The 121,896-nt window shown below is 40.8% G+C and overlaps 9 protein-coding genes across 22 annotated transcripts in view; 1 reads left to right on the forward strand and 8 right to left on the reverse strand.

The window, feature by feature from the left end:
• Positions 1-2,642, reverse strand: part of snx13 (sorting nexin 13) — a 30,117-nt gene extending 27,475 nt beyond the window's left edge. For 5 of the 10 annotated variants that reach the window (XM_037795358.1, XM_037795355.1, XM_037795354.1 and 2 more), the window contains exon 1: positions 2,087-2,366. In XM_037795358.1, coding sequence (XP_037651286.1) covers positions 2,087-2,131 — 45 coding nt within the window. In that variant the 5' untranslated portion in view covers positions 2,132-2,366. Of the gene's footprint in view, positions 1-1,707; positions 2,007-2,086; positions 2,370-2,434 lie in introns of those variants that run through there. The other 5 variants (XM_037795360.1, XM_037795357.1, XM_037795361.1 and 2 more) reach the window with 5 other exon arrangements.
• A 15,601-nt stretch (positions 2,643-18,243) lies between these two features.
• twist1a (twist family bHLH transcription factor 1a) lies at positions 18,244-21,159 on the reverse strand. Its single transcript, XM_037793963.1, has 3 exons — positions 20,411-21,159; positions 19,676-20,139; positions 18,244-18,746 (listed from the first exon to the last, which is right to left on the reverse strand). Exons 1-2 carry the CDS (start codon positions 20,561-20,563, stop codon positions 19,717-19,719), a joined length of 576 nt encoding a protein of 191 aa, XP_037649891.1. The 5' UTR covers positions 20,564-21,159; the 3' UTR covers positions 18,244-18,746; positions 19,676-19,716.
• A 2,740-nt stretch (positions 21,160-23,899) lies between these two features.
• Positions 23,900-24,328, reverse strand: LOC119503546 (fer3-like protein). Its single transcript, XM_037795388.1, has one exon. The coding sequence runs from the start codon at positions 24,326-24,328 to the stop codon at positions 23,900-23,902; it is 429 nt and encodes a 142-aa protein (XP_037651316.1).
• A 14,445-nt stretch (positions 24,329-38,773) lies between these two features.
• Positions 38,774-44,059, reverse strand: polr1f (RNA polymerase I subunit F). Its single transcript, XM_037795570.1, has 4 exons — positions 43,711-44,059; positions 40,583-40,724; positions 40,246-40,454; positions 38,774-40,092 (listed from the first exon to the last, which is right to left on the reverse strand). Exons 1-4 carry the CDS (start codon positions 44,019-44,021, stop codon positions 39,585-39,587), a joined length of 1,170 nt encoding a protein of 389 aa, XP_037651498.1. The 5' UTR covers positions 44,022-44,059; the 3' UTR covers positions 38,774-39,584.
• A 3,193-nt stretch (positions 44,060-47,252) lies between these two features.
• On the reverse strand, positions 47,253-92,506 carry LOC119502656 (transmembrane protein 196). 3 transcript variants are annotated; one of them, XM_037793717.1, is made up of 5 exons: positions 92,058-92,506; positions 51,817-51,873; positions 48,702-48,837; positions 48,128-48,246; positions 47,253-47,999 (listed from the first exon to the last, which is right to left on the reverse strand). In XM_037793717.1, the coding sequence occupies exons 2-5, from the start codon at positions 51,856-51,858 to the stop codon at positions 47,928-47,930; spliced, it is 369 nt and encodes a 122-aa protein (XP_037649645.1). In that variant the 5' UTR covers positions 51,859-51,873; positions 92,058-92,506; the 3' UTR covers positions 47,253-47,927. The 3 variants fall into 3 exon arrangements, with proteins under 3 accessions (XP_037649645.1, XP_037649642.1, XP_037649644.1); XM_037793714.1 differs by lacking the exon at positions 92,058-92,506 and adding an exon at positions 57,537-58,079; XM_037793716.1 differs by lacking the exons at positions 51,817-51,873; positions 92,058-92,506 and adding an exon at positions 57,537-58,079.
• On the reverse strand, positions 58,639-60,234 carry LOC119502655 (4-galactosyl-N-acetylglucosaminide 3-alpha-L-fucosyltransferase 9-like). Its single transcript, XM_037793713.1, has one exon. It carries the CDS (start codon positions 60,232-60,234, stop codon positions 59,140-59,142), a length of 1,095 nt encoding a protein of 364 aa, XP_037649641.1. The 3' UTR covers positions 58,639-59,139.
• On the reverse strand, positions 62,359-63,444 carry LOC119503547 (4-galactosyl-N-acetylglucosaminide 3-alpha-L-fucosyltransferase 9-like). The gene has a single exon (XM_037795389.1). The coding sequence runs from the start codon at positions 63,442-63,444 to the stop codon at positions 62,359-62,361; it is 1,086 nt and encodes a 361-aa protein (XP_037651317.1).
• A 3,056-nt stretch (positions 92,507-95,562) lies between the features above and the next one.
• On the forward strand, positions 95,563-114,202 carry itgb8 (integrin, beta 8). The gene is made up of 16 exons (XM_037795456.1): positions 95,563-96,082; positions 98,024-98,109; positions 100,298-100,469; positions 100,623-100,729; positions 101,703-101,842; positions 102,225-102,390; positions 103,178-103,336; positions 104,726-104,821; positions 104,950-105,042; positions 106,058-106,198; positions 108,090-108,501; positions 108,605-108,827; positions 108,929-109,032; positions 110,069-110,185; positions 110,942-111,105; positions 112,451-114,202. Exons 1-16 carry the CDS (start codon positions 95,989-95,991, stop codon positions 112,577-112,579), a joined length of 2,403 nt encoding a protein of 800 aa, XP_037651384.1. The 5' UTR covers positions 95,563-95,988; the 3' UTR covers positions 112,580-114,202.
• A 1,824-nt stretch (positions 114,203-116,026) lies between these two features.
• Positions 116,027-120,605, reverse strand: sp8a (sp8 transcription factor a). Of its 3 annotated transcripts, none has more exons than XM_037793883.1 (2): positions 120,227-120,605; positions 116,027-118,009 (listed from the first exon to the last, which is right to left on the reverse strand). In XM_037793883.1, exons 1-2 carry the CDS (start codon positions 120,245-120,247, stop codon positions 116,810-116,812), a joined length of 1,221 nt encoding a protein of 406 aa, XP_037649811.1. In that variant the 5' UTR covers positions 120,248-120,605; the 3' UTR covers positions 116,027-116,809. The 3 variants fall into 3 exon arrangements, with proteins under 3 accessions (XP_037649811.1, XP_037649812.1, XP_037649813.1); XM_037793884.1 differs by lacking the exon at positions 120,227-120,605 and adding an exon at positions 118,966-119,157; XM_037793885.1 differs by lacking the exon at positions 120,227-120,605 and adding an exon at positions 118,941-118,997.
• Positions 120,606-121,896: the final 1,291 nt, after the last annotated feature.

Genomic DNA, 121,896 nt, shown 5'->3' on the forward strand with positions numbered 1-121,896 from the left:
CAAACTGACTCAGTGTACAAAGGTGTATTCATCAAACTATGTGTGTAAGGAGTTGATCACAATCAGACAGAAAAAAAGTCCATGCCGATGTCTACAGCCAAACTTGATCTTACTATTGAATGTGCGACAAAACTACAAAACACAACAGCAGCATTTGCATTATAACTTAGTGAACTTAGTTAAATGCAATCATAGCGGAAAGCAAACTATAATAAATAATAATATGTTATTAAAAGTCTCAGACAATACCTAGGATGGGTGTAAGAAAATATTGATACACATGAGTATCGCGATATTATGTTATGTGATACTGTATCAATTTTTAATTAACCTCTTAAAAATCAGACGGCCCACCGTCGGGCCCGGCCACTATTTGATTGTTTGGAGGTTGTAGCAGGGCCAGTTTTAATGGTAGAGTTAAGGTAGTGGCATCATGTGAAACTAGAAAAACCTAAAGAATCCATTGGTAACAACCATGTCATACTGGCTTGTCGAGAAGGAGGCTAAATAACGCTCCAAAGTTACACTAAATTTTGGCGAGGAAAAACTGGCATGGCGATTTTCACAGGTTTCCCTTGACCTCTGACCTCAAGATGTGTGAATGAAAATGGGTTCATTGGGTACCCCCCGAGTTTGCCCTCTACAGACATGCCCTCTTTATGATAATCACATACAGTTTGAGGCAAAAACAATGCTGTTTTTTGCATGCACTATAAATGTGTTGTTTTGCCTATTCTAAAATGGTTTGTTTCTGGTGTGTTCTTTATACTATGACAGTTTTCCTAAAATTAAATGAAAAAAAAACAAAACGCAATATATCGCCTTGCTTACAGTATCGCAATATATTGCAATATATTGAATCGTTACCCCAGTATCATGATATGTATCGTACAGACAGATTCTTGCTAATACACCGCTTTATTGCATATTTTCTTCATATCGTGCAGCCCTGGCAGGGAGCAATATTTTTGCAAAGAGCTATAGTTTGAACACCTGACTGCACATTTACACATAAATCAGTACCCTCAGTCAGACATGCAGAATAGTGCAGTCAGTGTGCAGCTAAAGCCTTATTACCAAAGGCTAAACCTGTACTTAAACTTCTGGAGAGGTGCCTAGCTGTGACTAGGTCACCTGCCGCTCAGGTGAAGTCTGTTTGCTTGTCAGCAGATGTCAAGGCCAGTAGTATATCCATCTAAAAATCAGGAAACCACAGCGTGCATTGAGAAATTGCATCACATGAGAGCTGTAGTCACACTCAAATAAACCGGCTTGTCAGGCTGAGTGATCACTAAGCCCAGGTGTAATCACTATAACCACTGACCAGCAACAATGGACTGAAGACAACTCTATTAATATTTTAGGGGGAAGCCTGTGTTAAGCCCAGTTGTTTGAGTCTTGACAAGAGCAGGGAGCTAGTCTGACTGACAGTCTGGCTACTCACTGGAAACAGCTGGGTGCATATGTCTCAGACTTTCCCTTTAAGTAAAAGTAAGACGAGAAACACAGCATTCTTACCATTCCTGTAGTTACCTGCCACCAATTAAACGTGCTTGTCACCTACATAAATGTCAGCTAATCATCACAGAAAACAGTTTAAATTAATCCACAACTGTGCGTTAATAAACCTTGCTGCTAACTTTCTTTCGCCTTTAACATTATAGGCTACATTTCATCCAAACAGCTTAGCATTACCTCTCAGCTCACCTGTATTTGTGATGTAGGAATTCGTTGCTGAGGGATGTTACTCATAATCTAAACGCATAACTTATTGCCTGTGTCGAGCTAATTCCTGCATGTTTGAGTCAAGAGCAGGGAGCTATTCTGACTGACAGTCTGGCTACTCACTGGAAACAGCTGGGTGTACATGTCTCAGACTTTCCCTTTAAGTAAAAGCAAGACGAGAAAAGAAATGCCACAGCATTCTTACCATTCCTGTAATGAGCTGCCACCCCATTAACCTGTTTTTTACCTGCATAAATGTTAGCTAATCATCACAGAAAACAGTTCACGTTAGTCCACAACTGTGCGTTAATAAACCTTTCTTTTTGCCTTTAACATTATAGGCTACATTTGATCAGCTCACCTGTATTTGTGATGTAGGGATTCGTAGTTGAGGGACGTCACTCATAATCTAAACGCATAACTTACTACCCACATTGCCTGTGTCGAGCTAATTCCTGCATTGACAGCGAGGACATCAGCTCATCGTATTAACTTAGAGTTAACTGTGTAATCCCGGCCACTTATAGCAGCAGACACCCTTACAGTACTGAAAGCCCAGTGTGTGTGTGTGTGTGTGTTGTCCTCTCTCTGTGTGTTTACCTGCGAGGCTAATGCTAAAGGTGCTAGCATGCTACAAGCTAACTAGCCGTTGTCAATCAGTAGAAACTATGGTAACGGACACATAGGTGTTTCACAGGGTCTAACTTACCTCTGCGAACATCGTCTAAAAGAGGCTGTGCGGTGCGGTGGCTCTGGCTAACCCCACCACATTGTAACAGTCGAAGAGGAGGGTTGTTTTCTCGGTTAAAAGCGGTCGTATCTCCAGTCTCCGGACTCTCCTCGGAGCGTCGCCATGTTTGCTAGGGTTTACAGGTTTTACGTCTCGCGTGTTCTGTTTCTGGACGTCGCGATGTGATTGGCTGAGAGGCGATGACGCAGAAACACACCCGTTGACTGATTGACAGGCAGCAAATAGCAGAGATAATCACGACTGAACAAATACACAGGATTTAACCATTTATCATTTATATATATATATATATATATATATAATCTTACTCTGGTTTACCACAGTTAAAAAAAATGCACAAATAGTCTACTTTATTCTCATGAAGGTTAAAGAAATTCACTTTGATATTCTTTATTTATATATATATATATATTTATTTATTTTGTTTCACACAAAAAAAACATTAAATACAAATCATATGAAAGAAATACCAGTATGTGTAAGGGTGTGGAAGAAACATATAATGTCTTATATATATATATATATATATATATATATATATATATATATTAAACATTATATTATATTATATATAAACTGGAAAAACAAAGTTTGGAAACTTGTGTTTGATGGATTTCTTCTCTGTTGTTACAATGCTAATTGGCATTGTATCTTACATCGTTGGAAAGCCTGTTTATTTACCTTCGCAATGATGTCCAACTTGTAAGGATCATGCATTTGTGGGATGAGCAGCACAGCTGATTATGTGGGTAGCGCCCAAGAAAAATTGCAGTCATTGCAGGCTTCCTGGTAGCCTTATGACAATACCCTGTTTACCATTAGCAGAGCATTTTGGCAAATTTTTCTTGGGCGTTACCAACATAATCAGCTGTGCTGCTCATCCTACAAATGCATGATCCTTACAAGTTGGACATCATTGCGAAGGTAAATAAACAGGCTTTCCAACGATGTAAAATACAATGACCATTAGCATTGTAACAACAGAGAAATAATCCACCAAACACAAGTTTCCGAACTTTGTTTTTCCAGTATATATAATATATAAATTATATATTAAAAATTATTAAATTAGCCTATATATAAATCATATACAAAATTTCCTTTTAGGAATGATTTACGCCACATTACTTTTGATCAGATTGATTGTAGCTTAATTTGTATTTATTCTCAATAGACTCATATTTCAAATGCAATCTATGATATCTATTAAACACCAAAACAATATGTTTTAAATGTCTTTGTGATTATTTTAGTAGACCTAGCTAAACCCAGCACTTTCAATATGTATGAAACGCTGCCCAATGTATTTCTTATCTCTTTTTTTTTAATTTATTCTTAGCCTGAGCCAGAGAAGCAAGAGGAGTTGTTGTAATATACATCATATCTTATTGCCTGTATTGATGTATTGTTGTTTGATCTGTGCTCAATAAATAAATAAAAAAGGCAGTGACAATCATGACTACAATATTTCACCATTTTCTGATAGCTCTTACTCAGGTTTTTCACAGTGAAAAGTCCACATACATGCAAACATAGGTTTGATCACTAAATCCAACTTGTAGACCAATTTAACATAATGATCTAAAAAAAACCGATATATACATCTAGAATAATGTTTCCAAAAAAGCTCAAAATGGAAAATTAGAAGACTGCACAAGAAAGACCAGAGTGCAGTGTGATCACATGGTTGACCAATGGCTACCTGCTAACCTGGTGATGATGCATAATTTATTGCCCTAGTGGCACCTTCATTAACCTGAGTTCTACCTTACACTGCCTGGCAAAGAGAGAGAAAGCAGCGAGGTGGGGGACTGAAACAAAGGAGCAAAGAGTCCCAGAGTGACCGAAAAAGATTGTAAGTTACAAGAGATCTCTGTGTTGTTCTAGGTCATGATGATACCTGTCTCCAGGTGGACAGAGCTCCAGCCGGGTCACACAGCAGGCAGGGATGAAGCAAAATAAAGTCTCTATGTCCAGGAGAGCGGAGCGCACTCACCAGGCTGCCCATTCTTCTAACACCCAGGTGCACACAAAAGATATCTCCCCTGCCCTCTCATGTTTCTTGTGTCTCTATATCCCTCTGTCTTTTTCTCTGTCAGTCTCTCTGTCACACACACAGGCAAGTTACGACAGCAGACTTTATACCCATGCTTTATGAGTTACACACCTGTTATGGCAAATCATGTGACAAGCTTATTGGTGTTTTTGCATCCAGTTCGGTGATGTTAAGTGATTTCCTGCATGCTGGAATCAAGATGACATGAGTGGCTTGTTGATTAACCTGTTTTGCAGGTGTGCTTATCACTGCACCACTATGTGCCTATAGCTTTTATAAAACAATAATAGCAAATACAAAAAGGATATTCCATTTCATGCCATCATGTCTTCAAAATCTCTCAAAAAGGTCTCCAAAGACAGGTGTTGCTGTGTTTTTAAAGACTGTACAGACATCACCAAGTGTCACAGCTCCTAACCTGCAGTGTTGTGTCTTTACCGCTAGAGGTCACTATCAATTCATCATAAACTCCTGTAAAGGTGAGTGGATGGTCTAAAAAGAAGTATTAGGAGAATGTCTCAAATGTTGTGCATGCCAATCATAGTTTCACAAACATCCAACAATCCCTTCAAGGAAGAGCATTAAGAGATGCTTGACACTCTCGCTTTACAGGTCAGGACGGGTTTACTGCGTGCCTTACAGTAAAATGAAGCGATACTGTAATCATTCCCTTCCGCATGGGTTTTCAATGCAGTGGTGGAATGTAACCAAATACATTTACTCAAGTACTGTTACAATTTTGAGGTGCTTGTTCTTTACTTGACTATTTCTATTTTTCTGCTACTTTCTACTCCACAACATCTCAGAGGGAAACATCGTTTTTTTTTTTTACTCCACTACATTTATCTGTCAGCTTTGGTTACTTTTTACATAAAAACATACATGCTTTTGTGATATGATGCAGTAATGTACTACTAATATACCCAGTAGTATATAAAGTATCTAAATTGAAGAACTGTGAAATTAAAATGCATTTATTAGTGATAAAAACATAAAAGAATATAACACTTTAAAAGGAGCACTTCTGCATAATGAGTAGCTACTTTTACTTTTGATATTTTAAGTACATTTCCCTAATAATACTTCGGTACTTTTACTTAAGTAAAAGATACTTCGACTACCACTGTTTCAGTGTAAGTGACACTGGACAACGTCCTTGTTCTGTGCAAAAATATATTCAAAAGTTTATATGAAGCTTACATGGAGCATCACCTGTCCAAATTAGTGAAATCAAGTAGAGTAACTCAGACTGCTAGAGCCTCAAATGAACTTCACATAAACTTTTTAGTGTATTTTTGAACAAAACGAGGACTGTGGATTTTGTCCACCATCATTTATATTATAATGACATTAGGAAAGTGTCTTTTAATAGCTAGGATGAAATTACTAGAGCAAGCAAAAACAGTTTTTCACTATTCATATCAGCACCTGACTATTGGTTTAAGACAGTCGTGGGAAAATTGTGAACCTGTCCCGTCCTATGTGGTATGCAGAGCCCTAAGTATCTGCTTAGTTGCCGTCAGCCTTTGTACTGATTTTTTAATTGGTGGTATGTCTTGGTGGAGACTCTGAAGTGTCATACCTATAATACCATATTTCTTCTCTTTTTGTGGTACTTTGACATAATATTAACCTGTTTGTATTTGTTTGGCTGACCAAACGTCAAGTGAGTCGCTTAACAACTCAAGATGTATTTGTCATTCAAAGGAGTCATTGACTTATTTCCAGACGTAACACACTCTTTTTGCTGTGCTTAGTGAGCCAACGAGTGACCTGAGGCTTGGTGGTGGTTTGGCCTGGAGGAGGAGGACCCGTGTGTCATAGTTCAGAGGTCAGGAGGCGGAATGTGGCAGCCAATGGTGATTTAATGACGAAGGAAATGTGTGTTATAGGTACATATCTTTGTTGTCGGATCTTTTTTGTGGTGATCAAATTTGACTGGTTTTAAAGATATGCATTGGAAATTATTAACAACAACAAAAATTACATAATTAAAAACAAAACATTAGTCAAAATGTAATAATAATAATAATAATAATAATAATAATAATAATAATAATAATAATAATAATAATAATAATCCCCCCCAAAAAATAAAATAAAAAGTAAATAAATAAATAAATAAATAAATAAATAAATAAATAAATAAATAAATAAATAAATAAATAAATAAATAAATGTCACCTTTTACAATACAAGAAAAACAGCCTTACTTTCAGCCTGGCGCATTGCATTTGGAGATTTTGTGAGGATTTGTAAACCCATAAAGTTTGAAATCCTTTAACTGTAGTTAAAGTGATACCGAAAATGTTGCCAACTAGATAGATATATAGATAAATAATCATCTCAGAGGGCCTACACTACTTTTATATTGGACATTGTTCTGACAAATTTCAACGAAAGGTGTATATAGCCAGATTCTGGGGAAAAAATTACACTGTTTTCTGTCAAGGAGGAAACCATAACCTTTTTACAGCCACCCTGGGTGAGAGCTTGATACTCAAAAGATATTTTATCACTTAGTATAACTCATAAAAATAGACCAGCGTTTGAAGGTTTTCACCTGACAGCAGTAGCAGAGACAAGATGTATTCATTTGTCAGTTGTAAATCATGTGGCACAATATGTGTCCTCAGCATGTTTGTGTGTGTTGCTGCTGAGCCCGGCGGTGGCAGGGTGACAGGAGGAAGATTAGGGGGTGACACTGGCTAAATGTTTGCAGATGAAGGCTCCCTATATCTAATCACCATGGTAACAAGGGTCACCAGGGTAGGCCAAGTCGCCCAAGGCACTGTGGGTATTAATGGGGCAAGATGTTTACTCCAGAATCAACCGCTTGTGGGTATGTGAGTGCGTATACGAGGTTGAGTGTATGTGTGTGCCCTTAATTGTCCCTCGACCACTCGCCTGAGGGGAAAGTGTGTTTGGCCGCTGCTCCTCCAAACTCCACTTAACACAACCTTCTCCCCTCCTGACCTCTACATAATCCACACAGTCACAGTGCTGGCAGGAGGAGGAGAGTGGACACTTCCTGGTGTCACTGTAGCGCTGTGTCACGTCCCTGTGGTCCCACACTAACCACTGACATACGTGCACAACATTAACTGGATAGTTTACCGTCCTTGTGGGGAACATGAATAACATTTGGGATGACATTGCACAAAAGACAGAAACACGACTCTTCAGTACAGATAGTAGACTCCACAGTCACATCACAGTACTGCATAAAGGTTCCAAAGAAGGTTGTACATTAAACACAATGCATTATAAAAGTGAGAGGAAGAAGTAATAAGAGGAAGAATGGGTAGGGCTTTAATTTAATTTGTTAGCTATAGGAAGGAGGTCTGACATTTAAAGTTTAAAGGAACAGTGTGTAACATTTCGGGGGATCTATTGGCAGAAATGGAATATAATATTCATAACTATGTTTTCATTAGTGTCTAATCACCTGAAACTAAGAATCGTGGTGTTCTCATTAGCTTAGAATGAGCCCTTTTTATCTACCGTACATAGGGAGCGGGTCCTCTTCACGGAGTCCACCATGTTTCTACAGTAGCCCAGAACAGACAAACCAAACAAACACTTGCTCTAGAGAGAGCTTTCACATTTTTTACGTTATCTGAGGCCACCGTAGTTCTATGACACGCTTGTGAAACTGCAGTAACATGAGCCGCAGAGTGCTGAACTGTACCAACAGCCGCCGTCTGACTTCCGTTGCTCCTAAAGTATTGTTATTAAGGTAAGGATGACCTTTGAGTGAGGCGAACGGCGTTTTTTACTCGGCGGCTCACGTTACCGCAGTCATGGAGAGGGAGGAGTGAGCAGAGGGGTACTCAGTTGGTTGCAATCTGCAACCACACCACTAGATGTCACCAAATCCGACACACTACCTTTAAGTTTTACATCCACCGTCAAAGTGCATATTGATTTGGGTTGGAAGGGTTAAAACAGTGAAAGTATAAAGAGCGTGGTGTGATTTATATCAATAGAGAAAAACGTAAAAAAGCTTTTGCTCGCCTCAATTTCATCACATGGGTTCCACATCCGTTTATGGTCAAGAAAAAGCAAGCAAATGTCTTTAATAACTCTATTAATTAATCCATAGATCAAATATTATTATGCACAATTCTAAAAATACAAGAATCTATTTTTCATCCTGTTTTGACTTGTGGACTCGCTGACACAAAGCAAAGTTGCTGGTGAGGTCACTGAAAGGAGGTTTTTACAGCGTTAATCGCCCACATTATGTGTTAACTGGGTGGTTTTATTGTTTGTTCACTTTATTCTCATAAAACCAGCACAAAATTGTTCTTTATATTCTCTCCCTCCGCCTTTTCACAGTTGGGTTTATACAGTAAGATAATACAGCCGTGGAAAGATAAGGAAGATATATGTTTCACTTTTCAAAAGAGTTCAAATAAACCTGCTTTTCATCCATTTAGGAAATTCCACAAAAGCGCTGTGGGGATACTGTGGGTAGGAATACCGCAAGTCTTCGGGGAACACCGCAGGAGAATATTTCCCGGAATTTTGGGGCCTGTGCAACCACAGCGGCTCATTTTGAGTCTGAACGCAGCTCATTTTGAGATAACGCAGGTAGCAGAGCTTTTTGTCTCCTTGACTGTTCCTCTCTGGAGGACCCGAAATGAAAACAATAAATGGAGAGAAGAAGACAAGGAGGAGAGAGGGGGAGGAGGAAATATATAGGAGAGGAGAAAAAGGTGCATTTTTCAAATGGTGAATAATTAATCTGCCCTGACATGATGCTGCGCAGGACCACTTCCTGTGGCTCGGGTTTCAGTGTGTGTGAGTGTAAATGTGCTATGGGGGGAGGGTCCACTTCCTGCACCAACTCCTGACTTTTTGGGAGCCTTAAATTTGTGGAAGGAAGATTTAGTGAAAGCAGAAATTCATAAGATATAAAAGTAAACCAATTAATATTGAATATGTGTTTAGGAGTGTAAAAAAGTGTAAAAATGCATAGAGCAGTTTTCGATTTTGGAAGTGAAAATCCTTGTCTGTAATTCATACTGTGCAATATTTTCAGGTGGAATTTCATTTCATTCTCACTGTGCAATATCATTTTTTCCACTTGTGCATTTTTTTAATAGTCTGTTTATTGTCAATACTGTATATACTGCTCCTATTTTTATACTTCCTTCTATTCAAATGGTTCATATTTTGTTACACTTTGTTTAGCTCTTTTTTTTTACCGTGTTAGCTGATGCATCTTGTTTTTTGCACTATCCCCTTTGCTGCTGTACACTGCAAATTCCCCCAATGCGGGACTAATAAAGGAATATCTTATCTTATCCATTACACAAATGCAGATAATACATTTACACTGTGGATGACCTTATAAAGCAGGATTTTAATTGATGAAGGTTAATGAAGGTTTTAAAAGCAACATGTGGGCATTTTTCATCACTCTGGGCAATACAACCTGTATTATTTCCAGTAAGAAAATGTGATGAAGTGCCCTCTAGGGTGCTCTTCCAGTAGAGAAAACATGATAAAACGCCCTCTAGGGTGCTCTTCAAGTAGAGTGAACGTGATGAAGTGCCCCCAGGGTGCCCTTCCAGTGGAGAAAACATGATAAGGTGCCCTATAAGGTGCCCTTCCAGTGGAGAAAATGTGATGAAGTGCCCTATAGGATGCCCTTCCAGTGGAGAAAACATGAAATGCCCTCTAGGGTGCCCTTAAAATTGAGAAGATGTGATATGATGAGATGGGATGCCATACAGGCTGCCCTACATGCTAGAAAACGTTCTGCGCGCTGGTGCCCTTTTCATTTTTTTGCCCCTGCCCCTCAGACAGCCTGAGTCCACCACTGTTTGTGTGTGGATTTGTGCATACAGGTGCTGTTCACGTGTGTGGCCTCGGGAAGTGGTATACGGCCAGTTCTAAGCTAAACAACCTTGTTCAGACGTTATATTTCCCCTCCCTTTAAAGTCACGTCAGGCCCACCGTTTAATAGCAGAGTTGATATCCCTGCGGTGCCCTCGCTAATAACCCGTTTATCTTAAAGCTGTGGAGATTTACCGCAGTCTGGTTGTGTTATTGTGTGAGGCACTTCCTCTCCGACGCCCAAACTATCTGTCTGTTCAGCACTTTGTTTAAGCTCAGTTTTGCAAAATGACCTTGCCTTTATTGATTGATTTTCTGTGTGTGTGTGTGTGACCAGCTTGGGGTTTGGCAGTGTCTGTTCTGAGGTTTCTGTGGCTGCAGGTAGCGGACCTGTTCACTTAAACACTATACCTCTAATGTACTCCAGATGATCCAACTATTTATAACTCTCCCACATGCATGTGCTCACACACACACACAGTCACAGACACACTCCTCTGCCCTGTTGTAATCCTGGCGCCTGGCTTTTTACTATGCTATCAGTTCTTGAAACTAGTTTGCTGGACACACACAAACACTGTCTTTCTGTCTCTCACCATCTCTGTGTTAATGTGTCCTTCCTTGCATTTATATGGGCTTTTGGTCTCAACAAGACCTTTTGCCTCTTTTTTTAAGATAGGTGGTGTTACTTTACACTTTTTCCGTTGGTGTGTGTGTGTGTGTGTGTTTGAGAGAGACTTTGCATGTTGGCTCTAACCCTCCCCAAGCAGCCAGGGGAAGAGAATTATGGGGCATTTAGGCCTGTTTTACAGGACCTGAAAAAACGGTTCATGTGACACCAAACGCCAGGCTTATAAAATCACACAACCGACACCTTCTGAGAGAGGGAAAAGGGAGTCACAGACAGAAAAACAACAGTTAAAAAAAGCAAATATAATGCTTTAATATTCAACTTTTGCCAAGTAATGAAAAAAAAATCCCCAAACACACACACTGACTCAGAGGACAATTGGCTTGAAAAATGCAGACCAGCGATAATCACTGCATCAGCAAGACTTTGTTTTCTTACAGTCCCGGCATCTTTCTTTTCGTCTCGGCTTGGTTTTCCTCCAAGTATACACTCACACTCTCTGGCGCTGCACACACACACTTTTTGGCGAAAGGCATAGTGAGGCATGATGAGTGTTTTTGTGTTTGTGTGTGGAGGTAAACAAAAAGGGGGAAAAGGAGGAAGGAGTTTGAAGAGGAGAAGGAAATGAGAGAGGGGAGATATTAAACAGAGGGAAGGAGATTATACGACAGATAAGAGGAGAGAGATATAATGAAGAGGGATGGGAACGGAGACAGAAACAGACCACCTCAAAGTAATGAGAGAAATACAGAGGACGGAGAAATAAAGAAGGTGTCGAAAGAAAGAGGGAGACCACCCCACAGTAGTGAACACCAGCGGGAAGGCTGCAGATTTCAACGTCTCTCTACGAGCACAGCTCCCCTTAGACCAACACTGAGGCTGGAGTCGCTCTTACTGCCAAGTCATCCCTCACTTTACCCTTCTGTGTGTGTGTGTGCACACATATTCGCTCATGACCGGGGCCCTCAGAACGCCAGTAAACCACGGCTGTGCTCTGGTTATTGCTTTCAACGGAGAAAAGCTCGCAAAACTTTATATAATACAGGATGATGCAACACTGCATCTCTGGGCAGAGTCAGGACAAGTCTCTCTACTATTAACTAGGGCTGTCAATTGATTAAAATATTTAATTGCAATTAATCAAATGATTGTCCGTGATTAATCGCATTTTGTATCTGTTCAAAATGTATTTAATACTCTTATCAACATAGTGATTATGTGTGATTATCATAAAGTGGGCATGTCTGTAAAGGGGAGACTCGCGGGTACCCATAGAACCCATTTTCATTCACATATCTTGAGGTCAGAGGTCAAGGGACCCCTTTGAAATGGCCATGCCAGTTTTTAACCCAAAATTTAGCGCAAGTTTGGAGCGTTATTTAGCTTCCTTCACAACAAGCTAGTATCTCATGGTTGGCAACAATGGATTCCTTAGGTTTTTCTAGTTTCATATGATATCAGTATCTTCACTCTAGCTTCAAAACTGAAATTAGTGGCGTTAAAACGAATTTGCGTTCACGCGTTATTATCACGTTAACTTTGACAGCCCTGTTATTAACACAACAAGGAAACATACATTTCCCATTGACAGCCACGCTCCCATCACTGTGAATGGACCTATGTTCAGTCAAACAATGGCCTCTCTCTGTAGAAATAGCACACAGTGTGTTGTGTGTGTGACCTCAGGCTTTTCCATACTGATAGATGTAAGGATGATAAGAGACCACTGTGGTTTCATAAGGTAAATATGGAGAAAACCTATTCCATCTCCGTCAACAGACCCCCATTTTTAAGCCAGAATTAGAAAACTCAAATCCAATAAAGGAACTTTGTATAAGGCGAGGTAAATTAAGTTAGGAGAAAGAGCCCATGTGTTTGAATGAGCCGTGCCGGTCTTTGATAAAGCGCGTATGTTTATACTCGTAAAACGGGGTCACTGTGATATTGTCTGGTATGTGGAGAGTTATAAGAGGCTCGCGCTTAACTCAATCTGCAAGATAAACAGCCTCAGGCAGGAGCACCGAGAGGATTCGTATAAATTCGTTCCCTCCTTCCTGCCCTCCTTTTCTTGCTTCCTCTTTTTCTCACTTGTACGTTCATTTTGACATTTTTCTTCTCACTATCCATACCCCATCGTCTCTCTGTACTCTTCTGTCCATCCATCAGAGAGGTATTAGTGAATAGTGAGTGGCTGCTTTGTGGAGGTGAATGTGGCGGCTCGTGGTCCAGCTGGGGGTCGCTGTAGACTGGGGGACGGGGTCAGTTTGAGAGGTCAGAGGTCAGGAGGAGTGATGGGTGCAGTTGGCACCGTCCTCAGGGAATGTGTGAGTGTGAGCGCTCACTTCCTTTCTGTCACTCCTCTGTCACTCTTTTCCTTCCTGCTGGCTTTAACATTCAGCCCCATGTCAAATGCTCCCATTATTACTTCACTACTAATGTTTAATATTTGAAAGAAGTACGATGCTCTGAGCCCAAAGGAGCTGTTTGCCATTAAAGGGGTACTCCCTGGTGTCACGGGAAAGCATATAATTAGCAGGACATTTCAAGGATCTTCTGCATATCATGAGGACACATTTTTGTCTATCATCTGTACGCCACTTTTCGCGTGTCATTTGTAAACCATGCAACAACACTACAGTAATGTTTGCAGTTAGGTTTAGGCAATATAACCACTTAGTTAGGTTAAGAAAAAACATCATGGTTGGGCTTAAAATCAGTACAAAACTAAATAAAATACATGCGGTAACATAAGTACAGAAAACATGTGACAAACGTCCCTAACGTAACAAAACACTGGCCTCCTGGTTAAAAGTTGTGCATTTACATTGGACTCAGTACAGACTACATGGCGTACAAATGACACGCCAAAAGCAAGGAAGGCGTTCGTATTGCACGTTTAGCATTCATACGCCTTTTCATGCAAACGGACTGTCCAGTGATATCCACTTCTTTGAAACCCCACACCACTTGTTTTTACCGACACATGAAGAACCAGCTTGACCTAAAGACGCTGAACGTATTTCGTCATAAATACAGTGGAAACTGCTGATCACGGTTAAAATGATCATCCACTTATATTGATCAAAAAGCTTGGGACTGAATCATTCCTATACAAACGCTGTTTAAATAATTTGCTTATAGTAATCAAGTCGTCTGCTTACAGTGTTCATTTTTAGTCTTCTGGGAAGACAATGTAAAACTATGGTGATTCTTTACTTCTATGATAGGCCTACTGTTTTTTATGAATACGTTTGTTTTCAAACTATGCTACCAGTTCGGCATTGATAGCCTACAGTTTATTTCAGGCTTGTTAAATTAGAAATACACTGAGACCACCGCCAAGCTACTGTTTTAGGCTATTGCCTAATCATAATTTGAACTAATGATCAATTTGACCCAGACAGATGAAATAACAATGAAAGCATTTGACAGTATTGTGAGTGTTTTGACCGAGAATTTTTAGACTAATCAACTAAACCAAATTGATTTGTGTACGTTTCTGCATTGCTATAATCGAAGATTTCATATTCGAAATGGTGCACTTTAGAGACTAAAAAGCAGGAAATGCTGGAAAAAGGAGAATTAAACTCATGTGATCTATTCAATCAATCTATAAAAATGCTCACAATCTCTGCTATATGCCAAAAACACATTATGCTCTCTCTTCACCAGGTTCAATGTCATAGTTTATTCCACCACTGACGAGCGGAAATGGGGGTTGCAGTGATATGCAAATATGAGAATATCCTGCAGGTACGATTGCCTTGATTTGAGATGCAGGAGTCAAAAGCAGCAGAACACAAATAGAAAGAGACTCTAACACACAAACATACATAAACACTTACAGCTACACACACTCACTGCTTCAGGTTGAGATGAAACACAGATAATTAGCTCTAATGGAAACCAGACTTGCAAATCTCTGTCTCCCCGTGTGTGTGTGTGTGTGTATTAGCTTCCTCCCCCCTTGTCTTTTTGTAGTGTTGAGGGTTAATGTAAACCAGCTCTTGTTACCCCGTAATGTGGCGCTTCAGAGAGAGAAGTAAGCAAAAGGAGAGGTAAGACAGGAAGGCCTCTGCTAGTTTAAACCAAGCAAACAAACAACAACCACTGTCTATGAAGAGGAGGCGTGAGAAATCCATTTTTACAAAGATTTACAGCTCCTGGTATTATTAAAACACACACAGGCCCGCACCTTTGACATTTAGATCAGTGTAAGCTCAAAGCAAGGAGATATACGCTGTGATTAATGAGCGGGAGAGAGTGTGTGTGTCAGTCATCAAAGAGTTTATCATAGCACACTTATATCCAGAGAGCCAGATGCCTTCACGCAGATAACAAGCGGTCATCCCATTACCTTCAAACATCAAGAGGGGAGGGGGCAGGAGTAGCAGGAGCCTTCTTCCCCCTCTTCTCTCTCTTTCTGTGGAATGTATTTCCCTGTTTGGTAGGCGTGAGAAATCTCCCTCTGTGTGTCTATAACCTATATGTGTGTGTGTGTGTGTGTGTGTGTGTGTGTTTCGAAGCCTCAGAGGTGACATTCCTCCGTGTCAGAGCAACAGCCTCAAGTTTAAGACAACACGGCCACGGTGATCTAAGGGTGGGAATCGATTCCCCCCGATGGCAGGCGAGGACCTCGGGTCAGAGCTGATGGCTTTACCTTCCGCACGCAACCCGTGAAGCAAAAACACAGTAACGCTCCCATAATCATCCCTCAACAACCCTATGGAGAGATATGGAACGCACTATAGAAGTGTATCTTTCATCCATGATAGCTCCAAGTGCTCCTGTAAGAGCCTATTCCTTTAGGGACTACATAGTATTTCACTGTCTTCAAGCATTTATTACGGGATATTTACGAACATTTAAGGGAGGGAAACTTTTGGCAAGCAAAGGCAACGGGGTCCCATTCAGTCCTCTAACCCTGGTCTAATCTAGTCCTACACTCCCTGAATCAACACGTTCTCATCCCAACTCATCACATACTGATGCTTTGTCCACTTGGCGTCACTTTTCGGTCGCAGTAAGCACATGCTTAATGTTGTGAATTAAACAAAAATACTTGCTTAGGTTTCGGCAACAATACCACTATAGTTAGGTTTAAGAAAAGCCAACATGGTTGGGCTTAAATTACCATGTTTGTACAGTGAAAATGACACTGAACGTTGTGAACACGTGACACGAACGAACAGCTGATTGTATAGTGAAATGTAACAAACGGGGCACGAACAGCGGTTGTGTTTGTTGGACCGCCACAGCACTTTCCCTGAGCGTTTACTGTTGCCGCGGATGGGTTTACATTATAGTTAATGGAAAGCCTGGTGTGTCTCATACCGACGCTAAAGGGTGCCTTGTGCGTCGGTATCTAACGCCAACAGCCGTGACAAAGCGTTGGTATTTGCCGCCCTGGGAATGAGAACAGGCTGGAATACATCTAAGGACTAGGGATGCAAAACCAAACCGTAATAACCGAACCGTTCAATGATGTACACACCGAACCGGGGCTTGTTGAACCATTGTACCACTATTATATACAGGCCTACTAATTAATTGATGAGGTGCCAGAGACATAGAAGAGGCAACTATCTGAACATAGTCATACTTGACCATTAAGTAGCCTGCCTTATTTCATGTATAAAATCTCTGTTGTGGCTTCATATAATATAGAAATATCATTCATTACTATCAATCCATCTATTTATATATTTTGGAGTTCAAGCACATTGGAAATGGTTATGTTTTTCTTCTCCCTAATGTGCATAAGAAACCTAACCGTTTGGCGAGGAAAAACTAAGATGGCCATTTTCAAAGGGGTCCCTTGACCTCTAACCTCAAGATATGTGAATGAAAATGGGTTCTATGGGTACCCACGAGTCTCCCCTTTACAGACATGCCCACTTTATGATAATCACATGCAGTTTGGGGCAAGTTATAGTCAAGTCAGCACACTGACACATTGACAGCTTGTTGTTGCCTGTTGGGCTTGAGTTTGCCATGTTTTGATTTGAGCATATTTTTTTATGCTAAATGCAGTACCTGTGAGGGTTTCTGGACAATATTTGTCATTGTTTTGTGTTGTTAATTGATTTCCAATAATAAATATATACATACATTTGCATAAAGCAGCATATTTGCCCACTCCCATGCTGATAAGAGTATTAAATACTTGACAAATCTCCCTTTAAGGTACATTTTGAACAGATAAAAAATGTGTGATTAATTTGCGATTAATGGCACATTGACACATCGATTGACAGTCCTAATTTATAAATATTTAAAGAGATATTTTTGGCAGGAAGTGTGCAAACGCTCATTTGGTGAGCTCGTAAAAGTGATAATGTTGTTGAGATTTTGCTCAAGAAGACTTATTTTCTGCAGGTTGATATGTGGGGTTCATGATCCTCTCATTAATTAAGAGAAATTCAGGATTGATGTCTACACAAAACGGTATGTCCCTTATGAAGAAATCCTTATATTTGCTCTTCTTCTTCTAGGGGTATATAATTTGTGTGGTGTTTCAGTAGTAAAAGTGAGTTTTTGTGGCACAACCTGAATGCATCTCCACCAACAGGAAAAATCAACAGATAATTCGGAATATTTTGGAAGAATTTATTTAGAGTTAAGCATCATATGTAGCCTACCTTCTAAGATTATTTTGTTTTTCGTATGGCACTGCTATTAAAAGTCTTTGCCTTGATCATTTACGGTGTTCATATAGAATAATTACATCTTTTTCCATATATGTAATCACACAGCCTATTCAGTTTTGCTTTATGACCCGCATCCACCCCTTTTATCTGTTAGAGCTCTCTGGGTAGCTGCTGTAGCACCTGCAGGAGACTCCCATACTGACCTGTGGCTCGGAGGACATCTGGGAATATCATGCATGCCTCCCACAGCTCCACACTCACCCTGTTCAAACAGACCACCGGCTAATTATGGCTTCCCCAGATCCCTGAGCTCAAGAAATCACTACAGAATAAGCCACGGGTATGAGATGTTTTCTTTTGCCCCCTCCACTGTGGTTTAGTAGTTAACTGGAGATTCAGCAACAACCAATGAAAATAAACTCTCAACAAAGGCTCAAAGTACTAAGACTATAGGACATGAGTTTGTTTCCAAAAATGTCAGGTATTTAAAACAACTTGTGTGTGTCAAAGAACCACCCCTTGTTATAGAGCTTATTCTATGATGAATATCCAAGACAATTGAGACGTAAGAATGATACTTTCATTTCTTTATTCAAGATATTACCAAATATTTACAACACTCAAAATGTGCAGACTCCTGATCCATTCAGCATTCCATGATATCCCAAAAATAAATAACTTTTATTTGAGTGGGGAAAAGGAATGTCGAGCCTGTGTAGAAAAAATAAATACAAAGTATTTCATTCGCTGTGAAACTCTGTCACAGGGAGTGTGGAATGAATTGTCATTTTTCTCTCGTGTTTCAAAACAGAGCGGTTCCTCGGAGCTCATTTTGTTTTCACAACATTCATAGTCGCAGTGGTGTTTTTTTCTTCATATCCGTCCTGTCTGTCCTATAAGTGCTCCCTTGCAAACATTACAGTCCTTGTGACGGGAAATGTGAAAAGCCCGCTCTCTCCTCTGAGGCCTGAAGCACAGCGCCTGGCCCCTTCTTATATACAGTCTATGGGCCCCTCAGCTGTGTTGAGCAGGTTTCAGTCCATCTGAGAGGTACGCCTGATCCACTGGTTCTTCACTCTGGATAATCTGTGAAAGGAATATTATTGTGATTAGGAAAAAAATCACAAACATAGAAATGTATCATTTGGACTCAAGTTTTAATGCATTTTTAGGCTGTATTTGCAGTAATGTAACCTGGTTTTGACCTATGGGATGTAAACATATTTATGATTTCAGGAAAAAAATGCATATTCCCCCTTTGTAAGTAGTAGTTTAAGTTGGATGATGAAATCTTGTGGCTGTCTTACAAATAAATTACAAATATTTGTGAACAGTCTACAGGGACTAACACCCCTTTCATTACAAAATGAAACAGGCTTAATGAATTTTAGAAGTGTTTTTTTGTCATTTTTTGAGAAACCAACTACGGTAATCTCTGAGTAGCCAGTAGTAGTATCTTCTTTTTCCTTTTTTAAATTTTATTTAAATTATTTATTAATTATTATCATTCTTATTTTTATTTTTTTCTTCTTCTATTTTATGTCTGTGTGTATATATGTGTACGTGTATGTGTGTGTGTGTGTGTGTATGTAGGTATATATATATATATTTATTTTTTCTCTTCTTACTATTATTTCATGACTTATTTGTGGATACTCTACCTGTGTTGTATTCTCTTCAATTTGAATTGTATGCATCCATGATTGAGAATCAGTTAGGTCCTTTGTGGCCAGCTGTGGCTGTTTGTGTGTATGTTGTTGTTGTCAGGTATGATTGATTGATGTGTTGTTCAGAAAAACAAAAATGAACCTTCCTTGTATAGTGACTGTTCTATTGAATATTGACAATTAATAAAAAGACCTTTGAAAGAAGTGTTTTGGGGGGATGCCATACAAATATTGTAGCAAAAATATCCCTCCATATCTATATTGCTTTTGTTTTTCCATTAGTGTGGTTGTGCGTAAAAATGCGCATTTTGGCACATGCATGTATGGATGCAAAGTGAAAGTCTTTACCTGTGCTGTCTCATCCTGCAGCAGCAGCAGCCTGCCCTGCTTTAGTGGGTCGCAGTAGACAAGGACCACGAGCCCCCCATCCTCCACACCGAGAACGCGTAGCTCAGCCGCTCGTGCGCCACGTAGCTGCAGCTGGTGCCTCGCGCGTCCAGCTCGTCGCTCTGCAGGACTTGGCACAGGAAGTCGATGTAGCGCGCTGCCAGCTTCAGCGTCTGGATCTTGCTGAGTTTGTCCGACGGCAGCGTGGGGATGATCTTACGCAACGACGTGAACGCCTCGTTGAGGGACTGAGTGCGCTGCCGCTCGCGGACGTTGGCCATTACGCGCTGCGTGTGCAGGTCATCGAAGGAGGGCTCGGGGCTGCTGCTGCTGCTGCACGCGCTGTCTCCTCCTCCTCCTCCTCCATCATCATCACAGCTTTTTCTGCATTTCTTCTTCCTGCTCGGACTCTCCAGGTCTCCCTGCTGATCAAAGATGCACCAACAGTTGCCACTTTTAAAATCTAGACTCAAGACCAAAAACTGTTGTCAGACGCGTTTCTTAATTGATCAAATGCTGCACTTTACTGTCTTTTGATTGTTTTTATTATCCTTTTCAGTTTTTTCTTTGAACTTATACTTTTACATTCTTTTATTCGTTTTTATCTTATGCACTATTTTTATCTTGCTTTTATATATGTAAAGCACTTTGAATTGCCTTTGTGTATGAACTGTGCTATTATATAAATAAACTTGCCTTGCCTTGCCTTGCCTCCTCTTCTTCATCGTCGTCGTCCGCGCGCCTCCGCGTCGCCCGCCGCTTCCTCGCGCCTCTCCGTGGCAGCTGACGGTCCGTCTCCTCCTCGCTGTTTCCCGCGCTGTCCATTGGAGAGCAATCCTCTTCCCGCATCTCCCCTTCCCAAAAACTTCTTCTCTTCTCTGTATAGGAGCGTTATAACCCCTGATACCTAATCCAATGAGCTGGCTACAACATCAACAAACACGACAGGTAATAAGAAGAAGTGGCCTGCAGAGAGGAGTGCATGCGTAAATGGAGATGGAGAGAGGTGTCTACAGGACTGGGACGTCCGGGGCTCTTATAGAGGGGAGCGGTGCAGGAGGATTTTGGGGAGCGCTGTGATTGGGTGAGGAGGGGTGTAACATAACACTGCAAGGGGAAGGAGAGTTATAGCTATAATATAATATCAGAAATGGTGTTTAAGACTCCTTAAGGCTCCTTTACGCAAGATTGCGTAATGGGCGCGCAGTGTTATTGAATCATAGGTGTAGATTTGTGCAAAAGAAAGGAACAGTTCCTCTTTTAGGGATGACTTCTCTCTACCTTCCCCATAGCCAATTTAATTCTGCCTCAAATGCATAATGATGTTTTATTTTCTCTCACTCTTGGATTTATTAAAGCAACTCTCTGTTAAAGGTCTATAAAATAATTTTGACTATTAAAATGAAACTATTAGATCAGTCATTTTTTAAACTTTACCATGCGTCAATATGCGTGGGATTTTACTTTTTTCAAATGTGTAGATATCACTGAGCCTCATCACTTAACACTACATGTAAACCTTAAAATACATATATTTACAGAGTAAGTTATGCGTATTTGCAAATCGCCCTGCATTTTTGTGAATGTGACTTTTACACAACACAAATATACAAAAATACTTGTTTGTGGATAGTGAAATATTTGCAGATCATGGTACACATTTGTGGAATGTCAAACTGACCCTCCACATCAGATCTGCTTCCTCTACAGTCTTTTCAAAGCACAGCTCAAGACCCACCTCTTTTGTTTGGCTTTTGAATGTACTTGAATTGTGATTACTAATTGGCTTTTTATAATGCTCATTGTAACAGTCCTTTACTCATGGATTTTTATCTTGGTCTCTAGTCTGTGGATATGTGTGAGATTTTGCTGTCTGCTCTGTTGACCTGTTTTTATTCTGTTTTTATTCTGCCTATGTCTGTAAAGCACTTTGGTCAGCTCATGTTGTTTTAAATGTGCTATAGAAATAAATTTGACTTGACTTGACTTGATGTCTTCTGTGGGTTACAACTAATAAAGTCCAATAAAAACTTCCATAGCTGTCTGGTGTGCAGGCCTCAAGTCTCTCTGTACAGGTCTAGACACACTGCCTGAGATGGGAGCGGTGGTGGAGGTGAAGCATATCAGACCTACTGAAAGCACAGGAGGTTGTCACAGCAGGAGGCCTCTGCTCGTATATAAGCAGACCTCTGAGGTGTTTATTTATCCCGTCAGCGTTGAGGTATGCGCTTAAATGGGTCTGACTCCCTGCAGGGATCTGGAGCACCGCGGCTCAGGTTTAAAAGACAGGCCGTCCCAGGGAGCTCTAAGGGCGGATCCGTGCGCACAGCGGGGTCGCTGAAAAGGCAAGGCGGTGGAGCTCAATGCAAACACTGGTGGTGATGAAGATGGACTGGAGAGAGAGAGAGAGAGAGAGAGAGAGAGAGAGAGACAGAGAGAGAGAGAGACAGAGAGAGAGAGAGAGAGAGACAGGGAGAGACAGAGAGAGAGAGAGAGAGAGAGAGAGAGAGAGAGACAGAGAGAGACAGAGAGAGAGAGAGAGAGAGAGAGACAGAGACAGAGAGAGAGAGACAGGGAGAGACAGAGAGAGAGAGAGAGAGAGAGAGAGAGAGAGAGAGAGAGAGAGAGAGAGACAGAGAGAGACAGAGAGAGAGAGAGAGAGAGAGAGACAGAGAGACAGAGAGAGAGAGAGAGAGAGAGAGAGACACATGACCACCCAGCTATGTGGCTCACCTCGATATAATATGAAAATCCAGCAGAGATAGCTCTACATGTGGCTGAAACTAGATCTGGTAACTTTTGGAGTCTGGTCTGTGGTGTGAATTCTCCACAGGGAGGCCTCACCTCTGATGAGGGATGATGAGGCCCAGAGCAGACCAGGTCTGAGGTCTGGTCCCTTTTTATTAGGAGGATCTGGATCTCCCTAAACTGACTCAATTTACACCTCAGTGTTAAAGATAACACCCAGTGAGCCTCAGATTTGTGATTCAAATCTTTACATTTGCACGTGAGACGGTTGATAAGGCTTTAAAGGGGCAATACATGTTTCTGTTTTGTTCTCACTTTCTTTTGAGGGAAATCTAAAAAGCTAAAAAAAAAAACAACTAAAGCTGTCCTTGTTCTCAGCCACACCTGTTCAATGTCTGCAGGTGAGACTGGGCTGCTCTCCAAGGTGCTGAAATAACACACCTGAAGCTTCAGTCTGGCATAAAAAAAACTCCCTAAAATATAGGTTATATATATATTTCCTCTACTGAAAGTTATATTAAATGTTACTGTTTCAAACATTTACACTTTTAAATATTGCACGCAGCCTTTTAAAACTACAAAATAAATGCATTTAGGTCATAAAACTGCAAAAAAAAGTGTATTATTAATCGAGCATGATTTTAGGTTTGTTTAGGTTATATCCAATAGTTTATTTTGGCAAAATAATATCATATCACTGTAGTAGTTTTCTGAGAGATAGGGGTAAATGCAGAGCAAATAACACATAACTTATTATAGCATATATATTTATTTTAAAGCAGCAATAAGTCACATATATATTAAGTGAGATATTTAGAGGAGGATGTGCTCTCGGCTTGTTTAGGTCATATCCAATTGTTTATTTGGCAAAATAATATGATGTCACTGTAGTATTTTTGTGAGGAGTTTCTGTAAAAAAATAAAGAAGTCTGTATATTAAAATATTTGTTTGTTGTAGAATTTCAGAAACCAAATATCACAGTTTGGATAAAGATGAACCAGTTTAAAGGATTAAACTCAATCCAGTCTCCAAAGGAAATACAGTTCCTAAAATTGTATGATCTGACTCAAGTCATAAAGCTGTCAATGTATTATTAATCGAGCATGATAATGTAGTCCTATTGGTCTAATAAATGAGTTCAAATTAAATGCAGAGCAAAGAACACATAACTTATTATAGCATATATATTTATTTTAAAGCAGCAATAAGTCACATATATATTAAGTGAGATTTTGGAGGAGGAGGTGCTCTCGGCTTGTTTAGGTTATATCCAGATAAAATAATATGAAAAAAAGTCTGTATATTCAAAATATTTGTTTGTTGTAGGATTTCAGAAACCAAATATCACAGTTTTGGATAAAGATGAACCAGATTAGGAAACAAACTCAATCCAGTCTCCAAGGAAATACAGTTCCTAAAATTTGGATTCAGGTGCCTCAGGTGTTCTCCAGCAGGTCCGTCATGAAGGAGATGTAGACGATGGCCAGACGCAGCGTGTCGATGCGGGACAGTCTCTTCTCGTAGGCGAACGTGGGAACTTTCCTCCTCAGCTCATCAAACGCCTCGTTCAAGCTGAACATCCTCTTCCTCTCCCGCACATTTGCCGCCTGCCGCTGCACCACGGTGATGATCCTCCTCCGCTTGGACCTCCTGCTGTGATGGTGATGGTGATGGCCGTGCATCACCAGATGATGCTCCGAGGTGTCGCTCCAGCAGGAAGAGGCGCTCGGACTGGATGCATCACTATTGTTATTATTATTATCCACCTGCTGCTGTTTTGGTCCCAAACTGCACTCCATCAGGTTCATGTCGTTGACAAAATCTATCAAGGTGGAGTCTACTAAGCGGTCTTGCATCTCCAACATCCAACCCCAAACTTGCAGTCTCACAGAGAAAATGTCACTTTTATATGCCTGCTGTGCAAACACTGACGCCAATCACAGTTTCCAGGATTTGAAATCATTCACCAAAGCAGGAGATGCATCTCAACAAGTAAAAAAATCCAAAATCCGGTCAGAGCACAACAGGGTGAGATCCTATTTGGCTCAAGTCCAAGGGCCTTTTTCCTGCTGTTTTAATAAGTCTCCTCACAGTGCCACATCTTTCATGTCCCCTCTGCTGCTAAATCGAGTCCATTTCGTCCGGTGAGTGGGTTGAATCCGAGGAGAGAGGCTTAAAAAAGGCCAAGAGGAAGCTGGAGGGTCCCTGCCAATTGATGCTCTGTCCTCCTGGAGGCCCTTAATGAGCTTCTGAAGAACAGAGGCTCTCCACTGAGGGTCATACAGTCCTGTTTGCACTCTCCCCTCCGCTTCAGAGGCTAAATAATGACACTTTTATCACTTAAACAGGCCGGTGGAGAAGACCAAATAGAACATTCCCTAACAGTCACTATACACCACACGCTTTTCTGTTGCAAATTAAAGCAAATAACTGTCCGTTTCCATGGCAGGACAGAGTCCACACTGCAGAGAGACACTGCTGGTGTGTATCTGTGGGCTTTCTGCCTCTACAGAGAGTGCAGCTCTGCATTACTGAGACCAAACTTGTTGGTGATGATAGTGGTGATGAAAAAGATGCTGAAAAAAAGAGTTGAGTCTGATCATCATCATCATCTGACCTGAATACAATTTGCTTTCTATGTTAAAGATTTACTGAGACTATAATTTCATGAACTCAGTCACTATAGGGCTGGGCGACGCCGGGAAAATCAAATATCACTATATTTTTGACCAAATATCTTGATATTGAAGCGATATTGTAGGGTTGACCATTGGTGCTTTCACATAATAATATAATAATCATCATCAGTAATGTGGATATAATGACTGAAGTGTAAAAGGCAAATAATAGAACAGCTAGAAAAGTCTAGTAAGTTCAGAAAATAACATAACTTTACTGTAATGTAGCCTTTAAAACCAGAAAAGGCAACACTTATGCCATATTATGATATTACAATATTCATCTCATGTCACGATATCAATATAATATCGATATATTGCCCAGCCCTATCAGTCACCCATTCCTATTGCTCATGCTTTTCTGAAAACCAATAATGACAAAAGTTCTTGATTAATTTATTGGTGTTTTGGTCTATAAAATGTCATAAAATGGTGAAAAATGTCGATCAGTCAGTGTTTCCCAAAGCCCGAGATGACGTCCTCAAGTGTCTTGTTTTATCCACAACTCAAAGATATTCAGTTTACTGTCATAGAGGAGTAAAGAAACCAGAAAATATTCACATTTAAGAAGCTGGAGTAAGAGAATTTTTGACTTTTTTTTCTTAAAGAAATACTTAAAACGATTAGTTGATTATCAAAATAGTTTGTGATTAATCTAATAGTTGACAACTAATCGATTAATCGTTGCAGCTCTACACAATTTCCCCGCAACTTCACATGCTTCATGTGTGTACAGTAACAGGCAATTTAGGGTGAAAGTAATACGCTGTGTCCATCTCCGTGGTTATGAGCAGGGAGACATTCAGACCTGCAGGGAGACTTTTATAGTGTTTCAGAGAGTTTATTTGAAATGTTTCACGTTGCTGTTGAGGTTATGTGGGGCGACACTGACTCCACATTTCACTTGCCAACTACATTTCCTTCTTGTTTTCCCCCCAAAAACGTTTTTCAAATTTAATTTTATTATACTAAAATCAGGCAGGTTGCATTTCATACATAAACACAGGTTCTGTCCAGAAGAAAAACAGTCTCCAGACTTTTAGTCTCTTGGGGTTAAATAACTTACTCGAGGGCAACTCCGGTGGTTTAAGGAGGGGAGACTGTGCTGTTCTAAAAGTTTCTGCGTAGTGCCGGTGGTTTTAAAGCCCACTCATGATGACAAATTGTTTCAGAGGAATGGAAAACCTAACTTTCAGCTTCACAGAACTAACTACTGTAACTGATCATATTAATACTGTAAAAATTGACTGATCCACGAGGATAAGTTCTCCTTTGGTTTGTCGCTTCTGGGAGGTCAGGGGTTATGGTCGATCCCAGAACAATACCTCTGGGCCTGTTAGGTTTGAACGGTCATATTGAGAACTAGTTGTTGCTTTGGTTGCCTATTATGATGTTAGATTGCTTTATTAGCGTAAAATAGCAAGTTTGGTTTAATCCGCCATACATAACGTTTATAAGCAGTGTTTGAAAAATGAATAAATAGTTAATGACCCATTATAACATGGTTGCAGACACATATAAGGTCACTTTTAAGTGTTTATTAATAAACAACTATATCCATTATTGGTGTATGAACAGTAATAATCTTATGTAATGTTATGTCTTCATGGGTTTTGAATATATTTATGAGCAGTTTCAAACCTGTCTGTGAATGATTTGTATGTGTATGAACAATTAATAAATGCTTCAGACTGCTTTCATACGCTGATCGTAGCTATACCTAAGAAAAGTAATTTGTATATACTGTATATCCCACGTAATAAATGTGTTTGTAATCCTCGTAGTAGTAAACCAGGACAGGCGATAGTTGTATAAACTCCTAATATAAAGAGCAATAAAATCTGCGTAGGCCATAGGGAGGACGTCGGGGTCAATGGGTGGATCTAAAAACACCGGACTTTCAGCCAGGAGACCGATGTTTGTGTCCCATGTGAAACCAGAAGTCAACGTTGACTTCTTTGTCACGTAACTTCTGTACTTAAGTAACACCATTTCTGTAGTTATTTTAACCCAAACCACGATCTTTTCCTAAACCTAACTAAGTAGTTTTGTTGCCTAAACACCACAGAGGCTTGCTCAGGCGCACTGATTGCTTTGTTGCTGGACATTTGTAGGAAAACGCACAAAAAAGGATTTCACACACACAAAAGGGCATTTGGGGTTGGCGCCATTGTTGTTGGAGGGCGGAGGGGCATGATATGCATTGTAGCCGGCGGCGGTGGTGGCGGTGGTGGTAGAGCGTGACGTCGCTGTGTATAAGAATAACAAAATAACTTTTCAGAAGATTTCATACGAACTATTGTATAAGGATTCGTTGAATGCTTTATAAAACACTGTATGTGTTATTATACAGTATGTGTTTAAAGCTATGTTACACTTTGTTGCCAAGCATTCATTGACTCTTTATACCTTTGTTACGGATGCTTCGTTGCTATCATCAAACATATTAACAAACACTTAGAGATGCCTTAATATTTGCTTACAACAACATTATGGTGTTATAAACCATTAATCAATTCTTTAAACTCTGTTTATGAATGCTAAATAGAGGCAGGTTAAATTCCCTGGTTGAAGTATTAATCAACTTTCAGTAGCATGTTAGTGCTCCTGGTAGTGTGAACGTGCTATGATACCAACAGTAACTTTGTGCCTCCTGCATTCCTGTGTGATTATTCCATATACACAAGAGTGTGAGCGCACAAGTGTCCGTTTTGTATACACACTCCAACCTAAGTGTATCTTCTACATCTCCCTCCGCTGCCTCCTCTTCCTCCTCTCGCTCTCTGTTTTCCCGACAGGCAGATAAACATGATGGGACATTCCGCCGGTTGTCGTGGAAACGCTGAGAAAGCACAGCTGGGCGGGAGAATATGAGGTAATCTCACCCTGGGGCTGCTGGGTAAATATTGGTCTTAAATAAGGAGTAAAACCCCAAAAGAGGCACACAAACACACACACACAGAGACACACACACACACACACACACACACACCTACAGGGGTTTATCGTCAGAGTGGAAACACACAGGACAGACCTTCACACAGAGTCTCATAATGGCCCATTTCCTGCTCTGTTCTGTTATTATTGGTTACACGGAGTGAAATTAATGATAGTTTGTGGTGTGACTGAATGTTTGTGGAAGTAAACAGTGGTGGTTTGGCAGAAACAAACCTCAGTGTGAAACCAAAATGTTGTCAAGAAGTCGGGATGTTCAATTCAGTAAAGTTTATCTTCATCTTACAGAACAAGACTTAATGTCTCAATTCACATTCTTCTGTACTTACACTTAAGAGTTTGAGTGAAAACAAGAATAAGAATAATAAGAAGAAGAAGGTCAAATGTTGCGATTGACATTTCCGATAAGTGCACAACAGCCGTGTTCGATTTCAGACAACACTACCCTGTTTAAATTCACACACTACGCAAGTAATGCAGTAAAATGACACGCCTAAAGCAAGAACGGCGTTCTTATTTCATGCTTTTGCCTTAAGCATTATTGTGTCATTCATACGCCGAGACTGGGCAGCCCTTTTTATATCCAAAAGCAACCTAGCACTTCTGTCCATAAATTGCATTGTTTTACAGCACACAGCAGAAAGACCATGTCAACACTAACCCCCTATTGGATGTTGGGTCCATTCATCATCATAATGCCACAGTTAAATCTAAGTATTGGTAGGCGGCTTGGGAAGAACGGGGGGTTGGGAAACATGATTTCACTAATCTCACATGATGATTGAATGTGGAAAGAAAAAAAAAGTGTGGATTTTTAACATGCAAGTATCGTGTTTTCACGCTGAAGCAGTTGTCATTTAGTAGTTTTGTTTAAATATAGAGATCACTGGAGAAAAGTATGTGTCCAGAGTGCTGCTCCAGAGCAGCCAGAGCTGTTCTCACCATGTAAATCTGTCTTCCTACTCCTCCTCTGGCTCTGTCCTCGCTGTGCTGCAAGAGCACAGCCAAATCTCTCCCACCACCACTGTAAATCTGAAACTAGACACTCCTCTCTCGTTCTTTCTTTCTTTCTCTTTCTCTCTCGTTGACACTGTGTCCTCCTCAGTTTCCCCGAGTTCTCTCCACATATCCCTCGTTCATCTCTTCTACAACCTTCACTCCTCCTCTGTTTTGCACATTATGGAGTGGAGAAAGACAGCTGACAAAGGCTAAGCAGAAGCAGATTAATATAGTTGTATAGTGACTGCATATACAGACTCAGATTTACATTGTAAACTTTGTATAACATTGGTAATACTGTCCTTTATCAGGGTCTTGCCAATAAAGCAAGGGAGGGAGTCAGTGGGAAGCAGTGGGAGTGAGGGAGATGAGTTTAACTCCTGACCTATCTGCCTCTTCTTCATTGTGTCACTGGGACTCTCTTGGCCTCTATTTCCTTCTCTCTCCACACCCAGAAGCTGACTCATTGGCTCACTTGTCCCACCTTCCTCTACATCCTGCCCTCTGATTGGCTTGGCACTTTAAGCCAACATCCAGTCATGGGGTGTTTACACGGCCGGGTGGCCAGCAAAATGTATGGGTTCATGCATGTGTGTGTGTGCTGAAGTTGGATAAACCCCAATACCACATCATATATCTCCTTGCTCCCCCCCCTCTTTCTCCAAACCTCCCACTCGCCAAACCGCTGCGTGCCCTCAGCTCCTCCTTTCAAAAATTACCCTCCTCCTCTTAATCCAACCTCTCAAACCTCTTAGCTCTCCCTCTCCACCGCCGCACTAAAAACATCACTGCGTGGCTCCCCCACCCACTGTCACCCATGTCAGCACCTTGCCTCAGCTCACACCCACCCACCCCCCTTCTGCAGTCTGAGTAATGTCTGTGTTTATTTTCTGAAAGAAGGTCACCCACTCTTTGCTGTGTATTTTAAAGGTGCCATGTTTCATTTGTTTTAACGCTCATATTCTGAACTCTGGTGTACGCTGAGAAGACTGAACGGCCGAGGAGACTGATGCCACTATTTGATGATGATGAGGATGATGATGTTAATGATGATGATGATGACGATGATGTAGCGAGGAGCAGTGTGCCTAGAGCACTTTGGCACTACAGGTTTGTCCTCATGCCATAAATAGTGTTTTTGTCGGGGTTTGTCCTGGTGTAAATCATCTGTTATCTGCTGTTGCAAAAAGCAGTTACCAAAGTAAGCTCATCGAAGCTAATCAATAAGGTTATGAATAATGTGAATGCTAGCACTAGCTGAGTCGACGTTAACTGTGCTAAGTTTGGAAATAACTGAAAGGGTTAGGATTTGGGTTGGATGTTTTGATGTTGGGATTGTATGTATACTCACGTGTTCTGCGAGGTAAAATTACTGCTTTTGTGAATGGTGGCTTTGAAGAGAGCTATAGTTCCCCGACGGAAAGGGCTGTCTGACAGTGAGGTAGAACGGCTGTGGACAGGAGCAGCAGAAAAACATACTTTCACCTTAAAAAAATATATGATTTTAAGTGTATATATATTTGGAATATTTTCAACGCTTTTTCTTGCTATCAGACAACCCTTTCCGATGGGGGACTGAAGCGGTTATATTGCGGTCTTCAATGCTACCAGACCAGACTCCATTCACAAAAACTTTAATTTACCTCGCAGAACACAGGAGTTGTTGGTCGATCGGTTCGTTTGTTTGTGTTATTGTGTGACTTTCAGATCCGAACTAAAGTTGCATCCACACAGCAGTACATTGCTTAGCTTCCGTGTCGGTACTCTTATCTGCTTCTCCAAACTGGGAGCATGCTGACCGCCATCTAAGTTACTGTAATACACTGACTATGAGGATGTATATATACTGTACATGTAGCAGCGTTATCATGCAGAAACTTACGCCAGGTAATGAAGGCAAACGTTTTCAGAAGGGCTTGGGAAAATAGCCTTTTGACACTAAAACATATGTACTTCGACCAAAATTTGAAACATCACTGTGAAGCTACAGAATGATATACAAACCTAAAAAAACAGAAATAATGGACCCGCCCTTTAAGTCAGTGTTTTTTTCCTCTTTACACTGAGAGTGTTTATGTAAAATATGTTTACACATGACTGTTCCAGACAGATTCGACTTTTTTCTACTCACAGTGCCAGACCTACTAAGGACAGAGGTGAGTTGGAAAATATGGACGGCGCTGAGGAAAAATGTCACCAATTCTCACACAAACAATAAAACAAACCTTTTGAATCTGAATATTTATCTTCCCAGATGGATTTCTGATCATAGGCAGTTCCTGGAAGCCGCCCTGCTGCTTCAGCAAACCCCTCAAGTACTCCAGTCCAATTAAATGACAAAGTAAGAACTTGGGAAGAAGTAATGACGACTGAGCTGACAACGGTGCTTCGGTCACCAGCAAGTGGAGCTCCACGCTGTAAAAGTGACCATGATTCAGTATAATCAATTCAGTTTAAAGATCCTGTGTGTTCATACTCAACGCCTGTAGTGTGTGGATACCCAGCAAATGGAAATGTTTTTCTCTATCTGTATATGAGTGCAGGAGCCTCCAGGCAGATCACAGCACATTAGCTGGATTACAACTTGATGATTTACAGAGCTTCCCAAAGTCTTGGGAAAGTCTTGGGAAATTCATGCTGGCATATCATATTTAAAATACGTGCTTACTTCTCTCATACAGCTTCAAAACGAAAGTGAATAAAGAGTTGGTGTTGTTTTGGAAAATTGCAAGACTTTGAAAAACCCCACAACAGCTCATGTTCACACTGACATGCTAATTACCAGAGCATATGCAGATGATTATAGTTGTTATTATAGATTAAAGATGTTTTATAGTTGCTTAGCTAACCCTAACCTGCGGCACAGGTTGATTATTTCCAGTGCTGAACCTAGCTATAATTTCAAACATATTCCCTCGATTCTTATTATCGCCATGACAAAGTGTATCTCTCTAACTCTGTTTCAACAATGAAGAACTTGAGTTGCCTTCAATGACTTTGTTTACATGCACACTAATATTACACTATTATTCCGAATATGACATTATTCTGACTTTGATACGGGTCTTGTAAACAGCATATTCCATTTGGATATTCAGAATTAGGCCTTATTCTCAATGCATTTCCGATAACGATGGGAGATATGCCGATATTATTCAGGTTTTAGGAGCGTTCTTTGGACATGTATACAGCGCATTCAGAATAGGAGTCCCAATTGGGATTTTTACCGCAGTTTGTGAGACACGGCCTCTTGCCTGTTTGTGGCCAGCTCTGTGCGTTGTGCACCAGCCCCCAGGAAGAGCGCCGGGCTTTGACGCAAATTTTAGTGGCCAAATGGTGGCATTATAACTTCTGTGTCCGTCGCCATTGGGCCCAATAATACTTTTTCCCATAGATTTCAATTGATTTCCCAGAATGGACACCTGAATAGCCCTTATTTAAATCATTAGGTCCTAAAAGTTGTATAATAGCCGAATCCAGAGTTATTTCTCCTCCTCCGTTCATGTGACTGAGACCCAGACCGAGGCTGGAGCGAGAGCTGGGATAAGGAGTTAATCGGCAGTCGAGCCATTTTGGCTTCATGCGCTACTGAGCAACTCTCATAGCAATGAATGGGAGCCATGTACGGTTGTACACTGGTTTTACATAAACCAGCTTGCCGACAGTTTGCAGAGATGCGTGCCCAAAATAAAAGCCCACATATCTGGTCGGAAGGAGGAACACACCAACTTTTAAACATTATGAAAGACTTGGATATCAACAGGTTTTTGGATATGTGCAAATATCGCAACAGCGACCTTTTCAAGAAGGTAGTTGAAGGAAAGAAAGATGGAGGTTGTGTTCGCACAGTCAAACAAGTCCACCACTGGTTAGAGTCTATGCACGGCTGCATGTAAATAATATTAGGGGAATGTTAATTTTCATTAGCCATGTAAACAGTTTAGGAATATTGTCTTTTCCAGAATAAGGGCAAAAACCAGAACATTTTGTGCATGTAAATGTGCTGCAGTCTTTAGCGTGCATCTCTAAACTCACTGAGGAAAACTGGAAGAACTTTGTGTCTTTCTTTTAATATTAAACATATTTGTCAGATGTAGTCTTTGGTAATTAAAGCTATCCTGCTTGCCAGAGTCAGCGGACGGTTCACTGATCAGGGCAGTTTCTTTCATCTTCATGTCAATGACTTTATAAGTGCTTTTCCAGCAATCAGCTCTAACGTACACATCATCAGCAGCACTGTGGCCACCCAAGTTTCTCTCCCTTTCTTTCTTCTCTCTCTCTCTCTCTCTTGCCCTCTTTCCTATATGTACCTTCAGCTCTGCTCTGCAGTTTGACAAGGTTGTCATAAAAATATAATAATAAAATATTAAGTTGTGTCCTGGGTATTGTCCTGTAAAGCTACATGACTAAACATGAGATCATTTTTTCCAGACGCATTCAGGTTTTTTTTCTCTCCCGTTTGGCTTATTTATTTTTCTGTGGTTTTGGGAGGTTGAGGCTGAAAGTCTGATGATATGCTGTGTGTGTTCCTCTTCTTACCCCTCCCCACATTACTCCCCTCCTCTCGATTTATATGCAAAAGGTATAGGGAGTGATAAAAATACATTTTTTTACATTAGCTTGTTGTTCCAGAGTAAATCACTGTGTTGACTTTCACATGTATGTGTATGCTTTTATGATTTGGCCTCATTCTTTCAATATTAGCTTTGTCTCTGCGGCTGAAGTTACTATCATAATAGCTGCATACAGTTAAGATTAAAAGTTTTTTTTTTTTTTTTTACCTTTTGTCCTTTCACTGCCATATTTCCTCAGTGTTTTTGGGTGTAGGAGTTTCAGTTTGGTCTGAACACTGTCTAGACGCCTATGAGCCTCCCATTACCTCCTGATTAAACTGAGCCCTATTAATCTCACTGGGCTGGCCGGCCAGGGCGGTACGCACACCCACACACACACACACACACACACACACAAATACACAGACACAGAAAATACAACGAAAACTCAAATAAACTAAAATATATGTGAGGACAATTAAGAATTGCAATGTTGTTTCTGTGTGCAAAAAAGGCTTACAGGTGCAAATGCGAGATTGGGAGCATTTTCATTGCCTCCGCACGGCTCTCAACATGGCGACGGCTGAGCCCGCAGCTCGCAGCTAACTGTGCTAACAGTGAAAACCAGGACGACAGTGCTGACAGAGCTAACAGTGTTAACCTGAGCAGGAACTGGAGGGTGGGTCATATGCTTCCGCAACGTCGCCGTCAGTAGGGACGGCTTTATCAGCTGTAACCGCTTTATGAGAGCCGTGCAGAGCGGCGGCCGTGAGCTAGCCAGTGGGGCACGCTCACATGCATAAACATGCACTAAAAGCAAAGACCGTATATTGCCAAGAGGTGAAAGTCAAATGTTCGTTCCATTGCAACATCAGCGCCCAAAAGCAAAGCTATGCTTCTGCCATTTTGGACTGAAAGCAACTACTGGACGTCAGTAAAAAAGTCCGCCTAAAATGTGCCATACAAAAGTAGCACAAAATTATTTCTATTCTATTGTCATATTTTATCAAAATGGTCTGTGTTGAACAATAAAATATTATAAATATAATAAACGTTTTCAGTCCAAAATGGCGGCAGCTGTTGTCAATAAAACCCCGGAGTTTCGTCTCTTTGCTTCTATACTCTTTGCTAAAAGGCATGCAAGGCCGGCCCGGCTTTGTCAACAAAGCACGGAGAAGCTCTGATTACAACACACATAGAAAGGGAGAGCGACTTCATTCTCTACTCAGGTAGACATTATTCCTCTATATCTTTACATAGTAAAGAGTTGTTTGCTGCTATATTAATGCTCTGGATATCATAGAGCACCTTTAATGATTGCTAGATTATGTAGATGTGAACAATGTCAATGTGTAAATATCATATATCAACATGAGATGTATTATGTGCATCACATTTAGTTCCAGTGAAAAGCATCGATATTAATAAACTATCATTACATTTGAGCAAAACAACATTTAACTGATCCGGAGAGCAAGCTTTTGACAAATACAGCTGATTTTGTTACCCTGCTTCCAGTCTTCATGCTGACCTAAGCTTATCGTCTGCTGGCTGTAGCTTCATATTTAAAGCATCAGTGTGCTTCATCAGACCTGCTTGTCAAATGATCGAAAAGCTTCGGGAGCCCCCTCCCTACACACCTTTCTTACGTCGGAATTCAAGATGACTGTGTCCAACCATTTCTCTATTGTCACCGACTCTTCACTCCACCTTCCAGTGTGTGTGGCCTTTGCCATGGAAGCAAAAAGGCAAGACCTACCACCAAAACTACTCCTCCACCTACGAATACCACATCAATAGACCCTGTGGATCCAGCATTTGGATTTACAGCCATCTGAAGACCCACAAATAATCCATTTCACCTACAGGAGGACGATCATACTGAACCCCGAGTGATTGCTGATGATGATGATGATCACACACTTTTGATTTCTGACATGGTGGGACAACGAACCTTTTCTCTTCTAGCAATATTGAAAGCTCATCAGTACCTGAAACTTTTATTTATGTCGACTACTGTCCTTTAAAAAATGTATTTTGTTACTACCTCTGTCCACCTGCACAATCGTGACACAGAGAAGAAGAGGTCAGATGACCAGTGACTCTCTGAGGTATCTAAAAGATAATAAGTGTTTGAAATTGGACAAACACACACACACACACACACACACACACAGACCCAAACACAATTCCCTTGAGCGAAATAGTGTCACAGGGTCGCCAGGGTTACTGAGGGAAGGACGGTGGGTGTCGGGTGCCAAGGAAACAAACTAACTATGGGAATCCAACTCACCAACCGTTTACTTTTGGGGTTAATAGTGTGTGTGCATGTGTGTGGACTCTGATCCCTTGGGAAAGAGTTTAATGCTCGAGCCAGTCTGACTCTGTGTGAGCTACCTGAGGGAGCATAAAAAACAGAGATGCAAAGCAGAAGTGCCAAAAATCTCTTAGAAATGCCTTTGAAAATGCCATAAAGGGATTTCGTGGATGTCAGTAGGCCTGTGAGAGATGGGCCTTGATACGACTCGAGCCCTGGCTGGGCCGCGTTGGAGGATATATGGCCACAGTTGCGCGGCTCTGACTGGTGGAACACTTAAGGTTTTATGACCCGCTGCCATCTGGGGCTCTGGGACGGAGCAGAGTGCCGACCACATAACTAATTAGGCCTGGCCAACGGGGGTGTGCAAGGATGGGGATTTGTGGATTGTGGGTTGTGGATGTGGTGTGTCTGCATGAGGGAATGAGTGAGTGTGTGGCATGGGTCGCTGTGTGTGTGTGTGTGTGTGTGTGTCCTGAACCTGGAGCGTTTGTTCTCTATAAAGACTTCAGGGGCTCTTTCATGTCGGAGCCGTCAGGCCTGGAAACTTTGACACAGGAGATAGACACACAGCCAATCCACACACACATTAACACACACACACACATCAGAGACCACTCCCTGAGAGGCAGACAGAGGTGGATGAACAGATAGTCTGGCCCGCTGAATAAAAACAACACTCCTCCTATTGTCTCATCTCTCTCGCCCTCCCTCCTCTTCTTCTCTCCGTCGGAGGATCATGAAGATGAACGACCGTGCCTAGATATGAGGGTCCAGTGGCAGGACGAGGGGGGGGGGGGTGTCAGAAGTGGAATGTGTGTGAACTGCACACCGCCTCCGATAAATCAGGGAGACAAGTAGGAGGAAGAGAGAAAGCAGGATCGGGGAAGAGGGGGAGTCGGCGTGAGGGAGTGATAGGAGGAACGACAAGATAAATGAGTGGTGATGGAGGGAGGGGGCACAGGTGCAAGAAGAGAGGTGGTGCACACGGGCGAAAGAGTGATAATAAAGGCGGAGGCGGGTCATGGGAGGACAAATGACAGCGAACCGTTTAAAGTCCACTTGAACTGTTCAGATCACTGTTTTTAAATCTCTAAGTGTTTTGTATATTTGTACAGTTGAAACAGCACAATTTGAAGTGATTCAGAGCATCCTGGGAGCAATTTGTGATGACTGTTTGTGATTACAAGCACATTGGATTGTCAAAAAAGAGTTTTAAATGGAGAAAAAATCTGCTAACATGAGCTTTTTTTCCTGTTTATTCTGTGTGTTCTACTGGAAGCAGGTTTAGCCAATTTCAATGAGTTCATTAAGAGCTCAAATCTTATTTCAGTACTACTTTATAAAGTCCTTATAGTTTGTAACTATGTGTTTGTTAATAAGTAATTAACTGTTACTTGTAAGGCATTATTAAAGGAATACTTCACCCCCAAAATGACCATTTGTATATCAATTACTCACAACGTGTTACCTTGAATTCTTAAAGAGAAACGTGTTTTTCTCGCATGCATCCATGATGAAAGAAGAATCAGAATATTAAGGAAAGTCTTGAAGTAAATGGAGGCCGCGTTAACAACAGACAAAACTATATCAAAACATCCATTTATAAACTCACACAACTCGTGCTGTATAATCCCAAATTTCATGTATCCAGTCGTATGCTCACTACTTCCCAAGCACATGCATCTTCGCTAAAACAAGTGACAAAAATAAAAAATCCTTTAATAATGATGCAGATATACATGTAGGTAATTAAAAAAAATAGTTCAACATTTAGGGAACTACTGTATATGCTTTCGTGCTTGAGAGTTAAAGGAGAAGTTTGATACCACTCATGTTTTAACCTTAAAAATATAAACAATTTCTTGGCGGTGATGAGTTGCTCGGCCGACAGAGACTCCAGGAAGTTAGTCTGGAAGACAGACAACCCCCCATACAACAGCAAACTGTTTTATTTACACTAACACGAGGTATAACGTGTTAGGGCTTAGAGTTTCTCCACAAAGAATGACACAAAAGCACCACTTTAAATCTTGTGTTTACCAGATACTGTGTGTGCTCATAAGTGTCTTGGAAATAAGTCATTCAAAAAATCACAAAAAAATGAATAATCAATGAAAGAAATCTTAATTGACTAAGACCAAAATGATTGATTAGTCGACTAAGAGGGAGCATTCCTATACCATGTCAACTAGCTGGCTTTAGAGGTATAAGAAAATAAATGTACTCCGCAAAACTATTCATTTAATAAATACTTAGGGGTTGCTCACTTTCTAATAAGCCTTCAAGTCTGCAGTTATAAATGTGAAATCATTATTAAAGGCTTTTAATTTATAAAGCACAGATGTGCATGCTCAGGTGTGACAGATGAAGATGAGCCATGTTAATTGCAGCTCCTTATCTGTCCTCTTAAGGCAGCTCCCGATAAGCTCTCCAACTCTTAGCACCTCTCGGCTAATGAGACTCCCCGCTGAAAGGTAGGGTGTCTCTGTGTGTGTGTGTGTGTGTGTGTGTGTGTGTGTGTGGAGGTGGGGGTAAAGAAAACATTAAGATCTTTAGGCTGTCTCTCAGCACTTTATCACTCGACACCCACTGGCCAGCATAAAAGAGTTTGTTGTGTGAGGGAATTTGCCATGAAACACAAGAAATCCTTGTATTAACAATCATTACAGGGATGTGTTTTTCTCACAATCAAAGCGATGTTGATTTCTAAACCCCCCTATGTCTTCAAAAAAAGTAGTTATTTTAAATATGTGATCAAAAATCAAGGGTATGTCAAATGATTCTGAATGAAAACTGGAAGCAAGGTAAACATTTCAAAATATAGAGCTCTTTAATTGGGATGAGACCTGAATATTTAATGTCCACATCTTCATGTGAAAACAGTCAATGCAACACTGGAAGGAAGACAGTGAAACGGCACAAATAAATCATGACTGCACAGTTTTGTCACCGTGCACGATGCATTTCTAGGATGCCGAGTGAATATTTGCAGCTATTATCAAAGAGGCACATGAGGTATGAGAAAAGTTCCTTAAACTGAGCTCAGCAGTCTCAGTTGTCTAGCTTTCCTCTTTCAGTATCCAAGCAGAAGAAAATATTCTCTACTTGACACTCCTGTGTTTTTGTGTCTCAGTGTTGACGTATGAAGCAGTTTTGCTCCCCCCTCAGGCTGTGTGAGGGATTTGCAATCCAATGAGGACTGATCTGTGGAGCCTGTTTATATCCTCTTGTGTGCTTTTCCACAAGCTACAACATGTAAGGGATAATGTACAGCCAGAGTCCGACATCAGAACTGCACCCATAGCAACGGTCTGTTATACATAGCAACGGTCTGCTATAAAGAAATAAAAGACCGTAGAACGCCGTGATTGACCAATCAGATTTGAGTATTCAACAAAGCTGTGTAATAAGTGACTGTAGAAAGGCTCCTTCTGCAGGTCTGATCCTCTGTTTAAAGGATTTTAGAGGAGCTGAGAAGAATCCACCAGACATGTCACTTACTAAAACATGGTGTTTAATTGTTAAGGCACGTCTCCTCCAGGACCACTGATGTTATTAATGTTGTATCACCTCTACACATAATTAACCTGATTTCCAAACAGAATATGATACATTTTCAGGCAAACTGCTCAATGTCACTTTTCCTCTTCTTCTTGGACTTTGGCGTTTCACTAATACCAGCTGTGACATCTGTACCAGTCTCGTGTCTCCTCTTTTTGCTTGGCTTGTCACTATGGTAACCGCTGGAGTCGCTGCCGTGGACCTCCGTGGCAGAGAGCTGAACCTGCTCCTCCTCTTCTTTCACATGTTCTTCCTTTTTCTTCTTCTTCTTCTTTTTCTTCTTTTTCTCACCGGCTTCGTCGCCGTTTGCTTCGTTCATTGTTCCGTTCAGCTCTGGCGTTGCGTCGCCGTCCAACTGGCAGGAGGGTGCACTCGTCAGCTCCTCTTCTCCCTCCTCTTCTTTGACTTTGTCTTTCTTCTTTTTCTTCTTCTTCTTGGGGGTTGCTTCAGGAGCCTCCTCCCCCTCCTCGGTGGGTTCTGGTTTCGGGTCCGTCTCTGGTGGTTCTGGTTTCTCGTCTGCAGGGACGCCGGTGCTCTCGCCCAAAGCCAGCAGCTCTTGAACCCTGAAACACACACAGATAAAACACAGTAATCAATCAGGGGTTAAACCACGCCTTTAAAATACATTTTACAACCAGCTCATACAACAAAAAACTCACACAGTCAATGTTCTTAAAGTTTGATTTCATGAACATAAATCTCCACCACACACATACCTGGTCCTGTCCAGCCGTCCTCTGATCAGCAGCACCCCCGCAGTGTCAGCGTCGAGTGCAGTCACCTCAAACTCCAGCTCTGCTCCGATCCGCGGCCCTGCGTCCCGCCACGTTTCCACAGAAACCAGGTTGGGTTTGGGGATGCTGGCGTTGAAGCAGCCGTGCACCAGGCAGCCAGCGTGGCTTACTCCTAGTTTATTCACTTCACCCTGGAAACAGAAACACAGGAGGAATAAAATTACATGCATACACGTGGGTTAGAAATAAACTGACTGGACTGTACTGCATATCATTTTTTTGTTTTTCACATACAGAGTGCAGTAAATGTAAATCTTACCAGCAGTTTCTGTCCTTTTTGGGGCTGGAAGAGAATAAAGTTGGCCTGTATGTCCATGTGGATGTAGCCGCTGTCGTCATAGATGCCTCCATGCTGGCCCACTATCCTGATGTTTTCATAGGCCAGGGGAACTCCCTTTAGACTGCACGAGTCAAATAGGTCAAGTTGAATTACTTTGATACCGAACATTTTATATATTAGGACATTTATGGTCAGATGAAACATGCAAATTGTTGTCACACCAGCTCCGTTTGAAAGACAGCACAGAAAAATCCTATTTGCACATAATTACAACAGCAGGTCTGTCTTCAAGATGTCATCTTGCACTTAAACGAATAGTTGATTAATCAATTAGTCGATTGACAGAAACAATTCACAGAAGCTATTCGAAGATGTCATTCACTCTTTTGGATAAGTTCAACTATTTTCCACGGAGCCCCCCTAGACGAAAATTTTTTTTATCTCGTTCCCTCGAGTAACTTCATACAGCACTTCTTCCAATCATTTCTGACTGTCCACACATTGCCTGGATGATGTACTTTGGTAAAGTTGGAAAGATATTGACAGATTCAAACTTCCTGGATCAATAACTCATAACCAAAACATTGTTAAAACACAAACAACGGCTCTTTCTAACCATAATAAGGTAGACAACGAGCTACAACCTCATTTTAATCAACACATAACGTTGGTCTCTATGTGCAGCCGGTTGAGAGAGGAGAGGTCAGGGACCGTCTACAAAATGCAACAAGAAAAGAGAAAAATATTCAATAACTTCAGTATTATACAGTGTAGTACCACCAAAATCACATCACACATCAATGGTCTCTTCCTGATTATACTTATTAAACTAATTAAGACATTTTGATGGCACTACACTTCATAAAAGTGAAACTATTAATTATTATTAATACTTTAAAGGGACTGTTTGTAACTTTTTAAGCGTATAAATGTACCGGGTCGGGGCACATGCGCGCTCACATGTGGCCGGAGTCTCCGCTCCTCTGCTTGCCTTCACTCATACAGCGCGCGTTCTCGCTCCACCTCTAGACGAGCATGCGCGCTAACTACACACTGCAGGAGAGTTAGTAGCTCTGAGAATATCTAGTGAATGTATAGTGGACGACAGACCAACAGAGGTTTTCCGTGTCTTGTGTAGTGACGGGGTTCCGCAGCGAGAAACGTTATCACCAGCACCCGGTCGGAGACGGTAACGTTTCTCATCCTGCAGCGGGGCTGAAGTAGGAAGAGAAACGTTACCGTCTCCGACCGGGTGCCGGTGTCTCCCCTGTTCTCTCCGGCTGCGGTCGGAGGCGATAGGTGAAATATAGAGTGATATTGTGGTTTTAGCTGACGTGTGTCACCTCACTGTTTTGAGCGATGCTCGTTCATGTCTATGTAGAGCGAGCACAAGCGTGAGCCCGACGCTGACTTTCGTTGACTTAACGGCCACAGGTGTCGCTGTTAACAAGCATTTCTGAAAGATACAAACAGTCCCTTTACAGTTTTTCTCGATTGTTTACACACATTTTCTGAAAGCATGCCTCATACTCTCAGAACTCTACACACAAATCAAAAAACACACACACAATGGGCAAACCCCCTCAATTCTCCTGCAAAATGAAACTTTACATTCAAAACAATGTTATTTCTTCTCAAAATGGTATTTTGTTTTCAAATGACACACACAAACCATCATATGAATAGACATTTATAAGAACCAGTAGAACACTGATGTGCTCAATGTAAAACACTATGATGAATGGAAAACACTTCTTCTCCATTCATCATAATGACTTAGGCCTTTTTTTTGTTCAGTGTTACACTTACTACAGACAGTACATACATAAGTGTGTTGTAAAATATTTTAGAATATTGTTTTTATACTCAGAACACACAAATACACGGTAACAAATATATTTTATTTTCCCCACAAAAACAATGTACACAGTGTACATCCCAACCAACACAAAGTTGCACATACAGTGGTCTACATACAAAACAACAGAAGAATTTACTGTATACATCCATCCATCCATCTGCAACCGCTTATCCCGTTAGGGGTCGCGGGGGGGGCTGGAGCCGATCCCAGCCGACATTGGTCGCCAGTCCATCACAGGGCTGACACATAGAGACAGACAACCATTCACCCTCACATTCACACCTACGGGCAATTTAGAGTCAACAATTAACCTAACCTGCATGTCTTTGGACTGTGGGAGGAAACCGGAGTACCCGGAGAAAACCCACACTAACACGGGGAGAACATGCAAACTCCACACAGAAGGGCCGCAAGCCGGATTTGAACCTGCGACCCTCTAGCTGTGAGGCGCCAGTGCTAACCACTGCACCACCGTGCAGCCTATTTACTGTACACAGTTACAGTAAAAAAAAAAAGGAAAAAAAAACTATGCTGCATCCTCTCTTCTGTTTCGGTCTGGCCACAGCACCTCATCCACATCACAAGCAATGTTTTCCCTGGCCAAGCAGCGGGGGAAATATCGCTTGCATGTCGAATCCAGCCATGAAAAGCATCAACTGATTGCTAATTGTAACACTGTGTGACAGGTGTTTGCCCATGTGATGAGTCAGTGTGCATAGTAGGGCAATTGACTTTAGAATTTTGAATGACAGTGTGTTCCTTGTGAAAACGAGATTTTCTTCATGAAAATTGTGCCAAATGCAGAGAATTGTGTGTAGTGTTTTGAAAAAAAGTGTGTTTTAGAACTGCAATTTGAGTGTAAAGCAGGAATTGTGCTTGTAGTTTAGCAGAATTGGTTCAGGGGGTTGGTGCATGAGTTACATGTTGTGGTCATTGTGTGTCAAGTACCAATATTTGTGTGTAAACAATTGAGAAAAACTGTAATTGCATTTTGCTTGTAGTGAAGAATTGTGTACCTTGAGTCACCTGCCAGGTGTGAATGCTTTCTCCACTACAGACAGAACCAACACTTGTTTTTAGTTATTAACAGTGACATTAAGGTGAAAACATGTCCAGTAACTACAAACCTTAACCTCAACTCAACAAACACAGTCTGACAGTCAGAGACAGGCTTAACCTCACATGATGTTCAACAGAGCTGAAGGAGTTGTGTGACAGTAAAATAAAACAGTCCAGATGTTGTTACCTCTGGGAGAACTTGAGCAGCTCGGCCTCCAGCTCCTCCTGGAGACCTGTCCTCTTCTTGTTCAGGTACATGGGCGGCAGGGCGACGTGTCTCCGGTGCGTGTTCATCACCAGACAGGAGTACGGAGCTGACAGCAGCTCGGAGGCGGCGCTGAACGACGGGATGGAGCCGGTGAACGGGAGAGCACCGGGGTCTCTGCCCGGCGCAGAGAGCTCCGAGGTCGGCTGGACTACTAGAGCACTGGAGGAGGAGATCTCACCGGACATGTTCACATGTTTTGGGTCGTCTTCTGCATGCTCTAAGTTCGCCATGCTGTTTTAGGAAGACAGGAAGAGGAAAGACAAGCGATTTCCGCTTTTAGGAAGGAAACATCTGTCAGAATATGTCTTTATATCGCCCCCTGCTGGCCAGGAGGTGCAATTACAGGTGAAAGAATAGTTAAATTAGTGACAGCATTCAAAAATTCACAAATACCTAATAAATTACAGCTATATTTGCATATATATAAACAAAAAGTCTTTGATTCAATGATGAAAAATAATGATTTAATAATCATTGTTAAATATCATTCATTCTCACTGTGCAATATCATTTTCCACTTGTGCAATTTTGTTAATAGTCTGTTTATTGTCAGTACTGTATATGCTGCTCCTATTTTTATACTTCCTTCTATTTAAATGGTTCATATCTTGTTACACTTTGTTTAGCTCTTTTTTACTGTGTTAGCTGATGCTTTTGTTTTTTGCACTATTCCCTTTGCTACTGTACACTGCAAATTTCCCCACTGCGGGACTAATAAAGTAATATCTTATCTTATCTTATCTTATTACATTTTAGTTTTACTGTTGTGAGCAAACCCTTGATAGTAACAGAAAATATTTATAACTTTTCTCCTGTTAATATGTGTATCAAAAGACCTGTAATGGTTAAATTAATTATTAATTCATAATAAACATGTAGCTGCATTTAAATATTTGTTTTTGTATTAGTGAGTTTTTGAAAAACATTATATATTTTTTGACCTGTTTAATTCGCATGTCATCAGCTGAAGTTCGTGGGGTTTATTCTTTTCTTTTTAGTGTGGTTTTAAAATGTATGTATCACTATATGTAAGTGTATGGTTGTATTTGTAAATGTGTATGTATGAGTATGTATGGGTGCATGTGTGTATGAATAAATGTATAGTTTTTATTGACGTACAATCATGTATAGATTTCTATTTATTTTTTTTATCAGTGTAAATGCTGCTTCTAATCTGTTGTTAACTGTGAGCGTAAATGCAAATAAAGTCAACTCTATGTCAAATGTTAACCTACCATGAAATGAAAGTACTCAAGTGAATAGTACCAATGCCTCAGAATTGTATTTACTCAACAGGCCAACAGGGAAAAGCGGGCAACTGACTTGAAGCCCCTGAAAGCCCCAGGTTCACAGTATGGCAGTGGTAATGTGATTAATTGTAATTAAATCTAGATTTAAGACCATTATTTCAGGTGATGCTGTGCTTACTTGGTGCATATAATCACATTAACTTGTGTTTAATTAGACAGACAGAAAAGCTGGGGCCATGTAATATTCCTGCATAGTGATACTGTACACACTGCACAGAGAGAGGGCGGAACAGGGAGTTAATAGGAGCCCAGCAGGGCACACCCAGCAGGTAAATCCGGTGATTCTCCCGGTACTGTACAGTCATTTACTCCTGTAATAAACCACATGCACACACACAGAAAAGGCTTCTCATACTCTTTAGGACATTTTACCAAAAGGGTTTCTGGAATTAAATGCTTGGGGCAGTATTTTAATATTATTTCTGTCATGAATCTTTCCTGTTATGATGCATTTACTCACCAACATGCCCTTTGTTAAGTGAACTGCACGATGTGCACCGACTACCCTGGCGAGGATGCTGTAGAGCTGTTCACCTGATAAGAGACGCTCATTGATTCTGTATCCTGTTCTCACCTGCGATGGCACATTAAGATCATTAGGGTGACCCGAGGTGTCAATTAGTGCAACTAGTGCACACACAAATAGACACACAGTCTAATCTAGTGTTACTGTTTTCTGACAGAGCAGCACCACAGGAGGTCACATGATTCAGCATCTCTCAGGCGCCTTGGCTGACTCCTTTCTGTTGTCACGGTGATAAATTGTGACGTGGTTTCTTAGTCAGCAAGAGCTCCCAGTGGCTTCTGCTGCTTTGGGCCTATAGTTAACACACACACATACACACCGACACACACTGTGTGGTGCTTCCTGGAGTAGGCAAACACCATAATGAGGTATTGAGCAACATGATGTTGTCAGAGCAATTGTACATCTTCATTAGAGGTCAGAGCCGTGTGTCTGTCTGTGTGCATGCATGTGAGTGTATATGATACTGTTTATTATTGCTTGATAGGTGCCATAAAACAGATTTACCTCCTCACTTAACTTTACGATGACTGTGTGAATCTTGAGCAGAGCCAACGGCATCGCTGAGTTAAACTGTGGTCCCGTAGGAAGGCAGTAACTTCCTAAATCTTGCTCCGCATTGATTATGTCGACAGTGCGGTGTGCAGGTTGCCAGTGTGTGATATTGTACATTTGGCATTTAAGATTTACTACATGCATTTATCGGAAATGTAACATTTTGTGTGTTGATTAAAATGCTGTGAGGCTGTCAGTCGATTAAAATATTTAATCAGGATTAATCCCAATTTTGTATCTGTTCAAAATGTACCTTAAAGGGAGATTTGTCAAGTATTTAACACTCTTATCAACATGGGAGTGGGCAAAAATGCAAATGTATGTTTATATTTATTATTAGAAACCACTTAACAACACAAAACAATGACAGATATTGTCTAGAAACCCTCACAGGTACTGCATTTAGCATAAAAAATATGCTCAAATCATAACATGGCAAACTGCAGCCCAACAGGCAACAACAGCTGTCAGTGTGTCAGTGTGTTGACTTGACTATGACTTGCCCCAAACTGCATGTGATTATCATAAAGTGGGCATGTCTATGTACCCATAGAACCCATTTTCATTCACATATCTTGAGGTCAGAGGTCAAGGGACCCCTTAGAAAATGGCCATGACAGTTTTTCCTCCCCAACATTTAGCACAAGTTTGGAGCTTTATTTTACCTCTATCTTGACAAGATAGTATATCACGGTTGGTACCAATTGATTCCTTATGTTATTTCTAGTTTCATATGCTGCCAGTATCTTCACTCTCTCTGCTACAACCACTGAAAAATTTATTGCGTTAATGCATTAAATAAATTAGTGGCTTTAAAATGAATTGGCGTTAATGCTCTATTATCGCGTTAACTCTGACAGCCCTAAATAAAACACTTGCATACCCACAGAAACATACAAAAAGTATTGTTCAGTGTAATGAGAAAGGCCGAATCTGCATATTTTGGGATCATAAGATCAAACTCATCTTGCTGCTCGCTGTGTGTGCGCAAATCAATCTATCAAACATTGCAGAAATCAAAATATAGCACTAAATTCCACTGCAATAATCCATGCAAGATAAACCACCACTCAGATTGGTCATACTTTAATTGAATTCACTTTTATAAGAAGCGTTTATAAAAATATGTTTGATTTATAGGGACGGCTAGATTCCTGATATACAAGCATGGATATACAATATACAGTACATTGCGCATGTTTTCATATCAAAGTATTCCATTATGGGACGATACATACAGTTTACCGTAGGCTATCTCAAGATCTGCATTCCATGAACCCATAACAAGACAGAGATAGAGAGAATAAAGACATTGAGACTGAAATAGCAGTGGCTCTTCAAGTGCATGCTTGGTTTGTGCTCATCACTTTAGATAAAATCCTTCCTGCTCGTTAGCTTAAAGGTCAGATGATGCCACGCAGATTTGCTTTTCACCTGAATTACGATCCTAAATGGCAGCTCTCCATCCCTGCTTTGGTTTGAGCTGATCAGAAGGGGTTTGAACCCATGTTTGCATAATCATTCAGAAGCACAAACGTCTCCCTCTTGTTGTCAAAACGTCCTTCTTTCACTCCGGCGGCGGAGAAAAAGGTCCCAAGGTGAGACACCTGGAGATTTCACTCTCCACAGTCAGGATAGACTTACAGCGTACGTCGCAGGATGTGCAGAAAGAAGTACATGCTGTATTTTGTCGTCTGACAGCGAGCGATTCATGAACTGTTTCAGTATGTATTGGTGTTGCGTTGTCATGGTGACGCTGTGGTGTGTCCGTTGTAAGAGATCTGAGGAATGCCGTTACTGGAGTTGTCAAGGATCTCCTGTTAGGGGGACACACAAACACACTTGATAGCTTAACATACACATCCTCTTAGGTCATGAAACATATTTTCCTATTCGAGCTAAAGGCCACACTGTTGACAAGCTGACCAATCAGAAGCTCTCCTACCTTCTCGGTCATCTCGTGCGAGTGGTGCAGCGAGTGTTCCCTCTCCAGGAACATCCTCTGCTGCTCGGAGCTGGCCAGGCGACAGGTGAGCCATGTGGATAAGGTACAGGAGGAGATCCCTGGACAAGACAGGAGAAGAGAAACCAGCTGAAGACACAATGGAAGAGTTCTTAAGTATTTTATACTTTTTTTAGCCATGCTAGTGACGTGCCACTAGGATGCCAACGTCGCTCTGTTGGTTGGTCCATCATTTGGGTCCAAACTATTGGATGGACTGCCATGGAATTTGTATAGATGTTCATGATCCCAATTGGATGAATCCTAATGACTTTGGTGATCCCTTGCCTTTTCCTTTAGCACCACCAGCAGGGCAAAGTGTTCACTTATCCACTGAAATGTCTTGATAACTATTGAATAGATTGCTGTGATTTAATTTTGAAATTTAGTACAGATGTCCGTGCACCCTCAGGTGACCCCTTAACTTTTTATCTGGTGCCAAAATCCAACACTTTCTCATCTAAACTCGTCACATACTGATGCTTTGTTAGACTGTGCTGTTATTTTTCTTGTTTACCCAGACAGGCCAGAGTCATGGCAGCCAGATGAATCGAGTGCATGGAGTCGGGTCGTTTGTTCAGCGCCCGAACAAACTGGAAGTTGAGGATCCCACCAATCAGACCGCAGATACAGCACGCCGAAAATAGGATCATCTGAGAGACAGAGAGAGAATGGTTTATGTTAATGCAAACGGCAGAATTGATATCTTATCAACAAAACTGTAAACAAACTGACAAAATGGGATGAGATGAGGAGATATATAAACTACCATTGAGCTTCCATCTCCATCATTCTGCTGTTTTGGACGGCGGCTGCTCTGATGAGTAATGCGTATCAGTCAAAATAAATCTTGTTTCCTATTAGAAAATTGGATCGCTCTCAAAGCACACTGTCTCCTCCAGAAATATTGCACGGCTTGTAAATATGCTTGCATCACTCGTGTGTGAGTCTTAGACTGTTGGTGAGATTTTCCCCTTAGTATTTAATCAATCACATTTAACGGATTACCCTCCTTAGGATAGTAAAGCAGCAGGAAAACTCAAACCCAGTATGAGAATTAATTTTTTTCCCAGCAGGATCTGATGGGGAAATGACTGCAGCTCTGTTACTTTGCAATCAGAATAATAAAAATCCAATTCAATTCTACTCCCTGTTTATTGTGCATGCACGTGTGTGTGTGTACTGTGTCAAGAGTTCAGGTTCTCTTTCATTGCTCCCAGTGCAGATGCCTTTAGTGCCTTTAACCGCATGGAAAAGGGCTTCTCCAATTTCAGTCATTACCCGGTGAAGTGTGGAAAGCGGCTGGCAGGACTCCGGAGCCAAACCAACCTAATGCAATCATCACCCCGCAGGCAAACAAGGAGGGAGGGGACGGAAAGAGATGAGGAGAGGGAAGATGGAGAGAGTCAGAGCATCGAAACGACTGCAGAGGATGAGATTGAACAGAGAAGGTAGAGAGATGAGAGCGATGGAAAAGGGAGAGTCACGAAGATAAAGAGAAAATAAGCGGGGATGGATAGGGTGAGACGGAGGGAGAGAAAGGTTGAGGGATGTCTCTGTTACAGCAGATTGTGCTGACATTGATCCATCATTAGTGCCCTCCCAGCAGGAGACAGAGAGAGTCAGAGAGAAACACGAGGACTCGGAGACACAGAGAGACTGCGACGCGATCGCTGAGCAGAAAAAAGATGGACAGAACGACAGAAAGAGAAGAGGAGGAGAGGTGACTGTTTGTCTCCTCTGGTTTCCTCAGATGTCTTTTTCAGAGCGCACCTGCAGGACAGGACAACACACACACACACACATACACACAAGCACCTTTGGGCGTTTGACACAATTAGACAGTCTTTACTTGTAAACTTCCAGGGGTAGATAACGCGTGAAAGTTCATGACACAGACCATGCGTATATTTGCATTGAAGAGGGCAAAGTTTATGCGTGTCGTCGAGTCATTTTATTGAATAGAAACAGTATTTTGTGTTCAAAATAAATCATCTTTCAAAGGCAAACACTTTTAAATAGATAATAATGAATAATCAGTCATCTTCATCAACTCTCAAAGGCTCTTTTGCCTCTACAAACGCCAATCATATCAAAAAGTGTGTGTCTGGATCTACTCTGATTTTTGTTTCCAGTTAGAATTTGGCATCATGAAGTCTGCAACAGAGGACACTGATATGAAGACAGTCTTTAATGAATGAATGAATGAATGGGCAACCGATTCAACTGTTATCAGGCCATTAAATAGGCGTTATCAGTCGCTGTTAGCACCATAGATATATGGGGCCTACTACACCTACTACATTGTAAAAGTGAAAGTGAAACTTAAAAACAACACGTTCTAACATGTAAAACTGCATGAAACATCCCGTTTTTAACACAAACAAAAAAGCTTCTTTAGGTTTAGGCAATAAAACTACAACTTCTTTAGGTTTAGGTAATAAAACTAAAACTTTTTTAGGTTAAGGTAACAAAACTACAACTTCATTAGGTCAAGGAAACAAAACTACAACTTCTTTAGGTTTAGGTAATAAAACTAAAACTTCTTTAAGTTTAGGCAACAAAACTACAACTTCTTTAGGTTTAGGTAATAAAACTAAAACTTCTTTAGGTTTAGGCAGCAAAACCTAGTTGGCATAAAAGACAACCATGGGATGCAAACCCTGGTCTCCTGTGTTCTGTTTTGTGTTTTGTTTTGTGTCCCATCCATTGCCCTGACCCCCATCCCATATGGAGTTTGACGCTGTCTATACTGTAGCACCTGACTTCTGCCTCTGCTCATAATTACTACGGTTGCTAGAGGTTGCTGTCGTGTTCTTTTATACCTTCTTTCGGCGATCTACCATGTGAATAGATGATACAACCTGATATTGGGTGTAGTAGGCCCCTACTGACCCACATCTATGGCTCTAATTGTGACCAATAACACCTATTTAATAGCTTGATAACAGTCTCAAACCTCGAGAGACAAAATAATGTAACATTCTTCAGATTTAAATTTTCACTAATGATTTTTCAAAAGCACAAAATGTTTAAATATCTTTAGTCGCTTTCTTGCTGAGAGTTAGATGAGAAGATTAATAGCATCTTCATTTGTTTGTTAGATCTGAATCTACAGCCAGCAGACAGTAAGCTTAGTTTAGCTTAGCTTAGCATAAAGACTGGATACAGGCAGAAACAGCTATCCTGGCTCTGTCCAAAGGTAACAAAATCCGTCTACCAGCATCCCTAAAAAGTTCACTAATCAACACTTTATAATTTTGTGAAGGACTATTTCTTGGCCGGGTACCAGTTGCCAGGCAACCAGCCGAAACTCCAGAAAGTTACTCATCCCAACCAATAAATAGTTTGTCACATTCTTTATTTTTGTACGGATTAAACAAACAAGATATTAATCAGTGGATTTTAGAGGGTGGTATCGATCTCATCTAACACTTGCCAAGAAAGTGAATAAGTATATTCCCCAAAATATTGAATTATTCCTTTAAAACACTTTGACTCGCCCATGTGTCACATCACATCACTGAAGAGCAGCAGGAAAACAGTGTTTATAGAGAGAGAGCACAAACTAATACACATAAGAAATGACAACAAAAGAGTCCAGTGGGAAACAGAACTAAGTATATACTTACAATAAGACCTGTCCTCTTGCGAGCACACAGCACTCCGCACATCCCACAGACCAGAAACTGGAAAGAGAGCGAACAACAGATGAGTAAATGAGCAGTTTCTGAAGATGAAGTCTTTAGAAAATTACTGGTTAAGAAACCAAATGAAATTGAAACTATTTTTATCACTCCATCCTCCCTGTGTCGACAACAGGAAAGGGTGAATGTATTCTTTACACGATGCAACTTTCTCCCTCTAAAAATAGAGTGTGTTATTGTGGGCTTCGAGCAGGAAGCCACGTTGTCCTGGATGTCAATGATTCAGACTGAACTGGAGCAGCACGGTGGCGGATTACGCTGGCACACAACGCTTACAAGTGGGGCGGCTGCACAGTGAGATGCGAGCTGCATTGTTTTGCTGAAAGTTGCTGGAAGTGGTAGTCAGTGTGTGTGTGTGTGTGTAAAAGGGGAGGGTGTGATGTCATTCCTTGGCTTCCTCTCATTTTTTTTTATCTTTCCGCTACAGCATACCTGTTTTGAATTCATTTATTGAAGCAACTTAAAATCAAACTATTTCAGTTAAAGGCAGGGTTGGTAAAGATTTTAGAAACATTTTTTGTTGTATTAGTTGAAATTCCCTTTAGCGACAGCATGTGACGAACAGGCTTTCAAGTAACTCCAATGTAAAGCGGTGGTAGATGGGTCAACAGGTCACAGGACTTTCAACCAGGAGGCCGCTGTTCGTGTCGCGTGTGAAACTAACATCGACTTATTTTGTCACGTCTCAGGAGTCACGTGTGACTTGTTGGTATCGTCAGACCCGTGAGTCACATGAGTCGCTAGTCAGTGAAGTTACCGACAACCACAACCGTTTCCTAACCCTAACTAAGTGGTTGTGTTGCCTGAACCTAACTTCCTGTGAAAACATAAGTTTATTTTGAAAAGACACTATGCATGTAATGAGCGTATATTGACACTCTGTTCCTGGTCTGTCCAAAAGTAACGCAAGAGGGATACCCCGTGCGTCGGTCTCTGATGCAGAGGGGCGCTGACCAAGTGGCGGTATTTGACGGTTTGGCAGTGAAAATGTTTTGACTCATTGCGCATCACTGGAGTCTTCCACAAACTGTGAGTTCATTATGATGTGTTTATGTTCGTAATGATAATTTTGGGGGAGTGGTTTGGGGGGAGGCCTGAAGGGACGGACCATCAGTGTTGCCGACTTTCTCGCCAGATTTAGGGACTTTTGGAGCTAGTGCTGCAAGCTACTTTCATTGGAAAAGAGTTGGCCGGAATGGACTAGGTTTTTTGGTTGGATCACTTTTAAAAAATCTAGTGTTATTCCTGCTAGTTTCCCCTTTAAGGTTGAAGGTTTTGACCTTTGATATTATTAAGTGTAGCTCAAGGTGCACTTACGAGATTTCCATTTTGTGTTCAGTGGATGGAGTTTGCTAGGTTGAGGTTTTTGTCAAGTTACTTTCAGTTAGTTTTCTTGATTATATTGTTAGACGTAAAATAACTCATTAGTGGGAATTTGAGTTTCTCAGTTTCACTTTTAAATGATTCTTAGTATTCCTGTACTTATAGATAAAAAAATAGGAAGAAGCCATAATCCTTTGATAAAATACAATACACGTCTGATGTTTAAGCTTCTATCTGCCTCTAAAGGCTGATTGGTTTAAATAAAGATTGGGGCTTTTGATTTAGAAATAACACCCTCAAAAATCATTGAATGTAACAGATGACCTTCTAGTTATCGAAAGGTTTCCCAATAACTTGGACAAATATTACTTCACAACTTGATATGTCCTGACAAATATGAACGAGGATCACTTTCCAGCAGGATACTTGGACATTCAATCTGCTTTTTGGGGACAGCGGTCAGCCAAAGTTCCTGATAGGAGATCTTCTTTAACCACGAGACACAGCGGCTGACTCAGCAGACAGCATTCAACAGCTGTGAGGTTAAACACACACCTGTCTGTCACACCGCATAACAGCTTTGCAGCAACTTTATACACACACACTCTACATGCACTCACAATATACAACCTATAATGTAATATCACTAATTCTTTCTTTCCACATCACACACACTTCTTGGGTCTTTGAGATACTGCACACTTTGCAAAAATCTGATACAGATGTGTGTCTTTATGACTCATGTTGCCTGAGCTCCAGGCACTTACAGTAATTCTCTGCAATAAGACAGACTGTTACATCAGCTGGAGGAGCAGTCATAGTTGATTCAAGGTTACATATACAGTATTTATATACAGTACTGTACTAAAAATGTCAGAAACTCAACTTTTGAAATCAAGACGATGAGCCCGAGAGCGTCAGTGTAACAGGAGGACACGTACTGTATGCAGAGGAGTGAGGGGATGATGGTGCGTAAAAGAGCCCAGATAAACAACTCAAGCATGAATGAATGAAACCGATCTTTAGCTCCGGCCACAGAAGCATCTAGCAGGTCAAATGGCTGTGAGTGTGTCTCTCTAACATCTAATGGACAAACACATTAAGTCACATAAAAGATATAACTAAAATATTTAGTCTCATCACCACACCCTGGGTCTTAATACTGGGGCATGAGTCACAACTTCCAGTTAGTGATTCATATTAAATAAACAACCATCAGTATAAAAACAAAAAGATCAATTTAATACCTTTAATAAAAGCTGTTTACTGTGTGCCCTCACAAATAACAATGTGTGATGTAAATAGCTTAATACTGAGCTCTTTATTAGGAAGACTTTTTTTTTTTTTAAAGAAAAATGCTGATTTGTCATCTGATTTGAAGTGTTTTTAAAATATATTTTGTCAAATAAATGGTTAGAGTTATAGTTGTTACAAGTTTTGTATTAATTTGAAGCATTTATTTTGAACTCATTTAGTGATTCACATTAAATAAACAACCATCAGTATAAAAACAAAAGATCAATTTAATACCTTTAATGAAAGCTGTTTACTGTGCCCTCACAAATAACAATGTGTGATATAAATAGCTTGTTCTTACAAGTTGTTACAGTTTTGTATTCATTTGAAGCATTTATATTAAACTCATTTTAAAAAAGGGATGTATTGGAACACAACTTCTACTAATATCTTCCAGTCAAAATCATAATAAAACAATCTTATATCAAAGTAGTCAATCATGCCTTTCCATGTATAAGAGCCAAATTGTATTCATATACTGTATATACCTTTGTTTACATCTTATTTATTACATCTACCCTACCTGTTTTACAAGTGCAATAACCTCTGTTTACATTACATCTATTTTTATATTTTATACTTCTAGTGTAACACTTCTGTTTATATTTATTTATTTATTACATCTACTTTACCTGTTTTATGTGCTTTATAACTGTGTTTGTTTTACCTGTTATATGTTTTATCTGCCTCGTTTAGTCTTGTCAAGTATTTGTTTTAAAGCACTGACCAGAAGTGGCAACTGTGAATCTCGTTGTATTTAATACGATGACAATAAAGCTTTCTATTCTATTCTATTCTATTCTATGCCTTATTTTAATACACAGATGTACAGATCTACTGTGTGAGGAATGTTTTTGAGATACACTCAAAGGTGTAAGTTAAAAGGTAGATAGTGCATGTTTAAATGCAGATAGTGCATGTTTAAAGGCAGATAAAGGCAGATAGTGCATGTTTAAAGGCAGATAAAGGCAGATAGTGCATGTTTAAAGGCAGATAAAGGTAGATAGTGCATGTTTAAAGGCAGATAAAGGCAGATAGTGCATGTTTAAAGGCAGATAAAGGCAGATAGTGCATGTTTAAAGGCAGATAAAGGCAGATAGTGCATGTTTAAAGGCAGATAAAGGTAGATAGTGCATGTTTAAAGGCAGATAAAGGCAGATAGTGCATGTTTAAAGGCAGATAAAGGCAGATAGTGCATGTTTAAAGGCAGATAAAGGCAGATAGTGCATGTTTAAAGGCAGATAAAGGCAGATAGTGCATGTTTAAAGGCAGATAAAGGTAGATAGTGCATGTTTAAAGGCAGATAAAGGCAGATAGTGCATGTTTAAAGGCAGATAAAGGTAGATAGTGCATGTTTAAAGGTAGATAGAGCATGTTTAAAGGTAGATAGTGCATGTTTAAAGGCAGATAAAGGTAGATAGTGCATGTTTAAAGGTAGATAGTGCATGTTTAAAGGCAGATAGTGCATGTTTAAAGGCAGATAGCGCATGTTTAAAGGCAGATAAAGGCAGATAGTGCATGTTTAAAGGCAGATAAAGGCAGATAGTGCATGTTTAAAGGTAGATAGTGCATGTTTAAATGTAGATAGAGCATGTTTAAAGGTAGATAGTGCATGTTTAAAGGCAGATAAAGGTAGATAGTGCATGTTTAAAGGTAGATAGTGCATGTTTAAAGGCAGATAGTGCATGTTTAAAGGCAGATAAAGGCAGATAGTGCATGTTTAAAGGTAGATAGTGCATGTTTAAAGGTAGATAGAGCATGTTTAAAGGTAGATAGTGCATGTTTAAAGGCAGATAAAGGTAGATAGTACATGTTTAAAGGTAGATAGTGCATGTTTAAATGTAGATAGTGCATGTTTAAATGTAGATAGTGCATGTTTAAAGGTAGATAGAGCATGTTTAAAGGTAGATAGTGCATGTTTAAAGGCAGATAAAGGTAGATAGTACATGTTTAAATGTAGATAGCGCATATTTAAAGGCAGATAAAGGTAGATAGTACATGTTTAAAGGTAGATAGTGCATGTTTAAAGGCAGATAAAGGTAGATAGTATATGTTTAAAGGTAGATAGTGCATGTTTAAAGGCAGATAAAGGTAGATAGTACATGTTTAAATGTAGATAGCGCATGTTTAAAGGCAGATAAAGGTAGATAGTACATGTTTAAAGGTAGATAGTGCATGTTTAAAGGCAGATAGTACATGTTTAAAGGTAGATAGTGCATGTTTAAAGGCAGATAAAGGTAGATAGTACATGTTTAAAGGCAGATAGTGCATGTTTAAAGGCAGATAAAGGTAGATAGTACATGTTTAAAGGTAGATAGTGCATGTTTAAAGGTAGATAGTGCATGTTTAAAGGCAGATAGTGCATGTTTAAAGGCAGATAAAGGCAGATAGTGCATGTTTAAAGGTAGATAGTGCATGTTTAAAGGTAGATAGTGCATGTTTAAATGTAGATAGTGCATGTTTAAAGGTAGATAGAGCATGTTTAAAGGTAGATAGTGCATGTTTAAAGGCAGATAAAGGTAGATAGTACATGTTTAAAGGTAGATAGTGCATGTTTAAATGTAGATAGTGCATGTTTAAATGTAGATAGTGCATGTTTAAAGGTAGATAGAGCATGTTTAAAGGTAGATAGTGCATGTTTAAAGGCAGATAAAGGTAGATAGTACATGTTTAAATGTAGATAGCGCATATTTAAAGGCAGATAAAGGTAGATAGTACATGTTTAAAGGTAGATAGTGCATGTTTAAAGGCAGATAGTACATGTTTAAAGGTAGATAGTGCATGTTTAAAGGCAGATAAAGGTAGATAGAACATGTTTAAAGGTAGATAGTGCATGTTTAAAGGCAGATAGTACATGTTTAAAGTTCTTAAAGTCCTAATAGTTTTCATATGGATACACTCAAAGGTGTCTGATAGTTTTAGCTGTGCCTCTCTACCCTCCACATCACCACCTGGAGATATTGAACCTCTCTGGTAAAGTAAAGAAGGTAAAGTAAGGATAAAAGTAGTTCCCATGCAGGACGTACACAGAGTCCGCTCCACACCGGAGACGCATCTCCCTGCTGTGGTTTGTGCTCTCCTCGGACCCAGCTGATGCCCACGGCTCCCAGGACGATGCTCGCCACGCCGAGGCCCACCTCCACCACGGACAACAGCAGCAGGCTCCACAGGATCTTACGGCTGGAGCACATCCCGCCGCGGGCATCTCTCCAGCTCCAGCAGGCAGGAGGAGGAGGAGGAGAGAGAGAGAGGAGTCCGGAGCTCCGAGGAGCGGCTGCGGCTCTACTGCTTCATAGAACCGGCTGGAAATAAAGAGAGATTATCCGAAAAAGTAGGTCCAAGTAGAGTAGAGAGGTTAGAAGTAAACAGAAGTGGAGGAGTGATGCTGCGCTGCGGTGGGATGATGTTTATAAAGAGAGAGAGAAGAGAAGTTCCTCTGCTTGCTCCAGTGCGTGTATGTGTTGCCTGGTGCTGTCCAAGGTACTTAAAGCACCGCTGCAAACACACACACACACACACACACGGTGCACGAACTCACGCGCGCTATGCAGAGCCGTAGCCAGGAGAGCACGAGGCGCAGCATCCGCCCACATGAGGATGGAAACACTCAAACACCAGAATAGGTAGAAAGCTGACAGTCCTCAGGCTCATTGAATGAAGCTCACAGACTCTGGATCAGTTGAACAATAAACAGTGAGTTAAGGAAAGGTATAAGTTTACCTTTTCAACAAGGCAACTCGTCTTTTCATAAGACATAAAAAAAAGCATGAAGACGTGATAGAAAACTAATAAAACATCTTTTTTTTAATACATAGGATTTTTTTTATTTTATGAATACATTTTAAGTTTTGCAACACAAACAGAAGCAAAGAAACAAACAAAAAAAAAAGATTACTTGTAGGATAGAAAGTAATACGATTAGCAAAACAATCAGGACCAGCCACTAAATGGATGACTAGAATATATTTAATTGGGTCGTGTCTAGAAGGGAGCCCACAAACTGCAAAATCTGATCTGAGATCTGCAAAAACTTGCAAAAACTCTCGCGAGACTCGCTGCCAGACGAACAATCCTAACCTTAACTATTCAAGATCAATGCCTAACCTTAGCTATCTCGCGAGAGTTTCCCCAATTTGCTGGCTCCCTTCTAGCCACAACCATTTAATTGACCAAGAAAAATATATACATACATAAATAAATATAGACCCAACATTATATACACCTATATGCACATACATACTGTACATAATCAAATGCTTAAGGCCATTCTTTATAAATCGGATTTTAAAAGAATAAATTAATATAAAGGATATTAAAAAAAGCTTACATTGAATAAAATAACATGACAGTGGAGTGCAGTGCAAAATATGACCAACATTTGGTTTCATAAAAGCAGTGCAACAGAAAAGCCTCTACTTTTCTCGGAGTTTGGTGCATAAAACTCTAATCTTATCACTGGATCGGGATGATAAAACTCCCAGCAACTTCAAAGAAGTCCCATGCAGCTTTTACTGCTTTGATATGTACATGTAGCCTACTTGTGTTGAGCCAAAAGCTGAATTGTTTTTATACACAATAAAAGAATATTTATCTGTATAGCATGATTTGAACAGCAGATCAATAATGGCATCACTGTAAGAACCACTTGTACAGATCAGGTACAACTCTGTACGCCTTGTTCATGCCCACGTGTCGACAGGCCTGGCAGATAGCATGTGCAAACTCATGATTCTCCTCAGTGAGATGACGTCTGGCGGTATAGAATCGCCGCCAATTAAAGTATCTCATATAAGCCTCATTATCCTTATCCAGCTGCAGGAGGAACTCAGCCAGTGTCGCGGCATCAGGGAAGTCATTTACATGTATGAAGGAAGTACCTGGGGCAAATTCCTCATAGTTCCTTCTCGGTGGGCCCAAAACTATCGGCACGGTGCCGGCCGCGAGAGGTCCATTGAACGTTTCGGTGACATAATCTCTGTGAATGGAATTCTCAAAGGAAAGGTAGAATTTGCAGCTGCTGAGAGTCATGAAATAGTCGTCACCTTTCGAGAACTCGGCAGAGGAAAAAACATCCACCTTGATGTGTTTCACAAGTTCTCTGTAGTAGTTGTATCTCTCCCCTGATTTTGTGAGGAGGTCATCGCTACCCACAATCCAACAAAGCAATCGTTCCTTCTTGGGAAGCATGAAATCTTCATCTGTGTTCTTCTTGAGAGTCAGTCGCCAGCGGACGTGGATGTCTGCGTCTTTCCTGTAGCTCAAGGTTAAATTAAAGAGGCCTTGAATGCCTGCTATCCTGCGCGTGTTGGTAGGCGAGTCCGTGTTGAACCAGATCCACCTCTGAAATCTGGCTCTAGGCGCGGCGGGGAGGTTGGAGAGATCATCCCGGATAGCTCTGTGAAACACCAAAACGCCATGAGCTCTGGAGTATAAAGATCTGTCATCTGTGAGGTGGCAGCTGTCAGTGTTGAAAAGCGTCTCACAGTCTTGAAAATCAAACCTTTTGTTTTCAGGCCAGAGCCACAGCAGCAATACAGGCTTGTCCGGCTGTTTTGACGTGCCGGGAGAATTAGCTGGCTTTTTCAGCCGCCCTAAATGAGCCGGTGGAGGATGGCATTTTGGAGATGGAAATGACTTATGGTACATTAAAAACAGAACTATGACTCCAGCCGGCAGGAGAATCGCCATCAGGGTGGCTCGTAAAACACAAAAAACAGAAGCCATATGAAACCTGCAAGGAAAGAAGAACCCTCATAATCATTGGCAACACATCCACTCAGCAAAGTATTGGCAGTGTGTCACTTATTAAATTCTCAAAGAAGTCTATAATAACTGTTGAATCAAAAGCAGGAAGCCATTTAATAAATTATAATCTAAAGGTCGCCTAAAATATCTAAACTAGTATAACCACATGTGGCATGAAAAGCTACAATTTACAAGTTTGTTTGGATCAAAATGAGCATAATTTCTGCAAAATGTCCCTTCACTAAAAAGTGTAATGCAGGTTTAAAATCTGGTTAAGATACTTACTTGTTCCGTAGAGTTGAAGGTGAGCATAGATATTCTGCAGGATTCAGACTGAAGCAGCACAGGACGGGTGTGACAAGTGAAACTCACTCATGCAGTGCAACAAAAACTAGCTGGTTTTTCTCTCCCTTCAGATGTGCATTTGACTGATGCTCCACCTACTCACCAGCTCAACCAGTACTGTGTCAGACCGGTCAGTCAAGCATTTAAAAACATTGAGATTTGACTTTCAAACTATTTGTTTTCATAAAAGTTGTGTATTTGGTTGTAATGCATTTTGAAACTTGATGTTGAAACATTCAAAATCCCTCTAGGAGACAGTCTTTATATTTAGTCTTTATTCAATAACAACTATGTTGATCAGTATAAATATTCCAAGATGTTGACTGTAAAATTTCATAAATTAGTGGCATACCCACACATGAGCATTTATAGCTTTATCATGATTATATGAAGTTATGAACAAAGCAAAACTATTACATCTACAGATCAAAATAAAATAATCAAAGTTGCCTTGCTCCTTTAAAATTCCTAAAAGATATTGGCATTATCAGCCAGTATCAGACATGTACAGTGATTTATTTATGTAGACATTACATGAGTAAAAACAGAGAATCAGTCCCTTTGTATTTACCCAGCTAAACAAATCATGTTTTAACCCTATATATTTGCATAACCATCCCCCTGACCTTTTACCCACACTGGGGTGTGTGCATGAGAAGCAGAAAGAAAGCATGACGTGAAAGCAAATACTGCACACAAACGGTCAGAAGCATCTTTGCCTCCCACCTGGTCCTACTGGATCACCTGAATAATGCACAAACGGATAACAAGTGACAGGAAGATGGATTGACCTGCGTGGGATGGACTTTTGCTTCCTTCGGCAAACACTTCTGAACATTAGAGTTGGAGATGATTACACAAGAAGAGTTAAAAAGAAGACTAAAAAAATTATTATCAAAATTGTTACATTAATGTTATTAATGTACTGTCGATCGACTGAACATTTCACCGCTTATCCACATCCCAAAAAAGTTTTCCTATTTTTTTCCCATTAGATTACACTTAAAAAAATATTTTTTTTGACAAAATGACTGATCCTATGAGTTTTACATTTTTTGACAAAATTACGGCAACACCATTTTCTGTTCTGGTCCTGTTCCAGAAACTAAACAGTAGATGGGATTAAGGAACAGTTTGACTTTTTTTGGGGAAATTTGCAAATTTGCTTTCTTTGCGAGAAAGAGATGAGAAGATCGATACCACACTTCTACTTTAAACAGAATACAGTGTTCACATGTGCCTAATTATAGGTAGAATATTAAAGTATCTTGTATATAATGTGTGCATTAATGTGCATGTATGAGCCACTATCCAGCCTGTTTGCATGAACCGGCATATGAGTGACACGATAATGAGCAAGGCTTTTAGCGTGCAATAAGAACGCTTTTCTTGCTTTTGGCTTGTCATTTGTATGCCATCATGTAGTCTGTACTGACTGCAATGAGACCAGTGTTTGAGACATTTGTCACAGTTCCATACAGTACTTATACTATGTTGTTTCCGTACATATTTTACTTAGTTTACGTACTTAATTTAAGCCCAACCATGATGTTTTTCCTAAACCTAACTAGGTGGTTTTGTTGCCTAAACCTAACTGCGTACGTTGCCGTAGTTTTGTTGCGTGGCATACAAATGACGAAATGCGAAAAGCCTAAAATGCGTCCTCACCCACACAGAATGTTTGTGTATTGTCGTGCTATTTATACGCCTTCCCGTGAGATCGGGCTGCACTATCAAAGGACGTTCTCATTGACGTTATCATGTAGAGTACCACTTATAAAGGTCATGAACTACATGGAAATCCCCGTCTCTTGACATGTGGTCACAGGCGAGGCAGATGGGCTGAATGAATTCCTCGTTCATTGTCAGGAGATGAGGGGTGGCTGTGTAGAACTTCCTCCACTCAAAGTAACGCGAGTACGTCTCGTTCTTCATGTCCAGCAGAAACTTAGCCAGTGACTTTGCATCAGGGAAATCATTTATGTGAATGAAGGCGTCGGAGGGAAGAAACTGCTCGTAGTTTTCTCTCGGAGGACCCAAAACTACGGGGACCGTCCCCGCCACGAGGGGCCCGTTCACCTTCTCTGTGATGTAGTCTCTGTGGATCGAGTTCTCAAATGAAAGGTAGAACTTACAGCTAGCAATGGTTGAGTAATAGTCTTCGTACCTCAATCGGTTCCCAAAGGCTGCACCAAAGACGTGGATCTTAATGTGTTTGGACAATTCACGATAGTATCTTTCTCTCACAGCGGTTCCAGTGGTTGGGTTTTTGTTGCTGACAATCCAGCACACCAGTTTGTCTTTCTTGGGCAGAATAAAGTCCTCTTTCATTTCTGTCTCCCTAATAGTGAGCTCATTCCTCACCGTGATGTCAGCATCTCTTCTGTAGCTCAGTGTTAAGTTGAACAGGTTGTCCAGACCCGGTATCTTTGCGGTGTTAGTCGGGGATTCCACATTGAACCAAATCCACTTCTGAAAAGCTGGACGTGGCCCCCGCGGCATGTTTTGCAAATGCCAGAATATGTCTCTATGGAAGAAAATTACCCCCTGTGCTTTGCTGTAGAGGGATCTGTCGTCTGTCAGAACACAGCTATCGATGTTGAAGTAGGTAGAGCAAACTTTGAAATCAAACTTCTGACCGAGAGGCCAGAACCACAGCAGGACTATGGGTTTTTCATTTGGATCCATGCCTTCATAATTTCCATCATCAGGTAATGTAGATGTAGGTGGGCAAACAAGAGATGGAGGCTCAAAATACAGAAAGAATGCAAGAACAGAGCAGATAAGGCCAAGAGCGGCTATATTTGCTAAGTACAATGTTTTCTTGGAAGCTGGTGTCATCATCTGTGGAAGCAGAAAGAGAAACTGAAGTGATAACGACATCATGAGTTGCAGCAAATAGAGTTCAAACTGCTCAAAATGTGCGCCGCTAACGACTGGCGGGAGCTAAAGATTAGTGTTGAGAAATCTGATATTACAATATGCACAAATCACTTCACTTTTAATTTCTGGGTTTATTCAGCAACTATAACACTGTGTTTTGTTTACAGCGAAGTGTTTTGAATTCGGTACCACTCCGATTCTCGCCTCTGACTTGCTTCTTCTCCGTAGCAACCAGTGTGCAACCTTCGGGTCTGAAAAGTGAAGCCAATGCAGAAGTGCCTTAAACCTGCATTCTGTCTAACAGCCAGCAGGGGGCAACTCCTCTGGTTGCAAAAAGAAGTCTGATTGTATAGAAGTCTATGAGAAAATGAGCCTACTTCTCACTGGATTTATTACCTCAGTAGACATTGTTAACATTAGTTCATGGTCTCAAACGCTAGTTTCAAGTCTTCTTCAATACAGCATGATGTTCATTTAGTAAATTATGGTCCCATTTAGAGTAAAATAGTCCATAAAGCAGGGGATGCTTTAGGGCGTGGCTACCTTGTGATTGACAGGTCGCTACCACGACCTTGTCCGGTTTGGGAGTTGTCCGTGTTTTCGTCTTACAACTTTAACTCGTGTGTTTCCAGTTCATGAAAGTTAATTGTGACATTTCTATTGCCTAAAAATGTCTTGGTCAGCGTTCAGTTGTACTTAGCTCCACCCTCTCGTGTCACTTCTGGTTGCAAAAAAACAAAATGGCGAAGGCCAAAATGCTAAACTTGAGGCTTCGAAACTGTAGTCCACAAACCAATGAGTGACATCACGGAGACTACGTCCACTTCTTATATACAGTCTATGGTAGCAACAGGGGCCGAATCTTATGGGTATTGTAGTTTTAAGACCCGTCTGCCATGCCAAAACTACAGATAAAACATGACAAACAAAGATGAAAAAAACAGAAAAAAGGTGTCCATAACATAAAGATACAGGGTTGTAAAGTAATATTGAGGATATCATTCCAAAACCAGCGGCCCCTACCACTAACTTGCTTTTTTTTAGACCAACAACCAAGAATTTCAAGTCGTAGGCCCTAACTATGGGGGGCGTGGCTTATCGAACGATCAATTATGACATTATTTAATGAATGCAATTCAACACAAGAGACTTACATAATAATGCTCACGACTTTGAAATCCAACATTACAGTCAATATTCTCATGAAATTAAGACTATCACACATCACACATAACATGCTGTTCCTCTCACCTTTCCACAGAGTATAAGGGCTGGATGTCTCTTTCTGGTAGTCAGTAGACCAACTGAGGCCTTTGACACTTGAACACACATTTGAATACTGAGATATGGATAACCTCCTGAGCCCAACAAGAGAAACCAGTTGTATTTGCTTACACTGCGTCATCATCGTGCTACACCTCTGTCATTCAGTATGATGATGGTCAAGGTGGTCCCGATGATAGTGATCATATTCATAGTATTGTACACACAAACAGAATCAATGAACAGTTTTCAAAATGACAAACCTTATGTGAACTCGCGCTCAGAGCACTTACAACACATGGAAAACCTGTGGGAAACAAAGTTGTGATTTATCTCCACCTGCAGAGGCCACACAAACCTGTTTACCAATGTTTACATAGTCTATTTATGGACACTTGCAAGTCAAATGTGTAGTTCAAGGTAAAACTTGCACGTCATTGTCAGCTTTTGGAAGAAAAATGCTTCTATGACTTGTAGACAATTCAGGAGAGTAATGACTTGGGAGGAAACAGTGATACCACCAAGACCAAACAATGGATGGTCTTTAAGCAGCAAACAAACCCTGCCTTTAAAAGCCTTACTGTGGTGAGCATACACCCTCGGAGACATGCAAACTGTAGAAAATATCACTGAGAATGAATTGTCTCTGATCGGCTATTCCTGCGCTGAACATACATGTGATCAGTCATGTGATCCCCTGAGAGCTGCTCTTAAAGGTCACTCTCACACTTTGCTTTAAGTAGAGGTAAGTCACTTGATAAATGTGTGTTTTTACACGGCTTTGTTGAATACTGGATTCTGATTGGTCAATTACGGCAGTCTTCGCCGGGTTCCTGCATCACCTTGTTTGGGTTAATTTTGCAATAATGACCCATGTAATGGCAATTTTCATATCTGCAGTTTAACACTGTACCTTTAGATAATCTCAGGGCCTCACATGTTCAACTTCGTCACCATAGGACAGTGACCTGACATTTTAGTTCTCTGTAACTGCAAACAACAGATTGCTGAAATACTTGTTATGTCTTGTGATGCTCTGTTGTCTGCTGTGTACTGACGCAGTGATACACTTTCTATCCTTCTCTTCCTTTCTTCTTTGCACTTATCTTCATGTTATGCTTTAAATGTATAAATACTGACTACTCTTTGTATTCGGGGCTCACTTGCCACAGTCCACAACAGGTGGCTGTGCTCGTGAGTCCATCTGCAGTCCATCTGCAGATGTTTTAGTTATTAATGTATGCCTTTTTATTAAATTCACTGAAAGACAAGTTGTTACGTTGGTTTGTGTCTTGTTTTAACAGAAACTGCCACCACACCCACTCACTGTACATTATCCTTCACACACAACAAAGAGCCCTTCGAGAATTTACAATAATCATAATATTAAAGGGGACCTATTTTGCTTTTGTGCTTTTTCCATTTCCATTAGTGTGTTTTATAGTTTTTTGTGCATATAAAAATTCTGCAAAGTTACAAAACCCAAAGTCCATGCCAAAGGGAGTTACTCTCCCCCACACAAACACTGCTCCTGAACTGCCGGAAAAGCCTCGATTGAAGTCCTGCCTTTTCTTCAGCGACGTTGTGATGTCACCAAGTAACACATTTGCATAACAGCTAGTTCGGCACGCCCTCAAGAAAAGCTAGTTAGAGCGGAGTCTGAAGAGTTTGGTTGGGTTGACTAATCCCAACAGAGGGCCAGCTGACCAATCAGATTTGAATACCATCGAATATTTCAAAATGGTATTCGGGATAGCCCTATTCTATTAGAAATATAAAATACAAGTATTCCCCTGAAAATAAGCATAATAGGTCCTCTTTAATAGTTTGCATTTTTATAACGCCTTTCCCAAGGATGCTTTATATATATGGGGGCACAACAAATAACTAAAGAACAGAGAATAAATTCAAATGGCCTTGGTTAACAGGTCTGTTCTCAGGAGTATTTTGAAGGTGTCCATAGATGCAGCGTTAAAGATCTCTGCCGGGAGAGAGTCCTAAAGGGTGGGGGCTGCCACACTAGCATCATTTATCCATATGGAGACAGTGTGTCTTAAATAAAGCTCCCCACTGACAGCATTCATTTCCCAGCCCTCTCTAAAAAAAGCTAAAAATTCAATACACCCACATAGGTTCCTCTCATCCTTCTTAAATAATATAAAAGCATTAGAACTGAGGCTGTAGCAAACACAACCCAATAAATATACATCAACTGTGTGTGTGTTTGTGCACGTGGAGGTTTTTAACTGATCAATGATCAAATCGACTCGCTCCAGAGTAAAAGTGGCTACCGCAGGATACAAAATCATCGAGCTGTGTGTTACAATAAGCGTTACTGTTTCATGGGTGTGTTTACATTTGGAGTTCATGTCTTCAGCACCAGTTCCAGGATTCTTAAAGCAGCTGAAAGCTCTCGGCTACAGCAGAAAAAAGAAGCGATGACGCACCTGATTAAAACGGACCATGCTGTATTTGAACACATGGGTTATGCATGGTTTATTGCTCTTTCTCCTGTATCAATGATCATGTTAGACCTGTTTTATTCAACACCTCTCTGAAACAGTTTCAACAAAAACAGAGCATTACAACCTTCTTGATTTATTGCAGGACTGTTGTGTTAGACTACATTAGTTTTGTTAGGTGTACCTAATAAACTGACAACTGGGTGTAGGTGGCCTGATATACAGCATTTTACTTCCCTAGAAGTATGTAAAAGGTTTCAATGGTGGTCTTTGTTGAGCTGCTGTGGGTAAACAAAGGCAGGTACAACAAGCTAATACTGGTGTTTACATATGTATCCCTTTTAGAGCAAGCGGGTCAGTCAGCGAGGTACTTATCTTCTGTTTCTATTGAATGAAAAAAAGGTCAAACAAACCGATATGGGCAGGCAAAGGGCATCTCTCGTTGATGCCTGCAGAATGATTGGCATGTTGTTGGGTCATGACTCAACAAGGCATTTATAATGTGGTAGAAGAAGCATAAACTGTGTACAAGAGGTGGACTTAGTAACCGTGACGTCACCCATTGGTTTTGTGGACTGCCGTTTTGAAGCCTCAAGTTCGGCATTTTGGCCGTCGCCATCTTGGTTTTTGGTTGTCGCCATCTTGGTTTTTTGCAACCAGAAGTGACACAAGAGGGTGGAGCTAAGTACAACCAAACACTGATTTTTCGGCAACCAAAATGTAATAATTAACTGTCGTGAACTGACAACACTCTGTGAAAGGGTTAAAGTTGTAAGACAAAAACATGGACAACTCCCAGACCGGACAACGCCGTGTTAGCGACCTGTCAATCACAAGGTAGCCACGCCCTAAAGCATCCCCTGGTTCATGGTCTATTCGACTCTAAATGGGACCATAATTTACTGAATGAACATCATGCTGTATTGAAGAAGACTTGAAACTAGCGATTGAGATCATAAAGTCATGTTTACAATGTTTACTGAGGTAATAAATCAAGCGAGAAGTCGCGTCATTTTCTCATAGACTTCTATACAATCAGACTTCTTTTCGCAACCAGAGGAGTCGCCCCCTGCTGGCTGTTAGAAAGAATGCAAGTTTAAGACACTTCAGCATTGGCTTCACTTCTCAGACCTGGAGGTTGCGACCTGGGTAGAAGATACATAGGTAAGACGAAAACGGTGATAGATGAAAGAGGTGTCTAATTTTATATTGATATATATAGCAACAGCAGAACAGGTAGAGTTGCTTATAGAGAGCTTCAGTGAAACTGGATCTTCAGATCCAGAAGTAAGAATGCCAACAAATTCACTGAGGTGTCAAGTCTGGCATTATAACATATTTTTCTTACTGTCAACAAATCCCATGAAAAGACCAAAAAACATCAATGTGTTAGTCTGTCTTGTAATACTTTCTGACTTCCGTACCATGACTGTGGCTCTCAGCCCACTTGTTCCTACTGAAGACGTAAATCTATAAAACTGATTTTTCTAAAGAGGCTAAGTACTTTCCTGAAACAGATGGACACTGTAGCTTTTAGCCAACGTTACACAAACAGGAGTAAATGGAACATTTGTTGTGATCAATTGCTATGTGCTAGCGAGTAGTCCTAGCAGCAGGATGGTGTATGTGGGACTGACTCAGAATAATACTTTAGTCGTTTCACAGGATTCATTGACAATAACAAAAATATAGAATATCATCAGATTTATCCTTTAACATTTCTGTTTTTGACAGCCTTTGGTAAACACCATTTCTCACAAGCCCAAGGCCGACGATGTAGACGTTTTCTTTGACAGATTACAGTAAAAAATTGGGAAGACGACATTAGAAGTGAGTGAAACTACACTTGCAGCTGCATCAAAGAATCTTCATGGGAGCTGTGGTTTATTTAAAATGCTAACAAAGGAATAGTTAGACTAAATAATCTCAACACAATGTTGATTTAGTAGCTATTCTGGGTCAAGAATAAACTTTCAGTCTTAAAGTTATTGTTGTTTGATTCATGAAAAGTTCCGGTTTTAATAATAAGAGCTGTGGAGGATACTCATTTATCTAGATGGATCGTAAACCTCATGAACATGTTTCACTTTGCCAGAAAGACCTCAATGAGAGACTGAATCAAGTCACTTCTGGCCGACTTGGATGTGGCGTCAGGAGATCGGCTCTCTGTCATGTTTCTGGAACGTTTGGTTACATAAGCATGTTTTATAGCAGCAGCTTCAATAGAAAGTTGCTGTTCACTTGGCCCGACAGACTTTTATTAGACTGGGATGAGATGCAGCCTTTGGCACGTTGCCTGAACCGTACAGTATAGCTTCTAATCAATGGCAGACTTGATGACACACTGAATTTCTCTCTCTCTCTCTCCCTTATTGCCTTTCAAACCAACACCAATTCAACCTCCAGCATCTATGTTCATTTTCTATCATTGGCATTGTGGTAGGGGCTGTAGCCTTCCTCATGTACACTGCAGTGAGTTAATAAAAGTGCTTAATGTCAGCAGGTCCTCTGGCCCCCTCAGTGATCTCATTGACGACAACAGCTCCAGGTGGCTGGGTGGGTCTTAGTCAGACAGAAACCTCCATGCTGAAATGAGAATATGTGAATAACACTGTGCTTGCATTGGTGTAAGTAATGATCCTTGTCACTGAGCCATAGATTACTGGAGGTCAAAAGGATAGTTCAACATTGAGTGTGTTTCCATATTTGCAAAAACTTTTTATGTTTGGCCTTTACATCATGACGTCCACTCAAGCCAGGAGACAGTTTGCTTTGCTTATCTTAACACATAGACTGGAAACAGCTTGCCTGTCATTTTTACTCTTTGGCTTTTTTATTTTTATTGATTAATCTCTTCCACTCCTTGAGGGTGCCGATGCCCTAACCTGAAACTGAAGAATCCGTTGGTACCAAAAAGTTGGGCTAAAGTTTGGCGAGGAAAAACTGGCATTGCCTTTTTCAAAGGGGTTCCTTGACCTCTGATCTCAAGCTATATGAATGAAAATGGGTTTTATTGGTACTAACGAGTCTCCCCTTTACAGACATGCCCACTTTATGATAATCACATACAAAGACTGACTCAAATTAATCTTCATGTTCTCAGCTTTCAGATGATGTTCACCACTTCTAAGTGACATCTACTGTTGACCTGCTATCTCCCCCTAAAAACCCCCTGCCCCCCCTAAAAAAGACAAAAACGGGTCCATGGTGAAGAAGGGTTTAGTGGAAAAGGATATAACGTGTTGAGTAGTGAGCTTTGGTGAATTTTGTTTCTTTCAGAAAGAGACAGGCTAGCTGTTTCCCCTTGTTTCTAGTCTTTATGCTAAGCGAAGCTAACCGGCTGCTGACGGTAGCTTTATATTTAGGCCTACAGTACAGACTTGAGCGGTTGTAGGCAACTATTTTTTAGTAACAAGTTAATTTTTTGGAAGTGATTTGACTTGCTAGGATATAGTGAGGAACTATATTGAGTATTTAACTAAGTTTAATTCCTTTATAGTGAAGGGTTTCCTCCTTTTAGTTTCTCTTGTCTGCCTGTGCAGCTTCTGTATTCAGTCCACTTAACAAAGACAGAGAAGAAGAACGTTGTCGTGCTGAAGTCTGTTGCGTTAATAAAAAAGCAGACGACAAAGCAACATGATTGTTGTTACTCCCAATTTCGGCTCAACACATAAGTCAGTCTCCCGTCCATCCCTCAGCTGTGGTTATTAATAGAAATCAATGAAGAATAACAGAAGACTAACCACAGTGGTATTGATCTTCTCATCTAACTCTCAGCAAGAAAGTAAGAAAGCGGATTTCCCAAATGTCAAGCTATTCCTTTAAGGCTGTCGGCCTGTCCTCATGCAGCAAGGTACATGATGAAGAAAAAGAGGGCAGTTTCAAAACATGTCACATTCAATCCATCAACTCTCAAACTTTCTTCTGACTGAGAAAGGGATAAAGAGATTTAGGTTAGGAAGTCTCACTGAATCACAGGAGTGGGCATCTCGCTCTTTACCGAGACTCATCTACTACTTTAGAGCCATAATGTTTTCAGTTTGGCTGTTGTCTCCTCGCTGTTGCACTCCAACGCTCGAGGAGGTCGAAAGAAATGCGTCAAATCTGCGTGACTCATTGGAGCAGGTTCTCATTTTAACTGTGGATAATCACTCCTGCACTTTACAGTAAGCTACCATATTTACAATGAGGAAAGCTTGAAACTCCTGGAAAACAATGACACATCCAGTCCTGCTCTCCCACACATATCTCTAGTGTTGGCCCCGAGGCAGCAGAGTGAAGATATATAAACTTCTATCCGGCTAAGTGGATAAAGAGAGGAGTTAGCAGGAGGTGCCTGGAACTACGGTGTCCCCAGAGGCCCATTATAAGCTTCTCAGTGGTGCCATCCACTCTCAGCGTGGCTCTGAATCATTAGGAGATATATATGGCTGCCGGCCCATAATGAGTGGAGCATCGGGCGAACGTCAATCTGTCATCGCTCCCGGGAGACGGGAGGAGCGAGGGAGATCGAAGGCACCCGCGGGCCACTTGGAGATTGCCTTTGTATCTCAGATACTTCGCTGTATAGGTGTGACAGCATCAGGTTAGACAGGTCGACTCTGCTGTTAAATTGTCTCCTAAAGGAATATTTTGAAGTGCTCTGACATCATGTTTTCTGACGCTGGATCGTTACATCTTTCAGTCTGTTAGTGGATTGCACCAATTTCCCTTGTTGTCCACAAGAAGGACAGAGATTAAACACCTACTCTACTCCCCACAGAGCAATAGTGTTGCTACAGTATCACAGTGAAAAGCCAACAGTGTCTGCAGGGATGCTCAGGCTGACACCTCGGGGAGAAGATAATTGGTATTAAGACTTTTTAATAGAAGGAAGGTACTTCAAAGTTGTTTAAATTTCATTCTTTGTCAATTTGAGACACTTTTGTCGAATGTTATTCACCATTCATTCATCTAAACATTGTCTACATCTCGTTCAAGTCTGCTCTCTCTCTGTTTTTTTTTTTATTTCTGCACGTTTACAAAAGAAAATGTAATCAAGAGGCACATCTACAGCTACAATATCGTCCCATTTCTTCTTTTATTCTACATGAACATGACACAGATTCAACCATGTCATCCCACCTGGATAACAAAATGTACTCATGTAAAATAAATGCTGTGCATGTTTGTACAGAAAACAGATCTCTACATGTGTTCCCTTGTTCATGTTGTCACCATCATGACCTCCAGACTGGGAGCTTTTTCCACCATGACAGAATAACATACAGTATAGAGCAGTCAGCAGTCTGCCACTTTAGTCGGTCATGTGAGAGGACCCTATTACACACACATCATTAACTCACAGTATCAAACTCACACAATCACACGGAGCAATTTTCAGGTATTACTAACCGTTATTAACCGCCAAATCTACTACATATCTCAGAAAAGCCTGATAGTGTGTGTATGTAACATTTCAAGTGTTTTGAGTCACACTTTTGTCTGTTCAAAGACTCCAGATGGTGTGTGGCCACGCCTCTTTATGTTCCGGTTGGAGGGGATATGACGAGCTGGTCATCCATCACAATCCTGAGCTCCAGATGTTTCTTAATACACAGACACACACAGACACACACACAGACACACACACACACACACACACACACACACACACACACACACACACACACACACACGCACACGCACACGCACACACACACACACACACACACACACACACTGTAACTGCTTCGCTGTCAAACAGAAGTTTGTATTATTCATTGCTTATTTCCTGTTCCTGCGTTTTTTTGGAAACATTTCTTCGGTCAAGGAGTGAGAGTAAGACAGGAGAGGTTGTATTTCACCTCCTATACTGATGACTTAGGCAAAGTGGCCGAACCTGAGAACACGGTGTGTATCAGTGTGTGTCTATGTGTGTGTACAGAGTAGGGTTGGGTTGGCAGAAAGAGGAGGAGAGGGGAGGGAGGGGAGAATATAGAAAGCAGTGTAGAGACCCCTGTAGAGGAATGGAAGGACGACGGAGGACAGCAGAGGAATGAAGGAGAGAGTAGCTGAAGAATGAAAGAGGAGGGAGAGGAGGAGGAGGAGGAGATGAAGAGCGATTATGCAATCAATCAATAGATTCTTACCGTGTGAGCTCTGACAAAGACAACCAATTCTAAAATCAATTCACTCTCTGGGGCTCACAGCAAGGAGGCACTTCTTTCTCCCCTACTGTCTCTCCACCCTGCTCTGCTTTCACCTCCTGACTCCAAGCTGTAGCCAGCACTCCCTCTGTCAGCTCCTGACAGGACGCCGAACTCGCTAAGCACATGATGAGACATTGTTGGTCACTGAAGGTCAAGGGTCACACGGGTGGCTTTCTTAATTAGTTCCTTTGCAGTAAGAAAGGTTAACAAAAAGGACCTGCTTGCTTGTAAGAAAAGGGGATGCTGTAGGACCAATTAGCGCTTCTGTTAGCGAGTGTGTGGAGGATTTCATCGCTCCACCTTGAATGCAATGTGGCTGAGCTCTTAATCAGCTGTGACATCTGTCAAAAAGCATGAAGTAGAGCGATAATTTCCTGTTTCATAACGCAAGCACAGCACTTTGTGCGCGCGTGTGTGCGCTGGCTCAAGCGGTGAGCACGCAGCGTGAAAATGTGCATTTCTTCCGACTGCTGGGCATGTCGCTGTAGTCGGTGCCAGGAGACCGGTGGAGGAATGCCCTTGAACTCAGGACAAAAACAACACGCCACACATGGGCTGGCATCACTCCCAGTGTCCCAACTGGAGTCAAAGAAAGAGAAAGAGAGGGAGAAAGAGAGGGAGAAAGCCTCGTAATGCCACTCAACATTCACTCTTACGACATGGGTAAATGTGGGGGATTACTCTCCTTGTTTCCTGTTAGTTACCAAAGCAATGGGAGAGTGACACAGAAAGAAAGTGAGGCATAACCAAGACAGAAACTGAAACTGAGAGGGGTAGCCTAGAGCAGTGTTTTACAAAGTGGGGTTCCAGGGGGTCCCCAGCAAAAAGTGGAATCTTTTACTTTCATTATAATTACATCCATTAGTAAGAATGTATGACTATTTTAGTCATGGGTTTCATACACTCTGCAATAAAACATCAACAACAACCAAAAGCAAAAATCCTATCTGATAGAAGTCTGTGGTCTAATTTGTGTCAGTTTAGGGTTCTTGACATGAAAAAGTTTGGGGAACCACTGGCAGAGATGACATAGAGTAAGCCTAAAAGAAAACTGGAAAGTTGGTAAAAGAAACCGTTCAAAAAGACAAATAAAGAAAGAAGGAAAGGAAGAAAGTTTGACATTTGGGGAAATACAATTAGTTTGGTTAGTGTGCTGGAAGTAAGGGGGGGACAGCTTGCCTGGCTCTGTCCACAGTTCAAAAATCTGCCTACCGGTGTTTCTACAGCTCACAAATTAAAGGAATACTTGTTGTCTTTCATGTTTTGCTTTGACGCTTATTCAGTTTCTTGTCGAGACTTAGCTGAGAAGACTGATACCACTCTCCCACGAATGCGTGGCCACACACAACCCCAAAACCATCATTAAGTTGATGATCACGACGAGATGGCGTACAGAGAGATCTTGGTGCCAGGACAACACCCTGTTGTAACAGCTGTCAGTGTGTCAGTGTGCTGACTTGACTATGGCTTGCCCCAAACTGCATGTGATTATCATAAAGTGGGCATTTCTGTAAAGGGGAGACTTGTGGGTACTCATAGAACCCATTTTCAGTCACATATCTAGAGGTCAGAGGTCAAGGGACCCCTTTGAAAATGGACATGCCAGTGTTATTTAGCCTCTTTCGTGACAAGCTAGTATGACATGGTTGGTATGAATGGAGTCATTAGGTTTTGTAGTTTCATATGATGCTAGTACCTTCACTCTAGCTTTAAAACTGAGCCCGCTACAACCTAAAAATCGCACGGTGCGTTAATGTGTTAAAGAAATTAGTGGCGTTAAAAGGAATTTGCGTTAACGCGTTATTATCACGTTAACTTTGACAGCCCTAATTTATCTATGTATATATTTAAGCTCTGTATTTTAATTTGCACTATTTTAGGTCTTAATTCTTCCTAAGTGACTTATGTGATTTTCCTTTTTATTTGATGAGCATTGTTGAAGGGAACCTGAGACACAAGACTTTCACTGAAAGGAAAAATATCCACATTTTGAGTCGTCTTTCTTTTCTATAGCCTATTATATTTACTTATACATTGTATGTGTGTGTTTCGTCTCACATACAATTGAAATCTTGGATAATAACATCTTTCATCCCTGTGGACACACACTTAGACACACAGTTGAGCAGCTAACAACACACAGAGGTGTAGATGCCATCATTATAGCAGAAATCAATGTGTTGCCTTTCATCACGGTATTCTCACACTTATTAAGGTCATTAGTCAGAGAAAAGGTGCTTGTTAGCAGTCAAATGTGTGTTAAAAAGTCAAAGGTGGTGTCTAATGATGCTGCAGCACTTTGTGGTCGATACTCTTCTTTTGACACGCCATGTTTCAGTACGGACAGAGCAATAACTATAGAGGGGTACTGACAAAAGGGAAGTGGATAGAGGGAGATTTGTAAAGATATACATAACGAAGTATTTAGACAACATTAAATAAAAGTATAAATATCCCACATGCATAATTTTGATTCTGCTTTTCAACTTTGAATCACTTAAAATAAAGGAAATCTAACAATTACTGTGTGAAATATCCTGATAAATTCATAATATAAAAGTATGTAATTTACTCTCCCTCATCAATCTAACTTTAAATGAATTTACTACCACCAGAAGGAAATGTTTGTTTTGTTTTTTCACATTTTCATTTTAATTTTTCTATTCTATATTTTTGTTCTTTACAGTACTTTGCCTCTATTTTTTATTTCCTCTTGATATGTTTATTGTATGCACCAAACAACAAAGGAAATTCCTTCTTAAGTGAATAACCTACTTTGCAATAAACCTTATTCTGATTTTGAAAACTGTTCTGCAACAAATTTAAACAGCGGAGACATTATTTATCATGAAAAGTTCAGTGTATCAAAATTTCAAAAGCAGCAGCAGAAACTCAACCGCTGTTAGTTCGCTGTAAACCTTTTATTTTTTAGTGCAGCTGTGTCAGATATGCACAGTTCAACACAACTAAAGCCTCTTAAAATATTATCACATATAGAATAGATACTTAGATAAACATGACATCCATTATCATTACTCATAAGCAGATATTGTGATTAAAGAAACTACAGCAGTTAGTGGTCACACAGACTGTTTATTCACACTGAATTACAAGAGAAACTCTACACCTGCCTGTCCATTAGCATCTCATGCTGTCCGTCTGTGTGCTTTTGTTCCTCACATTTTATTTGTTTATTCGCCTCTCTCTCTAACATCCTCTCCCCTGATGTGAGCTCGCTCACCTGTCAGTAAGAGCTGATTGTTTTGTCGAGGTCACATTATCACCCTCATATTTAAAACACCCATTCATGCATCAAATCTCTTAAACAAACACACAGGGTGCCATGTGGCTAGTATGCCTCTCACCTTATCCTTACATGACCTCACTGGTGGTTTAATGTGTTTTAGTACTTTTACTATTGAACTGATCTTTATGTTGGTCTTTAAGTTATAAGAAAATTAATGAATTAAAAGCTTAAACAGCTACAAAATACTGTCAAATTATATGTTAAAGACAGATTTGGCTGAAAAGGTGTAAGTTTAAGCCAGAGCTCATAAACATTACACCTACCAGGTCGTGTCTAGAAGGTAACCCGCAAATTGTGAAAATTTGCAAAAACGTGCAACAACTCTCATGAGACTCGCTGCCTGACGACCTACCCTAACCTTAACTATTCGAGGTTCATGCCTAATCTTAACCACTGCGAGAGTTTGACAAATTGTTGGTTACCTTCTAAATGCGACCTTATCACAATACAAACATGTTTTTTTTATTATTTTTTTAATGTATACAAACTACACAGTACAATATGTACATTTGACTACAAGTAATTTTTTTGATGATTGATCAGTTTGAGTAATTTTTGAAAGAAAGAAAAGTCATAATTCTCTGATTCCAGCTTCTTAAATGTGATTTTTTTTCTTGTTTCTTTACTCCTCTATGACAGTAAACTGAATATCTTTGAGTTGTGGACAAAACAAGACATTTGAGGACGTCATCTCGGGCTTTGGGAAACACTGATCGACATTTTCTACCATTTTATGACATTTTATAGACCAAACAACTGATCGATTAATCGAGAAAATAATCTACAGATTAATCTACAATGATAATAATCGTTAGTGGCAGCACTATTTTCATGGCATAGTAAAATAAATGAATACATTCCAGTCAACCCATTGCTGCTTAAAACACATAAAAATGTGCTTTATGTATGTATACAAAATGGGCTGAAACACATTAAACACAAAAAAAAATATGCAATGAAACTTCAGATTTTTGAACAACAGCATTATGTGTAACTGAGAATGCGTGTATGTGTGTGTTTTGTGTGTGTGTGATGATTAATGGAAGTGAATTGTGAGCCAGACAGCTGCTATGTGCTATCTCTCTGGAGGAGATCCCCGTGGGAGACATTTTGATAAAGAGGCCAATTGATGAGGGGGATTCATTTCCTTTGTGACTACTTTGTGTGTTCGGTAGAAAAATGAGACGATCCTGGTGAAAAGCGGTGCAGTACATGTGGTGCTTTCTTGGTGGGTTTAACTTTAACTAAAATTACAAGGTTGAGTTGCGAAAAGTCATCTTTCATTCAGTTAAAATGTTAAAAAACACATCTTTCTAGCGATCTATACAACATTTTTGCCCTCTTAGATTTAAAACAACAAGAATATTCTCTAAATTGTTCTCAAACAAGTGTGGTAGACTGGTGTGTTGACACTGTTAAAATATCCAAACTATGTTTTGTATCTATTTCCTGTATTTCTGTAAGTTGTATCTCAGCATTTGAGCAGAGTCTGCTGTGTGGGCAGCAGCCCTGCCAAGTAAACAAGGCTCTTATTAACTATTAAACACTTCACAGCAGGGACCACAAACCACACACACGCGCGCACTAGCACATGCACACACACACACGTATTTACACAAAGATGCACAAATGCAAGTAAGTTGGGAGGAAGCGGGTGAGAATTCCAGTGCAGAGTCAGTGGCCTTTTTCTTTCCTCTAGTCACAGTGAAATTGGATCTCTCCCTCCATCCTCTGTGAGGACGTTATACACTTAGACAGCAGCTGATTGGCGTCCCTCTCGGCCTCTAATGGACGGACAGATGAATGACTTAGTAAGCAATGTGCGAGCCAACCTGATTCAGCGCCACTACAGACATCTGAGACCTTGAAACACGCGAGTTGTTACACAAACCATCTTTTAGCTGAATTAAGGCTTCACTGAACTTCTTCACTGAGGCTACAAAAAGCTGACCTTTGACCTACAACTGTAAAGTCACTGTAATGGTTATCACATTATCATCAAAGGCAGAAAAAGGCTCCTCCATCTCTTCCTATTTGTGTTTCCCTCTGAAACATCTTTTCATTTGTTAGCATGAAAGTGTAGGGAACACCGAAAGGAGAAGAGGATGTGAGATCCACAATATTTTTGTCCCTTTTCCGTTCATCCTCTCATGACTTCTGTTTGCAAAGTGGCACCACAAGAGGGCCCTGTCACACAGTCAGAGCCTGTCAACGTCCACAATAACAATATAACAGCAGCCCCACAGCAAAGATGTAAAAGATTACAATCTGGAGGAAGAATGACTCAGCTTAAATCAATTACTGTACATTTAAATTAAAGGAATGCATTTATGTTAATCTAGTTGTATACATCTTGGAAAGTGGTATCAAGCTGAATCAGATACTGTATGACTGGATTTTGCTTTAAGGCTGCAACTAGCATTTATTTTCATTCAATAATCTGTAAATTATTGTATTAATTGTTTAGATTAAGAAATGTTAAAAAGAAGTTCTGTGAGCCCAAGATGAGATCTTAAAATGTCTTGTGTTTGAAACCAAAATATATTAAATTTACAATTATACAAAACACAGAAAAAGCTACATATCCTCACATTTGAGAAGCCTTAACTGTGGTATTTTTGCTTGATTAATTAACTAAAATGATTGATCGACTGTCATAATTGTGGCACGTTGATTTTCTGCTGATACTAATAAATTGAACAGCTAATTGTTTCAGCTCTATTATGTTTTATTGTCAGATTTTTCTGAAACAAATTTGCCTGCACAACAAAAATGAACAGTGCTGCAGTGCATTTAATTTCAGTGCTTGCTCTCACAATTAGTAACTCAAATGCACAACATACAATGCAGTAATATTAAGTAAGTAACTGCATGACAGTGGTGGAAAGTAACTTTTATTTAAGTATATTTTGAGGTACTTTACTTGAGTATTTTCGGCTACTTTATACTTCAACTCAGGCATAGTCATGCTGCAGTTGTTCTTTCTTTCCTGCAATATTAATCATCTCATGACGCATCAGATTTTCCTCATGGCGACCTTTTGGAGAACTTTATCTAAAGTAGATAAAACTAGACCAACCTCAAGCAGATACAACAGCACACTGATGCATCAGTATTAACGAACTAATAATGTCATATATAATAATATATCAGTCAGAGGGGTCATTTTTCTGCAGAACAAGTACTTTGAGGCTTTAAGTACATTTTTCTGTTAATACGTCTGTACTTTTACTTAATCAGAGTTTGAATGCAGCACTTTGCTTGTAATAGAGCAGGCTGTTCTCATGTGCCGTTTGTAGCCATATCTACGAAAAGTAATGCACTGTAAGTCGTCACTTACGTATTTATTAAGTTACACTACTTCCGGGGTTATCTTAAGCCAAACCACGATCTTTTCCTAAACCTAAGTAAGTAGTTTTCTTGCCTAATTCTAACCAATTGATCTTTTCCTAGGCCTATAAGTTTTCTTGCCTAAACCTTTTTGTTGCCTAAACATAAGGAAGTTGTTTCCTGTGAAGACGGAAGTTTATTTTGAAAAGACTGTAAGCATTTAACAAGCATGTTGCTGGACATTCGTAGGTATATGAACAAAAAAGGAAGAATTAATAATTCGAAAAGTATGAGAATACATTGACTATAGTTTTTTTTTGCTGTTGTTGGGTACTTCTACTTAAATAAAAGATCTGAGTACTTCTTCCACAAATTAGTACCGTTTATTTTTGATGATTGTTTGATTAATTATGCCCACTGATTCATCCTCATCATCTGTGTTACAGCTGTTTTTATGGGCGAAATAAACCTATAAGGAAAGACGAGGACTACGTGTGTCAGTATAAAGCAGATGGGAGGCTGATTTTGCTGAACATCATGAATGTGTGCTCACTCTGAAGGTGAAAAGTTTGCCTTGATGTTTTCATTCTCCACCTCTCTCTGACCACAGGAGCAGCAGCAGCCCACTGAATGACACAGTTCACCCAGGAAGGAAACTCCCTGCTTTCCCCAAAGGACGTCAGTCCAAAGTCCACTACAGCAGCTGTGTGTTTGTGTGCATGTGTTTGTGAGAGAGACGGAGGAAAGAGGGGGACTGAGTCAATAGACACACATTAGCTGACTCCCTAAAGTGTATGGCAAAGCATCAAAGGCTGAGTTTTATAGTGATACTGGCAGCAGTTTGTTTCAATAAAAACAATTCTTCCTTTCTCAAAGCGAATTCTTTAGTAGTTGCAGGTCTGTGGCAGATCAGAGAACTGCTGAAATGCAAACTATAGATGAGTAGTAAGGATGACATATCCATGAATGACGCATAGGGAGGGGGAGGGACACACACACACAACCTCACACCATCAACCCTACTTGGACAAATAAATTTACGGATCGGCACACACACCCACACACAGTTGTAGAGGTGATGTAATGGCTTCCTGTTTCCCAGAGTGAATATCTAAGTGTTGGCCTCAACCAACTGTAGGACACTACATACAGTGGACACAGAGCAACAAAAGAAACTCTATTTACACCACTCCCATTGTACACCCAACAATACTCTGTGCCGTCAGATCCACCTCCATGACCTGCCTGTTTTAACCAATTGTGTTTTATGACGCACATCAACTTCTGTCTCTCACTGTAATGCTGCACAATAACAAAATAAATACAACATTTCAAATGTATCCCTATATATTTTAATCTCACATCAATGCTTCAAGCTATTTTACTAAAGACTGTATATAAGAAGTGGACATAGTCACCGTGACGTCACCCATTGGTTTGTGGAATATGGTTTTGAAGCCTCGATGTCGGCATTTTGGCCGTCGCCATCTCGTTTTTTTGCAACCAGAAGTGACACAAGAGGGTGGAGCTAAATACAACCGTAAATATTCAAAGACTAAAATGTGGACACTTCCTAGACCGGACAACGTCGTGGTAGTGACCTGTCAATCACAAGTAGCCACACCCTAAACATACCCTGCTTTATGGTCTATTTGACTCTAAATGGGACCATAATTTACTAAATGAACATCATGCTGTATTGAAGAAGACTTGAAACTAGCGATTGAGACCATAAACTCATGTTTACAATGTTTACTGAGGTAATAAATCAAGTGAGAAGTAGGCTCATTTTCTCATAGACTTCTATACAATCAGACTTCTTTTTGCAACCAGAGGAGTCGCCCCCTGCTGGCTATTAGAGAGAATGCATATTTAAGGCCCCTCCTTATTGGCTTCACTTTTCAGACCTGAGGGTTGCCTACTGAACAATCGTTAACTAACATAAACTGTCAATGGCCACAACAAACGCAATCACGTTCAAAATGACGTTTGTTCAGTTATGTTTTGCGCTGGTCAGGTTGTACTTGGCTGGAATAATATTTCAAAAGGGTACATTATTGAAAAAAGTTTGAGAACCACTGGTTTAATAGAATTAAAATCATTGTGTTAAAAGCATTCTTTGACATCTTAAAAGTGTTTTTGTGGGTGACAAGGAAATAGTATTGAAAAGGATAAATTTGCAAAATTAGTGGAGTGCATCTTGTTCATTCTACTACGCATCAAAACATGAATAAGAACATGAAGTTCAGAAGAAGAGCCTGTTTCTGGGCGTTGATGGGGGCCACTGTACGAGGCAGTGGGTCCATGTCCAATAGGAGAAAGAAGAGGCATAATGTGGGTGGTCGGTCGGTCGGCCAATTTGAATGGCGGTGATTTGAGATGCGGCACTGCAGCTTAGTTACACATATAAGACATAAAGAGATAAGCACAGTTGAAAGAGTAAATCAAAGGAAGACTAAAATGAAGACTATCTAACTAAATCACGCACAGATTTCTGTGGGCCGCGGTTGTGAGTTACTCCTAGTTTATGAACTATGCAATCTGACCTGACATTTCATAATCAGCTAGTAACAAGTGCTTTTGAACTCGCTACCTGCATCGTTAAAAACTAGCTTTAGAGACAATTTATTTCTACTGAAAAAATGGTGAAACTGTCTGTGTGAAGTCGCTATCTTTGTTGATACTTAGTGTTTACAGTGATGACTGTCCTTGGTATCATGTGGATGAACTGGAATGGCTTGCTGGGAATGAAGGAGGGAAAGTGCTGGGAAGTGAACCAGAAAACTGATTCAGATGATAATGTGATGGATTTTCCCGTTCATAATTTTCCCTGACAGTGACACCACTTTCGTACAATGAACAGCTTTTGCGGTGATGGTCAGATATGATTAGTTAGTTTTTAGATTACTTGAGGCTTTGTCCACATTGTTTCCATCTTTAACAAGATGCCAAAAAACGTTTATCATCCTCTTCCAGTCCATTCTCATTCCCAGGGCATCAAATACCGACGCTTTGTCACAGCTGTCGGCATTCGATACCGCCGCACAAGGTACCCTTTAGCACCTGTATGAGACACACCAGGCTTTCCATTCAATACAATGTAAACCCATCCGTGGCAGTAAACGCTCAGGGAATGTGTTGTGGTGATGTAGTTTAAAGACTGAAAATATATACTGCTGGAGGGAGGGGAAGGGAAGGGTGGATGGTCCAACAAACACAGGGCTTTCATCCAGGAGACCTCTGTTTGTGTCCTGTGCGCATCCTCATACAACAGTTTGTATGATATCTTACAAAAAGTTATTCCTCCTTTTTCCTTTGTTTTCCTATGAATGTCCAGCAACATGTGTCAATTTACGCTCATTACATGCATACAGTCTTTTCAAAATAAACTTCCATCTCACAGGAAACAACTTGGTTAGGTTTAGGCAACAAAACTACTTAGTTTGGTTTAGGAAAAGATCATGGTTTGGCTTAAAATAACTCCGGAAGTAGCATAACTTAAGTACATAATTTACGCCACAAATCAATGTTGACTTCTGGTCTCACACGGGACACCAATGCCAGTCTCCTGGGTAGGAAACCCAGTATTTTTTGGGCTTCTTTTCGCTTTCTTTTTCACTATTAACAGAATTTCCAAATTACAATAATACACACTGAAACCACCTATTCCTGCAGGTCTTATGTGTAACTGTGTTGCCTTCGGGGGAATAAGAATCCGTCACTTCCCGACTCTGACTAAGAAGTGGACACAATAGCCTCATTTAAAACCAGATTATTCATCTTCGGCAGAACTCTCTTGCTGCATTGATAGTGGGAGTATTACCTGGAAATCAGAGCTGATTTCCACATGAGTGCTGGGCCACTTCACATCACACACCGCACAGTTGTGTCAGGGAAATATAAGCCGGGTGGAGATCCTAGAGGAGCCGGTGGTGAGAGTGGGTGTGTACGTGCGGACTGGACTGCAAACTGAACCACAGGATGGTATATCATTGTTACTCCTCCCTGCTTTAGCGCTGCAGTCCAAAATGTGTTATTCCCCTGAATATAGACACTGTGGCTGAAAGTCCTTCAGACCAGCGACCTTTCTTTCTTCCTCCCTCCCTCCCTCCCTCCCTCACTCTCTCACTCTCTCTTTCTTTCTCGTGGCGAGGCTGGCACCGAGCCAGAGAGCCGCTCTGTTGGCCTTGATAGAATTACAGTTGCAAAGTGCACAGCAGCTGGCACCCAGGATGTGGGTGAGAAAATCAGGGACTCTCCAAGACTCCCTGGTGAGCGGAAAAGGGCACGATGAGGAGAATAGATAACCAGGCTCTGCAGGCACACTCTTCTTGCATTTCACTTTCACATTTCAAGGACAAGTGAGTGAGTGTTTCTCTGAAATGTGCCATGAAGATTACAGTAACAGGTGGTCACCCTGCATGGTCTCAATGGGAGGAATGCAGAATGTTTAAAGGGAGAATTTACTGTTTTATTTAAATCTATATATTCTGTTATTATTTATCAGATGTCTTTTAGTTGAATATCTTCATGTTTGTCTCGTTTGCACTACTAGCTGACCAAAGTAATCTCATAATCCACCGATTTTACACATTAAGTTCAGTTCACTGTCTGAGCCCATGAAAACACTTGCATAATGCCTTCTGGGGAAAAAGCTTTGTCAAGTCTGGGAAAATAACCAGCGCAACACTAAATCGTTGAGTACCCTTTAACTGAGTGTTTTCCAGAACTTTCAACTAGGGATGTCACGGGGAGGATATGTTCCCACTGGTCAATAAACTTGTGACAACACCGGTGTTACCGATTACACTGGACATTTCACAAGAGAAGATGACACTCAATACATGCAGAGCGCTTACTTTGATCTTTAACGTTTGATGGCTGTGTGTCTGGACTCTCCAGTCCAGCTTTCGCTGGCTGATTGCCTTAAATAAGATTATGGTTCCCTAGCAATGGGGTTTAAATCCGAAATATTGACAAACAGGCGCTTCTGCTTTTCGCTTTGACACCGAATCCTCCGCCATCGTCTGGTCTGTCGACTCTCTCTCATTCCGTGCGTGTAAAATCGAACTCATTCTGCTCTGTGCTAAGACTGTGTACGTCGCAGACACTTTCACTCTCAGTTTGTGGTGTGTGTCGTCCAGCAAAAATGAACTAAATGGATTTTATTTCTATAAGAAAAGCAAAACGACGGTGTGTGCCCGACCACCGTGTAACACCGACTACCGCGGCAAGCCTACTTTCAACTGCATCTCATAATCTTTATCAGTTTGCTCAGCTCTCATCACATGGCACAAGTATATGGAACTGCAGTCACATTATATCAGATGATCATTACAGGAAGACCTTAACTTCTATCTCTGTTCAAAGATGATGTTGGATGTATAATATAATATAATATAATAATATCCATCATGATCTTTCTCTGGTCGTCCACTGACTTCTGGTCAATGACCTTTGACCCCTTCGCAGTCAATGCTTTGACCTATTTTGTTTTGTTGTTCCCAGACAGCTGATGCTTTTCTGTGTTCACTCAGTCTCGTGTCCAGTGCCTTTGCAAATTCAATAGTGTGTGGTTAAAAGACTGTGGCTAGATGTTCTGAAAGCACGGCCGCTATATCGGGAGTCCCACATGAGGCACTTTAGGTCATGTTCATGAGAGATCGCTAGTGGCCTGGAAACTGGTCCAGACCAAAAGAAAAGTCTGGCACATAATTGCCCGAGCCGTAAATCATCAAATTGTTGTTTATGCCACTTGGTTTTTAAAGTGTGGTTACAGAAACGAGATACTTCTTTAGCTTTAGAGGTGCTGGTAGGTGGATGTTGTTACCTGTGGTGGACACAGCCAGGCTAGCTGTTTCCCCCTGTTTCCAGTCTTTGTGCTAAGCTAAGTTAGCATTTAGACAAGAGAGAGGTGACAAGAGAGAGGTATCAATCTTCCCATCTAAAATCTAGGCAAGAAAGCAACTAAGCATATTTTCCAGAATTATGAACTTTTCCTTTAAGAATGAACTTTAAAGCTTTGAGTTTGTTTGTTTTTGAATTGTCCATGCTTTGTTGTCCTGAATGTGAAATTTCAGAGAGGTTTTACTGTACACCTAAAATGTCTCTTAGGCTTTTTGTTTGGCTGTTCACATTATTTTTAAAATGTGGCCAACATCGGATTCCAGTGTGAACTGGTCATAGTTCTGAACTGACCCGCATACTCAAAAGAACAATAACAAAGACGTCACACACAGCACGCTGTCGTACGGAAGTAAACATGGAGGCCTATGAAGTCATCGTTTACGGTTTCATTTATCAGTTAATGTGCAGTGGCAGCCAGCGAATTCATGAGTGTGAACGAGGATGAGGATAAAGAGAGACACATTTTTAATTATGGCATTTTGTAGAGCAATGGCTGCTACTTCTGTACGGAGGTGTGTGGGAGCGGTGGGATCGTGATGTGAATGACTTCACTGAAATAGATTTCATCCAGAATTTCAGGATGTAAAGGGCTACTCTTGACTACATCTGTCAGCGCCTCTCCACGAGATCTAGAGTGACGTAAAAGTCCCATGAATTCCAATATGACCGAGGTTGCATTGCAAAAAAAAAATCAGACCTGTATCTGATTTAGGACCACATATGAAAGTGTTCCAAATCTGAATTGAAAAGATCAGATTCCATGTGATTTGTATTATTCACATTGTTCTGAAAAATGCACATCTGAGTGCAAAAAAAAAAATCTGATTTGGGCCATTTTTGCCTGCAGCCTGAACGTAGTCGTAGTACTTTTATCAGATTCTAAAATGAATTGAGTCATTTGGGAGACTGCTTACTGAAATTGAATTTCCTTGGGACTAAAAGGGAGTAAAAACAACAACAAAAAACATGGGTCACTGTGGTCTTGGAGTGTCTGTTCCAGTATGTGCAGACAGTCATGCTCGTGGTTGAGTGAAGCGTAGGTGTCTGCATGTATCTGTGCGTGCGTGCATGACCACAAGTTGGTCAATGTAAATGTCAGCACTGACACGATAAGAACCACGGGGTTTCCTCGGTCATGTCCAGGATGCAGAAACGGATGTTTTCCGGAATTCAAGTGCATGCCACTATTCCAACCATGAAACCACAGCGGGAAGATTTGATCCTGTTTCTTCCCACTCTCAGATATCTCAATTCAAACATCTTAAAGTTATTTTTTGAACACACAAAATAATGTTCTGCAAGGGCAGAACTTAAAGTCAGTTCATGTTCCTCATAATGGCAGTGACACAAATGAAATGTCTATGTGAAACATAAACTCTGACATGTTTGTAGTCTTTAGCAAAGTGAAAGATGAAAGGGGAAGTTGGCAGAGTTGCAAAAATGTTTTCGCAACAGTAAGCTACAGGGTTTATGGGTATTGTGGTTTCAAAGTGGAAAAACACTTATGCAAACAATACCACTGGTATGAGAGTGTAGGGGATTTTTGTATTATGATCGTATCAAAGTACATTTTGTGTTGATATTTAGAGATGATATTTTAAAAAAGTTACACTATACTGTAATTGTTGTCTCACTGCCACTACTGCTGCTATAAGGACTGAGTGTTTTCCAGTGAAGCATATAATAATCTAGATTCAACAGTGAGAGAAGACTGGGGTCAGAGGTATTTTTACTTTTGTTATCAGCCTCAAATTATATGTGTCATATGGTATACATATTACAGTACTAGGCCACAAGTATGCCCCACGATGGATTGTTATTAGTCATCAAACACTACTGTTTAGCTGTGACATTTTAAGTTGAATAGAAACTAGAGGTTGACCAATTTGGACTTTTAAAGGCCGATATAATAACGATAGTTCGGAGCAGGAAAAAGCAGATAGACGATTAATTTGCTGACATCTTCTTTACTTCTGAATGAAGATGTCTGAAAATCCTGAAGTGTGATTTCGTTAGGGCTGTCACGAATACCATTTTTGGGCTTCAAAGGTTTGGTGAGAAATATTCAAAGATATTCAAAACTTCGCGGAGTGGCGTGGCAGGCTGACATGTTCTTCTGTCTGTCTCCATCTTCCTCGTTTCAGTGACCGGGACAGTGGCGCTGCCGCACTACTGTACACACAACAAACAGCGATATCCGTCTGAGAATAACTAATAATAATTAATGTTCAATATGAATAATGTTGTGGGATTATCCCTTATTTCCTGGGGATTTATACTTTATTATTACATACTTATATTTAAAAAAAATTTAAATGAAGCATTTGAATAGTGATTTGGAGGTCGATTACCATGGCAACGGTCGAAGCTTTGAATCTTCGAAGCATTCGGGTTAGCCCTAGACCTGGTGGATTACATCGTTGGAATATGTTCTATTTGTTTGCAATGGGCGATGCACTGTTCTGTGGTTTACAGTACGACTGGCCAGGATTATTTCTGTTGCACGTCCCGTTACATTTGTTAAATGCCACTCTTACAAATCATTAATGTTCATGCAAATTCCTGGGGTAAGGAAGATCTTAAAGCTGAAGTAGGCGAGATTGGAGCAAATATGATTTTAAAAAGTTATTTTTATAGAACGATATATCGTGACAGTAGTACATGAAACAGGTAACCTGAAAAAAATCATGTGCCTCTGTGTCCTCCGGTGCTCCTAACGGCATCTGCAAGATTTCACAGACCGGAGGAAAACAAGCAGTAAGAGCTGATCTGAGGTCCGCTGTCCAGCTGCCGTCTATGAGAGCCGGCTGTCAATCACTCGCGAACTCCGACCAAATGGTCAAACTAGGCAACGCTGATCAAATATGAATCAATATTATGTTACGTTAATGCCTATTTCTCGCCTCAAATGTGACGATAGATTTTCTAAAGCCTGAAAACAGAGCCATGATGAGGTGCAGAAGTCTAGTTTTCTCTCAGAACACTTGAATTACAATATGCTGAAAGGTTTTTATGAAATTTTTGCCCAATGATGCAAAATATATACTGCTTACTGCCACTTTAAAGTGTGTGATTTCATTTTATGAATGGATAGTTACATGGCTGGATTATTTGGAAGACAGAATGCCAAATTGGTAAGCAAGTTAAAGTAACAGGGAATGATTTATTTTCCTCCCTAGCTGCCTGTCTTGTATCGTGGATAAAGAGACGATAGTGTTGCATTATATAATTGAGAAATATTTCTTTTTCCTCCCTCTCTATCTTGACTTTGTGAATGGAGCCTCTATGCAAAACGGTGATTTATGTCACCGCCTGACTGGAGGCTGCGCAGCCATCCGCAACTATCAGAGCCCAGTTCCACTGATCACGATGGTTTGTAAAATGTCTCATCGGCGGCAATTAATCGGCCAAACCAATAAATTGGTCGCCCTCTAATAGAAACCTATGCATAAATGTGTTCTAGGTCAACGAAAGGTATTAATTAATGCTTTAATTGTTCATGTAATTACTAAATACATCCTTTTGTCTTGAAGATTTATTTGCTAAAGGAGTACCTGCCAAGCTTGCAGTATTTTTAGTACATTTGCTCTCCTCATTTATGTTTTTCTGCAGACTCACTGCTCGGCACTGAAGGTCAACAAATACATTATTCATGAAGAACAGATGCACATTTATTTCCCAAAAGACAAACAAACAGGACAGCTACACGACATGGATTTTAAATAGAGGAGCACAAATCTCCCTTTGTATGAAAAGGAGAAGATCTCCACTACTGTCATCACTGCAGATTAGAGACGCACCAATACCGATATCAGGCCGATACTGACTCAAATAGCTGGATCGGGTATCAGTGACAATGGGGCCGATCTATTCAATTCAGTTCTATGTTTACATCCTATATACATTATATACTTTAATTTGAATTCCTGTTTCAGTTTTGACCAACTTGTTGCTGCATTAAAAAGGTTTACATTTGAATAGTAATTCCTGATAATTTTTAAGATTTTTTACCAAGTTGCTGTTGCACGATTTATTATTTTAATGATAATTAACAATTAAGTAAATTTATACCCATGTATTAATTTTTGGTTGTTCAGCACATTATACCAGCTGAGTCATCTACAGTCAAGACATTCATCTATTTCATTATTTGCAGAATAAGGATCAAAAACAGATTCACCTCTTCACTGGGAATTCCTGTAGTCAAGCAATTGGGATATAGTTCACACAACAACGTGCAGATTGTTGCCATTGTGACATTCAAAATAGTGAAGTGGTCACAACAGAAACACGAGGACCAGACAATGTGACCATGTCTGAACAAGCAACTGTGTCTCATTATCACCTCAAAAATTTCAGTTCTACGTTGAGTTTCCATGGAGGACACTCTTAGACTAAATCGGTAGAAATACATGAATACACACACAGAGAAACAGGAACAAAAAAGCTTCCTCTGCTATTTTTGGACTTTCATGACGTCATAAAGTGAAATGAGTCTGTCTGTGGGTAGCCAAATTTAAATCTCTGTTACCTCATTCCTGATTTTTGGATGTGCAGTTTTGACAGACGCTGCACATAAACTTCAACTCTACTTCATATGAAAACAAACAATTCACTATTCAGTGTGTGTGTGTGTGTGTGTGTGTGTGTGTGTGTAAATGGGCTGCATGTGTGGGAGGGAATTACGCTGCTGAGGGGGAATTCAGTCACTAAATGCCAGATCATGAGATATGAGAGGGGAACTCATTGATATGTCTATAACTGAATCATGATGACATATAATTCTTTAGGGGGACATTCTAATTCATTTATAATATATATATATATATATATATAATTTTATTGTGTGATGCAGGCTCTCACCTACAGTTAATGACACTGAGAGTCTAGGGATGCACCGACACCGATACTGGATCGGATATCGGGCCGATACCGATTCAAATAGATGGATCGGATATCGGTGACAATGGGGCTGAGCCATTCAACTCAATTTTATGTATATATAATATATACACTATATACTGTAATTTTACATCCTGTTTAATACGTTTTGACCAATTTGTTGCTGCATTTAAAAGGCCCACACTTGAATTGTAAAGATTTTCCACCAAGTCGCTGGTGTATGATTTATCATTTTAATAATAAAGAACAATTCACTAAATGTCTATGTATTTATCAGGGATGGGTCATAATTTTAGATTTTTGTTAATAGTCGTTAACGACTAATTTACAGTGATTTTTGAATAGTATTTTTGCTTGGAATGCTCATCCCTTGTATTTATTAGTTACATTTTGCTTTACAAAGTTAGGAAAGCAATGATTAAGTCAAGCCTGATGTTGTCTTACACATAAAAGAATGATCCCAATCACTTCCACACAGTGGGGCATACAGTTTATTAATTAAACACTGGTATCGGACTGGTACTCGGTATCAGCCGATACCCAAAGCCCAGATATCGCTATCGGCATTGGGACTAAAAAAGTTGGATCGGTGCATTCCTATGATCACAAACAAAAGTTTTACCCATATGTCTTATTTCCAAGTCACTCACTTTGTACACTTGTGGAGGTGGAGAGAGTACTAGAATAGTGTAGGCTACTCAAGTAAATGTACGCTGTTACTACATTTTACGCAAGTAAAAGTAAAAAGTTCTTATGTAAAAAATGTAATTAAGATTGATTCAAGATTTCAAGATTCAAGATAAGGACAAATAGATTGCATTAAATGTGAAATTATACACAAGTGGAACAACATCATCAACAAGACTCCCTCTGCTCAAACCAACATACGGGCAATCTGCAGTCTGTGCATACAATACAACTGATTATCAATTATCCAATTATACAACTGCCTTCCTCAAGACAAAACTCAAACAATTCAACAAAAATGATAAACTAATTTTAGAATCAACAGAAGAATAAAACATCACCAGCAGACTAGGTGGATACCTGTAAATAATATAAACTCCACTGCAGCTGCACCAGCACTTACACACCGGGAAGCACGCATCACGCAATCACAGCACGTTGCTAAGCAACAAATTGGTTGCTGGGCGTTCTCATCCAAGTTAAGCAGTGTGTTGTTGTCATGGATACAATGGATGTTTAACTCACCTGTATGAACGGTGCCAAGAGGCCCTCCACAATCTTGTTCAAAAGGTTCAATTGTCTACTCGTTCACGAACATCCTGGGTCACTTAGCGTGGTCTCCAGGTAGTGCATTAAATCAGCCATTAATTAAGATGGCTGCAACATTTCTATAACCACACCTGCAGCTTCTTCTTCTTCTTCGGTGTTTATTGGCGATTGGCAAACCATCTTAGAGGTGCATTACCGCCACCATCTGGACTGGAGTGTGGAGCAGGAGATTGTGCAGAAACAAAATAAATAAAAATAATAATAATAATAATAATAATAATAATAATGATGAAAACTCTAGATTTGTTTAACTAAATCAGTTTCTCTTAAAAACGGAATAATTTCACAGTATATATTATCTGCTGTATTCCCCCAATAGACCTGACAATGAAAAGTCCTGATGTTTTGCCTTCCTTAGTGACTGTAAAAGGGGATTCCTCTGGATACTGTAAATCCTGCAGTGTATCAGTACATGTTCGACAGTTTCTGGTTGATTACAATATGTGCATAGTTGGGTGCTTGCCTCTTCTATATAATGTATGGTTAAAGACCTGTATGTCCGATTCTCAGTCGAGTGATACCTGCAGCTTCTTCTGTGCTGCAGCTGATTTATCTCCTTATATAAATATTAGGGCTGTCAATTGATTCAAATATTTAATCGTGATTAATCGCATGATTGTCCATAGTTAATCACGATTAATCAAACTTTTTTTTTATCTGTTCAAAATGTACCTTAAAGGGAGATTTGTCAGGTATTTAATATTCTTACCAACATGGGAGTGGGCAAATATGCTTTCTCTATGCAAATGTATATATTTATTATTGGAAATCAATTAGCAGCACAAAACAATAACAAATATTGTCCAGAAACCCTCACAGGTACTGCATTTAGCATAAAAAATATGCTCAAATCATAACATGGCAAACTCAAGACCAACAGGCAACAACAGTGAGTCGGCATGTCTGTAAAGAGGAGACTCGTGGGTACCCGCGTTATTATCATGTTAACTTTGACGTCCCTAGTTAATATATATAAAAAGCACCAATGACCAACAATAACTAATGAATACAATAAAATAAAATGACTATAGGCTATACGAGTCAGCTGTTCTGGAAGTTGTAAACAATACAAATAGTGCAAATAAATAAATACTGGATGGACAGACATGGACTGGATGATTATGTGCAACATGTACATGTAAAGATGTCTTCTGTTCTCTTGTCACATATCAGGACTTATTCATGTGACTTTTGTTTTTACTCAAACGGATGCAACTCGAAATGTAGCAAAGTCGGCCTACAATACTTGAGATAAAAAGTAGGCTAGGCTACTTAAATAAAAGTCAAATGACAGATTTAAAAGTAGGCTACACAAGAAACACAACTTTGTTAGAGTAACGAGAGTAAATGCAATTTGTTACTTCCACTCCTGTGCATTGGGAATCCCCACTTGGCTCCCACATCACCTTTGACCCCTACGTTGTCCTCACATCAACTCAGCCAAAGAATGTGTGCAGAAAGAAGAAATGTGGGTCCCACTCTCAAACACTGTGGGAGAGTGACTATTAAAATCAGTGAGATGACTCGACTGTTAAAGGGGGCGACTCGGAAAAACAGTTGTGCAGGTGTTAGAGTGGGAGTTGTGGCTTTGAAAGTGGACATGAACCAAGATTGTGTGTGTGTGTGTGTGTGTGGTTGGAGAATAATGAGACCGGACTGGCGTGATGGAAAGCCCAGCCGACTGCTAATACAAACACACCACGGGGAGAGAAAGAGAAACAAGGGGGGAGGGCAGGGAGGTTAAAAAGGTGGGGGAGGAATGATAAAGAAGAAGAGTGTTTTGTGTCAGCTCTACAACGACGACATTAAGATGCTGATGTTGACCAGTATTGACAGGGTCGAGCGTGTGTTTACACTAGAGTCCATTATCAAGTTTGCTCAGCGGAGAACACATCCATATTTTGTCCTCCCGACCCAACCCTCCCTGCGACCCGAGCCCAGAGAGGAGAGACTACAGGCGTCTCTATGAGTGGAGGGGCTTTGAGTCTGGGTTTCAGGGATGTTTCACACACTTAGAAAACAGTGTGGTGTGTGTTTGCATCATTACCATAATTGAGAGTGACTGCTGAGAGGGCGCGCACGGGGAGGTGTTATAGCACTGCCTCTTCCAAAAATTGACAAATTATGTGAATGAATGGCTCGGGCCCCATGCAGCTCCTCTGAGCGACAGACGGGGTCAAACAGAGGAGATAAGGGAATATACTGTGAGAGTGTGAGCTTTACTGGTTGGCACAATCACAGTTCAGGCTGCGTGCCAAGCAAAACAAGCACATATAGGATCATGCCAAAGATGGTAGACTATTTAGTAGTCTTTTGTCCCCGTCACGGTGGCTCTGTTTTCCTCCAGCTTAAAATGTTGAGTTGTTTAGTAAAAGTTTCTGGCTCCGGCTCAGCGGAGCAGCCGGCGAGGCGAGGTTACTCAATGTCATTGGAATCTGTGCACAATGGACGCAAACCCCCTTCTTCCTCCTCCTCCTCCTCCTGAGCACCAGCTTGTGAACCCCCTCTCTGTAAGAGCTCTGCTTTTATTGACCCCCACCCTTCCTCTCTTTACCCCATCATCCAACCACAGTTTGGGTCTCCCCCCTCTCACACACACACACACACATAATTTTGTAATGGGTTATATATGAATAATGGTGATGTGTTTTGTTTTTTTGTCTGATGGGTCTTACTTGTCTGTCTGTTTATGGTAACATTATGTTTATTGTATGTGTACTTTTCTCAAACTGAGCTGCCTATGGATGCAAAATGAATTTCAGTGCAAACTGACAATAAAGTTGTATCGTATCGTATCGTATGGTATCGTGTCGTGTCGTGTCGTGTCGTATCGTGTTGCATCGTATCTTTTCGTGTCGTATCGTGTCGTATCGCGTCGTATCGTGTTGCATCGTATCTTTTCGTGTCGTATCGTGTTGCATCGTATCTTTTCGTGTCGTATCGTGTCGTTTCGTGTCGTATCGTGTTGCATCGTATCTTTTCGTGTCGTATCGTGTTGCATCGTATCTTTTCGTGTCGTGTCGTGTCGTATCGCGTCGTATCGTGTTGCATCGTATCTTTTCGTGTCGTGTCGTACGCACACACACACACTCACACTCTCACACACACACAGACTCTCACACACACACTCACACTCTCACACACACACAGACTCTCACACACACTCTCACACTCACACACACTCACACACACACACACAGGAGCCCTCAGTGTTCAAACAGCTCCCTGAAGAAGAAGAAGCAATATAAACATCAATTCAAGGCCATGGTTCACTTGGAATGCACCCCACCACACAACTACTTGTAGTAAGCACTTTATGTCTCTCTCTCTCTCTCTCTCTCTCTCCTTATTTGTCTCTCTTCCCTCCCTCTCTGAGAGAGAGAGAGAGAGAGAGAGAGGACAGCGTCGTTGCCATGGCACCGCCTGCCTGAGTCAGTCAGTCCAGCGGTTAAAACACGGTCACTACTCCTGCTCTCTCTCCTTGTGGGATGTTCACCCAGCATGTTTATGGTGCGCACCGGCTGAGCGCAACGCTGGTACTCGTGTAACTCCGCTCTGTCCCGGGATGAGACCTCACCAGCGGCTGTGAGACGAGCTCCACGTCGCACACACCTGCGGCTGGCTGGCTGGATGGAAACAGATGGAGCGACGACGAGACCCAGCCGCTTGCTTCACCTCCTCTCGTGGTCCACGCTTGTAAGCTGATTTAACCCGGGTTGGATGTGAATACCTCTCCGGGAGATTAGCAGGTTACCGGGTGATTCGACAATGCCCCGCGGCTCTCCAGTAGCTGCGTGTTCATCCTCTGCTGCTGCTGCTGCTGCTGCTCCGGTGTGGAGAGGATAATATGACTCCCTGGCTCCGCACATACGGCAGCGCTCCTCTGTGTCTCGTGCTCTGCTGCTCGGTGCTCGCTGTCTGCGCACGAGCCTCCAGTGCCGGTGAGTAGTGGAGGCTCATTAAGGGGCCAATTAGCTCCATCATAACCCAGCAATTAGCCTGCATCTTTTTTTTTTATCATCTCATGTGTAAAATCAGACCCTGCTGTGCTCTCTGCGGGGGGTCGATGGTTTCCCCCAAATGTTTAATGTAAGCAAGCCACTTGTAAAGATATTTCCACACAACTTTTAATTATGGCATGTTTCAGGCAGACTGTGGCCCCTTTGAAAAAAGCAGTCATGGTCTATTAGGACTTTAAAGGTCCCATATTGTGCTCATTTTCAGGTTCATACTTGTATTTTGTGTTTCTACTAGAACATGTTTACATGCTGTAATGTTAAAAAAAACACTTTAATTTCCTCATACTGTCTGCCTGAATATACCTGTATTTTCCCTCTGTCTGAAACGCTCCGTTTTAGTGCATTTCAACGGAATTGCAACAGAATTGCGTTGCCAGGCAACAGTTTGGGTCCAAGTTTACTTCCTGTCAGCTGATGTTATTTACATACACTGCAACAGGAAATAAACTGGGACACTTTAAGAAATGTTTATGTTTAAAACCGTGTAATGGTCTAAATATTGTTTATTTGTGACATCACAAATGCACAGAAATCCTAACGGCTTGTTTCAAACGCACAATTTCTGAATACTGGCTGTGTGTATTTCTCCGTATATTGAGCATTTTGATAGTTTACCAGTATTTATATAGCACTTAAACCTGCTTTATAATATAAAAGACATGAAAATCTCACTTTTTAAAATATGGGACCTTTAAGAATTTTAAACATGCACTATCTACCTTTAAACATGCACTATCTGCAACAATCTTGGACTATAACCACTGGCGCACTTTACACTTACTTTACACTATACATCTTATATACCACTTTATAGACTGCACATACGCACATATTACATTTATTTATTACACATACTACATTTATTTATTGACGGACTGCACACACTATGTTCACCAATTCACTCTGTGTATTTTATATCTCTATTATTGTTTTTATAATTTTTGTATATCTTTATATATCTGTGTTTCACTCTGTTTGCTGATGTTGCTGCTTTGACACCCGAATTTCCCTCCGGGGATTAATAAAGGTTCATCTTATCTTATCTAAAGTGGTCTCATTTAACATACATTAAAGCACAAACTACTGGAACTATTCATTTTTTAAGGGAAACCTCTAAACCCACAAGCAGGGTAGCCGTTATACCACATCAACCTCTTGTTCCAGCATGTATTGATCAGTTATAATTAGAAGTTGAACGCTTCACCTATCCTGAGGTTTGCCAGAGGCCAGCAGGAGTGCTAATTGGGTCAAAGCTGCTTGTTAGTGGGCTGTTAGTGATGCTGTATAGGACCTGCAGCATTTCTCTGTCCTACATTTCCACCCCTGTATAGCTCACTGAAATGGCTCTGGAAAATTGGATTTCAGCAGATAAATCACGTCAATGAATCATTAATCCTGCTACAGTAAGCTCAAAGTGTGCTTTTTTGACTGTATTTTTTTCCCCAACGGTTGCGTAAAAACTATCTCGCATGAGTGATTTGTAAGAGCCATTAATAGGTTACATTTGTGCGCACATAAGCATTCACAGATTGACTCACAATTACATAGTCTTCTTTTGGGAAATGATCCATTGCACCACTCCAACAACTCAAGCACCTGTTCCCACACTCCCAGTCGTTATCCCCGCTATACACGGCTGGCTGATTGGTACTGAATAGCCTCATATGAGATGCTAAGTGGTGCTTCCATCATCAAAAAGTGTGCATGAGGTCTCTAAATATCCACAGGGGCTCGGCTGCATGGCTAATGAGTGTTGACATGCACATTCTTTCATATGCTAATCACAGACTCTTCATCCCATCTCTCCTCCGCCTTTGGCTGTCTGTCTCCTTCACCCATCTCTCTCTCTCGCTCTCTCTGCAGGTGACAGTGTGTGTTGGTCTCCCGGTATCACTTCTTGCACAGAGTGTCTCAGACGTGGACCACAGTGCGCCTGGTGCTTCAAGGAGGTAGGAATGTGTATAAAAAGTGTGTGACAGAGAGGGAAAAAAAAAAGAGAACGTGGCAACATTCCTCCGATGACACAGCAACGCTTTGATGCCATCCGCAGATGCGAATATAATGTGTATGTTCGGGCTTTAGTGGCCTGCCCTATGACCTGTGTGTGTGTGTGAATGTTCCCATGCGTGCTTTCTCAGAGCCACTTTCTATCTGTGTGTTTAGTCTAGGCGCTCCCACATATCACTGCGTCTGTCTCAACGTGTGCATCCGCCTGTATCTGCTGCGTCTGTCTTGTAAAGAGCCCACCCTGAATCAGCTTTGAGACGCTGTAAAGCCTTCACCAGTCACAACACACAAGAGCTGCACCGTCTAGACCAGACTGTCAACATGTGTGTGTTTATGCACTTCAGGTGCTTTCCCCCAACCTTAACTGACATCATTAAGTAGGGCTCACTGGTGTGTGAAAGCATTCAAACATCCACCTCTCTAACCTCCCACACACACACACACGCAATGTCACAGAGCCATGGTTGGACAAGCTCTGGAAAGTAAGCAGGTACAGCGCTTGTAAACATGCTTGCCATTGACATTTAGTGTCAGTTGAAATGGCAAACTCTGTAAGGAAAGTCCCGTGAAGTCAATGTGTAACTTTTTGGTATTCAAATTATAGCCACAGGGACAGCATGGGCTCGTATTCAGCTGCAGCTTCAGCTTGTATTGTAGACTGTCTACGTGATCTTGTTGGTTATATCACACTTATACCATTCAGGCCCATGTCACGCTGTAAACAAACACATTTAATGGTATGTTTCCAGTGCTGGTAACTGTATATGTGAGCGTGTTTGTCACAGACGGAAGTAATAAAGGTCACTAATCCACTCCAAAGCTGCAAAGCATGACGCTGTTGTTCTGTACTGTTGGAGCAAGTTGCTATTAGGTGGCGGAGAGGTTAGATACAGTGAGATTCATTCAATGAAGCGATGATTAGATCATATCCTAAGTAAGAAAAAGCCAATTAGACCATCTAATCTCTTTTTCTATCCATCAGAATGCTACTTTCATTTTAAAGAGGACCTATTATGCTTATTTTCAGGTGCATACTTGTATTTGGGGTTTTTACTAGAACATGTTTACATGCTCTGATTGGTCAGCTGGCCCACTTTGTTATGATTGGTCAACAGAACCAAACTCTTCGGACTTTGCTCCAGCTCCGCTCTGATAAGCTTAGTTTGAGGGCGTGCCAAACTAGTCGCTAGGCAGGTATTACGCAAATGTATTACTTGGCGACATCACCACGTTACAGAAGAAAAAGCAGGACTTCAAGCAAGGCGTTTCAGGCAGTTCAGGAGCAGTGTTTCTCCCTTTGGCGTGGACTTTGTAATTTGGCAGATAACTATATAACACACTAAAGGAAAGAGAAAAAGCACAAAAGCATAATAGGTCCTCTTTAACTCTCCTTTCCTCTGCAAACACTTGCTGATGCGCTAATCTGATGAGTAATGGCAGAATCACATAATAACATGGTAATGTTTCTCATGACTGTATAACTACGTCACAGATCAATACAAACATCATAGAAATAACAGAAATGAAACCAAGGTGAGTAATTGTGAAACTGGTTGGAAATGAAACAACATGTTTATAGCTAAAAGGTTTATCAGAGAGATCAGGAAATGAAAAGAGAGAACACATGCATTACAAACTGTACGCTGGGGGATGTGTGTGTGTACTCCTACAGTTGACATTTGTGAATGGATGTAGTGGGAAATACTAGAAGAGGAGTGAGTAAATAAACTATAGGAAATTGATTCTTCTGACCTTGAAATCTTGTACTTCATCTGCTTCACAGTGACTCAAGGAGATGTGGGAAGATTAGAGCAGTATAAACCCAACACACAGAACAGATCTGATGGAGCATACATTCACTATGGTCATTCAGTATATCTGGCAGCGTTAGTGCGTCTTGCCCGTGGGGTCACAGAGGATAACGCGGCGTTCAACTTGACCCAGTTGAATGTTCTCATTCATGAAATGCGATTATCGTGATAACATCTTAAGAGACGGCTTAGTTGTATTATCTTTGCCTGGCAGCTTTTTCTCCTTTGTCTTGTTTATGTTTTTATGTGTCGTTTTCAAAAAAAAAATTATTGTAAAATTAAAAACACTTTCCCCTCTTGACCTTGTGTGACCTTTTAGGGCTTTCTGGATGGGGCGGGGCCGAGCCAGCGCTGCGACCTGCCGGTGAAGCTGCTCAGGAGAGGCTGTGGACCAGAGTTCATGGAGCAGTCAGAGGTCAAGGTGGAGGTCGACGCCACCGGCAGCAGCACACAAGTGTCCCCACAAGACATCAGCGTCACCCTCAGACCAGGTAGATGACGGGCACCTCAGGATTTGATTCCTCGAATGCAACTTTAATGGTGTATCTCCAGTTTTCTTATTGTTTTAGTGTGTGATGAAGCAGCTGTGGTAAAGTTTTAAATTAATTATTTTATTATATGTACGTCTGTGTGTGTGTGCCTAGGTTCAGAGGCCAGCGTCGTGGTGGCTGTGAAGCAGCTGGAGCGTTATCCTGTGGATCTGTACTACCTGGTTGATGTGTCGGCGTCTATGCAGGAAAACCTTGATCATGTAGGTGTTCATCAGTGCTGAAGCATTTCACTTATTTTTCTTAAAGGACCGGTGTGTAACATTTCGGGGGATCTATTGGCGTCGCCCGCTCCTCATTTGCATAAAGTCGAGGTCTACGTTACTTTATGCAAATCAGGGGCGTCTGGCACGACTCGTCGCCAGCGAATCCTCCCTAGAAACTTTTAAACTAAACGTTGTAGATCTAAAATAAAGACAGATTTAGCAAATTAGCTTATTTCTCGCATAAAAGGTTTTCAGAAACACATTTTGGAAAACTATTTTCATGATATATGAGAAGAAAGTTTCCAATCAAGCTGCCATGTTGGTTCTGGTTTGAAAGCCGGGAGCAGCACCCCACGAGGAAAAGAAAAGCGTTCGTCCAATCAGGTGCTGAGTGTCTAGTGGCAGCCCATCAAGCGTTCAATGCTGGGAAGCGAGGTGATCCTTTGCGGTAAAAACGCCCCCGTGGACAAGTACCATAAGCACTCTACTGTTACAACAATTGGCTCTAGAGATGCGTTTTTGCATCGGCCACCATAGCAGTCCTACACGCTTGGCACACGGGAGAAGTTGTAATCTGCAACCTCACCTCTAGATACCACCAGATCCTACACACTGTTCTTTTAAGGAAAGATGGGATTTCCAAAATCTTAATCATTGCAACTTTTTTACACAAACTCCTACATTGTTTTTATGATGTGGGAAAAACCAAGACTTATAAACACAGATAAAACACAGTGGTTTGGTATTACATCATTGTTTGGTATTACATCATTGGGGCTTATGAGATGGCTACTTCCTTTATATTTGGCATGGAGTAAACTGCAGAAATTGTATTCTTTCTTTGAAGAAAGAAAATGTTTTCTTCTCCTGGACCTTCACCCTCTACCTCTTCATTCTTCTCTACTTCTCCCTCTTAACTCTGATCTCCCATTCTGCGTCCACTTACCTCTGCATGTTTCTCGTGGTCCAGTTGAAGACGGTGGGTGTGGCGCTGTCTCTTCGAATGACGGAGCACTCCTCGGACCTTTGGCTGGGTTTCGGCTCGTTTGTGGACAAACCCGTGTCCCCTTACATCAACGTACATCCCTCCAAGATCAACAACCCCTGCAGGTAAGACACACAATTTGTTGGTTGGATTATTGATTACTAAAAATGAAGAAAAGTAGGGTTAATCCTCTCTATACCGTTCATTTTGTGAATTGTTCTTGCTTTGAATAGAATATTTAACACCTTCAAAGATGGCCATGTTATATTCCTCAGCTTCTTCTTTTAATGAGACAAGAAGAGTGAGGATTTGAGTGATTATTCAAAAATACATCCAAGCAAGTTGCTCCCAATTTAGTGTGACTCAGGGAGAGATTCGTCAGTTGTTAGGGCGGCCACATTATTACAATGATGAGCCGTGCTGGGAGACAGAAACAACAGACAGGCTTTTGACATTCATTTGTCCTGAGACCTGCAATTAAAAACTCTCATGGCCGTCTCTCACCAGTGATTATGAGATCCGCTGTCGTCCGGCCCACGGCTTCCACCACGTCCTGAGCATGACCGCAAACATGAGCGAGTTCACGCGTGTGATCAAACGCCAGCGCATCTCAGGAAACATGGACACGCCTGAGGGAGGATTGGATGCTATGCTGCAAGCTGCCGTCTGCCAGGTGTGTATATACATACAGTTACTGGCTCACAAGGGCTACTTGAGAAAGGGAGTTAGCAAAACATTTTTGTGGCCGGTCATTTTCAGTTTACTTGAATATGTTCAGAAAAATGAGGCATAACCCCAAATTTGGTCGTAAGCCTGCATACTGGTGAAAGAGGCATTTATTCTGGGAGAATGGTGGCACTCTGACTCAGCGCTGGATATTACCACTGGAATCCCACTAAGCAATGACACCACTGTTGGAGTATGGCAGACAAACACACACACACACACACACAGGGTTGCTTATACTATGGCTGCAGGAGGTCTGTGAATCACACCACATAGGGGGGCCCTGAGTAACCAGCCTGCAGGGAAACACCACGGTGGTCATCGCTCCAGAAATAGACTCTCCATGATGTCAGGCCTACTTATAAACTCACTGGGTTTCCTTAAATACACACATGTGCACACGCTCACATTTTCTCACACTGTCTATGACAAGTCACAGACATAAAAGAGTGACTGGTGGAGGGATTTCTGCTGCGTCTCCTTTAATTGGGTATTACAGAGAGAGCTGATTACCACGGGAACTAATGTAGCTCAGATGAGCAAAAAGTTTGAATTTGCAGTTTCTCACCACATGTGTAAAAAGACATAAAGCATGCACATATTTTCAGTGTGTGTAAACTAGTGATAAAAGGGGATAAAAATGGGAGTATCTATAAAACTACACCCCAGAGATAGAATACACATGATTAACTCACATTACACAATGTACTGATTCCTTTCCGTCTCGCTTTTAGAGATCGGTGGGGTGGCGACCGGAGGCCAAGCGTCTGCTGCTCCTGATGACCGACCAGCCGTCTCACCTCGCCCTGGACAGCCGGCTGGCGGGGATCGTGACGCCACACGACGGCCTGTGTCACCTGGAAAACAACGTTTACACAGGGAGCACGAAGATGGTGAGAATAGGAGGAAACTTACACATGCTGGGAGGTCGGGTTTAAAAGAGCTGAACCTTTTAACCGGATGGTCAATAAGGGGATTAAGGGGATAGTTCGGGTGTTGTGAAGTGGGGTTGTATGAGGTTCTTATCCATAGTCGATGTCTTACCTACAGTAGATGACAGTCAGCATGCCCCCAGCTTGGAGAAGCAGACAGGAGTTACCACACGGAACCAAAGTAATGTACTGCTGTGGACGGGGCCGGCAGCAAAACGTATTTTATCCACCTAAAAGAAAGGATCACCTCAAAAAATCAATATCAGTTGAAGTGTACACTATATTTAGAATATTTTCGTTGGTTTACCTTGCAGTGAAACAGTTATAGAGTCTATGTTTTTTTCCGACGAGGATCTGAAACCGTTATCAATGCTCTCGCCAAAGCAACCAGACTCCATTGAGAAAAACAGTTATTTTACCTTGCAGAACATGGATGTTGCTGGTCTACCGCTGCCTCGATCGGTTAATTTGTTTGTTATCGTGTGACTTTGGTTAGTTCGGATTCACCAAAGTCACACAATAGCACAAACAAACTAACCGATCAAAGCAGCGGTAGACCAGCAAACCTGTTTTCTGTGAGGTAAAATTACAGTTTTTTTTATTGGAGTCTGGTGGCTTTGGCGAGAGCATAGATGATACAACGGCTTCAGTTCCCCATTTATTATAAATATAGCATCCACTTAAACTGATATTAATCTTATTAGGTGAGCCTTTCTTTTAGGTGGCTAAAATATGTTTTGCTGCCGGCCCCATCCACAGCAGTACGTTGCTTTGGTTCCGTACGGTAACTCCTGTCTGTTTCTCCAAACTGGGGGCATGCCGACCGTCATCGACTGTCGATAATACACTGACTATGGGTAAGTACCTCATAGAACCTCACTTCAAAACAACCAAATTATCCCTTTAAAGCTCACTTAGTCTGACGATGCTGTACTCCAATTGCAGATTGACACATTTAGGAAATCATACTTAAAGGAATAGTTCGACTGAGTTTTGTGAAATTCGCGTCTTTGCTTTCTTGATGAGAGTTAGATGAGAAGATAAATGTCACAATTTGTCATTTTTACATTTTGGTTTTTGTACGGATAAAACAAATAAGATATAACGTGTTAATTTGTGAATTTTAGATGTGCTTGAGGACAGATTTTATTACCTTTGAACAGAGTCAGACCAGCTGTTTCCCCGTGTTTTCAGTCTTTGTGCTAAGCTGAGCTGCTGTTGGTGGTAGCTTCATATTTACCGTACAAGAAAACAAATATGTTCATTTCCCAGAATGTCAAACTACATCAGGGAGGGAACAGAAATGCTTTCTTGATAAAACATTTAGTCTGTTTGTTGTCTGCTTTTCAGGACCATCCCAGTGTGGGTCAGTTATCAGATAAGCTGCTTGAAAACCATATGTACTCCATCTTCGCTGTGGAGAAGCAGCAGTACCAGTGGTACGAGGTAATCACTCCCACATATGTGCACAAAACAACATGTATAAGTGAGAAAACAAATGTTGCCACACATAGTTTCCAGGGTAAGGGGAATCAATTTAAAATCCTTACCCTCATCTCCCTTTTCTTCTTTAGGAGTTGGTACGTTTGCTACCCGGATCCTACCTGGGGAAGTTAGGCCTCTTCCAGGCTCCGAACCTTATAGAGCTGGTGGTGGATGCATACAAGGTACAGAGCACTCACCTTCTTCCTCTGCAGCTTCTTTCTCATTTGTGTCCTCACTCCGTATTATTATTCCTCCTTTAGACAACAGGGAGAAGGACAGGGATAAGTGAAACGTTAGAGAGAAGAGAGCGGCAGCACAGCATGAGCTGAATTTATGAGCCCACGCAGTATCAGTCAGAAGTGTTGAGGCCTTAGTCCGGTGATCTGCTGAGTCAACATGAACTCGACTCACAGCAAAAAAATGCCTCAGAATCAGTGATACTACAGAAAGTGTGTACTGCTTATACTTATCCAGGAGATAGAAGAAGAAAAGGCACAAATACGAACGTAAATTCTGAAGTTGGAGATGTTTTTGGTCGCCGAAGGCCTAATGAAACAGAAAAACACGGATGAGAACAGGAGGTTAAGGAGGGGTAAGGCCTTGTGTGTGTGTGTTTGTGTGTATGTGTGTGTGAGACTAGGGGTTTGTTGAGTTGGCAGCAGTCTCGGCTATAATCTCGCCTCAGGCACAGCGCTCCATTGTTTGCTCCGAGAATCTGCCGAATCCACAGATCCGGGTGCACAGCCATGTATATGTGCAGACACACACACACACACACACACACACACACACATGCATGCATACACAAGCAGCAGAGCCCGAACAGAAGCTGGCATTATAATGACTATCAGATCCCCACAGAAACCATGTGGCCTAGTCATGGACGAACACAAAGATGCTATTTTTGGCCCCACCTCCTGGTTCCCATAAACCCCCCACCCCTCTATCTCAGAAAGAAAGGAGGGCTTTCTGGGGACATGTGACAACTTTAATTAATCATCTGTCTCTCTTTCTCGTCTCATTACTTTTCACTCGACACAGATTAAATTTTTAAGCTGTCACTGTTCTTCCCACTCTCTTTTCTTCTCTTCGTAACCCACATTCCCTTGCAACCAGCATAATACATTGAGTTTCTTGTTATCAGGCAGTAAAGTTAACGATGCTTTTTACCTCTCTTTCCGCCTTCGCTCCATCCAGAGGTTGTTGTCGGAGGTGTCGGTGTCAGTGTCAGTGGAGGACAAGGCAGTCAGCAGGTACTGGGTGTCTGTTTCTCCTCTCTGTCCCAATGGATCCACTGTGAAGGACCAGACCTGCTCGGGGGTGCAGCCCGACCAGACGGTAAACAACCTTAAACACACAACAGCAAATACCATACATAGTTAAAACAGTGCAAGAACTTAGCTGAAAGTTAATCGTATTTACACAGAAATCTTTGATTTAGACTCCCAGAGATGTCTCAGGACATTTATTGGTTGTATTGGATTACTCATACAAGCACACTCACACACTGAGAGCTAAAGATTTAGTAAATAATCCAGGTTGAGCGGATTACAGGCAGTGTTTAACAGGAAAACATTTCCATGTGATTCCATGACCTATTCATCCTAAAATCCTTACCTTGCCCAATATGAGAGCCGTTTTGCAAACAAATGGGACATTTATATTTAGAAATAGGTCACTGGACAGCCACTGTTTTCATACCTGTTCCATTTATATCCACAGAAAGAGAAACTTTAGTCTGCACCACTGCAGAGGAGCTTTTCAGCTGCAGTAGCAGTGGTTATACAAAAGACTACTGTCGAAAAATGTTCAACTATAACGACCAAACAACCCCCCTTTTTGTGCTAATTATAACATTTTCAGTACTGTTCTGTTCACTCCCTAAACTGCCTATGAGACTCCTCTCCTCTGAAACCTTTTGGGGCTCTTAACTTTGTCCAACACTAAGATGCTTAATGATTGCTCTATAGTTACTCCATTGTGCTAATCGACTGAAGTTCAGCCCTTTAATCCATGGGTGGATTAAAGTGAATTATGGAAAGTACCCACATTTACCAGAATGGCGATACAGATCTAGGAAAGGCCTTCCTGTAGATCCAAAGCTTTGGCACGCACAATTTCCCAACCACATGAACGGAATAATTATTAACATTAAGAATCACACTGTTCCTGTTTACTTAAGTTGGATAAGTAACCAGGAAGTATTTAAGTCTCATCATAATTATGCAATGAGAGGTGGCTCATTGTACATTATTCCTCTTAGAAAAATACATTTTTACACACTGCTGCATTTCTCTGGAACTGTTTAAGATCTCTAAAGCAACAGCTGGCTCCTGAGAAAGAAATGTTTTACAGTATAACCTGTCCTGCTTTACATGAATATTTGACACCCTTTCTACTTACTATCTGGGGCAACAACAGAAATACGCTTTAAGCTTTATTGTGTATTTTATCCATAACTTTTTTTGTATTTTACTGCATGTCAAGACTTGGGGATTGCAGTCTTATATTTACATTTAATATTGTCAGATAAGTCTAACTATATATTGACTAACTAGACTAAGAGACTGCAGATATGCCAGCCGCTCTGTGAGGCTGTACCATGGATGTGTAATGGGTATTGCAACTAAAAATCCCCCTGCAGCCCAAAAAGCCTTTCCACCCATAGACCACCATTGTAAAAGAGACGTCTGTAAAACTGTTGAAAGGACACTTAGAACTGCAAACCAGGTTGATTGTGACTCTTTCTATTATTAATCAGTCCAGACATGTAGGAGGTTTTAAATTTGTTTAAAATTTAGAAAACACTTTCGAAAAGCAAATTAAACATAAATTAAGTTAAGTTAAGTCTGTCTAGCATTTGGACTGGGGCTCATTCACATGAACGGAGGAAGGGAAATAACTCTAGATTCGGCTATTAGTGCATTTTACAACTTTTAGGACCCAACGATTTAAATAAGGGCTATTCAAGTGTTCATACTGGGAAGTTGATTTACCTTAAAAAACGTATCCGCTGAGTTACAGACGTCTCTTTCCCAATGTAAATCTATGGGAAAACATTTTTTTGGGCCCAATGGCATCACGTGATGGACTCGGAAGTTGTAGTACCACCTTTTGGCCACTACGTAAAATTTGCTTCAAAGCCTGACGCACTTCTTGGGGGCTTGGTATGCACCAGGCAAGGAATTCCCATTGGACTGAATGGGTGTCATCTTGTCTTCCTGTGCAGGTTTACTTCAATATCACCATTGGGATGCGCTCTTGTCCTGACGACGGTGAAGATGAAGATGTAACGGTGATGGTTCGACCTGTGGGTTACAACGAATCCACCGTCATTAGGATCCACTCTAAATGCCGCTGCAGTTGTGGACCAACGAGGCACTGCAATGACGAGAACCAATCATCATGCAGAGGAAGCCCCAATCAGGAGCAGAGGCCGGTTCATGGACTAATGAAGGACTCAGACAGAGATTCAAACTGGAATTGCAGAGCGGACGGGTCTGATGTGGACTGCAGTGGTCGGGGAGTGTGTGAGTGTGGGAGGTGTGTGTGTGAGCAGACCAGACTTGGGACAGTATATGGGAAATATTGCGAGATAGACGACTTCTCCTGCCCGTACGAAGGGGGACTGCTGTGTGGAGGTAAGTGGGGAACACTTCAAAAAATGAAGTATGTGTCAAAAAGTCAATTTCTTTTATTGCTTCTGTAACACTCTTTCCTCCCGTCTGTGTCTGTCCTCCTCAGGGCGTGGTGTGTGCGTGTCAGGTGAGTGTGTGTGTGAAGACGACTGGACAGGTGATAGCTGTGGTTGTCCCGTCTCCACGGTAACCTGCCAATCAGCCAACGGCCTGGTCTGCAGTGGGCGGGGCAGATGTGTGTGTGGCAAATGTCTGTGTGACGACCCCCGACGCTCTGGAGACTTCTGTGAGAGATGTCCTGCTTGCCAAAGCACCTGCCAATCATACTGGTACATGTCCGTTTCTGTTTGCTACCACAAAGCATGATGGGAGCTCTTACAGAACTATTCGTAGCTGAAGCTGACACTGTTGTACTCTCTCTCTCTCTCAGGAAGTGTGTAGACTGCCACCTGGCTCACGGTCTCACAGAAAAAGAGGCAGGACACTGCAACGACACCTGTGCATCATTGGTGGACTACATGGACGATGTATCAGGTACGGCCAGTTTAGCCAATAGAATCTGCTCTGAGCGCAATTTTACACGTGGGCTTTGCACCATTTGCAGTTTTGTGGATCTGAGGAAAGTCGGACTATAGACTATAGCCGGGTTTCCACCAAGAAGTTCCTGGTAAATTTAGTCCCGGGACTACTTTTCAAGGAACTATTTGAGGTCAATGCCTAATCTTAACCATCTCGCAAGAGTTTTGCAACTTGGGGGTTACCTTCTAGACACGACCGAGTGGGTCCTCTTCACGGAGCTGACTGCTATGTTTCTACAGTAGCCCAGAATGGACAAACCAAACACTGGTGTTTTCACGTCGGCCGTTGTAGTACTCCTACACGCTTGGCACATGGGAGGACTTTCAGTTGGTTGCGATCTGCAACCTCACCGCTAAATGCTGCCAAATCCTACACAGTGCACCTTTAAGCCAAACAAGTTAACAAACATGCCTATTTGCAGATACAACACCAAAAACACCATTAGCATTGATTTCAAGTCAGTGTTTCTGACTCGAGTGATATAACTCCAATATGCATTCACCTTTTAGCTCTCTTTTGGTCTCCACCAACTCCTGTAAATCTTATTTGGCTTAAATGTTCACCTGCTAGGCACTAACTTTGTCTGTCTGCTGTTCGGTGCTGGGGAGGTAATGCAGTGCTGCTGCTGAAAATGGGTTGATAAAACCAAAACAATGAGCTAAAAGAGACAAAAAGGTGCGGTAGAACTGAGGGTCAATGCAGAGTTGGGTGATCATTTTGTGGATTTGTCACTACCAGCGATACATTTCACATAACACCTAGTAATTTGATCCATTGTTACTGTAGTATACAATATTGATTGGTGCAGCTTTAAGGTGAAAACCCAAGAGCTGTAAAACACAGCAGCTCTCTTGTAATGCCACTCTCATTGATTCTTTTGTTTTCAGTAATCCTGGAGGATTTTCACTAGTGTTTGAAGCTTAACATGTCTGGACTGAATAACATCTCACTTCAACACTCTCTCTCTCTCTCTCTCTCTCTCCATTTTCAGGCCAAGCAGGGGAGATGTGGATTCAGTGTATGTACATCAGTAATGACAGCTGTCGCTATCGGTTTCAAACAAGCTCACAGTCTGGTCAGCCCCAGCTTCACATAAGCACCAGACCAGGTATAATGTCAACACACACACACACACACACACACACACACACACACACATAACTTCATCAGAGGTCACTTCCGTTGCTACTATTGCGGCACTACTGCACCCTGGTGTGTTTGAGTCAGCAAGCCTGCTGTCAGTGTTACAGCTGTATTTTACATTTCCCCTCAGTTCCCAGTTCACCTTCTTAATGTTCACACACACACTAACCTCACTAATTCACACATGTCCTGGGTTACACACACACATTATTGCACATCCAAGTGTTACAGTTCGTCCCCACCTTCCCGAGTTTTTTGGAACAGCACCGTTCATTGTGCGTTCCCCCCCCTGTCCTCTCACCCTCACCCCTCCAACCCTACACCCCTCCACCCAACGGGACACTCTCTTCCGGCTCACGCCCACTCCTCCCGGCTGCAGCAGGAGCCAGGTCTCCATGGTAACCCTGTTACAAAATGTCAGAGCGCTCTTTGGGCTCTTTGTGCTGAGCGATGAGGCCGTCATCCACACATGCTCCCCAGCAGATACACAGCCAGCTGACTATTCAGAGCAGCACCGCTGGCACAGCTGCCACTGACTGAGCTGTGTACGTGTTGGTGTTTGTATGGAAAGTAACCAAGTATATTTACTCAAAGACAACTTTGAGGTATTTGTATTTTATGCTACTACTTCTACTCCTCACTTTCAGAGGTAAAAGTATGAGTGTAACCTTTTTGCCCTGTCCCAGTCCTCCACAGTGAAACCTTATGTATGTGTCCACAGAGTGTGCCAGCAACAGCCGGCTAGTAGGAACATTCCTGGGTGTGTGTGCTCTGACGGTGCTGTGCGGGCTGGTGGTGGTGGCCGTGTCCCGGTTGCTGCTACAGAAGAGAGGCCTGTCACCACGGGACGCTGCTGAGGATGGAGGCTATCACTGCACTGGAAAGGTTAGCTCTCAAAAGTCAAGCATGTTTGAGGCGGTCATCAGCAAATCAGGGTTTTAATTGAGATGTCCCTAGAGAAATATTAGGGACTCATTAATTCTTCAGGATATTTTTGTTCATGTGTACTCTCCGCTGAAACCATGAGCGAGAAATTTGAGTCTGCTGTTAGAGGTACAGCTGTATTTTACATTTCCTCTCTCAACTCCCTGTTCGCCATCTACAGTGTCTTTAAAGTGATGTACAGCACCGTCGAGAAGAAGGAAATGATGGAAATTACAACAGGGGGCTTTCTGGAGATGTGTGTGCCTAAACTGGTGTGAAAGTGTTTAGAAACCACTCATGTATTGTTCATCGTTCACCGCAGATCATCTTCATGACACTGCAGAATATAGGCTGTGTGAAAATAGTTGCTTCTGTTTTGGTAACATTTGACTTCTTGCATGGAGCACAATTAACCTGTTGATGTTGCAGACGAAAGGTCGTTCATATTTACTTTGGCTGGGAGTTTTAAAAGTGTTGTAAAGCTGTACATACTTTCTCAAAGACTACATAATATAACAAATGGCTACTCTCTACTTCTTAGGTTGAACATTTAAGAAAATCCACCTAAGCTGCTGATATTAAAGGGGCACGTTATTGGTGGTTATAAGCCTCATAGATGTGGGTCAGTAGGGCCATGCTACACCCACTAGTAGGTTTTGTCATCTATTCACATGATAGATCACCGAAATAAAGTATAAAAGAAGACAACAGAGACCTCTAGTGACCGTAGGAGTTATGACAGGCAACAACGTGTAGTTATCTTTGTATCCACAAGTGTTAAGTTTCACTTTTGAAACGTTATTTTAAGCCAAAAAAACACAATTTCCCCCTTTACTTAACTAAGTGGTTTTGTTGCCTAAACCTAAAGAAGTTGTTTTGTTTGTGTTCTAACGTGTGGCCTGATAACAGTGGAATCAGGTTTATTTTTATTTATTTAACCTTTATTTTACCAGGTAAGTCAATTAAGAGCAAATTCTTATTAACAATGGTGGTCTGGCAGGTGGCTGGTGATTCAATAGTCACGTGGACATCACACACAGCCTGTGAAAACATCTATATAACGTGTGTATAACGTCTTCTGTTGCAATTTAACCCATATAAAAGACTGAAGGTCAAGATATCTCAGCTTCTGCCGGATTGAAACTGATCTCTTGGGAGTCCCTACATCTTTAGCAATGCAACACTAAAATGAGTATCATGTTTTGGTTTTGGACTTTGTCTGTGTATATCCAGGAGGCATGCATGCGTGTGTGTGTGTGTGTGAGAGTGTGGCTATTACTGACTGCATATTTCTGTCACTCCTCAGGACCTGTCATTCATCCCAACAACCAATGAGAAGACAGTTACCTACAGGAGGGACCGTCCACCTGACCGTCCCGTGGAGATGCACATCCAGATTTCCAAGATGCCCCTGGGTGACCCCTGGCAGTGCTAGGAAAAGATCAAAGGTCAAGGTTAGAAGGAAGTCAGTAGAGACATATAGAAGGAGAGTCAACTAAAGGCTTCTTTTCTGCCTCTAAACCTTCCTAAAACTTCAACCAGCTGCATGCAGAGACTCTGATAATGATAAACTAAACTATGAAACCTCACATGGATCACATTTGTAAAAATGAACTGACCAAACTCTCATCGACTGTGTGACTAATGTGGCCAGTATCCTGGAAATCGAGATGAAACAAAGAGCACATGTCCCCCACCTCTTCTTTCTCTGTAGCAGCAGGGAGGCTGCTTCCTCCGCAGGGTAAAAGGTGATCATTCCTCGCTTTTTAGTCATTCAGCAAACATTGCTCTAAATTATGAGTGTGTGTGTGTGTGTGAGAGAGAGAGAGAGAGAGAGAGAGAGAGAAAGAGTGTGTGTGGTGCAGGTAGATGCATTTATGCTCTATCTAGGCTTTCTATTTATGATTTTATAGTAAAACACTACATGTTTTTCGGTGTATGTGATTGTGTGACACTCCAACTGAACTATCTCCCTGTCTTAGTCTGCCCCCGTGTGGCCAGCTTGAGGTACGGCATTTGTATCTCCAATAATACTGTCAACACATTACTGACCTCAGCTGTACTGCCTTGGGATTTAATTCACAAAGCACACCAATGACTATGTATGCCTGTTTAATTGTTTTCATCTGTGGCATACCTTGTCTTCTAGTTTATTTGTTGCATTTTGTTTTTGTTAACCAATCAACTGCAAATTAGTGTTACATTATGGCATTTTTCTATAAGTGAGAATATAGTTTCATGTGTTTTTGATAATCCGGTTAGACTTGCACTTGAACAATTGTTTTGCATTATACTACTGAAAACGGTGGGGCATGAGAGCTGTGATGGTGGGTTTGCTATATGATGGGCATTAAAATGCATCTATCCAAGTGCATTTGAAGCTAATGTAACAAATCCACAACACTGGAATAACAATAGACTGAGAAATCATATTTTAAAAAAAAAGCAACATACTGACAATTAATGGCAAACGCATCATCAAACGCCTGCACATGTGGCGTCTATCACCAGAACTGTGTCTGCATGCATGTGCTGATCATCCCAGAGCCATTACTGACCAGTTGAGACTCCTGTTCAGAGGTACGAATCAGCTCTGAAGGTACTGAGGTCAGAGGTGGAGTTACACTCCTCGTGCACTAGACCCTCTCGATCCAGAGCGCCAGTTGCATTTTGGGAGACTTTCGCTTGTCCTGTTCCTCTTTTTGAATCTTATTTAACACAATGTTGTTTACAGCAATAGCTGCTCTCTTTTACTGTAAGTCAGGAACACTAATTTTTATTTATTGTGATTATTTTCTTTTTATTTATGTTAATTGTGCTATTTTATGATACTTTGGTGGGTTACAGGTAGTGAGTACTGTTTGTGTTTATGAAGAGCGGTCTCTCTCTATCTCTAACCATGAGAATAATTCAGCAATAATCATCTCATCTAACCGGGCCCTGAGTTCGGAGTAACAACAGCACTTTTTCTGTGTAGTTTTGCTGTCAAATAATGTGACTAGTTGTGTAGCATGAATGTTTTCATCAACAATAAAATGTGCAAGATTTTTTTTAATTATTTCTTGAGTTCTTTCGCTTTTCTGTACCGACAGATTGTATTTGAATTAATATTTTTTTTTATGGAAATGTGGAAAATTATTAAGGCCTAATCCATTTTAGTATGATTTATAATGTATAACTGAAGGCAGTGCCAAATTAAGCAACACTATTGTCACATTTGCAAGCCAGCCTGTATTTTCAAATAAATATAAAGTCAATATTTTCAGATTTTGTGATGCAACCAGTGATGTAATGTAACTAAGTACATTTACTTAAGCACTATACTTAAGTACACGTTTGAGGTACTGCTTTACACTTCTACTCCACTACATCTCAGAGGGAAATATTGTACTTTTTACTTCAATACATTTATCTGACAGCTTTAGTTACTTTACAGATTTATATTTTGTATTATTAATCTGAAGCAACTATTACATTATGATACATAGCTTAACCTGCCCAGTAGTAAAGTATTTAAAATGTGCTACACCATAACTAGCTGCAATGTTAAATATGACATATGCAGCAATAATTATGATCCAACAATATAATATATATTATTCCAAAATGGGCCATTCTGCATAATAATGAGTCGTTTTAGTACTTTAAGTATATTTTGATTCTAATACTTTTGTACTTTCACTCAAGTAAGATTTTGAATGCAGGACTTTGACTTGTAACAGAGTATTTTTACACAGTGGTATTAATACTTTTACTTTAGTTAAACTTCTGAGTGCTTTTTCCACAACTGGATGCAACACAGTGTACACAACATCAAAGTGTGACCAACCCATGTGGTCCAAACAACTGGTGAGTGTATAAACTGAACACTAGGTGGAGATGCACACTAAGGCAACTGAGATGAGTGTTACTGATCATTGTAAATATAGAAGCAATAGACAGTTGCAGAAAGTGTGCAAAATACAATGTTTGATAAATGATCATTCTTTCTTCAACAGTGCAGCTCACACACAAATCATTTCAATACCTCAATCAGGCGATTTTAATTTATTTTATTTAATGGCAAATGTCTGTACTAACAATGTCTGATATAATGAAGACCTACAACAAAAAACAATTCATCAAATCAACAGTTTTTTTTTTTTGTTTTTTTATAAATGAACTTCAGGTACCTCATAAAGAAATTCTCATATACAGTGTGATTAATTCTAGTAGTTATTTTCTTATGTAATTTGTCCTGGTTTAGAATAGTCAAGATAGATAGACTTATACTGTTTTATATTTTTAATTCTCACAAAAATATTCTTTATTCTCATAAAATAGAATATACAAATAGGTTAAATCCTACCCCTATAGCAGATTTACAGAGAAACGAAATATGTCTAAAAATCCTATTTTACTGAGTTATAAATATAATCATGATTTACAAGCAGAGATAAACCATAATCTAGTCTTTAAACAGAACATATTTTAAAATAACCTGTAGCGATATGGAATAACCTTAAATTAAATATATATATATATATTTTTTTAACTCTACTCTTTCTTTTTGTCATTATTATTATTGTTATTTCTTTTCTTGGTTTTGTTTTGGTTTTGAATGTTGAGGTTGTTTTCTCTAAGTGTACTTGATGGGTTTGTCTGTAAGCTCATCTACTTAAAAGTTGGTTTGTAGACTGTTGTAATTACAAACAGTGGATTTCATATATGGAAACAGTCTTGAAAAAAGGAAAAAAAAAAGAAAGTATAAAAAAAGAAAAAATTTAATTCAGGGCAATTATGTCACGAAATGACCCAGAAGGTGACAGAACAGGCCATTTGTTTAATTCTAAATAGAATAAATTAGGCGCATATAACATGTCTTCAAATAAAACAAGTCTGATAAACTGTAAAGTAGAAATTTATTTTTTTTAAAGAAGGCTACAAACAAGGTGAGGTATAAGGACACAGTGTTCATCATAAAGTGCCATTTCAGGGTTTTTTTAAGTGTCCAGAGAAGCACACACTCCACACATACAGGCTGGCATACATTGGAATCAAATGCCCACGTGTTGCTTTGTTAAATTATTATGTAATTTGTCCTGGTTTAGAATAGTCAAGATAGAAAGTAGATGTATACTGTTCTATATTTTTAATTCTCACAAAAATATGCATTATTCTCATAAAATAGAATATACAAATAGGCTCAATCATACCCCTATAGCAGATAAACGCACAGAGAAACAAAATATATCCAAAAATGGTCCTGTTTTACTGAGTTATAAAATATAATCATGATTTACAAGCAGAGATAAATCATAATTTAGTCTTTAAACCTAACATATTTTAAAATAACCTGTATGGAATAACCTTAAATTCAAAATTCAGGGCAATTATGTCACAAAATGAACGGGATGGTGACAGAATAGGCCACTTGTTTCATTCTAAATAAAATGTGTAGAATAAATTATATGTCTTCAAATAAAACAAGTCTGATAAACTGTAAAGTAGAAATTTATTTTTTTTTAAAGAAGGCTACAAACAAGATGAGGTATAAGGACACAGTGTTCATCATAAAGTGCCATTTCAGGTTTTTTTAAGTGTCCAGAGAAGCACACACTCCATATACACAGGCTGGTATACAGTGGGAATCAAACAAATGCCCTGCACGTGCTGCTTTGTTAAATTATTCCACCTTAGTTTGGACAGTCTCACGCACCACGTTCACACCGGGAGACTGTCTCGGGCTACAGCCAGAGAGGCTGTTGTCCGTGTCGCTGCTCCCTTTAACAACGAGTCCCGGTTCTGCTCCATCTCCATCTCCATCTCCATCTCCATCCTCCTCGCCACCCTCCGCGCTGTGCGTCCTCGCGTGCTTGCTCAGGTGGTCGGAGCGCATGAACCGCTTGTGGCAGATCGCGCACTCAAACCGCTTCTCACCCGTGTGCGTGCGCAGGTGCCGCTGCAGTTCGTCGGAGCGCGTGAAGCGTTTGCCGCAGAAGAGCCAGTTGCACACGAACGGCCTCTCTCCGGTGTGCCAGCGCAGGTGAGCCTTCAGGTGAGAGGTTTTCCCGTAAACTTTACCACAACCCGGGATGTGGCAGCTGTGCATGCCTCTCCTGCGTGGACTCGTACCTCCTTGGCCGAGGCTCTCCAACTCCTGGCAGTTCGGGCAGTCGCACGTGGCTCTACCTGAGTAGCGCCTCGAGGAAGAGGAGCGAGAAGATGCAGGTAGAGAAACCACGGGGGTTCCCGTGACAACACCTGTCGTGGTGGACTCCGAGTAAGGAGCTTGCACAGGTGGCCTGAAGCCGTCGAACAGGTGCTGCGTGGAGGGGTGCAGGTGCTGAGAAGCTCCGTAGTTGTAGTCAGAGCTGTATCCGCCCAGAGGTGAGGGTAACCCGGCTGCGCTCTGCGTGTCCACCCAGCCGGTTCCCATGTCCCACCATGCACTAGACGCGTTACTGACGTCTCCAACCGGTTTGAACCAGGACTCATAGGGATGCATCCTCGGGTAGATCCCCGCTATGCCTTCCACCGAGGAGGGGAACTTGGTGAGAAACACAGACCTCTGTTCAGGAACACTGTTGTTGTGTTCTGATGGCACAGAGGAGGTCTGGTGGTACATGGAGGAGAAATCATTCCCAAAAGGAGAGTTGGTGACTGAGAAAGCGCTGGAGGAGGTGTCCGTCAGTCCGGTGCTGTTACTCCTGGAGGTGAAGCAGGCACCGAGGTTTCTGGTACCTGGTGCGGTGGAGCCTCTTCTCCACGGGTGAAAGCCTTTCGCGTCGCAAAGAGCAGGTGAGCAGGACGGGCTGGGCTCACCGATCCTGCTGCAGGTGGCTGCCAGCATGGCCAGAGGTGCGCTGCCCAGCCGGGGCTCCTCCTGTTTGGAGACGGACAGAGACAGAGACAGACTATTTAGGACCGTGTCACTCCAGATTCGTGGCTGAACATGGCTCGTGCGTTAAGACGCACCAACATATTGGATACATTTTATTAGACACGCGATTTGCGCAAAATTCTAAAACCTCGCAGATTGAATTAAAGTCATGTAACTATATAATGTCATGCACTATAAATTTTTTTTTACATTTTTTTGTCTGTATTTCAAAATGACAGAAGTTTTTTTTTTTAAAATGACATGTTACATTTGTGATTTATATGTAAATGGTCTAAGATTTACAGTATTTTTTGTAATCACAGGCGTCCCTGAGTCACACACAAAAATACATTACTATGTAACTTAAAAATGTTTAAAGTTTATAAAGTAATAAAGTTTAATAAAGTTTCACAAACAGTGTGCCTCTGACTTGGATCAATCAGAGACACTACCAGTGACGGCCGGCCAATAGAGGGCGCTAGGGCTAGAGTCCTCCCTGACTCACACAAAAACACATTACTACTACTACTACTAATAATAATAATAATAATTATGAGAAAAATTATACAAATTGTCAATATTTGTGTTTTAAATATGGAATGCACTCAGTAATATGTGTAATTTGATTGTAATGTGATTATATTTTGCATTAATAATCTGAATCTGTAAAGTAACTAAAGTTGTCAGATAAATGTAGTGGAGTAAAAAAAGTCTAATATTTCCCTCTGAGATGTAGTTGAGTAGAAGTAGAAAGTAGCAGAACATGGAGATACTCAAGTAAAGTAGAAGTACCTCAAAATTGTATTTAAGTACTTAGTTACATTCCACCACTGAGTACATGTTATACTGTTGTGTTTTTCAAAAGCATTATTTACTCTTCCTGTTGGAATAAAATAATTGTTAATTATTAACTGCAGAGTAGTATTTTTGATACCTTCACTTATTGCATTAAATCATACCGGGATGTTTGCTGACATTGATTGGATGTGGCACAGCCCTACCTAGAAACATTTCCACCCTGCATTTAGGACCTGTCACTCCAGAGTCATGGCTCAACATGGCTCGTGCGTAAAGACGCACCAAAATATTGGATACATTTTATTAGACACTCGATTTGCGCAAAATTCTAGAACCTCGCAGATTGAATTAAAGTCATGTAACTTGTGATTGATAGTGCACAAGATTAATTTTGGTGATGCTATGCAAAGACAAACAGCTTCAGACAGCTTCACATGGTCTATTCTTTAAAATGTTTTAGGAGATGGGCAAAAGGTTGGCACCTCTAATGTCTGATATTCAGATTAGGACTGCAAGATTAAGGCAAAAATGAGAATCGCGATTATTTTGATCAATATTGAGATCACGATTATTTATCACGATTATTCATTGATTTTAGTGACAAAATATTTGTATTGCCTCGCAGATTTAATTAAAGTCGTGTAACTTAATAATGTGACATGGTTTAAGTTTCACAAACAGTGTGTGTCTGACTTGGATAAATCAGAGACACTATAGAGGAGCGTCTCCAAGTGTTTTGTCAGCTCACAGCACCGACACTATACAGCTGGTACACTTTTTTAATGTTAATAACAAATACAATGTGTGTCGAGCCTATAATAATGACAAATTACCGTCATTACTTTAGTAACATTACACAGAGTGAGTGGTTTTAAAATCAAAATGATTACTTCCTTTCACTTTAACAACAAGCTTTTACTTCTGATAACTCGTGGATCAGCTTTTACTAACAAAAACAACAGGTAAGAAAACTGTGAAACAAGTGAAAACAACTGCTGTCGGATTAATAAAGAATAGACTTATTACCACATGTAGGCCTATTATAGGCTATATGCACATTATTGGTTTATTTATATATTTAAAAAGGATCCCCATTAGCTGATACCAGTGGCACCAGCTAGTCTTCCATGGGGTCCGAAATCAAGTACATTACATCTATCACATACATACTATATACAACATCATATTTGTGTTATACTAATAACATTCAAATTTTCCAAACATATATAAATTTCACCTTCATACACATCTTCCACAACTTACTTTAACGTTAAATACCTTAAAGTACGACGTTAACTGTGTTCCCTGAACACCACAGACACGCTGAGCCCTTTTAAGGATGTTATCACAATATTAAACCAATATTTGAGCGACATCTCGGATAAAGATGTTGCAACAAAACACATAGAAATGTAAACTTACCCCTAGCAATGTAGCAGCCATGGTCTGTGCTGTGTGATAATGTGTGTGTGTGCTGGCGGTGACTGCACAGTGCTGAGTGTGTGTGTGTGTGTGTTTCCTCTCTGGTTGCTTTAGTAGTTGTAGCTTCTTCTTGGCTTTGAAGTGCCGCTGAGGACCAATCAGAGCTCGGACTGTCACTGAACATGTTGCGCTCGAGGTCGTCGTAAATTTGAAAGAAGAAGAAGAAGTGAGGTCTGGCGACTCTGGCGCGCTCCAAAATTGCAACAAGTTAGAAGAAAATATGAAGTTTAGAGACCATAAATTCAGTGGAGACCAGAACACACCCTTTACACACTCAGACAGTCATGTCGGCTGAGAATGTAGCCTACATCATTTGGTTAATATAGGGCTGTCACTCCATTCAAATATTTAATCACGATTAATCGCACATTTTTTATCTATTATTATTATTTATTATTATTACTATTATTTTGTATTTATTTATGTTTATGTTAGGGCTGTCAATCGATACAAATATTTAATCAGGATTAATCGCATGATTGTCCATGATTAATCTTGATTAATCGCACATTTTATATCTGTTCAAAATGTACCTTAAAGGGAGATTTGTCAAGTATTTAATACTCTTATCAACATGGGAGTGGTCAAATATGCTGCTTTATGCAAATGTATGTACATATTTATTATTGGAAATCAATTAATAACACAAAATAATGAAAAGTATTGTCCAGAAACCCTCACAGGTACTGCATTTAGCATAAAAAAATATGCTCAAATCATACATTGCAAACTCAAGATCAACAGGCAACAACAGCTGTCAGTGTGCTGACTTGACTATGACTTACCCCAAACTGCCTGTGATTATCATAAAGTGGGCATGTCTGTAAAGAGGAGACTCGTGGGTACCCATAGAACCCATTTTCATTCACATATCTTGAGGTCAGAGGTCAAGGGACCACTTTGAAAATGGCCATGACAGTTTTTCCTCGCCAACATTTAGCGCAAGTTTGTCGCGTTATTTAGCCTCCTTTCCGAAATGCTAGTATGACATGGTTGGTAACGATGGATTCCTTCGGTTTCTAGTTTCATATGATGCCAGTATCTGAGTCCGCTACAACCTGTAGCCACTGTGATAATCACTTACATTTAAATTTGTGTGAAAATATGCACAATTTCCCGAACAACAAAAAAAAGATAACATTTGAAAAACTCAAAAGCAACACTTTCCAGATAGAGGGGCAACTTGTAGACAAATCAATTTTACAAGTGTGTTCATAGGTAAAGGTTGACATGCAAAGGTCTTGATTGTTTCAGGCAGAAAAGCTTTGTTTTAGCTCCACGGCCTGATGTTTTTGTTTTACTGATGTTGTGAAGCCATACAGAGGGAGAGGCTGATGAATGAGAGGCAGGCCCGGTCCGTCCCATCCTGTCCCTGGGGCGTATCTAGTCAGCCCTGGGGCAGGGAGGGGAGGACACCACCACTGCCTCCGCAATTTCATCTCATTCAACACTAAACAAATGTTGTCTTTCAAAACAACACCTCTTCCTGTGCTTTCCTCAGTTTTATAGATCGTTTAAATACTCGTCCAAGCTCAGACTCAAAGCTGTAAAGAAAATTTTTGAATGTAAACAGGTAAATAGGTAAATCGTACTCTTAAATCATGGTGGTT

Source organism: Sebastes umbrosus, chromosome 15, assembly GCF_015220745.1.
Source record: "Sebastes umbrosus isolate fSebUmb1 chromosome 15, fSebUmb1.pri, whole genome shotgun sequence".
Classification (NCBI taxonomy): Eukaryota; Metazoa; Chordata; class Actinopteri; order Perciformes; family Sebastidae; genus Sebastes; species Sebastes umbrosus.

Coding starts and splice junctions, on each gene's coding strand:
- twist1a (XM_037793963.1), bottom strand. CDS start 20,563: ATGCGGGAAGAGGATTGCTCTCCAATGGACAGCGCGGGAAACAGCGAG. Junction 20,140..20,410: donor AGGAGGCAAGGCAAGGCAAG/GCAAGTTTATTT, acceptor ATCTTTGATCAG/CAGGGAGACCTGGAGAGTCC.
- LOC119503546 (XM_037795388.1), bottom strand. CDS start 24,328: ATGTTGGAGATGCAAGACCGCTTAGTAGACTCCACCTTGATAGATTTT.
- polr1f (XM_037795570.1), bottom strand. CDS start 44,021: ATGGCGAACTTAGAGCATGCAGAAGACGACCCAAAACATGTGAACATG. Junction 40,725..43,710: donor CTGCTCAAGTTCTCCCAGAG/GTAACAACATCT, acceptor TGACTCGTGCAG/TCTAAAGGGAGTTCCCCTGG. Junction 40,455..40,582: donor AAAAAGGACAGAAACTGCTG/GTAAGATTTACA, acceptor TTCTGTTTCCAG/GGTGAAGTGAATAAACTAGG.
- LOC119502656 (XM_037793714.1), bottom strand. CDS start 57,701: ATGTGCTCCAGCCGTAAGATCCTGTGGAGCCTGCTGCTGTTGTCCGTG. Junction 51,874..57,536: donor CGGTGTGGAGCGGACTCTGT/GTACGTCCTGCA, acceptor CTCTCTTTCCAG/TTTCTGGTCTGTGGGATGTG. Junction 48,000..48,127: donor CGCACGAGATGACCGAGAAG/GTAGGAGAGCTT, acceptor TCCCCCTAACAG/GAGATCCTTGACAACTCCAG.
- LOC119502655 (XM_037793713.1), bottom strand. CDS start 60,234: ATGGCTTCTGTTTTTTGTGTTTTACGAGCCACCCTGATGGCGATTCTC.
- LOC119503547 (XM_037795389.1), bottom strand. CDS start 63,444: ATGATGACACCAGCTTCCAAGAAAACATTGTACTTAGCAAATATAGCC.
- itgb8 (XM_037795456.1), top strand. CDS start 95,989: ATGACTCCCTGGCTCCGCACATACGGCAGCGCTCCTCTGTGTCTCGTG. Junction 100,730..101,702: donor TGCAGGAAAACCTTGATCAT/GTAGGTGTTCAT, acceptor CTCGTGGTCCAG/TTGAAGACGGTGGGTGTGGC. Junction 111,106..112,450: donor GCTATCACTGCACTGGAAAG/GTTAGCTCTCAA, acceptor GTCACTCCTCAG/GACCTGTCATTCATCCCAAC.
- sp8a (XM_037793883.1), bottom strand. CDS start 120,247: ATGGCTGCTACATTGCTAGGG. Junction 118,010..120,226: donor TGGCTGCTACATTGCTAGGG/GTAAGTTTACAT, acceptor GTCTCCAAACAG/GAGGAGCCCCGGCTGGGCAG.